At 62.8% G+C, this 133,749-nt stretch overlaps 10 protein-coding genes across 12 annotated transcripts; 8 read left to right on the top strand and 2 right to left on the bottom strand.

Annotated features, from left to right (window-relative positions):
- The first annotated feature begins 12,755 nt into the window (after positions 1–12,755).
- Positions 12,756–22,775, top strand: RSPO4 (R-spondin 4). Its single transcript, XM_054173598.1, has 5 exons — positions 12,756–13,083; positions 18,482–18,670; positions 19,138–19,281; positions 19,384–19,569; positions 22,689–22,775. The coding sequence occupies exons 1-5, from the start codon at positions 13,005–13,007 to the stop codon at positions 22,763–22,765; spliced, it is 675 nt and encodes a 224-aa protein (XP_054029573.1). The 5' UTR covers positions 12,756–13,004; the 3' UTR covers positions 22,766–22,775.
- A 2,659-nt stretch (positions 22,776–25,434) lies between these two features.
- On the top strand, positions 25,435–34,691 carry ANGPT4 (angiopoietin 4). 3 transcript variants are annotated; one of them, XM_054173696.1, is made up of 9 exons: positions 25,435–25,921; positions 29,686–29,841; positions 31,056–31,177; positions 31,469–31,704; positions 32,398–32,513; positions 33,050–33,151; positions 33,236–33,402; positions 33,968–34,098; positions 34,187–34,691. In XM_054173696.1, the coding sequence occupies exons 1-9, from the start codon at positions 25,601–25,603 to the stop codon at positions 34,345–34,347; spliced, it is 1,512 nt and encodes a 503-aa protein (XP_054029671.1). In that variant the 5' UTR covers positions 25,435–25,600; the 3' UTR covers positions 34,348–34,691. The 3 variants fall into 3 exon arrangements, with proteins under 3 accessions (XP_054029671.1, XP_054029672.1, XP_054029673.1); XM_054173697.1 differs by lacking the exon at positions 34,187–34,691 and having other exon boundaries at positions 33,709–34,055; XM_054173698.1 differs by lacking the exons at positions 25,435–25,921; positions 29,686–29,841 and having other exon boundaries at positions 31,126–31,210.
- Positions 34,692–37,443: 2,752 nt separating this feature from the next.
- FAM110A (family with sequence similarity 110 member A) lies at positions 37,444–38,710 on the bottom strand. Its single transcript, XM_054173637.1, has one exon. It carries the CDS (start codon positions 38,645–38,647, stop codon positions 37,631–37,633), a length of 1,017 nt encoding a protein of 338 aa, XP_054029612.1. The 5' UTR covers positions 38,648–38,710; the 3' UTR covers positions 37,444–37,630.
- A 9,044-nt stretch (positions 38,711–47,754) lies between these two features.
- On the top strand, positions 47,755–50,019 carry SLC52A3 (solute carrier family 52 member 3). Its single transcript, XM_009901783.2, has 3 exons — positions 47,755–48,798; positions 49,434–49,557; positions 49,667–50,019. Exons 1-3 carry the CDS (start codon positions 47,771–47,773, stop codon positions 49,871–49,873), a joined length of 1,359 nt encoding a protein of 452 aa, XP_009900085.2. The 5' UTR covers positions 47,755–47,770; the 3' UTR covers positions 49,874–50,019.
- Positions 50,020–54,008: 3,989 nt separating this feature from the next.
- Positions 54,009–57,253, top strand: SCRT2 (scratch family transcriptional repressor 2). The gene is made up of 2 exons (XM_054173695.1): positions 54,009–54,283; positions 56,489–57,253. Exons 1-2 carry the CDS (start codon positions 54,160–54,162, stop codon positions 57,196–57,198), a joined length of 834 nt encoding a protein of 277 aa, XP_054029670.1. The 5' UTR covers positions 54,009–54,159; the 3' UTR covers positions 57,199–57,253.
- A 3,779-nt stretch (positions 57,254–61,032) lies between these two features.
- On the top strand, positions 61,033–62,174 carry SRXN1 (sulfiredoxin 1). The gene is given in 3 exon segments (XM_009901784.2): positions 61,033–61,204; positions 61,206–61,559; positions 61,941–62,174. Coding segments are annotated over 3 exon segments (702 nt in total). The 5' UTR covers positions 61,033–61,060; the 3' UTR covers positions 62,145–62,174.
- Positions 62,175–69,615: 7,441 nt separating this feature from the next.
- Positions 69,616–72,821, top strand: TCF15 (transcription factor 15). Its single transcript, XM_009901812.2, has 2 exons — positions 69,616–70,159; positions 72,141–72,821. The coding sequence occupies exons 1-2, from the start codon at positions 69,683–69,685 to the stop codon at positions 72,213–72,215; spliced, it is 552 nt and encodes a 183-aa protein (XP_009900114.2). The 5' UTR covers positions 69,616–69,682; the 3' UTR covers positions 72,216–72,821.
- A 7,375-nt stretch (positions 72,822–80,196) lies between these two features.
- Positions 80,197–103,696, top strand: CSNK2A1 (casein kinase 2 alpha 1). Its single transcript, XM_054173595.1, has 13 exons — positions 80,197–80,297; positions 90,241–90,439; positions 93,961–94,072; positions 95,082–95,183; positions 95,565–95,615; positions 97,586–97,645; positions 98,329–98,412; positions 98,800–98,910; positions 99,723–99,824; positions 100,643–100,743; positions 101,655–101,803; positions 102,883–102,969; positions 103,465–103,696. Exons 2-13 carry the CDS (start codon positions 90,339–90,341, stop codon positions 103,578–103,580), a joined length of 1,176 nt encoding a protein of 391 aa, XP_054029570.1. The 5' UTR covers positions 80,197–80,297; positions 90,241–90,338; the 3' UTR covers positions 103,581–103,696.
- Positions 103,697–106,487: 2,791 nt separating this feature from the next.
- Positions 106,488–116,063, top strand: TBC1D20 (TBC1 domain family member 20). Its single transcript, XM_054173412.1, has 9 exons — positions 106,488–106,627; positions 108,135–108,320; positions 110,325–110,510; positions 110,913–110,996; positions 111,722–111,908; positions 112,627–112,728; positions 113,772–113,913; positions 114,546–114,727; positions 115,552–116,063. Exons 1-9 carry the CDS (start codon positions 106,585–106,587, stop codon positions 115,817–115,819), a joined length of 1,380 nt encoding a protein of 459 aa, XP_054029387.1. The 5' UTR covers positions 106,488–106,584; the 3' UTR covers positions 115,820–116,063.
- Positions 116,064–122,358: 6,295 nt separating this feature from the next.
- Positions 122,359–124,583, bottom strand: SOX12 (SRY-box transcription factor 12). The gene has a single exon (XM_054173402.1). The coding sequence runs from the start codon at positions 124,569–124,571 to the stop codon at positions 123,684–123,686; it is 888 nt and encodes a 295-aa protein (XP_054029377.1). The 5' UTR covers positions 124,572–124,583; the 3' UTR covers positions 122,359–123,683.
- Positions 124,584–133,749: the final 9,166 nt, after the last annotated feature.

The raw sequence follows: 133,749 nt of genomic DNA, 5'->3' as shown, positions 1-133,749 counted from the left end.
GCTAGGAGCTGGCAGCACAAGCAGCTGCTGCCACCTCTCTTATGGCAGACACTGCTCACAGCCTGTCCCAGATGACCTCATCCTGCTCCTGCAGGAGCCAGGGACTGCCTGTGGGAGGGATGAATCCAGCTGCCCCAAGGCTGGTGCCACAGCAGGGCCTGCCCAGAACTGGGCTGTTCTCACCACCAGCCTCCCAGCTCAGCCTTTCCCTTCCCTGTGCTCCCAGTGCTGCATCTCAGTGCCTTGCTTGAGGCCCCAACCCTGCAGACATGCAAGGTCAGCCCTGCTGTGGCCCTCAGCAGCCTGAGCTGGTTGGAGATGTCCCTGCTGATTGCAGAGGGCTTGGACTCAGAATGCCTCCAGGTCCAACTCTTGACCTTGGAGGGTCCCTTCCAAGCCAACCAGTTCTGTGGGCAGGGCAGGGACCCCTCCCACGATCCTGGGACTGTCAGGCTTGGAAGGGACCTGAAGGCTCAGCCAGCTCCAAGCCCCTGCCATGGGCAGGGACACCTCACACCACAGCAGGTTGCTCACAGCCACCTCCAGCCTGGCTGCAAACACCTCCAGGCAGGAGGCTTCCACCACCTCCCTGGGCAGCCTGTGCCAGGCTCTCACCACCCTCATGGGGCAGAATCCCCTACCTTCACTTCCAGCCCCTCAGAGCAGTTGTTGGGTGCCCATGGCTTGGTCTTCTGCCCTTCTCCCTCCCGTGTGAGCCCTTCCAGACGTGATAATCACCCCAATTAACACCCCACAGCAAGGGCTCTGCCTCTGGGATGCATTAGGGACCTCTTTTGCTGCCTTTGCTGCAGCGTGGCAGGGCTGGCCAGGCCAGGAGCTGCCCCCCACCACCCCCCCGTGCCCCGCAGTGGGTGTTGCCAGCTCGTTAAAATCACAGACACATTTCTCTTCTCTTTATTTCGGCCTCTGTCATCGCCATTGTCTCAGGCTGCTGCAGGCTGGGAGCTGGCCGTGCCCTGACGCTGCTGCAGGCTGGGAGCTGGCCGTGCCCTGACGCTGCTGCTCCGCTCCACCCGCAGCTGCCCTGCTCCCCGGCACTCCCCACGCCACGGATGGGGACTGGGCTGGCACCAGCCTCCTGCCAGGGCTCCCCTTGGGGGGCTTTGGCACCCAGGTGCGTGGCACTGCCCAGCACAGGACGCCCCCAGGGCATCCCTCCCGCCCCCCTGCTTCCCTCCAGTGTGGCACAGCCTGCCAGGGGGCTGCATGACCTGGCTGGGGGCAGGGGAAGGGTGCCCAGCTGTGGTGCTGGCAGGGAGGGTGCCAGGGCTGTGCCAGGGTCAGACCCGCTGTGGGAACATCAGTGCCAGCCAGGAGGTCTCAGTGCTGCTGTAGGAGCCAGCAGAGTTCCCGAGGGGCTCTGAGGGCTTGGTGGAAACCAGGGATGGGGGAAACCCAAAAATGGAGCAGCAGCAGCCTGGAGCTCAAAGGGCTGGGGACAAGGACACCTCTTCACCAGTCCCTGGCAGTGCCAGGATGCCCATCCCTGAGCAAGGGATCTTGAGCTCAGTGCAGTGGCTCTGTCCCCATGCTGGGGACAGGAGTGGCTGCTTTGGGCCTCTCCAGCACAGCGTGGCACAGGGGAGGGAGCAAGAGGGCTCCTCCCAGCAGCTCGGGAGGGAAGGGGTGGCTGGGGTGGAAAGAAGTCTGGCACAGGATTTCTCTGCTCCCAAGAAGGAGAAGGAGGAATTCAGGGAATGTGTCACTTCACAGCAAGAAGGTGCCAAGGCTGGGCATGGCAAAGCCACCCAGTGGGGCAGGAGGCTGCTGGAGAGCCAGCAGCACCATCCAGCTGGGAACAATGTCAGAGGGTGTTTAAAGAAGCTGGGAACAGCAGAGCCTTCCAGGGATGCAGAGAGGCAGGAGAACAGGGATGTGGGGGACACAGGGAAACAGATGGAGTGAGACAGGGATGTAGGGCAGCAGAGGTGCAGGGAAACAGGGATGTGGGGTTGTGGGGATGCAGGGAAACTGAGATGCAGTGAGGCAGGGATGTGGGGAGGCAGGGGGATAGGGAAACAGTTGCAGGGAGGTGGAGATGCAGGGATGCAAAGATGCAGAGAAGCAGGGAGGTGGGGATGAGGAGCTGCAGGGAGGTGGGGATGAGGAGCTGCAGGGATGTAGGGATGCAGGGACACAGAGATGCAGGGATGTGAAGGTGCAGGGCTGCAGGAATGTAGGTCCCAGTGTAGTGATCCCTCTGCCCACCACATCCCTCTGCCCACCACATCCCTCTGCCTGTGCAGACCCTCTCCCCAGCCTCATGGTGCTTAGGCCCCAGCTCAGCCCAGCTCAGCTCAGCCCAGCCCAGCCCAGCCCAGCTCCACTCCTCTGGCCCCACTGGGAACTTGGCAAAAGGAAGGGAGAGGATTACTGAGCAGAGCCCTGCTCTTGGTCTGTTCTAGGAAAGGAGAGGCCATGCCAAGAACTGTCTGAAATTCCTTCCCAAGCCCTTGGCTGAGCTCCGTGGCCTCTTTTCTGCGGCATTTAGGCCTTGGCAGTGCTGGGGCTTGAGCCCTGGCCGGGCTATGCCGTCCTGCCCTTCCCAGCATCCCTGTTCCATCCCATTTTAGGGAGCTGGAGCCTTTGCCATGGCTTGGTGTCCCCGTGCTGTTGCCCTGTGCAGGTGCCCGGGCAGGGGGGTGTCCCTGCCAGGCGGCTGTGGGTGCCAGCAGGCAGGCAGGGTGCTGGCTCCTGCGGGCACCGCTCTCCCCGCTGCGTGCTGGCAAAGTCCTTTCCCATGGAGGGGAAATTTGAGTTCTCCTCTTCCCCTAAGTTTCTTCAGGGAAAAAAAATATGTAAACCCCAAATCAAATCACATCAAATCAAATCAAATCAGACCAAATCAAATCAAATCAAATTCAATCTAATCCGACCCTGTTTGTTTGCTGTCTGCAGTCGTTGGCCTGAGTCCGGAACTCAACGGGATGCTGCTGGGATGGTCCCAGGCTGGGCACCCCACAAACCTGGCTGCCCCCAGCCCTGCTGCCAGCTGGGGCAGCTGGGGCCTGTCCCCACGTGGGCACAAATGGATGTCTCCACTGGAGGCCAAGCCAAAGCTCATGGAGCTGTTGCTGGTCCCACTCCGGCAGGGAGAGGGTCTGGGAGAGGTTAGGGTCTGCCTGGAGCTCAGGCTTTGCTGTGTGGTCTGCCAGGGGGGCTCAGATGAGCCAAGCAGTGTTGCTAAAGAGCTGAAATCATCACAAGCTGTTAATTATCCCTTCCCCATGGGATGAAGCATTTTGCACCCTGGGGGGAGGCCCTGCCACACCACACTCTTTCATCACAGCATCCTGGTATTTACCTCCAGCACTGAGGACTGCAGGCAGCCAAGCTCCCCTGGCATGGGCCTGTCAGCACCCCAGGGACCCCCACCCACGGGGAGCACCACTGGGACCCTCGTGACACCTCCATTCTTGAGCTAGCCACACCACAGCTGAGTCCTGAGCATCCCTCCAGGGGGTTAATCCCTGTCCTCGGGGGGGGCTGTGCCTGCTTTGAGCACTGTCAGCTCCCTTGGGGCTGAGTTCCCCCTCTGCACCGTGGAGAATCCCCACGGCAGGCTTGGGGCCATGGCAGAAGGCAACCCCTGGCTGCAGGAAGGTGCTGGAGCTTCATCACCACAGTGCACAAAGCAAGGAAGAGTGGGGTTGGATGGATGGAGGGAGGGGTAGATGATGAAGGCATGGATGGATGGGTGGGTGGGTGGATGGATGGACAGGTGGATGAAGGGAGGGAGGGATGGAGGGATGGGTGGATGGGGGGGGGGAGGGATGGATGGGTCATGATGAGGGCACCAAGCCACAGTGTCCCTCCTTGCTGAGGTCCCTTCTGAGCCAGGACAGTGCCAGGACAGTGCCAAGGTGCCCAAAGTACTGTGGGGAGGAGAGGTGGCACCCAGAGAGCACCCAGAGTGCGTGCTGGGCAGGGGGGGTGCTGGGGGTGTTTGGAAACTGCTTTTCCTGCTTTCCCAAACTCTATTTTTCCTTCCTCTAATCTTTGCTCAGATTCCCAAGTGAAGGATTCTTTCCACAGCTTGCTGCAGCAGGGCACAGGGCACCAGCTGAGGACCCCATCCCTGCACCCCTCCCCCAGGTCCAGCTTGTGGTGGTGTGAGGGTTGGGGCAGCCTCATCCCCCTCCCTGGCAGAGCTTCAGCTCCTCTCACCCACCCTGACCCCCGCTTCCCCTCCACCCTGCTGCGGTCTGGGATGATGGCAGAGCTGAACCTTCAAGAGGGGGAGATGCCCACAACCCAAGAGCATCTTAAACAGCTCAGACCTTGTCTGCAGGCCAGCTCCTGAAAACTGAATTTGTTAGTGGCATAAACAGGATATAAAAAGGGTGAAAAAACAAACCCAAACCCAACCAAACAAAAAACAACCCCAAAAGAACCCAAACAAACCCAATCAGAAATGGAAACACCCAAAGCAGCCAAAAGGAGAGAGGAACATTTGTCCTCCACGGCTTTGCCTGCAGTGGAGGTGGTGACCTGGTGAGGACCACATCCCCTTGGCTCTCCTGTGTGTGTTGGGAAAATCCTCTGTCTAAAGGGCAAAGAGAGGTGGGGAGCAGCTCCCCCAGCAGCCTGGGATGCTCCTGACCCTCGGAGCTGTGGCAGCACAAAAGCTCAGCCCTTTGCCAGTCCCTGCTCCTTCCCTTCCCCACTCCCCCCCCCGCCCCCCCCCCCTTTTCTTCTTTGTTTTTGGCTTTTTCCCCCCTCTTTCTCGTTTCCTCTCCTGGTGTTCTCCAAACTCCAGGGTGGTTTCTGGGACTCTTTGACGTCAGCCCCGAGCAGGGCTGCCCGGTGCTAATGATTGCCCTGACTGTCTGCTCCGCGCAATTATCACCCTATTTTCACCTCAGCAAGATTAAACCCTGGGTCCCTCCTCCTTTATTAATTCTGAGAAAAGCCTTCAGAAGTCATCCTGGCAGAGGGCTGCCAGCGCCCTGCAGTGTTGGCAGCCTGGCTGCCGTGGGGCTGCTGACCGCGGGCTGGGGTGGCTCTGGCTGCGTCACGGCCCCAGGGTGGTGCCGGAGGGAGGGGATGGGGATACAGGGATCAGGGTGCCAGAGGGAGGATGGGGATACAGGGATCAGTGTGCCAGAGGGAGGGGATGGGGATACAGGGATCAGGGTGCCAGAGGGAGAGGATGGGGATACAGGGATCAGGGTGCCAGAGAGAGGATGGGGATACAGGGATCAGGGTGCCAGAGAGAGGATGGAGATACAGGGATCAGGGTGCCAGAGAGAGGATGGAGATACAGGGATCAGGGTGCCAGAGAGAGGATGGGGATACAGGGATCAGGGTGCCAGAGAGGGAGGGGATGGGGATACAGGGATCAGGGTGCCAGAGGGAGGATGGGGATACAGGGATCAGTGCCAGAGAGGGGATGGGGATACAGGGATCAGGGTGCCAGAGAGGGGATGGGGATACAGGGATCAGTGTGCCAGAGGGAGGGGATGGGGATACAGGGGTCAGTGCCAGAGAGAGGATGGGGATACAGGGATCAGTGCCAGAGAGAGGATGGGGATACAGGGATCAGTGCCAGAGGGAGGGGATGGGGATACAGGGATCAGTGCCAGAGAGAGGATGGGGATACAGGGATCAGTGCCAGAGGGAGGGGATGGGGATACAGGGATCAGAGTGCCAGAGGGAGGATAGGGATACAGGGATCAGGGTGCCAGAGGGAGGATGGGGATACAGGGATCAGGGTGCCAGAGGAAGGGGATGGGGATACAGGGATCAGGGTGCCAGAGAGGGGATGGGGATACAGGGATCAGAGTGCCAGAGGGAGGGGATGGGGATACAGGGATCAGGGTGCCAGAGAGAGGATGGGGATACAGGGATCAGGGTGCCAGAGGGAGGATGGGGATACAGGGATCAGAGTGCCAGAGGGAGGGGATGGGGATACAGGGATCAGGGTGCCAGAGAGAGGATGGGGATACAGGGATCAGTGTGCCAGAGGGAGGATGGGGATACAGGGATCAGGGTGCCAGAGGGAGGATGGGGATACAGGGATCAGGGTGCCAGAGGGAGGGGATGGGGATACAGGGATCAGGGTGCCAGAGGGAGGGGATGGGGACACATAGGTCTGAGATCTTCACAGAATCACAAGGTTGGAAAAGCCCTCTAAGGTCATCAAGTCCAACCTTCTACCCAGCACCTCCATGACCACTAAACCATGTCCCCAAGTGCCACAGCTACTCACCTTTTGAACAGCTCCAGGGATGGGAACCCCACCACCTTCCTGGGCAGCCTGTGCCAGTCCCTGACCACCCTTGCAGCAAAGACATTTTTCCTGAGCTCCAACCTGAACCTCCCCTGATGGAACTTGAGGCTGTTTCCTCTTGTCCTGTCCTCAGTTCCTTGGGAGAAGAGGCCAACTACAGCCTCCTTTCAGGGAGTTGTAGAGATCAGATCCCAGGAGCACAGGCACTGAGAGCCATGGTGAGGGTGAGTGATGGCCACAGGCATGCATCCTGTGCTGCATCCATATCCACATCCATATCCTGCTGGAGTGGTCCAGAGGAAGCCACCAGGATGATCAGGGGCTGGAGAACCTCTCCTGTGGGGACAGGCTGAGAGAATTGGGGCTGCTCAGCCTGCAGAAGAGAAGGCTCCAGGGAGACCTTAGAGCAGCTTCCAGCACCTGCAGGGCTCCAGGAGAGCTGGGGAGGGACTCTGGACAAGGGCTGAGAGTGGCAATGGCTCTGAGCTGGGAGAGGGGAGGTTGAGACTGGAGATGAGGAAGAATTTCTTTCCAGTGAGGGTGGTGAGGCACTGGCACAGGTTGCCCAGGGAGGCTGTGGCTGCCTCCTCCCTTGACGTGTCCAAGGCCAGGCTGGATGAGGCCCTGAGCAGCCTGGGCCGGGGGGAGCTGTCCCTGCCCACGGCAGGGGGTTGGAGCTGGATGAGCTTGAAGATCCCTTCCAATTGAGGTCATTCCATGAGTCTATGATCCACATCCCTGCCCAGCCTCTGTGACTAGCAGGGGGGATTTCTCCATCCAGGAGCAGAAGCCTGGCCCCAGAGCTTTTGTCTTCTACCGAATTCCAGCCGGTGAGAGTCATCAGCTGGAGTCAGAGGCCTGACCCCCCCCGGGGGATGATGTGCAGGAGGGAACCACGTAGTCACATTAAAATGATGTGCAAAAGGAGGGGACTTCTGAGTGCTGCCTCACGTGGAGCCAGGAACATCCATCTGACTGCTGCTCCCATCTGCCTTTCTCCAGAGCTGCCTGAAATAGCACTGATGTGAAAAGAAATTCAGCTGGAGTTTGGCATCAGTGATCCTGAGGAGAAGAGAAGAGGGCCAGCTACTAAAATACCACTGGCTTGCTCCCTTCCAGATGATTTTCCCTGTGAGGGAAGCTGGAGGCAGCCAACAGCCCTGCCTGGCAGAGAGGAGGATGCTCCCTTGGTGCTGATGCTTTGGGGAGTGGTGCCAGCTGTGCCCAGGGTGAGGGGCACGCTGGGCATGGCAGCAGCACCCAGCTCCCCCCAGGGATTCCCAGCTCTGTGGTGGCAAAATATTCCCCAGGAGCGCTGCAATCCCTCCTTTCCAGGCTGTCTGACAGCTCCATCCCACTGCCCTCAGCTCCCAGCCCTGCCCTGGGAGTCCATCTCCCTGCCCTTTCCCCCCCGAGCAGCTGCTGCCAGGGCAGGAAGGGATTGCTGAGTAGTTTTGACACATCTCAGCTCCCTGGGGACCTCCCCAGCCTTTTGCTTTTCGTTTCACCTCCCATCAGCTCTCCCCAGGAGCCCTGCAGGGCTGCAAAGCAGGAGTTGGTTTGTGGCCAGGTTCAACGTGGGGGACTTCTGGCTGTTGTGTTTGCTCTTGCTTTGCCTCGTCCAGCTCAGCTGCTGGACAAGGAGAGGTGGCAGAGGCTCAGTGGAACGTGGAGGTTGATGTTGGCTGTGAGGATGATGCTCAGTGTGAGCCCTCACCCGGGGGGATGCTGGGGCTGGGGGAATCTGCCCCTGCCCCAATCTGCTGCTGAGGAGGAGTGGAATAAAACCTTCAACCACCCCCAGCCTTCACATCCTTTCCCTTCTCCAGCCAATCAGAGAGTCAGAGAATTGTTTGGGTTTAAAAAGGGCTTTAAGATCACTGAGCCCAACTGTCACCCAACCCCAGCATGGCCACCAAACCCTGGCCCCAGGTGCCATGGCCACACATTTCTTGAACACCTCCAAGGATGGGGACTCCACCACCTCCCTGGGCAGCACATCCCCAGGGCCAATCTCTCTTGCTGGGAAGAATTTCTTCCTCACCTCCAGCACAAACTTCCCCTGGCACAGCTTGAGACTGTGTCCTCTTGTTCTGGTGCTGGGTGCCTGTGAGAAGAGACCAACCCCCACCTGGCTACAACCTCCCTTCAGGGAGCTGCAGAGAGCAAGAAGGTCTCCCCTGAGCCTCCTCTTCTGCAGGCTAAGCAACCCCAGCTCCCTCAGCCTCTCCTCCCAGGGCTGTGCCCCAGACCCCTCCCCAGCTTTGTTGCCCTTCTCTGGACACCTCCCAGCAGCTCAACATCTCTCTGAGGGGCTCAGAACTGGCCACAGGACTCCAGGTGTGGCCTGAGAGAAGCTGGCAGCTGCTGGCTGCAGCGGTGGCTGTGAAGCAGGAGTCTTGTTTCAATTCTTTCCAAGTGAAGCCATTTCATCTATTCTGCCTCAAAGGGGCTCAGCCGAAGAGATAAAATAAACACTGGGAATCTGCTCGGCGCTGGCACGCACCAGGAATTCGGTTTCGACACCAAACCTTCCCACTTGCCTGCTCCCAGCTCCTCTTCTCCTCCTCCTGCTGTCCCTCAGCCTCCAGCGCCGCCCGACACCGATTCCCACTCTGGGCTTTTGCTTCTGTTCTGGCAGGCGGAGCCCCGGGAGGCAGCGCAGCCACCGGGGAGGCAGCCGAGGGAGAGCCTGCAGAAGAGAAGGCTCCAGGGGGACCTCGGAGCTGCCTTTCAAGATCTGAAGGGAACCTGCAGGCAGGCTGGGGAGGGACTGTCCAGAAGGGGCTGGGGGGATAGGGACAAGGGGCAATGGTTTGAAGCTGGAGCAGGGAGGGTTTAGGTTGGACATCAGGAGGAAGCTCTGCACAGTGAGGCTGGTGGAACACTGGCACAGGTTGTCCTGGGATGTGGTTGAGGACCCATCCCTGGAGCCATTCAAGAGCAGACTTGATGTGTCCCTGGGCAGCCTGATCTAGCTGGAGGTGTCCCTGCTGAGTGCAGGAGGGTTGGACAAGATGCCTTTGGAGGGTCCCTTCCAACCAGATGCAGTCTGAGGCGGCGGAGCCACACCGCCAGGAGGGAAGCAGGAGCTGCGGTGCCTGCTGCAGGATGGAGGACTGCAGTCAGGCAAACTTCAAGGCCAACTGGAGACACTGGCACAGGTTGCCCAGGGAGGTTGTGGCTGGCCCCTCCCTGGAGGTGTTCAAGACCAGCCTGGATGAGGCCTTCAGCAACCTGGGCCGGTGGGAGGTGTCTCTGCCCGTGGCAGGGGGTTGGCACTGGCTGATCTCTAAGGTCCCTTCCAACCCAACCCATTCCATGGTTCTAAATCCACCCTTTGGCCTTTCCCAGCGGCTTTCCCTCCACATCTGCTGCCTCCCAGCTTTGCCTTCCCCGGGGCAGGGTCATGGGCAGTGGCAGCAGCAGGGACACGGGTGGCAGAGGCGGCGGCCGTGCCCGGGGAGGGCCGCGGCTGAGGCGGAGCCGCATTGCATAAGCGCAGGGGAAAGGGCCTCTGCGAGCTGGCCTGGGGAGCGGCTGTGACTTTCCATTCCTGTGGGAAGCAGGGCTGCCACCGTCCAAGCATCTGGCCTTGTTATGATGGGAGAGGAATGCCAAATATTTTTCTTCCTTTATCCACTACCATCCGCTCAAAGCCTCCCTGATCAAACCCACATTCGCCGCCTGCGATGCACCAGGGCCCCTGCCCCGCACCGCTCCCTCGCCTTGCACCCAGGGAGAAAACCCTGCCCAGGGCCAGGGCCTTCCTCAGCCTGCTGTCCCTCCTCTGCCAGCCAGCCCCAGATGTTTCGGTTTTGCTTTGCTGCCTCGGCCAGGAGCATCTCTGCTGTCTAAATCCCGGTGCCAGCATCCCTGTGCCGTGTCTGCCTCCCCGTGCCAGCATCCCCGTGCCAGCATCCCCGTGCCAGCACCCCTGGCTGCTCTGCAACGTGGGGCATTGCCCCCTCTGGATGCCTTGACCAGGAGCATCCCTGGTGTCTAAATCCCAGTGCCAGCATCCCAGTGCTAGCACCCCTGGCATCAGCATCCCTGGCTGACCCGCAACCTGGGGCACTGCCCCTTCTAGGTGCCTCGGCCAGGAGCATCCCTGGTGTCTAAACCCCAGTGCCGGCGTCCCGGTGCCACCCTCCTTGGCACCGTGGGGTGTCGTCCCCGCCTGGGTCCCTGGGCATCCCAAAGGCAGCCCCTGGGGCGGTGCCACGGGCGTGTGCTGCCTTTGGAGGGTCACCAAGATTCTTCCCGAGATGAAAGCGTGCTCAAGTGTCAAACAAACTTTCCGAATTATCCTCCTGGACACTCTGTCCCTGGCTCCAGGGAGGAGGAGGAACATTTCATTCCCTCTGCGCTGGCGGGGAGCGGCACTGCCTGAGGAGCCGGCGGCTGCCAGCGGCACCGGCGGGCTCAGCCCTGCCTCCCCCCGGCATCCCCCGTGGGTGCCCCGGCTCCCCGCCCACCGCAGCCCCCCCAAACACCTCCCAGGTGAGGGGCAATGGCTGCCCCGCAGCATCCCTTCCCTCCTGCCTTCCAGGGCAGTCGGTGAGGAGCAGCAGAACGAAGGCAAAGGAGAGGATTTGAGCTCTGCTGGGGACACCTGGCGCCCACCGGCGAGGCACTGGGGCCGGTAGCGGCGCGGAGCTGAGCACATCCTCCTGTGCCGGCCCCGAAGTCGCAGTGCTAATGAGAGGCACCTCACTGGCACCACTCTCCGGGCAGGGCACTCACCCTGGCAGGGCTCACTTGTGCCAGCAGCCAGAGAACGTGGCAGGGACACAGCACTTCCCTGGCCCTGGGGAGCTGGGCTGGCCCTGCCATGGGACAAAGAGCTGCCTTGAGCCCTGCCAGTGTGCCAGCCTGCCACTCTCCTCAGCCATGGCCATCCACGACCAGTGGGCACCGGTGCAGTCACCAGCAGCTGTGACTCAGAGCTACTCAAGGGTCTCCAACACCATTCCCACAGGCACGTTTTTCTCATGCCCCGTGTCAGGATGGCACTGCCATGCCCATACCCACACAGACCAATGGAGGGGGGCAGAAGGGGAGCTGGAGGGAGACTTTTGGGGGGTCGAGGGGAGAGTAACCCAAATCTGCTTTCCCTGGGCACAACTGGGTGCCCCAGGACATAGATGGGCACATCCACTGTGGCCCCGTGGGCAGCCCTCCCATGAGGAGTTTGCTGGTGGTCAGTGGTCCTCCAACTCCTTTGTCCCTCCCAGGAGAAGCAGAGCCAGAGCAGCCCAGGTGCCTGCAGGGGCAAATCCCAGCGAAACTGAGGCAGCCTGCCTGAGTCAAGCAGCCAGAAGCTCTCCCTTGGCTGGCTGGACCAAGGCCCTCTGAGGTCCCAACCTAAACCTCTCGGTGGAGCAAGCAGCCCCCGAGAGCCGCCTGAGCTCGGCTCAAGCAGTGCTGGCTTTGCCCTCCCCCGGGATGGGACAAATTTCTTGGCCCTTTTATTTCCCTGCAGCCTGCATCCAGGTCGGGTGTGGGGCAGGCAGGACCTGTCCCGGGGGTCTCCTGTGTGCCCAAGAAGCCCTTCCTGTGCCCTCTCCATGGGCAGGAGGAGGGCTGTGGTGTGCTGGTTTGCACTGGCTGCTGCTGAGGGCTGCCTTTGGAGCTGTCACCAGGGGCTGCTGGCTCTGTACTCCTAGCTGAGGAGGTGGCCAGGCTGCTGCGGGCACAATTCTTGGCACAGGGGTGAGACAATGGGGGGGGGGGCACCTGTAGCTCACCTGTGGGTACCTGTTGAGGAAGGGTTTGCAGCCAAACCCTTTCCTGCTGTCCAGCACCCAGCTCTGGGCACACCGAGAGCCCCTGGGTTGGGTTTGGGGGAGCACTGGAGGGGCGAGGGGTGTGCGGGGGGCTCAGTTCAGCCGGGATAAAGTGCAGATCAGCTGGGCTTGGCTTGGCGCAACCTGTCTCGGCTTGGCACGACTCAGCGCAGCACGGCTCGGCTCGGCTGAGCTCGGCTCGGCTCGGCACAGCTCCACCAGCTCGGGGAGAGCAGATCCGCAGCCGGAGCTGCCGGAGCCGCCCCACACACATCTGCCCGCCCTGTCCGGGGGCCTCGGCTCCATCCCCCCTAAGCCCTCCCAGCGCTGCCAGGGCTGGGAGCAGGGGGCTGAGCCCTTGGAGGGGTTTTTGGGGGGGTGGCACAAGCAGCGTCACCGAACCGGCTCCACCTCCCCCCAAAATCCCGGGGGGCTTCAGCGTGCCCCCAGCGCTGGGATGGCAGTGGGACGCTCGGAGCAGGGTGGCACGGCAGGACAGCCGTCCAGCCGAGGTGGCAGCTGGAGGGGGCACCCCAGGCGGTCCCCGTGCCCGGCGCTCTGCCGCTGCCGCTCCTGGGGCACTTCGGGCAGATTTGGGTTTTTTTCCAGCGTTATTATTATTTTGAGGAAAGGGAGGAGGGGGGAGCTGGGGGGGGTGAGGGTGAAGAGGGGGGAGAGGGGGCTGGCACCGGCTATAAAGGGCAGAGCTCCGGCGGCAGCCAGCAATTTCCTGCCACCATGAGTGGTCCCCTGGCCTGACGAGCCCCCTCCTCACCCCCCACCCCGGGGCTGATGCCACCTCAAAGCGGGGCCGGGTGCCTGCGGGGTGGGATGGTGTGAGCCCGGAGCTGCTCTCCTCCTTCCACGCACCCTGCCAGCCTGCCACCCCTCGGCTGGCGCTGCCAGGAGGCGAATCCTCCAGCTCAGCCCAGTTCGGCTGCTCTGCCTCCCCCCCTGCCCAGATGCAGTGGATAATTCTCATGTTGCTGCTATTCATCAGCTCCATGGACATGCTCCCGCAGCACCGAGGCAAGAAGCAAGGTAGGCTGCATGCGGCCGGCTCGTCCCACCCCCGCCACGGGCTGGCCGGGGACATGGCACTGCCAAGCCCTGCCAGACCCTGGCTGGGGACATGGCACTGCCAACCCCTGCCAAGCCCTGCCAGACCCTGGCTGGAGGGGGCTGGTGTGAATGGGGCTGACCTGTGCTCAGGACTGGAAGGCACTGGGAGCCCCCTGCCAGAGCTGGGGTGGGCAGGAGGTGTGAATGGAGCTCGGGACTGGAAGGAGCTGGCGACCACCGTGCCCTCGACCCAGCCCCGCTGGGTACAGTCTGCGTTCCCCCCTGGGTGCCTGGCACAGTGGGTGCAGGGATAAGGTGATGCCCAACCCTGCTGTGTTGCCTGCTTGATGCCAGCCTTGCCCTCGGGGCTGGCCAGGGGACAGAGGGGTGCTGGCTGGCACTGGGACCAGCTGTGCAAGCCCCAGCAGAGCTGGGCACAGTGGGCACGGTGCAGAAGGGGCTGATGCCCACTGTTGCCCTTCTCTGGAGTGAGTGAGTAGCAAAACCTCCTGGAAGGATGCTCAGAGCCACTGCCTGGCTCCTCTGTCCCCAGGCAGAGGCACCAGCAGTGGCAGCACTTGGTGCCAGAGCAAGGGCAGGGTGTGTGCTGGGGCTGTGCCAAGGTACATGCTCCTCTCTGTTGGGCACCAGCTCGTGTCCCCTCCCTGGGCAGTGCCCACCAGCTGAGGGAGAAGGACCAGGGCTGACACAGGAGCAGGCTGGTGGTGGTGAGAGGACCTGGCACAGTTGGGGTTCCCAGGACAGGGCTGGAGCCAGGCTGTGGCTGTGACATGTGGCAGACATGGTGCCAGCGGGCACGTGGGATGCTGTGGGTGGCCAGGCTGGCAGCAGGAACACCTCTGCTGGGAAACTGCCTGGCACTGAGAGGAGCTCAGGGTGCCACGGGGCCAGCTCTCTGGGTGCTGGTGCAAGATGCCAAGCGGCCTGATGCTATGGGGTGCCTGGGCACCTCAGGTCCTGGCAGCACCCAGGGCTCTGCCCACAGTTCCATGCCTCTGGTGGTGCCATGTCTCCCGCTCTGACCAGTGCAGAAGGGCCACTCTGGTCTTTGGGTTGATGCCACAGCACCCCACAGCACCCCCACTGCTGCCAGGAGCTGCCTGCTGCCACAGGGGGATGGTTTGGGCAGCCCAGTGCCCTGGCATCGCCCAGTGCCATGGTGGCAGAGCTGGGCTCAGGATGGGCAGTGATGGGTGATGTCACATCATGTCTGGCATGGCCCAGGCAGGGAGCACACACCTGGGCACCCCAGTACCCGTGTGCCCCCTGCCCAGGGCCCATTTCAGCTCAGCTCTGCACCCCAGCTCTGCAGTGGGTACCAGGCAGGGGGCAGTGAACCCAACCAGTGTCTCTCACTTCCCAGGGCTCTGGAGTGAGCCACATCCTGTGGCAGGCCCTGGGCATTGCTCTGGTGGCAGAGGTATGTGCCATGCTGGCAGCCCTGGGGCTTGGCAGGGTTAAGGAGCAGTGATCATGACCCTGTGCTGCCCACGGGTGAGGCTGCACCTCCAGTTTTGGGCTCCTCACTCCAAGAAGGACACTGAGGGGCTGGAGAGGATCCAGAGGAGGGCAACCAAGCTGGGGAAGGGTCTGGAGAGCAGGGCTGGGGAGGAGCAGCTGAGGGAGCTGGGGGTGTGCAGCCTGGAGGAGGCTGGGGGGAGACCTTGTGGCTCTCTGCAGCTCCCTGAGAGGAGGCTGGAGCCAGGTGGGGCTTGGGCTCTGCTCCCCAGTCTCAGGTGGGAGAATGAGAGGTAATGGCCTGGAATTGTGCCAGGGGAGGCTGAGGTTGGAGATGAGGAAAATTTTCCTTGCTGCCAGAGTGGTCAGAGGCTGGCAGAGGCTGCCCAGGGGGGTGGTGGAGTCCCCAGCCCTGCAGGGCTTCAGGAACCCTGTGGCCATGGCACCTGGGGCCAGGGTTTGGTGCCCGCGGTGGTGCTGGGCTGAGGGCTGGGCTGGATGCTCTCAGAGGGCTTTCCCAACCCAAACAATCCTCTGATCCCATGACCCAGCTCACCAAACCTCCCCTGGCTCCTCACCAGGGGTTCAGCCATGGGAGGGAGGCGCTGGGGCTGGCACAGGGCTCCCCAACTTCCCTGCCCCAGGCAGCGGTGGGAGGGAAAGCAGCAAACAAACGACAAAAAAAAAAAACCCAAACCAAAACAAAAGGATCAAAAAAAACCTCAACAAAAGGCAGGAGGGGCGGGGGGAGGGGGGAGGGAGGCTCGTAAATCCCAGCGTCTCCTGGGAAGCTGCTCCAGCTGCAGCCAGGAACACAAAGCTGTCAGCCTTCCCTAAATATGTAACGGAGACCATAACAACTTAATGGATCCAAGGTGCTTCCTGAGCGAGCTCCTGGCAGGCAGAGCCAGCCCTCACCAAGCCTCCTGGCCACACCGTGCTGGGCTGCCTCTGGGCCACCAGGAGGGCTCCAGGATGGGCCACCCCACGTGGCCCCCGTGCACCAGGGACTGGGGTCGAAGCCTCCTGCCTGGAGGTGTTTGCAGCCAGGCTGGAGGTGGCTGTGAGCAACCTGCTGTGGTGTGAGGTGTCCCTGCCCATGGCAGGGGCTTGGAGCTGGCTGAGCCTTCAGGTCCCTTCCAAGCCTGACAGTCCCAGGATCGTGGGAGGGGTCCCTGCCCTGCCCACAGAACTGGTTGGCTTGGAAGGGACCCTCCAAGGTCAAGAGTTGGACCTGGAGGCATTCTGAGTCCAAGCCCTCTGCAATCAGCAGGGACATCTCCCACCAGCTCAGGCTGCTGAGGGCCACAGCAGGGCTGACCTTGAATGTCTGCAGGGTTGGGGCCTCAAGCAAGGCACTGAGATGCAGCACTGGGAGCACAGGGAAGGGAAAGGCTGAGCTGGGAGGCTGGTGGTGAGAACAGCCCAGTTCTGGGCAGGCCCTGCTGTGGCACCAGCCTTGGGGCAGCTGGATTCATCCCTCCCACAGGCAGTCCCTGGCTCCTGCAGGAGCAGGATGAGGTCATCTGGGACAGGCTGTGAGCAGTGTCTGCCATAAGAGAGGTGGCAGCAGCTGCTTGTGCTGCCAGCTCCTAGCTGGTCACCTTCTTGGGCTCTGCTCCTCAGCTCCCTGGGATTTCATCCTCCTCTTTCTGTGATTCTGTTTGCACCAGGGGCCTGCACACAGGGCTGCCAGGCACCACCTGCCAGCATCTCCCTGGCTTCCCCAGCACCAAGCTCTGGTTCCACCAACCCCTCTGCCCTGGGCACCGCAGCCTTGGGGCTCCTTCTGCTCTCAGCTCCTGGGGTCACAGAATCACAGCATGTTAGGGGTTGGAAGGGACCTCACCGAGTCCAACACACCCTGCCAAGGCAAGGTGAGGGATGGTCAGTGCCAGGCATGGTGCCCATGCTGGGCAGCACTCAGGGCAGCAGCTGGTTTGGCTCATCCTCACCCACCCGGTGGTCCTGGGGGGTCCACATCAGTCACCGCCTGAGGGCTTCACCACCTGCAAGATTCATTCATTCAGAGCCTGGGCCCTAAGCACACAGCACTGGCACTGCTGGCAGCTGGGTGCTTCCCAGTGCCCAGGGTTCAGCTTCCCAGCTCCCAAAGTGGCACCCTGCCAGGAGCATCTCTCTGGGATGCGTTTCCCTGGGCACAGGGAGCTGGAGCAGGGAGGAGCGGTTGGCAGGGTCCCTGGTGAGGGCTGGCACCCTGTCCTTGTCCCTGGGATGGGGCTGTCCACCCTCACAGAGGTCAGGAGCACAGCAGAGGCAGCCAGGGAGGCGACAGAAGCTCTTGAGCAAGCAGCCAGATCCTTATCTGGGCTCCACTTGGGTGTTTCCAAAACGCTCTCTGTCCACTGACACTTAGCAGGCATCAACTAATGAATGCAGGTCAGAGCCTGGAGTCACAGCAGCCCAGGCTGGTCTGGGTGGGAAAGGACCTTTCAAGCTCATCCAGTCCAACCCCCTGCAGTCCCCAGGGACAGCCCCAACCTCAGCAGGTTGCTCCCAGCCCCAAACAACCTGAGCTGCAATGGTGCCAGGCATGGGGCAGCTCCCAGCTCTCTGGGCAGCCTGGGCCAGGCTCTCCCCAGCCTCAGCACCAAACATTTCTCCCTTCTCTGCAGTCTCAGTCTCCCTCTTGGAGTTCAAACCATCTCCCCTTGGCCTGCCCCAACAAGCCCTGCTCTGAAGCCTGTCCCCAGCTTTCTTCTGGTCCCTTTAGCACTGCAAGGCCACCCCTCAGCACCTTTCTGTTTAGCTCATGGGATGTGCAGCTGGCACAGGGACAGGCTGAGGTTGGCACCCTTGGGCAGAACTGGGTGCAGGGCAAACCCTCAGGGGGCATGCCCAGAGCAGTGGGAGGCAATGGCTCTGCTCATCCTCACGCTGCCAGCCTGGGGACAGGGCTGGGATCTGGGGAGCAGAGGGAGATGGGGTGGCACTTGCAGGGAGATGGGACAATGCTGTCACCCCCATGGGTCAGAGAGGGGCTGCCATGGGGCTGAGACCCTCCCTGGTGCCTTGGCCATGCCATGCATGTGTGGGACATCCATGCCACAGCCCATGCCCTCCAACTGGACAAGGGTTGTCAGCATGAGGGGACAGTGAGCCGCAGGGGCAGAGAGAGCCAGCAGGATGCTGTGCTGCATCACCAGCAGCCATGAAGAAGTCACTGTCCCACTCTGCTCAGTGCTGCTCAGGCCACACCTGGAGCACTGCCTGCAGTTTGGGTCTCTGCTGGACCAAAACAAGTTGTGGAGAGGCTGGAAGTGTCCAGAGAAGGGCCAGGAGAATGAGCAGAGGTCTGGAAGCTCTCTGCCCTGTAGGGGGAAGGCTGAGAGAGCTGGGGCTGTTCAGCCCTGAGAAGAGAAGGCTCAGGGGAGACCTTCTCCCCATGGACCAGGACATGGAGACTGCCAAGGAGATGATCTAGTGGGAGGTGTCCCTGCCCATGGAGTCCCCATCCCTGGAGGTGCTCCAGAAACCTGTGGCTGTGGCACCTGGGGCCATGGCTTGGTGGCCATGGTGGGGTTGGGTTGATGTTGGCCTGGGTGACCTTAGAGAGCTTGTCCAGCCCAGAGGAGTCTGTGACTGTGTGGAGCCTCCCTGGCTGCAAGGAGCCCCTTGGAGGAGACAAGGGGTGGTGGGGACAAGGGACTGCTGGGGACACTGCAGTTGGACTCCAGAACTGCTCCCCAGGAGAACTGCTGAGCCTTTGGACTCATCTCCCAGGGCAGGCAGCGGAGTGCCCTGCCGCAGCCGCTCCCGAGGCTCGGCCGGGCAGGCTGCTGGGGCAGCTCCCTTCAGCTGGGCTGTGGGCTGGAAAGCTCGGCCCGGGTGAGCCTGGCAGGCTGGCACTGTGTGACTCTGCGTTTGTGCCCTGCAGCGAGCTCTGGGCTGCTGGAGAACTGCACCGGCTGCGTGCTGTGCTCCGAGGACAACGGCTGCATCTCCTGCCACCACCGCCTCTTCCTGCTCATCCGCAGGGACGGCATCCGCCAGGCCGGGGTCTGCGTCCACACCTGCCCCCCAGGCTACTTCGGCCTCAGGGGCATGGAGGTCAACAGGTGCACAAGTAGGTCCTGTGCCGGCTGGGCACCCTGCCCCAGGGGTGGGCACGCACTGGCACAGGTTGCCCGGGGACGGGCTGCGGCCGTCCCCTCCCTAGAGCTGTTCGAGGCCAGGCTGGTGGGAGGTGCCCCTGCCCGTGGCAGGGGGGTTGGCACTGGATGGTCTCTGAGGCCCCCTCCAACCCAGCCCACTCTGTGAATCCTGCTGGTGCCCCCCGTGGCACTGCACTGGGACATGGAGGGCAGGCTGATGGCTCCATTTCCCATGGCATCCTCACTGGCACATCCTGGGGGCAGCGGCAGGAGCCAGGGGCAGCCAGGCCATGAGGCTGCCTCCCCTCTTCCCTCGCCCCACAGCTGGGCCCTACCCCTTCTCAGCGGCTGCCCGCTGGGTACCGGGGGTGCCAGCTGTGGGCTCAGCCCCTGCCAGCCCTCGGGGCGGCCCCTGGTGACCAGCTGCCCTCCCTGGCAGAGTGCAGGTCGCCCAGCTGCGAGAGCTGCTTCAGCAGAGACTTCTGCATGAAGTGCAAGGAGAAGTTCTACCTGCACAAGGGACAATGCTTCCGGCAGTGCCCCCCCAGCACCGCGGCACAGCCTGGCACCCGCGAGTGCCAAGGTAAGCAGCGCCCACGCCCTGCGCCCACGCTGCCCGGGGACGCGCGCCCCGGTGCTGGGAGCCCACCATCCCCTTCCTGCCCCTCTCCGTGCCCCCCACCAGAGACCTGCGAGCCGGGGCCGTGGAGCCCGTGGAGCCCCTGCACCCACGAGGGACGGACCTGTGGCTGCAAGTGGGGCGTGGAGACGAGGGTCCGGGAGGTAGCAGCGGCCCCCCGGGAGGAGGGCACCCCCTGCCCCGCGCTGCTGGAGACCAGGAAATGCCGCATGAGGAAGCACTGCCCGGGAGGTGAGCGCTGCAGCACCCTGCCTGCCGCCCCCCGACCGCGGCGCAGCGAGCCCCGGGGCGTGCCACGGGAGCAGGGCCGCGACCCACTGGTGCCCAGCGAGCCTGGCTCTCACCTCCCAGGCGCTCCGGGGCAGGTGGCTGCGTAGCTCTGCGGTTCTGGAGGCACCCTCTGGTGCTGGCACATGCGCTGAGCAGCCCTGGCACTGGCAGGACCCCCGTGGGCGGCGGGGCAGGCTGGATGCCCCCACCTGGCGCGCCCCGAGGCCACCTGGAACTGGGGCTGGGGCTGGCCAGCGTCCCGCTGCCAGGCTGGCACGGGTGCTGGCCTGAGCCACCGCGGCAGGACAAAGCTGCCGAGCTCCAGCTCCCCTCCTGCCGGGCTGGCAAAGGGGCAGGCACGGCCCAGGCTTCCTGGCTCACAGCTGTGAACGAGGAGGCTTGAGACTTGCAGGAGAGGCTCCTGCAAAACCCTCTAAGCCCCTAAAATACCCCAAATGCCCATGGAGGGCACCATCCAGGGCACTTCTGCTGGCCCAGGCTGTGGGATGCATCCCACAGTGTGGTCCTCCTCCATGGCTTGCTCAGCCAGAGCTTTGCCCCTGCTCCCTCACTGTGTCCCCCAGCCTGGGGAGGTCCCCACCATGGCTTGCAGCACCCAGCCCCTGGCATGGGGTGCAGGCAGGTGGCACAGGCATGGGCAGGTGGCCAGCGATGGGCACAGAGGGGTGGTTGAGGTCATTTCTGGGCACAGCAGGCTGGACCAACACCATTCTAATAAATCTCCTCTGAGTAAGTGCTAGAAAGAGAGACTGCCTGAGAGGGGATCTCCAGGGTCTGGGGGCAGAGCTGAGCTCCAGAGGGCTGTGGCTGGGGGGCTGCAGACTCACTGTGTGCCATGGGAGGTGCCGGTGGCACTGCCAGCACAGCCAGGGGTGAGGGTGGCAGAGGGATGGACTGTGAGGGGGGCAAGAGAGGGAGGGAGAAAAGGGGGGCACAGGACCTGAGTGTGCTGGGCTGGGGGGCAGCCCCAGGAGCTGAGTGTGCTGGGCTGGGGGGCAGCCCAGCACCATCCATCACAGCCTCTTCCTGCTGACAGCACAGGGGAGTTGGTTCCTAGCCCACCCTCAGGCCCTGGCACACAGCATTGGGGTGCCAGGTGTCATCGAGTTTGGGGGTGTTCCCCTCCCTGCCGGGCTGCTGGTGACAGTTTGATGTGGCAAGTTTGGCTGCTCTGGAGCGTGGTGTCCCACGGCATGGTGCCAGGAGGGTGCCTGTGGTGTTGTGGCCGTGCCCAGCCCTGCCTGGCACAGGGAGGGGCATCCTGGCAGTGGGGACGGTGGTGCTGGTGTTTTGGAGGTGTGGTCCCCACCGACATCCTGGCACAGTGCTTGTGGGGTGACTGGGAGGGCAGTGGCACCCCAGAAAAGTGCCTGGCAAGCCAGGAGCCCTGAGGCTGTGGGGATAGGCATGGGGAATGCTGAGGCTTTGTGCTCCTCAGCTCTGGAGGCTTCCCAGGAAGGCAGAAGGAAATCCCCCCAGCAGCTCCCCACTGCCTGCTGCCCCGGCCAGGCGGGCAGGGGAGGGCAACCCTTCTATGCCCTGCAGCCTGGCATGGCTGGCAGCTCCTGGCAGGCTGCTCAGTGTCACAGCAGAGCAGGAGTCTGCCCTCGCTCCCAGGCTGCTGCCCAGCAGGCCAAGTGCTGAGTTATGGGATCCAGATGCTAGAGGAGGAGGAGGAGGAGTTCACTTGATGCAGTTGAGACAGCAGGGAAGTCCCCGAGCGTGTGGGGACAGATTTGTGCCACCACTTCTGAGCCGTGCCCGGGCGGCTGGAAGGGAGAAGCGTCGGCGCTCGGCCGAGGCACTCCCCCCCGCCACTCCGCTGGTGGCTGTTGCGCTCTCCAGTCGCTGGGCGGTCGTGCTGAGCCCTCTCCGTTGTGGGTGGCACTGTCTGGGAGAGCAGAGCCAGAAAGCAGGGCAGGAAAAGAGCCGCAGCCCTCGCAGAGGGTCGCTGGCAGCAGCGCTGGCACAAGGCTGGGCACCAGGAGAGTGTGGGGAGAGCGACACCAGGACACCCCCCCCGGCTTCCCCTGCAGTGCCACCCAGCTTGAGCTTGTGGTGGGCACAGGAGCAGAGGCAGAGGTGCCAGAGGAGCAGAAGCAGAGGCAGAGGTGCCAGAGGAGCAGAAGCAGAGGCAGAGGTGCCAGGTTTGGGGCAGCTATCCCAGCGTGGGCTCCCGTTCCCGTTGGAGCACACAGGGCTGATCCGGGATCCCTGTTTGGTGTCTTGGCACTGACCCCTTGGCCAGCAGAGTGAGGAGCTGCAGAGTGCTTGGGGTGGCTCCTTGGGGCACGAGGAGATCTGAGCCCCAACCCTCTGCCCACGCAGCACTGAGGCCTTGGCATGCTGCTAAGGGGTTGGCCTCGCTGGGACGTGGCTCTGCTGGGGCACGGGGCATGCTCCAGGCCGGTGCTTGGACTTGGTGGTCTCAAAGGTCTCTCCCAACCTCAGCAGCTCTGTGTGCCTCTGGTCAAGGAGACCTCAAGGAGGTCATTAGCACCGTGCCCAGAGGTACCCCCAAGGCCACCCAGCCTCCCACAGCACCCAAACCCTCCCCAGTGCTGCCTGGGTCCTCTGCAAGGCCACGGTGGTGGTGGGCAGCATCTCCCTACCTTTCTTTCAGGAGCTAGGCACGGCTGTGACGTGGCTTTGGGGGGCTGGTGGCACCACCATCCTGCTCCACCATCCCAAATCCCTACCCAGAGACAAGCTGGGATCCCCTCCAGGCAGCCACCCCCTAGTTTGGTTGGCCTGGCCTGGCCATTTTGGGGCTACCAGGCTTGATGTTCTGACCACAGGCAGCCCCTTAGCGTCCCTCTTTCCTTATGCCAGCCCCTCCCCACTGCTGGATGGATGACCTGGTGGGGGGATGACCAGGTGGATGACCTGGAAGGGGCTTGTGGGGTCTCACAAACCAGGGAAGAGGCTTCTTGGGACCACACTCAAAGGTCCTACAAGCCCAGGGATGGACTTTGGGGTTGGATCCTGCTGCCCGGGGGCCAGAGCGTGAACCTTCTTTTTCTCCTTGTGTGTTGTTGTTTATTTTCTCTCTCTTCCAGACAAAAGTGAGCCCAAAACTAAAGGCAAAAAGAGGCAGAAGAAGCCAAAGACAGAGCCACCACACGTGGGCACTTAGTGGCACTGGCACAGGAGCCGGGGCAGGGCAGGGGGGGGGAGAGGAGCAGGAGCTCTCCATGGCGCCGACCGGCGCCATGGAGAGCTCCTGCTCCTCTCCCCCCCCCTGCCCTGCCCCGGCTGCATCACCCCCAAGTTTTCCCCCCCTACCAAAACCAAACTTGCACAATTTCCCCCTTCCCTTCTCCCCTGTTCCTGTAGTTTTGAAGGCAAACTTACAGCTTACAAAGCATTTCCTCTGCAGAGGCAAAAAAAACCCCAACCCATAACCCAGCACAAGAGAAAGTTACAACCGACCTTCGTTGGCAGCATCCAAAGCTGTTGCCCTGGGGCTGGGGGAAGCAGAGGTGCCCCCTGGTTGCTCCTTCTCCCCCCTTTCCAAGCCTTTCTCCAACCTTCCTCTTCCTCCAGATGGGTGGGATGAGGTTGGACACCCCCACACCCCCCCAACAGGGGTGGTCGTGCCCCTTCCCCCAAGGGCTGGGGTTTGCTGTTGTCATCACGTCCCAGTGGGTGCTGCTGGATAGGGTCCTCCATCCTTCAGCCACCAGGCTGGGAGCCTGCTGGGATCCTGGCGTTCAGCACCACCCCCAACACGACCACTGGGGCCCAATCCTGCCATCCTTGGGCTTGAGGAGCTCCCCTTCCCAGCAGGAATTCGGGGTGCTCATCAGGGGTGTCCGCGCTCCGTGATGCCAGAGCGAGCCCCAGGCAGGGGCTGCTGCTGCCTCCTGCGTTCTCCAGCTGGAAGGAGCAGCTCCCCCCCCCCCCGCCCCCCATCCCCCCAGCTTAAATAAGGCACAGTCTGGGGGTGCTGATCCTGACCCCATGTTGGTGCACCCCTCCAAGCCCGCGGGGATCAAGGCCACGTGTCCCATTTGTCACTTTTATCGCGTATTTGACTTAAAATTGTGCCCCAGCCGCCAGCGTCTCTGCTCCTGGGGTCGGAGCCCCCTCCCCATCCCTACCCTAAGAGTGGGCAGGGGGAGGCCAGAGCCGGCAGTGGGCTCTGGGGGCTGCACAGCCCCTTCGTAGGGAGAGCGCTGGGTGTCAGCATCGAGCTGGTCCCAGGAGCCAGCTCGAAGGCACCGCGGAGCCATCAGGGCAGCTCCGGCGGCTCCTCCGGCTCCGTCCTGTCAAATAAACCAATTAACCCTCCCCCAGCCTCCGGCCTCCCTGCTTTCATTTCCACGAGGAGCTGCAGGAAAGGGGTGGGGGCATCGGTTGTGGCCGTGCTGGCACCCCTGGGTCCCCTGGCCACATCGTGGGCACAGCAGCCTGGCTCTCTGCCAGCTCCTGGCACTGGCAGGGGTGTGGGAACAGCTCTGAATCCCCAAGCCGAGACCCTCCAGCAGCCACGACCCAGCCCCTAGGGTGGCCCTGGGGTGAAAGGGGAAAACAATAATGGCACCAGAGCCATAACCTGCAAACAGTGCCCACAGCGTGGCTCCCAGCAGCGTGGGCACCATGTCAAGCAGGGCCTGGCACCCCACAGGGCACAGGAGGAACTCTGTGGCTTCCAGGAGCCAGCTGGCAGCCATGGCCCAGGTGCAGCTGCCTCACCTGGTTCTGGTGAGGGCACAACCACAGCAGCACAGCCCTGTGGCAGCTCTGGGGGCTGGAGCCCCCCACTCAGCAGGCAGCACAGCTCTGGGGTGCCAAAGTGCCCCCAGCAGCTGCTCCAGCGCCAGGGGTCAGAGCGTTCCCAGCCCTCCCCTGGTGACCAGGATGGCAGCAGGGTCCCTCCACCAGCCCCATGGCTGTGTGAGCAGCCTGGCACATAGGGGCACCTGTGTGCCCCCTGTGCTGGGGGAAAATCCTCCACTCCCGAGATGGGTGGGCACCCCATGCCCAGGGGAGCTCTGTCTCCCATGCCAGCCTGTGCTCACCTCTGTGGCTGTCCCCTCCTGGGTGACTCAATCTAGATCTGTCTGGGCAGTGCCCCTGTACCAGCTGCCCACGGGGGCTCCCTGCCCCCTCCAGGCAACTGCCTGCACTGGGTGCCCACCCCCAGCACCACTGCCGCCAAGGCACCCTCTCCCCTGCACCCTGGGCCTGATCCTGACCCAGCACACAGCCTGGCAGCCATGGTGCCCCCAGCTCTGGTGGGTGCCCATCACAGGTAGCTCTCCCAGCCCCACAGTGTACCCCTCAGCTGGGGAGCTGGGCACCTCGGGTCAGGCCGGATCCTGCCAAGCTCCGCCTGGGACACAGCCCCCACCCCGCTCCCCAGGGGCTTGTCCCACGGCTGGAGCAGCCAAATCCAAGCCTGGCTCCCTATAAATAGCCGGGATGTGGGGAGGGGGGAGCACGGGGGTGGAGACGGAGGGGGACCCTCTGGGTCCTGGAGAGTGGGAGGGATCGGTGCCAGCCTCGCTGCCCACGCTGGGGGTTGTGAGGAGCTGGGCAGAGAAGAGCCAGGGGGGTCGGGGGGGGTCGGCTGGGGGAGGGGGCTCGGCTGGGGGAGGGCTGCGTGTGGAGGGTGGGTTTGTGTGTGTGAGACATTTCTGGATCACGTGTGAAACTTGATCTCCCCACAGTGGGCTCAGAGGAGAGCAAAAAGATACAAACTATTGGTTTTGAACCATTTTGGCCTTTGTTTTTCTTCTTCTTTTTTTCCCTTCTCTCTCTCTCCCCTTCCCCACCCCCCTGCCCCCCTCCCCTCCCCTCCAGCACTCCCCCACCGAGGGCTTCGGGCGCCTGCCGATAAAAGGCTCCGAGGGAGGAAATGCCAAAATCGCAGCGTTCGGCTCCGCGCTGAGCACCCCCTGACCCACCCCGGCGAAGATCGGCGTCCTCGGCCCTGGCACCCCGCTCCTGCCACCACCCCCGTGCCATGCGGGCACTCAGCCTCGGCCTGGTGGCCCTGACCTGTGCCACGACCGCTCTGTGCGCTGCCGGAGCCCAGCGCCGGGCGCTCGAGGGGGGCAACCGCCGGCGATACCACCGGGTGCAGCACGGCCACTGCAGCTACACCTTCGTGCTGCCCGAAGCCGACCCACCGCCGTGCCAACCCGTGCCCGCCGTGCCCGGCCCTGCCAACGCGCTGCTGCAGCGGGACTCGCCGCTTGGCACCGCTCACGCCGGCCACGGGGCCGCCCAGCGCCTGCGGCACCTGGAGAGGATCCTGGAGAACAGCACCCAGTGGCTGCTGAAGGTAGGGCGAGGGGTGGGTGAGGGGCCGCGGGGTGGCATGGGCAGGGGTCTGCCACCCGCTCCCGCGTGTGCAGCATCCCCACTGCAGCTCTCTGCCTGCTGCAGGGCACTGGGTGCGTTGGGTGCCCACCCGGAACCACCGCATCCAAGCCACCCCCTGCAAGCAGGGCCGGATCCTGACCCATCTGCACCAGACACTGTCCCCTCGGAGGGGATGGGTGCTGCAGCTCACCAGGGCTTCCCACTCTGGCTGTATCCCCTCTGCCTTCCCTGCCACAGCTCCCCAGCTGTGCCAGCTGTGCTGGGCATCCCCCAGGGCTCAGCACTTCCCGCTCTGGGTCAGGATGTGGCCCTGCTGGCTTTTGGGAAGGGCTTGGGCAGGCATCTGAGCACAGGACCTTAGGGCAGGAGTCACCAAAACCTCCCCAGCTTCATCTTCTTCCTGAATTCGAGTTTATGCAGAAGCTCCTGGAGCTTGGCAAGACTTTAAGTGGCACCCTCAGCTCGTGGGTGGCCCTGTGGGGCGCCTACACCAGAAGAGCTAAGTGCCCACGGCGGTGCCCCCCACTCCGGGCTCTCCCTGCCCCTGCCGCCCAAGGCAGGAAGCGACGGTTCCTTCCCGAGGGCTCGGACGGAGCCTGCGTCAGACCCAGGAATAGCTCCCGGACAGCTCATCCCAAGGGACGACCCCAACACCCCTGCACCCTGGGTGCCTGTGCTGATCAGAGGCCGAGCAGCTTGTCCCCACTTGTCACTGACCCTCCAGTCGAGCGACACCACCAGCGCAGCCCCATCCACGTCCTGGTGTCTCGCCGGGCTGCCACAGGACCTGCACCCCCCTTGCTGGATGAGGCTCCCAGCAGGACCAGTGGTGCTGGGAGGCAGTGGGTGCCGAGCTCCTGCAGCACTCAGGGCTGGCTGTGGGGACAGATGCACTGAGCAAGGCTCCTGGGGGTGGCTCATGCCAGCCACACTGTTTGGGGAGCCTCTCCTAGCTGGGGGGGCTGTGTCCTAGCAGCAGGGACTGTGTCCTGTGTTCCCCCCCCCCCCCAGCTATTCGAGATGATAAATCCCTCAAAGGCTGGGAAAACGCTGAGCCAAGGCTGTGCTGGATGCCTCTGGGGTGTCACAGAGGGACCAGACACCACTTGGCTAATCTCCATCACTGTGGGACCTGCAGGGTCTGCTGGGCATGCACAGGCCAGGAGTCCCTGCAGCCTGGGGTCCCTGTGCCCTGGGGTCCCTCCAAAGTGGGGTCCCTGCAGGATCCAATCCCACCCCATCCCTTCCTTCCTATTCTATCCCATATCATCTACCCCATGCTGTCCCATCCATCCCATTCCATGCAATCCCACCCCATCCCATCCATCTCTCCCACCCCACAGCATGGCTCTCTCCCTTTGGCAGGAGCTCCCAGCCCTGTTTCCCCCTGGTTTTCCTTGGCGCTGCGGGGCGGAGCAGAGCTGCCCAGGCTTGTTTTGGTCCTGCTCCAGGCCTGAGCAAACAAGCTGGGGGCTCGCAGGAGGCAACAGATTCGGGGACAGATTGTCAGCAATGTCACATCCTGCCTGCTCTGCCCTGGCCCTGGGGCCTGATGGGGGGGACCCCAGGATGCAGGGACCTTCGGGAAGGGCCAGGATCTGAGGCTCCATCTCCAGCCCTCCCCTTGCCAGCCTGACCTTTTCCAGGGGTGGGAGCTGCCCTCGGGCCCCGAGCTGTGTTTGTCTGAAAAGGTTACAACAATAAAGCAAGAGAGGGAGAAAGGGAGAAGAATGAGGAAAGGGAGGAAAGAGGGGAGGGAGGAAAGGGAAGAACATGAGGAAAGGGAGGAAAGAGGGAAAGGAGGAAATAGGAGCAAAGGGAGGAAAGGGGGAAGGGAGGAAAGGGAGGGAAACGAGCCTGTGGAGCAGCAGGGACGTGGTTGAAGGGAAACTCTCCAGCAATCACTCGGCTCAGGGAAATGTTTTCCAGACGCTGCTCTCTGACCTTTCCCTGCTTCCTCCCCTCGAGCACAAGGGAAAATCCCTTGGGAAGCAGGGTGCAGGCAGTGTCAGCCCTGAGACCCTCCTGCCCCTGCTGGGGTGATGGTTTCGCTGCTGATGGCTCTGGGGAGGAGGGAGCAGGGTCCCAGCACTGCCAGAGAGATTCCATCGTGCAAACAAGTACAGAGCAGAGCCCTGAGCCTGGGGCTGCTGCTGGTCCTGCTCCTGTGCTGCACATCCCAGCCCCACTCATCCCAGCCCCGCTCATCCCAGCACTGCTCATCCCAGCACCACTGTGTACTGGCCATGCCCCTGCAGAGCAGCATCCCACCTCATCCTGTCCTTCCTGGTCTCCATTCCCATGAGATCTGATCCTCAGCCCCATGAGGTCTGGTCCCCAACCCTGCTGAGATCTGGTCCCCAGCCTCCTGAGATCTGCCCCTCAGCCCCCCGAGCTCTGATCCCCAACCCCACAAGGTGCACAGGGCCACAGGACTCTGCCTGGTGCCCCAGGATGAGGCTGTGGGCAGCGTGGGGACAGTGGGATCAGTGGTGTGGCTGGAGCTGGGCAGCCCCCATCCCGTTGGACTCTCGGGGGCTGCTTTCCCAGCGTGGGCGGCAGGGGCCCCTTCCGCTCCCCATGGTCCCCTGCCAAGGGTCTGTGCCCCCGTGGAGGCTGTGGCCCTGGGGAGGGGACGAATGGGAACCTCATGGTGGGGCTGCCAGAAATAGAAAAGCCTTTGGGAAAGGCTCCAGGGGCTGGGAAAGAGGAAGCCACATCCCAGCTGTGTCCGCAGCCACCTCCAGCCCCAGCCCCGAGCACTTCCCTGTGCTGGACACCCTCCTTCCCCAGCTGCTGGTGGGCTTCCATCCTCCACATCCACACCCCAGGGGAGCCAATGCCCAGAGTCTGCCAGCCAATGCCAGGGCTGGTGCCAGTGACAGCTCTGATGTCAGTCACTCCCTGTCCTGCTGCTTGGCACAGAGGAACCCAACCAGGCAGCAGTCCCAGCTTGCCAGCATGCCTGGGCAAACACAAGCCTGTGCCAGATCCCAGCTGCCATCACAGCTCTGGAATCTTGGCAGCCAGTGGCAAGGCTGCTCCCCTGCAGCAGCACAGCCCATGGGCAGCTCGCCCTGACCTCCTGATAAGCTTCAAAGGGCCCTGAGATGGGTTGTGCCATACTGTAAAGGCACCCAGGGCTGTGCCAAGTGGTGCCAGGCTTGGTCTGGGTTCTGAGGGAGGGCCTCAGAGCAGTGACATGCAGCAGTGCACTGGGCACTGCAGAGCTGTGCAGATGCAGAGTGGCCTGGAACATCCCTGTGAGGAGCAGAGGCTGAGAGCCCTGGGGCTGAGAGCCTGCAGAAGAGCAGCCCCAGAGGGGACCTCAGCAATGCTCAGCAAGAGCTGAAGGAGCTGTGGGGGGCAAGAGGCTGGGGCCAGGCTCTGCTCAGTGCTGCCCAGGGACAGGCCAAGGAGCAATGGGCACAGAGTGGCAGCCAGGAGGTTCCATGAGGAGAAAGTTGTTTGGTGTGAGGGAGCAGAGCCCTGGAGCAGGCTGCCCAGAGAGGTTGTGGAGTGTCCTGGTGTGCAGAGCTTCCAACCCCCCCTGGGCACTGTGCTCCTGGGCAGGCTGCTGTGGGAGCCCTGCTGGAGCAGGGGTTGGCCTGGGTGAGCTCCAGAGCTCCCTTCCAACCCCTCCATGCTGGGATGCTGTGAGATTCTGTGACCTGGTGAGCTCCCCAGCTGCCCCCACACCCACACCCCTGCTCCCCTCCACAGCTGGAGAGCTACATCCAGAGCAGCAGGAGGCCTGGGCTGGCGGAGCTGCGGCAGACGGCGGTGCGGAACCAGACAGCCTCCATGCTGCAGCTCAGCAGCTCCCTGCTCAACCACAGCGCCGAGCAGAGCCGCAAGCTCACCCACGTGGAGGCACAGGTACCCTGCCCCCATGGCCCTCTGTCCATATGTCCCTGTGTCCCCTTGTCCCTGCATCCCAGCGTCCCCACCAGGGCTGGGCCTGTGGCAGGTGGCACAGTTCCTCTGCTCCCAGAAGCAGTTTGATGCCCTGAAGCGATGCCAAGCTTGGATGCACCCCATGCAGCAGGGCTGTGTGCTGGGCAGCCACTGTGCTTGGTGGCACCAGGGGCACGGCATGCATGGCACTGTCAGCTCACCCCAGCTCTGCCATGTGTGCTGGGCAGCCAGCATGCCCAGTGGCACCAGGGGCACGGCATGCATGGCACTGTCAGCTCACCCCAGCTCTGCCCTGTGTGCTGGGCAGCCAGCATGCCCAGTGGCACCAGGGGCACAGCATGCATGGCAGTGTGGGCTCACCCCAGCTCTGCCCTGTGTGCTGGGCAGCCAGCATGCCCGGTGGCACCTGGGCCACGGCATGCATGGCACTGTCAGCTCACCCCAGCTCTGCCCTGTGTGCTGGGCAGCCAGCATGCCCGGTGGCACCAGGGGCACAGCATGCATGGCACTGTCAGCTCACCCCAGCTCTGCCCTGTGTGCTGAGCAGCCAGCATGCCCAGTGGCACCAGGGGCACAGCATGCATGGCACTGTCAGCTCACCCCAGCTCTGCCCTGTGTGCTGAGCAGCCAGCATGCACAGTGGCACCAGGGGCACAGCATGCATGGCACTGTCAGCTCACCCCAGCTCTGCCCTGTGTGCTGGGCAGCCACCGTGCTTGGTGGCACCAGGGGCACAGCATGCATGGCACTGTCAGCTCACCCCAGCTCTGCCCTGTGTGCTGAGCAGCCAGCATGCCCAGTGGCACCAGGGGCACAGCATGCATGGCAGTGTGGGCTCACCCCAGCTCTGCCCTGTGTGCTGGGCAGCCAGCATGCCCGGTGGCACCAGGGGCACGGCATGCATGGCACTGTCAGCTCACCCCAGCTCTGCCCTGTGTGCTGGGCAGCCAGCATGCCCGGTGGCACCAGGGGCACAGCATGCATGGCACTGTCAGCTCACCCCAGCTCTGCCCTGTGTGCTGGGCAGCCAGCATGCCCGGTGGCACCAGGGGCACAGCATGCATGGCACTGTCAGCTCACCCCAGCTCTGCCCTGTGTGCTGGGCAGCCAGCATGCCCGGTGGCACCAGGGGCAGGGCAGTGTGGGCTGACAGCAGCTCTCCCGTGCCGGGGCAGGTGCTGAACCAGACGCTGCGCATCGAGATGCAGCTGCAGGAGAACTCCCTGTCCACCACCAAGCTGGAGAAGCAGCTGCAGCTGCAGACCAACGAGATCCACAAGCTGCAGAGCAGGAACAAGTAGGGCGACTTGGGGACCCCCTGGACCCCGGGGTGAGACCCCAAGCCACCCTGGGAGCATGGCTGCACCTTCAGGGGGCCTTGAACCCCTCCAGGAGCTGGCTTGGGGTCCTTGAGGGGGGCCTTTGGTTTCTCCAGTCGAGCACTTCCCAGGAGTGCAAACTGGGGGGAATGGGAGGGGATGGGAACAGCTCTGGGTGTCAGGGCACGGCAGCTGGGTCTGGGTCCCCTGTGCCACCCACTCCCTGGCTGGCACAGCCCCCCCTGGTCATGCCTGCCTCCCCCTTGCAGCATCCTGGAGGTGAGGGTGCTGGAGATGGAGACGAAGCACCAGGCGGAGCTGGCAGGGGCCCGCTCGGAGAAGGAGAAGCTGCAGCGCCTGGTGAGCAGGCAAAGTGGCACCATTGAGGAGCTGGAGAAGTCACTGCTGGCCACCAGTGCCAACAGCAGCCTGCTCCAGCGCCAGCAGCTCCAGCTCCTGGAGTCAGTGCAGAGCCTGGTGCAGAGCCTGGTCGCCCAGGGCAGAGGTGAGCCCAGGGGGGCAGGGTGCAGGCAGTAGCAGGGCTGCTCGCCCTCCTGAGAGGGTGCCAGGGTGCAGTGCCAGTCCCTCTGCTGGGCACAGCTGTGGATGGCTTCACCCCAGAACTGAGCCAAGGAGCAGCAGAGAGCCCCCACGGGAGGGTCTGTGGCCCAGTGCCATCACAGACCAATAGAACAGGTTGAGAGACCTTTAAGATCATGAAGTCCAAGCATCAACCCAGCACTGCCAGGGCACCACCAGCCCATGGCCCTCAGCACCACAGCTCCAAGGCTTTGAAACCCCTCCAGGGATGGGGACTGCACCACTGCCCTGCGCAGCCTGGGCCAGGCCTTGACAACCCTCAAGGGGCAGAAATTGTTCCTCATGGCCAACCTAAACCTCTCCTGAGGCAACCTGAGGCCATTTCCTCTTGTCTGTCACTTGTTCCCTGGGAGCAGAGCCCAAGCCCCACCTGGCTCCAGCCTCCTCTCGGGGAGCTGCAGAGAGCCAGAAGGTCTCCCCTCAGCCTCCTGTTCCCCAAGCTGAACAACCTCAGCTCCCTCAGCTGCTCCTCACCAGACTTTGTTGCCCTTCTCGGTGGGCACAAAAGCGTCCAAGGGAGAGGGGAAGGGCAGCAGAAGCTGGCAGGGCTGTGGGACTGGTGGGGGTTTCTTCCATCTCACGATGCCCTCTGCCACAGCCCAGCTGCCCAGGCAGGAGCAGCTCTTCCAGGACTGTGCTGAGGTTCTGCGGGCAGGCATCCATTCCAGCGGGGTCTACACCCTCCACATTGCCAACCTCAGCGAGCCCAAGAGGGTGAGCACAACCCAGAGAAGGCTCCCAGCCCAGCACCCCAGGCTGCTGTCAACCCCAGTGCCACCCAGTGCCCACCAGCTCCATGCCACGGTGGCTATCCCTATAGGATGGGCACATGCCAACCTCTCTCCTGGTGCAATTGTTGCCATCCCACCTGACCATGGCAGCTGAAGGGGGGGGTGTTGTAAAATTGATTTTAGAGGCACCCCCACCTCTGAGTACCATGCCCCAGCCCTTGCCCACTGCTGTGGAGGGAGAGTATCCCCTCCTTTCAGCCTGGCACTGGGCACACCACCTGCTCACCAGCTCCTCTAGCACCCATGCAGCACCCATGCTGAGCTGCCCAGCCCTGGGGACACACACCCCCAGCTGCCCAGCCAGGGCCATCTCTGAGTGGGGATGCACCCTGCTGCCCAGGTGGTGCCAGCCCTGGGGGGGATGCACCCTGTTGCCAAGGTGGTGCCAGGCCTGGGGGGCGTTGCAGCCAGCTGCCCAGGTGGTGCCAGGCCTGGTGACCGCAGGTGTCCCTGCTGCAGGCGTACTGTGACATGGAGACGGAGCGCGGGGGCTGGACGGTGATCCAGCTGCGTGCCAACGGCAGCCTCAGCTTCCAGCGGAGCTGGAGGGAGTACAAGCAGGTCTGCACCCACCCCGGGCTCCCTTGGGGCACCCTTGGGTGCCCCCCCCCCGCCCCCCCTTCACCGGTCTCGTTGCTTTGCCAGGGCTTTGGGGACGCAGCTGGGGAGCACTGGCTGGGCAATGAGGCTGTGCACCTCCTGACCAGCCGGGCACCCTACGCCCTGCGAGTCGAGCTGCAGGACTGGGAGGGCACCCAGGTCTATGCCCACTATGGGAAGTTCCAGCTGGGAAGCGAGAAGCAGCTTTACAGGTAGGAGAGGAGAACCATGGGGGTGGCCTCAGACCTTCTCATGCCCAGCTGTCCCCTGGCTGCATGGGCAGTGGTGGCCGTGGGCAAGGGCTGGTGTCCCAGGGAGGTGTAGGATCAGAAGGAGCTTCACTGGCATTCCTGGGGGATCATGGCTCAGCCAAGTGCCAGAGGATGTCACTGTGCCCCCTGCTCTTCCTTCCACCCCTGGGCTCCTGGGACATTCCATCGGGGCTGTGGGATTCACCAGCCCAGCTGGGCACAGTGCCATGGCCTCCGGGCACTGCTAAGGGGTTGGGCATCCCCCAGGCTGCTGTGCTGATGGCTGAGGAGGGACGGAGTCACGGAGTCAGTGCTGGGAGGCACTCATGGTGGCCATGCTGAACTGGGTGGCACTGATGATGGCCATGCCATGCTGGGCTGGGCAGAGCAACACCGATGGTGGCCGTTGCCACGCCATGCTGGGCCAAGCCATGGTGGACCGGATGGCACTGACGGTGACCACGGTCATGCTACGCTGAGCTGGGTGGCACTGATGGTGGCCACGGCCACACCACGTGGGTGGCAGGCTGTCACTACAGGACTACAGTGGCACAGCTGGGCAGCAGAGCGGCATGGCACTGCAGGGCACCCACTTCAGCACCCGCGACGCCGACAACGACAACTGCCTCTGCAAGTGTGCCCAGATGCTGTCGGGAGGTGAGCAGAGGGGGGCAAGGACGCCCACGCAGCACCCGTGGGTGCCCAGCCGGGAGGCCACCCTCTCAGCCTGCTCTCCCCTTGGCAGGCTGGTGGTTCGATGCCTGTGGGCTCTCCAACCTGAATGGGATCTACTACCCTGCCCGGCACAACGCCCGCAAGCTCAATGGCATCCGCTGGCACCACTTCCAGGGGCCCAGCTACTCCCTGAAGGGCACCCGCATGCTGATACGGCCTGCCAGCTTCTAGCCTGCCAGCCTGGCATGCGAGGAGGGGTCCAGGAGAAAGAAGGGACTGCTGCGGGAGGCTGAGCCCTCCCAGGAACCTTTCCCCCCACCCCAGTTTGGTTTTGTTCTTCTCCCCTCTGCGGGCAGCCTGCAGCTCGCCCAGCGGGGCTGTGGCACAGTGACCGTGCCAGAGGGGCCCACGGGCAGTGGCAGGGTGCCCTGCTGGCCTTGACCTCTGACACCCACCCAAACCCACCTCAGCTTCTCACCCCGTGCTGCTGCTGGGCCTCAGGTGTTTTTGCCCCAGGGCTGGGGGTCTGAGGAGCAGGGGGTGTCTTTGGGGACCCCGAGGGGGCCAGCCCCGGGCTGGCATGGCTAGGAGCCCCGGGCTGGCACCGGCAGGTAAGGGAAGGCACTGGGGGACTGTGAGCAGTACCCTGGAGAGGGGCGAGGGACATCAGGACATTTGCCTTCCCCGTGAGGACAGTGGGACCCCGCTGGCAGGGTTCTGGCACCGGCACCTCCTGGGCACAGGGCAGCGAGGAGGCTTCTGACACCCTGCCCTCAGCGCTGGCCCGAGGCATTCGCTAATTAACGCTGATTAAAGCCCTGAGGTGGTTGGCACTGCCAGGAGATGCTCATCGGAGTTCACAAACGGAAAACAAAGGCGGGGGGGGGGGCTGCCCGGGAACCTCCCCCTGCCCCACTAAGGGCAGCAACCATCCCAGCACCTCCAGCACCCCCCAGTACCTCCTGGCACCCCCCAGCACCCTCTGGCACCTCCCAGCACTCCCCAGCACCTCCAACACCCCCCAGCACCCCACACCCTGCCTGCACCTGGGCTGGGGGCTGTGTGCCAGGTGGGTGGGTGGCTCCCACCCTAGGGTGCTGGGCCTGGCTCCCCAGACTGGGGTGATACTGGTTGGCTCCCTCTCCCAGCTGCCTGCCTGCCTGCAATGGGCAGGGCAATGGGCACCCTCAGATACTCCAACCAACGTCAGAGCCACCAGCTGGTAGCTGCCAGGGCAAGTGAGAGGGAGGGCTGGGGGTGCAGAGGCACGTTTGTGACATGCATGCACACACACACACGTGTGCACATGGCCATGCATGCTGGGCCACACATGCAGGTGCCCATGCACACACGAGCACAGGGTGCCCTGGATGGCCTCTCAGGCCATGGCACACCAGGACACAGCAGCTGCCCAGCCTGTGCCAGGACAGGGAGGGGTGCTGGTGGTGCCCTCTCCCTTTGGCAATAGCAGCAGGTTCAGACCAAGCCCTGGCCATGCCAAGCTGAGGAATCTGGCAGCACAGCTGGGCACAGCTGCTGGGATCCAGCTCCCCCAGAGCTTTCCCTGAGGGTGAAGCCTGTCTCTGAGTGGGTGCCCTGGGTGCCAGTCAACCCCTGGGTTCTGACACTTGGGGGAAGCACCTAGCAGCACCCCACACACTGGCATTAGGGATCCCTTGGGTTTGTGCTTCCTCTCCAGTCCAGTTTGTCAGCCTGACTCATGGGCCAGGCATCATGCCCACGTCCTGTCCCCTGAGATCTGCTCACTGCATCCTGCCCACCACAACCTGCTCACCACATCCTGCCCACCACAACCTGCTCACCACATCCTGGGCAAGCCAGGCCCCTCTGGGATCCAGATGGATGCTGCATGCTGGGCAGCAGCTCTGGGGGGGCACTCACAATGCAGGAGGAAATGCCTCAGCCAGCAGCTGCCCAACCAGTGCTGAGCTGGGGGCAAGCACTGGGTGAGCTGGGACTGGGCAGCAGCGGCTTTGACCCCTTTGAAAACGAAAGCTGCAGCCCTGGGGTGGTTGGCTGGGCCTTGCCACCAGCCCAGCACCACTGCCACGCGTGTGGCATTTGCTGAGTGATGCCCGTGCCAGCCAAGCTGCCTCCTGGCACACATGGAATCGTTTGTGCCACGGCCCCAGCAGTGCAGCTGAAGCTGGAGCAAGGCAGGTGCAGGAGAGGAGCTCAGGCAGGACCCCCTTGGTGCGGACGCTGGTGGCTTTGGTGCCACCTCCCCCAGCAGCCACCTGCTGGCACGGGACACAGCTGCGGGGCAAGGAGCTGCGGGGCAAGGAGCTGCGGCCCTCACCCGCGCAGCCAGCACCGGCAGTGCCGGGGGGGGGCTGTGGTGCTGTGTGAGGCTGCCTGAGGACACCAGGCAAATGCTTTTCATCTTCAAAGCCTTCCCTGCTCCAGCTTTCATCCTCACCCTCCTGGGAGGTCCCTGCTGCCGCCGCCCCCAGCTCCCAATCCCAAAGGAGCCAGGATTTGGCCGAGCTCAGCAGCGCTTTGCCGGAGCAGGATGAGGAGGCTGCAGGGTGGGCATGGTGCTGTCTGAAGCACGGAGGGGGGAATCCCACTGCCCAGGGCTCTGCCAGGACCTGCCAGACCCAACCACCACCCTTGCCATGCCCGCTGGGTCCCGCGCTGGCACAGCACCCATCGCTCCCACCGGCACCCAGCTGCTTGGCACCACCAGATGCTGCTGAGCACCCCGAGGGTCCTTGACCCACCCCACCCCCACCATCAAAGCCCAAAGCCCCCAGAGCACAGAGATTTAATAAACCCAGCTGAGTTATCATCATTAGCACTAATTATCCTAATTATTGTTATTATTTACAGTTCAAACAAGCAGCAAAGCAGTAGAAATGAGGAAAAACACCCAAACCCACCATCTTCATAAATAGCAGGGCCCAGCGTGCCCAGGGCTGTGCTGGCACCCAGGCGGGGACACAAGTGTCACAGACACACACACACACAGTCCTGGGGTGCTCAAAGAAGGGGCTCAGTTTGTCCCTTCCACACACCCCACGGTGCACCCAAGTTCCCTCAGACCTTCAGAGCTGAGATGGAGGCCACCAGCACATCGTCCCCACCCTGGGCACTGTGGCCACCTCAGTGGGGCAGCTCCTTCCCAGGGGCTCCGTGCAGAGGGGAACCAGCCCCTTGCCCCCCACCCCTGGGTGCTGTCAAGGAACAGGGGGTCGAGCACATGTGGGAACAGGCAAAGGTGTTGGGGACCAGCCACAGAGCCGGGGACACGCGTGTCCTCTGTCCTCTTGCGCTGGCCTGGCTGTCTGGTGCCAGCACAGGGATCTGGTGGAGCTGCAGCCGTCAGGAAAGATGCCCGGCCACCACACCAGGGCCCTGCCAGCACCACCGCGGCACGGGGAAGCAAACAGGTGGCTGAGTTAGAGAGTCCTGCCACCACCCCGAGGTCCCTGCCCCGTCCATCGTCACGCTGCTCACAAAACAACCCACCCCCGGTGCCACCCTGTCGCCGCTACACGTCGGAGACCTGCTGGCACTGCTTGGCCTGGCGCAGCCCGTACAGCCACTTGATGACGCGGGCGTTGCGCTCGATGACGGAGATGCCGTAGGGGACCCTCTCGGCCGGGCGCCCCTCCGGCGTGGCGGCGCTGGGCGGCGAGCGGCCGCCCTCCGAGCTGGCGGTGCTGACGCTGTGGAACTTGAGGGACACGATGTCGGAGCTGGCACGGGCGAAGCGCTCGGCGCCCACGTCCTGCAGCTCCTCGGGGTCGAGGCCGCAGTAGTTGAAGAAGCGTTCGAGGTCGGCGGTGGCCCGCGACAGGCGGTCGCTCAGGTCCGACTTGGAGCGGTGAAGGAGCGGCTGCCGGCGGGCACTGTCGGGGCAGGCGGGCGAGCTCCGTGCCGGGGTGGCCGCCAGCCTGCCCGGCACGGGGGATGTGGGCACCGGTGTCACCGGTCCCTGCGGGGCCCCGCAGGGATGAACGTCCACCCTGCGCACGGCCACGCTGCCGGGGGGCTTGGTGGCAGCAGGGCTCTCCGGCAGCTTGCCGGCACCCTCTGCCCTGTCGCCCGGTGTCGCGGGCACCTCCGCCCTCCACTTGTGCTCCCGGCCCAGCGGGCTCTCCGCCTTGGGGAAGGGGCTGTCACAGAGGTTGATGAGGTTGTTGAGAATCTCCAGGTCAAGGGAGGTCTTCGGGCCACCGGCCTCGGCGCGGCGCGGCCCCGAGGGTGCCCTGCGGCTGGGGGTGAGCGCTGCCCGGCGTACCCCCGGGGTGAAGAGGGGCTGCTTGAGCAGTGGTGGCTTCACCGGCTCCTGCTTGGTGCTGGCGACCCGCTGGCTCTTCACGTACTTGGCCTTGTCAGCCTCCAGCCTCTCCACCGCGCTGGGCTTGCCGGCACCCGGCTGGGCGCAGCGGCGGAAGTACGCGGGGCCCTTGCGGAGGATGCGGACGGGCATGGCCGAGGTGAAGGGCACCGTCACCGCCATCCCCTTCATGGCATCGCCAGCTTGCAGCGCCTCGACCGGCATCCTCCGCGCCAGCAGCGGGGCACGGCGTGGGCAGGAGGCAGGGGCGGCGAGGGGCTCAGGGGCCGCTGTCGGCTGCAAAGAGAAGGGGAGGGGGTACAGAGTGAGGGGTGCCACCGGTGGCTGCCCGCTTGCCCGACCCCCTGCCCGCGCCGCGGCCTCGCCGAGCAGACAAAGGCTTGCCCGGGGGTGTGCGGAGCCGCACCGGCTGCGCCAGCTGCGCCGCGATCGCTATTTGAAGGCAGGGACCACGCCTCCGCCGGCCGCCGGGGCCTCCGCCAAGCCTTCCCCCCGCCAATCCGCGCAGCCAGCCTGCTTCAAACTGCCACCCGGCCAATCGGGCTGCCGGGAACGACACCCCGGCTTCGGCGAGGGGCGCCCCGGGGCGCCCGCGCCGAGTGGAGAGGGGGGGGAAGGTGTCCTGGCAGCCCCTCGTCCCCACCGCCCCCCCGCGGCTATGCCAGCATCACCCCTGCCCACCGGAGCGTTGCTCGCACCTCGGAGTGCGGTGGCCTAGCCCTGAGGATGCATTGCTTGCGCTGAGGGGTGCAGCCCCTAGACATGGGGGTGCGTTGTCTGCATCCAGAGATGCATCACCCCCTCCCAGGGCTGCAGGACCCGCATCAAGGAGTGCATCATTCACTCCCAGGGATGCATCGCCCCTACCCACACTTGCATTACCCACACAAGGGGTGCAATCCCCGTGCCCCCCAGGTGCACCCCTGCCCCACTCACCCACTGCCCCTCCAGGCTGGGGTATTTGGGGTTCCTCTCCCTGCCGCTCCCTCAGCTCCCAGCCCCCTTGCAGGATCTGGGGCTGCTCCCGGGCTCATTACTCCCGCTCCGGAGCCTGCTGGGAAGCCCTGCTGGGGTTTTCCACCCGTTCCTCCCTGGCTGAGGTGTGCCAGGAGCTGTGCACCCCATGTCCTTGGTTCCCCGCCAACCCCAACAGGAGCAACCTCCCACCCCAACGGTCGCAGGCAGCACTGCCCCGCCCACAGCGGTGGGGAGGGGGGGAGGACACCCAAACCAGCCCTGGACCCCTCTGCAGCCCCCTGCCCGGTGACTCCGAATGCTCCTGCCAGGGATGGCCACAGCCAGAGGGTCTCCAACACACTGAGGGGCTCAAGAAGTTCTGGGGTATGTGTTGGGACATAGGATTGAACTTGCCCCCCCTCCCCCCCTCTCCCCCCGGTCCTCTTTCTCAAGCTGCTCTGAGAACCCCCCTGGGGTTCCCCAGGTCCAGGCACAGGGCAGCCCTGGGGAGCTAAGAACGAGCCCTGGGACTCACCAGGTACTGTGGCGGGCACGGCAGGGGTCAGCGTGCTGTGGTCCCACTCCCTTCCCACGGCACCGTCAGCCACTCACCTGCCTGCACAACTTCCTGGGTGCCACCCAGGGCCCGGCCCAGTGGGCGGCAGGAGCCAGACTTGGCACCCACAGCACCGTGCTGAGCCATGGCTGCGCTGCCTGAAAGCCCACGTGTGGCTGCCTGCAGCTCCTAGCCCCACAAAACCTGTACCAAACCGGGTCCCCAGCCCCTCAAAACCTGTACCAAAGAGGGGCCCCGGCCCCCCTATTTGTACCCAACAGGGTCCCCAGCCCCCTGGAATCTGTGCCCTAACGGAGTCCCTGCAGAGCAGCCCCCCCATGGCACACGGGGCATTGGCCTGATGCGCTGTGACGGGCAAGCGGCCCGGTGGAGACTGCCTGTCCCTGTCCCCTGCCCTGGGGGCACAAGCTGCCTTCTGACCTGGAAAGTGTCTGCGGGGGGTCTGGCCAGGCACGGAGACAGCTGGGGATGATCCCAGCGCCATCGCAGACCCCTCCTTCCTGGGGGTGGATTTTGCACCCCTCTGCGGGGAGCCCAGTGCTGAGCTGCCCTGGGGACAGAGCCGGCAGTGCAGGGCACCGATGCCCTTGCTGGGCAAGGACAGGGGCTGGCAGGGCTGGCAGGGCCCCCGTCAAAGCCATGCTTGCAGCCCCCATGGGAAGCAGTGCAGAGACAGAGTAAGACCCAGACTGGTGGGCAGGGCTGGCTGCCAGCCAAGTGCCCCTGTGGCAGTGCCCATTTGGTCCACACTGCCCAGATCCCACACCCCACAGCAGCACCCTGCCAACAGCCAGTCCCACTGCCCTCATACCTTGTGGCAGGCTTAGGGAGGGCTTCCCAGGTTGGCACAGGGGTGTAAATGAAGCCCCTCTCCCCCTGGAACATTTCCAGTGTTGGGCACTGCAGTTGAGCTCGGTGCAGTGCCAGAGGCTCAAGCTCAACCCCCAGGGGCACACCATGGAGGGGGTGGCTGTTGGGGCACAGGGACAAGGAAACAGGGCCCCTCAGCACAGCCATTTGTGGCCAGTGTGGGCTCCCCTCCCCTGGCCAGCAAGGGCAGGCAGACAGACAGACGGGCACAACCTGCTGCTCTGCATTCCTGTGGCACTGAGCAGCCTGCCCTAGCAAGGCCATGCTGAGCCAGGCTGAGCTGCCCTCCAAACAACCACAAACCCACAGCAGCATTAGCCCATGCCCCAAGCCCTGCCAGAGCATGGGGGCTCCAGGGCCAAGCTGGCAGCCCCACTCATGCCAGGCAGTGCCCAGCCCTGGCCCTGGCTCCTCTCCCTCTTGGTGTGGGCAGCCCAGCTGAGCACACTTGGCACACCAGATCACCTCATGCCCGGAAAGCCGTGCTGGGAGGTGTCCGCTTGTGCCTCCCCCTCACTGGCTCACCCAGCCCCACATCGCTGGCACAGGGTTGGCACCACCTCCACCACCTACCTGGGTGAGCTCTGAGATGTGGGAACCTCCTTGGCACCTCTCAGCTGGCACGCTGCTTCTGCCGGAGCTCGTCCCGGCGGCGTCCCGGTGTCCTCTGCCACCTCTTCCCCTTCTCCCCGTGGGACGGCAGCTGGTGGGGTGACGGAGCAGCTCCTGCTGAGTCAGAGCCAGGTGAGGACATCCTCCAAGCAGCTCAGCTCTCACATGGCACTGAAACCACCGGGCATTCCTCCATGCCAGGCTGCGTCACACAGCGTGACTGTCGCGGGTGACATCCTGGCTGCCGGCTCAGGCCGCGGTGCCAGTCAGGAAGTGTGGATGCGTGGCCTGAGGTGCTCACACTGCCAGAGCCAAAGCACTTCTGGGCACCCCCTGCTTGCTGCAGGCAGAGGATCTTGATGTCTGATCAGGGCTTCATGGAGAAGGGACAACTGCCATCCCTGGCAGGGAGGTGCCACCCAGCTCCCCATGTGCCACTGGCATGGACTTGCCCCCTTTCTCCATGCACCAGCAAGCAACCCCCTGCAAGAACCCTCAAGATGCAGGCAAATAACACAAAAGGAGGTGACAGACAGGGGCAGGATCACCAAGCCCACAGCCACATGGACCTGCTGGCCCAGAGCCAGCCCTGGGGTGGCTGCCTGCCCCGTGCTACAGACACCTCCCATGGCACAGCTCTGAGTGGTGGGGGCCAAACATTGAGCCCACGCAGCACGGAGCTCAAGCACACAGGGGGTTCAAACTGCTCTTGGAAGGAGGACGAGGACTGGATGAGCTCTGAGGGTTAGAATGGGTGGTCTTAGATAGTTGGACTGGATGGTCAAAGGTGGTTGGACTGGAGGGCTAAGGTGGTTGGACTGGATGGTCAAAGGTGGTTGGACTGGATGGTCTAAGGTGGTTGGACTGGAGGGCTAAGGTGGTTGGACTGGATGGGCTAAGGTGGTTGGACTGGAGGGCTAAGGTGGTTGGACTGGATGGTCTAAGGTGGTTGGACTGGAGGGCTAAGGTGGTTGGACTGGATGGGCTAAGGTGGTTGGACTGGAGGGCTAAGGTGGTTGGATGATCTCCAAGGTCTTTTCCAACCAAAACAATTCTGTGGTTCCGGGGAGCTGGTGGAGGAGCAGAGCCGAGTGGAGCCCGCAGGAAGCAGCTGTCTGGGTGCCACGGGGTTGCCCTGTGCTTGGGCAGTGTCAGTGGTGGATCCACACAAGCTCAGCTGGAAAAACACTGCCTGGTGTGGAGGGTGAGGGCAGGGCCTGCGGGCAGCTGCACCACCAGGCACCGCAGGGCTGAACCGGCACCTGGCACGTCACCGGCTGCAGTCATGCCGGGGCACCTGCCTGGGCACGTCTGGCTGCTTTGGGAGCCAGGCAGCACCCCACCGCCCCACCCTCCCTGGAAGCACCCCAGGAGGGGTCTGGGGAGGGCAGCCTGGTCCCCCAGCGCCCACCTCAGCACCTTGGCTGCTGCCCCTGGCGCACGGGGACGGGGCAGGGATGGGGGAATGGTGTTTGGGTGTCAGAGACACAGGCGGGTGCTGGCACTGGCTCTGCAACTCACCTCCCACAGGCACTCAGGGCCCTCTTCATGCCACTGCAAGGAACTTCCAGGAGCTAAAAGTAGCTGCCAAGGAGCAGAAAAATGTTCTCAGAGGCCAAATCCTCCCTGGGTGCTGTGTGGAGGCAGATGCAGGTGCCCAGCAGCACCCATGGAGCAGCAAGGCTGGGGCTTGGCACAGCTTTGGCACCCCTGGGCAGAGGCACCTCCAGAGCCAGGCCCTTTCATCTTGGTGGGTGCTAATTTGGTGGGGGTTTAACCACAGCCCCTTGCTATGCCAAGGCTGTGCCATGCACTGCAGTGGGGGAACTGCCCCTGTGCCACACGCCCTGAGCGAGCCTCAGCTCTGCTCCTGCCTCAGTTTCCCCATCGGTGCCCTCTGCAGAGCCACTCTGCAGGGCAGGGAGAGGTTTTGGAGGGACTTGGGGATTCAGTGGGGAAGCTCTTGCTGGGCACAGCATCCCCTTGCCCTCCCCGGGCAGAGGCGAGGATGCTGCCCGCACCCTGCTGTCCCCACAGGCAGCAGCTCGGGGGCAGGAGCTGGGGAGGTGACAGATGGGGACACGCCGGGCGTGAGGCCTTTGTCTGCGCCGTGGCTGCGGTGACACCGACCCGCAGATGGCGGCTGCAGCCCGTGGGCAGGCGAGCACCGGGCCCTGGGGATCCGGCCCTTTTGTGGGGGTCTCACCTCCGGCAGCGGCCCCTTCCTGGCTGCCCCCCACCAGCCGTTCCTCCACTTTCAACTTGACCTGCTCCTTTCACATGGAAATGGGATGCAAATTGCCTGCGGGGGGCTGCCGTGGGCCGGCGGCTGTGACCTGCCAGTGGGTCCCTGCACCCAAGTCTGGGGGGAGAGGGGGGGTCATATCCCATCACCTGGGGCTGCCGGGGGTCTCTTAGCTGGTGGGGGGCTCCCCTTTTCCCCATCCAGGAAGAGCATCCCCACCACACTCGGCTGAAAGCAGGTGTTAGGGGATGGCTTTTGATGGGGTTGAGCTTCAGACCCCCACACTCCTGACCCCCCAAGTGCCCTCCCGCCATCCAGTCATCCCCATGGCACAGGCAGCGTGCCCACCTCAGGAGCCCCACTGCTCACCCTGCCCTGTGCTGGCTGCTTTGGGAACAGGACCCCAGCCCTGGCTGGGTGAGGAGGGGGCTGCCCCAGGCACTGGAGCCCAGCAAAGTCCCGTGGCCAGGGATGTCTCAGCTACCAAATGTCACCATCTGCCCAGGGGCCTTTGCTCACATCTGCCAGAGGGCTGGGGGGCTGGAGGGTCAGCTGCAGCACGGGGAGGGGGTGGAGGAGGCAGGGCAGGCAGGGCAGGCAGGGCAGACAGCACGTGTCAGGGGCATTTGGGTGAGAGGCATGAAGTGAGGGCATGGGGGTCTGGCACCCAGCACCCCCCAGGCTCCCCTGCACTGTGGCCATGCCCCGCTGGGAAAGGGTCTCACTGCCAGCCCAGCTGCTCCTTTGTGCTGCCAAATTAAACAGGACAATTGTTGTCCCCTCCCTGTCCCCAAACCCATTCCCACCCCTGTCCCCAAGCCCAGTTCCTATTCCTGTTACCACCCCCATGGACACACAGGGACCTCCCCAGGGCCCTGTTTTCTCCCAGCACCTTGGACTTTCTCCCCTCCCCTCAGGTCCCCCAGGGCACCTGCACTGGTTCTGACTGGGACAGAGTTAATCTGCTCTGCTGGAGCTGGTGTGGGGCTGTGTGGGGGCTGTGCAGAAGACAGCACTGATCAGCAGGGGTGGCTTGGTCAGCACCCAGCAGAGCTTGCACAGCACCCAGGCCTCTTCTGCTCTTCACACCACCCCACCAGCCCCACCAGGGGTGCACAGGGAGCTAGGAGGGGACATGGATGGGACCCCACCGACCAAGGGTTGCCCTGCTCAGCCATAAAAGCTGGGGATGGAGGAAAGGAGGACACTCAGAGGGATGCCATTTGCCTTCCCCAGTCACTGTTGGGCAACCAGAGAGTGGCCAACCACCCACCTGCCCTGGCCAGCAGTGACACCATGCCTGATAAAGGAGGCGGCTTTTGCTTCCCCTGCTGACTGGTCTTTATCTCAACCCACCAGTTCTCTCCCTTTCAGCCTTTCCACTCTCTAACTCATCCCACTGAGGTGGGGGTGAGCAAGCAACTGGGGGGTGCTGAGCTGCCTGCTAGGGTTAAACCTGGCAGCACCTCAAAACCTGCCCCTGCCAAGGGTGCCCAGCAGCCTTCCTGCAGCCCTGGGGGCACAGGGACACCAGGGCACCCTTGACCTCACAACCCCCATGGGCACAGGGACACCAGGGCACCCTTGACCTCACAACCCCCATGGGCACAGGGACACCAGGACACCCTTGACCTCACAACCCCCATGGGCACAGGGACACCAGGACACCCCTTGACCTCACAACCCCCATGGGCACAGGGACACCAGGACACCCTTGACCTCACAACCCCCAGGGGCACAGGGACATCTTTGTCCCTGTGGCAGCCCCATGACTGAGGCAGGGATGGAGCAAGGAGCAGGGACAGGGTGCGACGGCTGGCTGCCAAGCCCCGGGAGGGACAGGGCACAAGTAGGACAGGCAGGGCAGGCAGGGCAGGCCCCTGGAGAAGGCATCCCCAGGTTTCCCAGGGCTGCAGATCGCTCTCCCAGCGACACCCGGTGGGTGCTGGGGGAAGAGCCACCATGAGGCATGCCCAGGGTGGTGCGGGGATGAGGTGATCGTGCTGCCTCTGTCCCCTCCCCTGTGTCACCTCCAGGCTGGCCCGTGGGGCTCACGGCTGGGCTGGTCACCTGGTCCCCTCTCGCTGGCTGTGGGATCAGAGGAGTCCGGCTCCGCAGTGCACCCGAGGTGAGACAGCCACCGGGTTTGGAGGTCCCCACCCCAGCCTGTGACCCTGCAAAGATGCCCAGCGGGGACGGGCACCATCCCTGGGTGACACTGACACCTTCAAGAAGCAGCCTGGAATGGGTGGGCTGCAGTTCATCTGGGGACAAGGGCAAAGTGCAGGACACCACCAGGAATAATCCCTGGCACCTGGCCAGCGATGACGCTGCAGCGAGCTCCCGGTGCCACGGCCAGGCAGGCAGCAGGCATGAGGCTGACCCTGGCACCAGCGGTACGTGGGGGGCACAGAGGAGCGGTGGCCCCCTGGGCAGGCAGTGTGAGGGCAGGAGGCGGTGGGAGGTGGCACAGTTGGACTTTGGCCACCAGGATGAGCGTTTGAGCTGAAAGGTACCCGGGATTGGTCTGTGAGGGATGAGAGGGGCTGGGTGGCGGGGAGAGGGGACCCTGTGCCCACCCCTGTGCCCACCCAATGAAAACCAGGGGCCCACTGAGAGGGGAAGCAGGAGAAGGGGGTCCTGAATCCCTGTCCCCTGCAGCCCTGTGCCCAGGCTGACCCCAGCCCCCTGCCCCACGGTGGGGGTCAGCAGCCACCAGGTCTGGTCCCACTGTCCCCTGGGCACTTGCCCCTCTGACCACAAGGGTCCCCTCAGGAGTGGCACTTCCCACTCATCCCTCCAAGGACTTCAGAGCTCTTCCTTAACATCTTTCTTATCTCAGCTTTTATCGTATCACACCCTGCGCGGCAGCCAACCAACCCCGCAGCTCCTCTGTCACCCCAGGACCCGCTGGCACCGCGCACACACCTCCAGGAATCAGCCCTGAAAACAGCGGCTTTGGGTGGCACCACCGAGCGCTTGGCGGGAGGAGGACACGGAGCTCCCCTGGCCACCCCTGGACTCTGCCAGCTGGGAGAAGGGCGAGAAGGGGGCCAGGCCGCCACCCGTCGGCATCCGGAGGTGGTGACGTGCCCGCCCCACGTCACGGTCCCGGCGGGCAGGGCTGCCGGTTCCCCGAAGGGCGGTGAGTTCCTTTTCGAGAAGTTGTGGTGGGACCAGTTAAACCAGCAGCCTGCTTCCTGCCCGCTTCCTGCTCCGTGCTGGAGCCCCTCAGCTCCCTGCCGGAGCCCCTCCTCAAGCTCCCTGCCCGCCCCTGCCAGGCTCAGCCCTGGGAGACGTGAGTTTCCTCCTGCCGGGCTGAAGGGACACGGGGACACGGGGACACTGACCGCGGGGATCCCGGTGGCTGGGAGCAGGTGCCCAGGGGTGGCCGGGGGTGAAGCCAGGTGCCAGCCGGCTCAGCTCACCGGTAGGAGCCGGAGCCGGTTTGCAGGTGGTGCTACCGGGGCCCTTCTGCCCGGAGCCCGCTGGGCTCACGCAGGACGCTGCTGGGAGATGGGACCTGCTCGGCTGCGGTGGGAGGTTCAGGACGGACGTGGTGAGAGGTTTGGGACCTAGGAGGCTCCGTTCCCAGCAGAGCAGCTGCCCAGAACTCTGCCACCCCACCTCCCCCCCCCCCCCCCCCCCGCGATCCCCTCCTCCCTTCCCCCCAAATACAGAGCCATCTTCACCCTGTGCCAGGCTGTGCCATGCCGTCAGGTGGGGCAGGTTCAATGTCCTTCCAAGTGCCATCCCAGCTGTGTGTCTTGTCCTCAAGAACCCTGGGATGGGGCCCCAGGCAGAGCTGAGCAGGTCCCACACCCAGTGCAGGAGGGGACAAGGGTCATCCCCACAGGGAGCAGGGGGGGTCCCTAGGGTTGGCAAGGGGCAGGGGGGGCTGTGCCATGCCACGGGGGGGCCGTGATGTCCTCGGGTGGGGAGGAGCTGCTGCGGGAACGCAGGCAGCGGTCGCAGGGGGCCAGAGCGGGGGTCTGGGGGGAGGCCAGGTCTCACCCCACCGCTGATGGAAGCCTCTCCCCGCAGCCCAGGCTGCCAGCCCCGAGCCATGGCGCTGCTCATCCACCTCCTGGCCTGTGCCTTTGGCATGGGCTCCTGGGTGGCCATCAACGGGCTGTGGGTCGAGCTGCCGCTGCTGGTGACGATGCTGCCGGAGCAGTGGGACCTGCCCTCCTACATCACCATCATCATCCAGATGGCCAACGTGGGGCCGCTCTTCGTCACCCTCATGCACCACTTCCGGCCCGGCTGGCTGAAGGAGGTGGTGGTCATCTACGTGGTGGTGTCCGTGGGGGTCCTGTCCTGCTTGCTGCTGGCCTTCCTCTGGGACTACACATCCCCCCTGGGCGGGGGGACACACAGCACTGCCTTCCTGCTCCTCACCTTCTTCCTGGCCCTGGTGGACTGCACCTCCTCTGTCACCTTCCTGCCCTTCATGATGCAGCTGCAGCCCCAGTACCTGACCACCTTCTTCGTAGGGGAAGGGCTCAGCGGGCTGATCCCAGCCTTCATCGCCCTGGGCCAGGGCTCTGGCGTCTCCAGCTGCCTCAACCGCACCTTTGAGGTCAACATCACCACTGACAATGTCACCGTGGAGAGCATCACCTCCCAGCTGGAGACCCACTACTTCCCACCCAACTTCTCCCCACTGGTCTTCTTCCTCCTCATGACTGTGATGATGCTGGCCTGCCTGCTGGCCTTCTTCTTCCTCACCAAGCAGCCCAAGGTGTGGGACCTCTCCCAGCAGCAGCTCTTTTCCAGCAACATCATGCTGAGCTCCTTTGACCAGATCCCAGAGGAGGGAGCGGGCTCCCGGCTGAGCAAAGCCTGCCCGTGCCCAAAGGATGCCAAGGGGCCTGGCGACATCCTGCCGGAGAAGGTCTCCTACTCTGTGGCCGAGTTCACCTTCATCTACTTCCTCATCACCTGGGTGTCCTCCCTGACCAACGGGGTCCTGCCCTCCGTGCAGTCCTACTCCTGCCTGCCCTATGGCAACACTGCCTACCACCTGACAGCCACGCTCAGCTCCGTGGCCAACCCCCTCGCCTGCATGGTGGCCATGGTCCTGCCCAGAAGGTGGGTAACAGGGCACTGGGCTGTGCCCCTGGGGCTCCTGCCCCATGATGGGATCGAGGGAGGAGGCACTGGGTGGGTGGCACGTAGGGTGTCTGTGCCCTGCCAGCAGAGGCACCCTCAGGAAGGAGGATGGAATAGAACAGAATAGAACTAACCAGGTTGGAAGAGACCTTTGAGATCATCCAGTCCAACCTCTCCCCCAGCACCATCTAATCAACTCAACCATGGCACCAAGGGCCTCATCCAGGCTCTTCCTAAACACCCCCAGGGATGGGGACTCCACCACCTCCCTGGGCAGCACATCCCAGTGGCCAATCTCTCTTTCTATGAAGAACTTCTTCCTGACATCCAGCCTGAACCTCCCCTGGCACAGCTTGAGACTGTGTCCTCTTGTTCTGGTGCTGGGTGCCTGGGAGAAGAGACCAACCCCCACTTGGCTACAACCTCCCTTCAGGTAGTTGAGGATGGAGCTGTTCAGCCTGTGCCACAGCTCTGTGCCCCTCACCAGGGACGTGGCAACGTTCCCTGGCATCACTCATATGACCTTGGCAGGTCCCTGGCCCTGCTGGGTATCCTTGTGCTGTCGGGGGGCAGGTTGGCATCGTTCTCTGGTGTCACTCACATGTCCCTTGCAGGTCCCTGCCCCTGCTGGGCATCCTGACCGTGGTGGGGACAGGCTTTGGTGCCTACAACATGGCCATCGCCGTGATGAGTCCCTGCCCGATCCTCCAGCAGTCGCCGTGGGGAGATGTCACCATCGTAAGTCAGAGTCCCTCTCACCGGGGCCAGCCCTGGCTCCGGCTTCACCACAGCCTTCCTAATCCCCACGGTGGCTCTGCTGACCTCTCCGCCCTCCCTGCCCCTCCAGGTCCTCTCCTGGGTGCTGTTCACCGGGACGCTCACCTACGTGAAGGTCATGGCCGGGGTGATCCTGCGGAGCCGCAGCCACAGCGCCCTGGTGTGGTACGGGGCGCTGGAGCAGCTGGGGTCCCTCCTGGGGGCCCTCATCATGTTCCCCCTCGTCAACATCTACCACTTCTTCCAGTCTGCTGACTACTGCAACCTGCAGTGCTGAGTGCCAGCGGGGTGGGCACCCCCTGGGCAGCTGCCTCTTGGCACCAGGAATGAACCCTCCCCCCGAAACCAGCGAGGGCTGGGAAGCAGCGCTGGGAGCAGGGCGGTTGCAGGCACACCTCCCTACCAGGCTGTGCCAGCTCCCCGGGCAGCAGCAGCTCCGTGGCTTTGTCCTCAGCATGGGCACAGGGTGTGCCCATCACATGCAAAGCAATAGAAGGTTTTTACACAGCCCTTGGCCTTGCTGCTGCCCGTGCCCCCTGTGCCAGCGAGCGTCGTGCCAGTGTCGTCATCCCCCTACCTGGGTACTGCTCAGCTGGGGGCATGTCCTGTACCTTCCCCTGGGGGGTCTGGTGTCATTTGGCATCGTGCCCCCAGAGCCCCCCCTGGGACCCCATGGGTGGGCACAGCCCCAGCTGCACTGAGAGGCATTCCAAGCCCCGTGCCATGGTGGAGGTGGCAGCTGCTCCTGGGTCGGTGGGTTTGCAGCCAGCTGCAGGGAGAGGGGACAAAGGCAGCTTGGGGACAAGGACTGGGGTGGGGGGTGGGCACATGGAGCTTTCACAAGGCTCCAGGAGCAGCTGGGGAAACTGAGGCACAATGGGACTGCAGGGACCTGCCTGGCATTTGCCATCCTCTGCTCTGCCCCCATCTGTGTTATCTGCCCCCTCCCCACAGCTCTGTACCCCACTGTACCCCGGCCCAGCCCCACCGCACCCCGAGGCACTGGGGCTGCAGAGCTGTGGAGAGAGACCACAGCAGAATCCTGTGCCCGGGCACGGCGCCGGGTAGGGGGGTGGCATGGGACGGTGCCAGCGCTCTGCCACCTGGTACCCCAACTGCACCCCAGCCACGTCAGCCAAGGTGGGCACTGGAGCATGGCAGGCACAGGGGGGTTGGGGGACAGGCGCACCCCCTGAACTGGGCTGGCACCCGTGCCCCGCCTGCGCCTGCGCCCCTTCCCCGGGGCACGAGGCAGCCGGGCCTTTGTCCCTGTCCCTTTGTCTGGCAATCTGCTCCCGGAGCCTCGCAGCCATTGGAACCATTTCGGGGCTCCGGCTGCGGCCCGGATGCCTCTGGGAAGGACGCGGCTGGAATCGCTAATGGGCAGCAGCCCCCCGAGCCGCTGGCACCACAGCGGCAGGGTCTGTCCCCCCCCTCCCCCGGCCACCACCGGGCATCCCCCTGGGCACCTCCAGGCCGACCCCACCGCCATCAGCCCCTAGCCCTCCATATGCAGGATCCAGCTCCGGGGGGCGGGAGGGGGACCGAGGACCAGCGTGTGGGGGTTTGTCTCATGCCGTGAGCAGGAGCTGTGTTGGGGACCCTCTCCCCTTACCCCCTGCGAGGATGCTGCTGCCCTTAGGAGCCCTCCAAAGACCCTCACCCACCGGACACCCCCCCTCTGCCCCTCTCGCTGAGGAAACAATCGCTTCCCATGGGAATTATTTCCATACAGCTGCTGGGGACGGCAGGGCCGGGGCTGAGCCTTTCTTCTGGCACTCGCCTCCCCCCCTCCCAGGTTTTTTGCGGGGGGGGGGGCAGGGGCTGCAGTCAGCGATATGAGCAGAGCTCGGCGGGGCTGATTGCGGGTTATTAACATAATTATCTCAGTCCCCTGCCTCTGAAAGCAGCCGGGTTCCTCTTCCTCCCCCCTCACCCCGCCCCCCCGTCTTTTACACTTAATTACCTCCCTTATTACACCACAGCCTGCCGAGAGGCAGAGCCCAGGGCAGTGGGCAGCGAGTGGGCAGTGGGTGGGCAGTGGATGGGCACTGGGTGGGCAGGCAGCAGGCAAAGAGCGGGCAGTGAGCAGGCAATGGGGCGGACAGGGAAGAAGGCAGAGGGCAGAAAGTGGTGAGGCAGCAGGCAGCAAGGAGTGGGCAGTGGGCAGGCAACGGGCAAGCAGTGGGCAGAAGGTAGGCAACAGTGCAGGCAGGGAGGAAGGCAGCGGGCAGGCAGCAAGCGGGCAAGGGGCACGCAGAGATGAAGGCAGCAGACAGGCAGTGGGCATTGAGCAGGTGGTGGGCAGGCAGCTGGCAGGCAGTAGGTGGGCAGATAGTGGGGCAGGCAGCAAGCAGTGGGGCAGGCAGTGGGCAACAGGCAGGCAGTGGGCAGGGAGCGGGCAGGCAAGTGGGTGGGCAGACAGTGTGGGTGGGCAGGCGGTGGGTGGGTAGTGGACAGCGGGCAGGCAGCAGGCAGGCCCAACTAGGGCGTAAGTAATGCCCGCTCTGCAAACGTGCCTTCAAGGAGAGCAGCAGCACAGCCGCGGATAAATAAATCAGGGAGCGGGAGCCGGAGCCCGGTGCACGGAGAAGCGGCGGGGAGGGGGGGGGAGGCGGGGGAAAAGGGGGCGTGCGGGAGCAGCCCGGCAGGCAACGGTGTCCCTGTGGCCCCCCTACCGCGGCCGGGTACCGGCGGTCCTCCGGGAGAGGTGACCTTGAACTTGGCAGAGCCCTGACGTCAGGGCAGCGCTGCGGGGCCAGATGGGAGCCGTGGCGCTGCCTGCGAGCCCCGGCCGAGTGCTGCGGGAGGGGGGGCGAGACCCCCCCCAGCACCTATTGGGGGGCAGCCCCGAGATCCCCCCAGACTCCGGAGCAAGCCTAAGGGGAAGATGCAAAGTGCCCCTGGGCTGTGGGATGCTCTGGGATGCTGTGAGATGCTGTGGGATCCTGTCGTGGGGGCTAGGATCCTGTGGGATGCTGTAACCCGTGGGCTACTCAGGGCTGTGGGATCCTGTGGGCTGGGGGCTGGTCTGGGTTATAGGATGCCCCTGGCTGTGGGGTGCTGTAGGCTGCCCTGGGCTGGGGGATGCCACACAAAGCCGGGAGCAGGGGTACAATGGCTGCCCCCAGCCCCGGGTGAAGGAGCAGACACGGCTGTGAGCCGGCAGGCCCAGGGTGCCAGCTGCAGGGGAGCTGCTTTTGGCCCCCAGACCAGATGCCACATGCCCAGGGCCGAAGGTGATGATGCCTCCCGAGACCGGGGGTGCCCAGGGCTGCCCTGTGCCAGCCGTGCCAGCACTCTGCCCGCGGTGACAGGTGATGAACTGTCCTTACTTAAGTGCTGCATCGCTCTCAGCACAGCTCAGGGAGAGCGGGGCCCGCTGCCAGCCAGGTCTTGGTGTCACTCTCCAGCCCTTGGCTGTCACAGAGCCAGCTCCGGGGCCACCCAGTGCCCGCAGGACCGGGGGCCTCATCCTGCTGCTGGGGGCGCGGCAGCGGAGTGCGGGCAAGGGGAGGGGGCGACCGGGGGCTCCAGGGAAGGAACAATGCACCGCTGCCAGCCCCGCTATTGTTGTGGGCTGCGAAGGTCACAGAGCTCCCCTGGGGACAGGGATGGGGACAAGGGACACGGGAAAGAGAGAGAAGGTGGGGAAAGGGACAAGGAAGAGGAATAGGGAGGGGGAAAGGGGCAGTGGGCAGGGATGAGGACAGGGCAGAGGTGGGATAGGGGATGAAGGCAGGGAGAAAGGAGCAGGAATGGGGACAGAGAACAAGGGACAGGGAAAGGGACAAGAGGAAAGGGTCAGCAGAAAGGGGCAGGGGACAGAGAAGAGGACAGGGAAAACAGACGGGAATGGGAATATGGAACAAGGATAAGAACAGGAAGCAAGGACAGGAGAAAGAGGCAAGAAAAAGGGACAGGGAACAAGGATGGAGACAAGGGACAGGGATGAGGATGGAGACAAGGGACAGGGGACAGGGATAGAGACAAGAGACAGGGATGGGGATGAAGACAAGGCACGGGGATAAGGATGAAGACCAGGGACAGGAATGGGGACCCCCGCCCCCGCAGCCCCGTCCTTCGCAGGCCCCGGGGGCTGGCGGCGGGGAGACAAAGGAGGTGGGAGGCAGCTCTGTGTCCCACCGCCCCCCCGTCCCCGTCCCAGTCCCCCCCCGCCCCGTCCCCGCGTATCCCCATTGTCCATGCCCCGGGGGTGGAGGGGAACAGGGTGGGAGGGACCGGGGACCCCGCACTGCCGCCATGCCCGGGGCGCCCGGCTCTACCGGTGGCTCGGGGGGCTCCGGGGGGGCTCCGGGTGCGGCCGGGTGGAGCGACCCCCTCCCCCCCACAGCATCCTGCCTTCCTCCCCTCCTCCTCCTCCCCTCCTCCTCCTTCTTCTCCTCCTCCTCGCCTCCCCGCCCCTCGCACTCGGCTCCCCGCTCCTCGCCGCCCGCACAGCCGGGGCCGGAGAGCCGGGGCGGGGCGGGGGCCGGGGCCGGGGCCGGTGGCGGTGCCGGTACCGGAGCTGTCCAGTGCTGAGGGCGCCGGCCCGGCCCCGCCATGCCCCGTTCCTTCCTGGTGAAGAAGCTGAAGGCGGAGGCGTTCCCGGCTACCGGGGCCCCCGCACCCCCTTACACCCCCCTGGAACCTCCCTACGCGCTGCCCGGCCCCGCCAGCGGCGATGGTGAGTGCTGGGATGAGGGATTCGGGAACGGGGGGACCCCCCCGCTATTGTGTGTGAGCCTCACTTGGGGAGCCCAGGGAAGGGGCGGGGGGATGCGGGGCAGGACGAGGTAGGGGTCCCCGCGTTGTGTCCTGCAGCCGGGGGGTGCAGTGAGGCGGTGGGAAGCGGGGGGGGGAGGGGGTCACCCGTCCTCTCCTTGTCCCCCGCTCCGGGGCCAGCGGCCGAAGTTGGTCCTTGGGGAAACATCCACTGCGTGACAGCGGCAGCCCCTGTGGGCGCCCCCACGATCCCCCCCCACCCCCCGCGCCTCCCGGGGGCAGCGAGGCCAGCTCCTTCCCACGACGAGTTGGGTTCTTTTTGGGGGGGCGCACGAAGCAGGCGGTCTGGGGGGCAGGCGGGGGAAGACAGAGCCTCGCCGTGCCTGCGGGTTTCATTGTTCGCAGCGGTGCCCCGAGCCCCCCCGGGAGCAGGCGGGGGAGAGGCGGGGGCAGCCCCCTCCCCGCAACGCCAGGAGAGGTGCAAAGAGATGGGCTGAGGGGTCCCCGCAGCCCCGTCCTGCCAGGGGATACTGGGGAGGACTTTTGGGGTCCCCCAGCTTCGGCAGAGACCCCTAATGGGCCCAGGGACAGCCTGGAAGAGGGGGTCGGGAGGTGGGGGGGGGGGGGGGGGGCATTCTGGTCCTGGCTGCTCGGGGACCGTGAGGTTGAGCTGAACGCAGGAATGGGCCTGATCCAGCTATGCACAAACCAACATTGTCCCACCGCTGCGGTCTCGGCCCCCCTTTTCTACCTCCCCCCAGCCCTTGGTGGGCTTTCTGTGCTGAGCGCAGGGCTGTGAGGGCGGCGGGGGCGGGGAGGGGGTCCTCTGTTTCCTCCCCCCACGACATCAGGAGCCCAGAGCCGGTGGGGGAGGGATGTGCTGCAGCTGGGCAGAAGCTGCCGACGCTGCTCTCCTGGAAATAACCTTGCTGCATGCTCGGAGGCAGCGTGAGAAATTGCTGAGCAGGGCGCTTTCTGCACAGCCCGCGCTGTCAGCACCGAGCGGGGGGACGGGGGGGGCCCAGCTCCACCCCTGCCACGCATCCCCCTCCCCACCGCGGGCACCCCCGGCCTTCACGGGACAAACGGCAGCAGCCCCTCACCCTGGGCAAGGGGGTCCCATGAGCGGGGGGTGGGAGGATGGCTTTAGGGGATGCTCAGCTGCAGTGGGGTTGGGGTTTCCATGCTGCTTCGGTGGTGTGAAGGGGTGAGACTGGCCCGGGCATCAGCTCAGACCTCTGGCAGCCCCCAGTGTCACCAAGAGCTGAGACATGGTCCCTAAAGGGACAGCATGCACAAGGCTGGAGACCACTGAGACTAGTTTGGGGGTCCTGGGGGTGGTGGAATGTCCCACAGGGTCACTGCCCTGGCAGGGAGAGAGCTGAGCTGCTCCTCCTGAGGTGACCTTCATGTGCCAGCACAGAGGGAGGGGGATGCCCATGGGGATGCCCCCACAGCGACCACTTTGTCACGGGTCAGGGGTCCCTTATTCGGAGCCGGGCCGTGAGCAGATCAATGTCACACAGGGGTGACACTGCTGGCACAACACCTGAGCCCTGTTCTACGCCTGAGGGGGCTGTGGGTCCCTCTTCTGGGCAGGAGCCCAGGATCCCTGTGCTGCTGGCTTCTCCATCCCTGGGGAATAGCCGCTGTGGGGGGAGGGGGGGGGGGGGCTTTCCCAGCCCCTTTTCAGCAGAAAGGAATCCTGGAGCAGCCTCCTTCCCCCTTGCCCCAGCTGGCCCGGGCTTGAGGAGGCAGGAGGTGCCGGAGCAGAGCTCGTTACCGATGCTGCCCCGGTGAACAATGAGGCACCGACAGCTGCCTGGCGGCAAATGGCCCCCGGGGGCTGCCCGCAGCCGGGGCAGCGGGGCCGGCACAGGGCGGGTGCAGCTGAATGTCCCACAGCCCCGTCCCCAGCTCCCACCCACGGCAGCCCCGCGGGGTGGCATCCATCCTGCCAGCAGATGCGGACAGGAGCCGGGGCAGACAAGGCAGCTCCCCTGATCGGGACCAGCCCGAGTGGGGACAGGGACTGTGCCAGGGGGACTGTGCCAGGGGGACAGCCCCAGTTCTGCGCCCACGATAGGTAGTTTTGGCTGGTACCTTGACCCTGTCTGCGACGGGCTTGGCCCGGAGGGACAGTAACCCCACCGTGCTATCCCTGTAGGGTACCTCCAGCACTGCCTGGCCCCCGCCGGCTACGACACGGACAAGAAGCAGGGTCTGCCACCGCCACCGCCGGACCCGGCCTACGCACCCGGCCACGAGGAGTACAGCGACCCCGAGAGCCCCCAGTCCAGCTTTTCCGCCCGCTACTTCCACGGGGAGGCGGCGGTGACGGACAGCTACTCCATGGATGCCTTCTTCATCACGGACGGGCGGTCGCGCCGGCGCAGCGAGAGCCAGCGCCGCGGCGGCAGCCACCGCCACTCCTGCCCCGAGTGCGGCAAGACCTACGCCACCTCTTCCAACCTCAGCCGGCACAAGCAGACCCACCGCAGCCTGGACAGCAAGATGGCTCGGAAATGCCCCACGTGCGGCAAGGCTTACGTCTCCATGCCCGCCCTGGCCATGCACGTCCTCACCCACAACCTCAAGCACAAGTGCGACGTGTGCGGCAAAGCCTTCAGCCGGCCCTGGCTGCTGCAGGGCCACATGCGGTCGCACACCGGGGAGAAGCCCTTCGGCTGCTCCCACTGCGGGAAAGCCTTTGCCGACCGCTCCAACCTGCGCGCCCACATGCAGACCCACTCCGCCTTCAAGCACTACAAGTGCAAGCAGTGCGAGAAGACCTTCGCCCTCAAGTCGTACCTCAACAAGCACTACGAGTCCGCCTGCTTCAAGGGCTCCGAACACAGCTGTGCAATAGGGAACTAGCACCCCCAGCCCCCGGTGGCACATCCCCGGCCCCATCCCTCTTACCACCCCTATTGCCACCCCCGTCTCCATCCCCGTTCTTGTCCCCATCCCCCAAACCCGTCTCCATTCCCATCCCCATTCCTATCCCCATCTCCATCCCCACCCCTGTTCCTACTCCTATCCTCAATTTACATCCCTGCCCCCATTCCCACCCCATCTCCAACCCCATCCTCATCCCTATCCCGATCTTCATCCCCATCCCCGTCCCTACCCCTTCCTCATTCCCATTCCTATCCCATTTCCAGCCTCCAGCTCGGTCCCTGTCCCCGTGCCAGCACTCCCGCAGCTGCAGCCGGCCGTGCGTTGTGGCTGTGCCGTAGCTAGAGGTCACAGCCCCCCAGACTCACCCCCCAGCTCTCCTCGGGAAGGGCTGGATCCGGCCGGGTCCGCAGCAGGACCCAGCTCCTCGCCCGCAGGTCCCCGAACCCCCTCGCAGCCAGGCAGGTCTCTCTGCGGGGGTCTCACCCGGGGACCTCTTCCAGACCCAGGAGAGACTTTCCTCCCCCAGCTCGTGACTTCCACCTCCTCTATTTATTTAATTTATTACTATTATTTATTTAGAGCTGCTGCTTCTCCCCGCGGGGGATCCCGAGGGAGAAAAGACACTTTTCTGCTCCCCCCCAGGAGCAAAACCTCACCTTGACCTTGACACTGATGGGACCATGGGCTGGGCGCTCCTGCCAGCTCGGCGGGACTGACGGACGGGACGGCTGTCAGGAGGCTGTCAGACACACCCGGAGGCTGGGCTCCCCGCAGCCCACCACCCTGGGGCACCCTGAAGCCCCCTTACCCAGCACAGTCCCATGGGACATAGCCCCATGGCACCGTGCTCACCCTGGCACTGCATCTCTGCAGCCCCGGAGTCAGGGAAAGAGCGAGGGGTGCGCGGCCGAGACCCGCAGGACACGTGTGTCACCCGTGGCACCCAGCTTGGCCAGGCACACCAGGCCCCCGCCACGGCGATGGGCCGGGGAACAGCTTCCCGCGGGCAGGTGCAGCCCCCTTCGCCGTGCATACGGCCAGGCTGGCAGCTGGGCTGGAGACCCAGCCTCGTGGCAGCACCTGAACCCCCGAATGTGCCCCCAGCCTCTGCCCAGAGCCCTCCCCAGCCCCCTCCCCATCACCCCCCACCCCCTCCGCCTGCGCTCAGGATGGGGGGGGGTCAGCGTAGCCGTGCAGTTTAGGTGAGTCTATTTAAATGTTCTTATTTATATTATTTATAACTTCTGCTTTTCACTATTTATTTGCCAAGACTGGCAGGGCCGTGCCAGCGCTGGCTTGCAGGAGGTGGCAGAGCCGCAGCAGAGCCGCCGTGCCCGGGACGCAGCCACGGTGACACGGACGGGGACGGGACCCCGAGAGCGGACCGTGCGGTGGGCACGGAGGCAGGAGGGCAAGAGCTGGCACCCTTGTAAGCCCTCCCCAAAAGGCAAAGCCCTTCTCATCCGTCTTCGTCGCTGCCGCAGGCTCCTGCCGTGCCCCCCGCCCCGTGCCAGCCCGGTGGGGACACACCAGCCGTTCTATGCAACCTCCCTGCGGAGCATCCCCGCACCGGCCCCGGAGCGAGCGGCATTCCCGGAGCGGGGCCCGACCCGCGCCTCCGCTTCCTACCTCGGGCCACCAGCTGCCACGGCCCCATCACCCCGTGCCAGTCCCCGACACCCTCGGGGTTCAGCCTGGCACCCCAAGGGGCCGCACTCGCGTACCCCACACGTCTTCCTGCGCTGTCTTCCTCCCTGCACCGTCTTCCTCCTGCCGCCTCGGTGCCCACGTTGCCGTGGCTTGCAGTCTCGATGCCTCCCGGGGACATCCCTGGCACCATCTTCCTCCTGCTGCCTCGATGCCCGCTTTGCCACAGGCACAGCTCGTGGGCTTGTCATCTCCTGGGGACATCTCCAGCACTGTCTTCCTCTCGGTGCCCATCTTGCCAGGGCTTGTGGGCTTGACGCCTCCTGGGGCATCCCCGGCACCGTCTTCCTCCCACCACCTTGGTGCCCACATTGCCATGCCCACAGCTCGTGGGCTCAACACTTCCCAGGGACATCCATGGCGCTGTCTTCCTCTCCATGTTTGTGTCACCAACACCTACGGGCTTGATGCCTCCCGGGGATGTCCTTGGCACTATCTTCCTCCCACCATCTTGCCGCCCATCTTGCCACGTCTCGTGGGCTTGACGTTCTCACGGGGACATCCCTGGCACTGTCTTCCTTTCGGTGCCGACGTTGCCACGGCTCACATCTTCAATCCCTCCCAGGGATGCCCCTGGCACCACCTTCCTCCCACCACCTCGGTGCCCGCATTCCCGCCGCTCACAGGCTCGCACGCCTCCCGGCGGCACCCCCGTCACAGTCCTCTCTGCCATGGCACCGTGCCCACGCCCCCGCCCCCTACGCAGGGTCAAACGCATCACCCCAGCCACCACGCAGGTGCCCACCAGGCGAGGACGCAGCAGTTGAGGCTCTTCGCGCCGCGCCGGCAGCACCGGCAGCACCGGCAGCACCGGCAGCGCCGCGTCCCTCGGGCTGGGTGGGCACAGAGCGGGCACCACGCCTCTGCCCCTGCCCCTACTGTAAATAGCAGATACTACAGCAATAATTTTCCGTGCATGATAGATTTTTTTCTGCCAGGTTTTGTACTCGCCAGCCCCCAGCGAGGCCAGACAGGTCCGCCGGGGAGCCGGCTGCCCGCAGTATTACTTGTAACGCGATTCAGGGATATAAAAGGGATTTCTGCCACTAACTCTGCGTCCTGGGGCATTTGTGCTGGCACCGGTGGGCGGTGGCATGAGAGCCGCGGGGCTGCGTGCCGATCCTGCGGTGGGACGGGGCAGGAACCTGGGACAAGGCACTTGGGATGGGAGCACTGTGGAAAAAATCCTCTGCCCCACGCTAAGGGACGGAGGTGCCCCGGGAGCCAGCTGGGAATGGGGCACTCGATGCACCCAGAGCTGCCCACTTTGCTATGTTAGCCCCAACAGTCGGTGGGCAGCAGCCAGATGACCCCCTGCCATGCTGAGCAGTGGGTTGGCAGTGCCACCCTGCTTGTGCAAACAGCAGGAAGGCTGCGAGTGGCAGCAGATCGCTGACCTGGAAGTAAAGTGCCGTGTGAAATCCCAGCAGTGGGGCGGGGAGCCTGGCAGGCAGCCTCGGGGGTGCCCAGCGATGCCCAGGCACCCCTAGCCTCATGCCTGTGTCCCATGGGAAGGGCTGGGTGAGAGGGTCTTGTTTGGGCTGAGGGGTGGTTCGTGCCCACTCAGGATGGTGGCACAGCTCGGGGCTGTGAGAACAACCTGGCACCAAAGCCTCATCCTGAAGCCTCACAAATCCATCCCTGACTGGCACTGGCACCAGCCCTCACACCAGGCAACTGCTGTCAAGTCAGGCTTGGGGCTGGGGACCCTCCATGCCCCCCAGGAGCTAGGATGATGGGCAGGGAGCAGCCATCTGCTGGCATCACAGCCCCACTGCAGAGCCAGGCTGCCCTGGTTGTGGGAGCTGATGGGGTGGGAGACCAAATTCTTGCTGGGAGCCTCTCCAGCATCTGGGGTTGGTCACTGGGAGCCTCTCTGCCGTTCCAGACTGGGGTCTGTGAGCTTCTCCACCATCTGGAGCACTTCACTGGTCTGAAGATGTGACCTAGAAAGATCCAGGGCTGGAGCACGGTGATGTCTGCCCAGCCATGGAACATCGATGCTTCACTGCTTAGCTCCAGGGCTGGTTCCTGCCACCTTTTCCTGACCCCATCACGTCAGCCTGGCGGGGAGGAGGAGACTCTGGGATTGGGACAAGCTCCTGGGGGCACATCCCAGCACCCCGCTGAGATGCCACAGGCCCAGCACAGCAGCCCCAGGGTCGGGGGGCAGGATGGGCACCTCCCATTACACCTCAGCCTCTGCACGCTGAGTGGTGTCCCGCTGGGACGGGGAGCTGAGGGCAGCCCTGGTCACAGCCTCGCCGGGGAGGAGAGGAGCAGGCAGGAGGCCAGGCGGCGCTGGCACCCGTCCCGGCAGCCTGCCCTGCCCCTTCACTGTGACTCTGCAAAACACAGGGGCGGTGGCAGTGACGATGACGATGGCCGGGCAAGGAGGAAGTAGAGGGGCTCGGCTGGGCCGGGCACTGCTAGGGATGGGCGGACGAGCTCAGCCAGCCGGGCGAGAGGAGGGTCGAGGCCAGCTGCCAGCCATGGCTGAGGCTGAAGATGCCAGCATCCACACGAAGCACATCGGGGATGTGCACAACGTGCCCATGGACGTCCTGATCCGGCCCATCCCCGCGGAGCTGGATGCGGGCAAGGTGCAGAGCCTGATGCAGACCCTCCAGGTGAGCATAGCCCTGCTGCCTCCTGGGGTGCTGGGGGGGCAAAACTACCTCGACATCCACCAGTGCCACCCTGGCACCCACCCGTGTTAACTTAGCACCCACCCCGGCACGATGGCACCCACTCTCATTACCCCGGCACCCACCCGTGGCACCCCATAGCCACCCGTGGCACCCCAGCACCCACCCCTGCCATCCTGGCAGCCACCAGTGCCACCCTGGCATGCACTCCCATCATCCTAGCGCTCACTGGTGCCACCCTGGCACCCACTGATTCCACCTTGGGGGGCACTGCCGGGGAAGCTCTCAGCACGGAGGCACCACCACGCTCTGGTTCGGGGATACCGGGGGGTGCATTGCTCCTGGGGCTCTCTCCCTTGGCAGGAGGAGCCCGAGCGGGTGCCCCCCATCGATGTGCTGTGGGTGAAGGGCAGCCAGGGGGGCGATTATTTCTACTCCTTCGGGGGCTGCCACCGCTTCGCCGCCCACCGGGCGCTCAACCGTGAGACCATCCCGGCCAAGATCATCCCGTCCACCCTCAGCGACCTCCGCACCTACCTGGGATCTTCCACGCCCCCCCTGCGCTAACCCGGTGTCCCGGAGGAGGCACAGCGGGGCCCCCCGTCCTGCAGCCCCCCCACGTTCCCCTGGGTCCCCGTGAGCCCCCGGTGGGGATGGTATCAGCGTGCCGGGGCCCTGGGGAGGGTCTGTGCTGTCCCTCCGGTCGGGATGGGGTCAGGGGCTCTCTCTCCCTGGCGCCGGGAAGCTTCCGGGGAGGCGTGGCGCGGCGGGACCAGCAGGTGGCGCCATTGTGCCGCGCTGCGCCCCCCGGAACGGCGGCACCGGGAGAGACCAGGATGGAACGAACTGGGAGGGACCGGGAGGGACGGGGGATGGGAGGAACCGGGAGGGACTACTATGGGGATGGACGGGGAGAGACTGGGCTAGACCGGAAGGGCCCGGGATGGACCGGGAAGGGATATACCGGGAGGGGATAGACCGGGAGGGACCGGGATGGGATAGGATGGGATGGACTGGGACAGAATGGTTCAAATGGGAACGGCTGAACCGGGACGGGCTAAAGCAAGGTATGGCTGAACCGGGACAAGCTGAACCGGGGCGAGATGGGCTCAACCGGGGCACAACTCAACCGGGACGAGCTGAACCGGAGCACAGCTCAACCTAGATGGGCTGAACCGGGACAGACCTGGCTGAACCGGGGCACGACTCAACGGAGAGTGGCTGAACCGGGACAGGCTGAACTGGGGTAGACTGGAACTGGGCCAGGTCACAGCCCATCCAGGGCACAGCTGAACCGGGAAGGGATGCAGGCAAACCGGGACACGGCCGAATCGGGACACAGCTGAACCAGGAGGGATCACAGCCAATCACAGACCTCCCCCAGCGACTCTGGGCTCACCCTGTGCCTGGATCGGGAGGACCCTGGGCTATGCCTGTCCCCTGGACACATCCTGTGGTATTCCCCTCCATGAGGGACACCTCCAGAATGGTGTAGTGGGGACATGAGATCCCCCTGGAATAAAAGCAGTGGAATCCTCATGGCTCTGGGACCTGGGGCTGGGAGCAGGCTATGCAGCACTAGGGCCTGTTGGGACAGGGTGGGGGTTTGAACTCAAAGAGGGAGAATCAAACTGGAGGGAAGAGAGAAATGTTTGACACTGGGGGTGGGGAGAGCCTGGCCCAGGCTGCCCAGAGAGCTGGGAGCTGCCCCATGCCTGGCACCGCTGCAGCTCAGGTTGGTTGGGGCTGGGAGCAGCCTGCTCTGGACTGCAGGGGGTTGGACTGGATGAGCTTGAAAGGTCTCTTCCCACCCAATCCAGTCTGGGGTTCTATGATTCCATGCTGTGCTGGGTTCAGATGTTCTGCCTGACCACACCAAGTACAGCTGGAGCCAGGACCAGCTCAGGAGCAGCTGTGGCAGCTGATACAGCCCCACCACACCAGGATTCCATCATTCCTGCCACATCTTCATCCCATGTGTGGGCTGGAAAAACCACCCTGAGCATCCCTCAGGCATCTCGCTGGGCTGGGAGTTTCGGTCCAGGGAGGAGAATGGACATTGACTCACCCAACCACACTGTGAGTCAGCAGCAGGACCAGGACAGGAACCACAGCTGGACACTTCTGCCTCTGCTTTACCCCTTCAATCATGCTCCTCCCTGGATGGATCCCAACCTCCCAGGGCAGAAATGGGGATGGGGAAAGAGTTGCTGTGCTGGAGCCTCCCTCTGGCGGATGCGAGGGAAGGGGCCGGAGGGAGACTCCAGCCCAGCAGAGCTCCTTGTGCCATATCAAAGCCACTTTCCACCAGGAGGAAGCCCTGCAAGTGTTCATGGAGAGAGCAGCACTCCCTGGTGCCTCATAAATTTCTCCACAGAATTGTGGCGTGCTAAAAAGTTTCCTCCCGTTAAAGAGCTGGGAGAGGGGGATGGGGGGAAGGGAGGAAGTGGCAGCTCCTGAAGCAATGGGGGGGAGCATCATCAAGGTGCCCCCACCCCCCAAATAGGTGAGGTAGGGCAGGGGGGTTTGTTCAGGTTTGGGGTTGTTCTCCCAGTGCTGGGCATCTTCTTGCCCCCTCCATCTTCCCTGGGTTTGTGACTCTTCAAAAGGGAGTTGGATGTTGGCAGAGCTGGGACCCCACGAGCAGGGATGGACCAAAGCTGCCCAGATCCTGCAGCCCCCCTCTCCCTGCATCCCCACCCCCCCCCACCTCCCACCCCCCTTGGTGCTTATTCCACCTGGGAAAACCACTTGCAGCTTCCCATTTGCTGCAAACTGTGCCACGATGCCCGTGCCAGCCCCACCAGTGCCCTCTGACACTGCTCCTAAGGGTTGGTGGCACCATCCAGGAGCCAGGGCAGGGCACTGTGTCCAAGGGGCTGGCCACTGGGTTTGATCCGGGGGGGGCGGGTCTCCGGTGCTGGGGGGCACATCCCCGGCGCTGGCAGCATGAAACGCTGCTCTCTAGCTGGCACTACCGGGGCCACGAGCCCCCGGCCGGCACTGGAGTGTCTCTCACCAGAGGCAGCTCCATCCGTCCGTCTGTCCCTCCACCTGTCCCCCTTCCCTCTGCCTGACCCGCGGGGTCTCCGGTGTCACCGGCTGACAGCCGATCCCGGCTGCCTCCAATCCATTCGTTCCGGGGCAGGAACAAAGGCGCTTTGTGGGCTCCCTGCTCCCAGCCCAAGCTGACTGGGGGGGTCCCAGCTCCGGAACTGGGACAGACTTGCCCATGTGACAGGCGTGTAATGCCTTCCAGACCAGCAGCCCCTGCCTGCAGGTACAGCCCGGAGGGTGGAGGGGACCCGGGGCTCCCCACACTGCTTCTGGGGACACCTCAGCACAGCCCTCACCCCGAGGGGGCAGGCAGGGACTTCTCCCAGGGCCACCTTTCGTGATGCTCCCCCAAAAGGTCCCACAACACCATGTCCCTGTGAGCCCACTCTGCTGTTCCTCCCTACCCAGCCCCTCCACCACCCCCATGTTTGCTGGCCTCTGTGTGGGAAAGCAGAGGCAGCCTTCCCCCCCTCCTCGGATCAGATCCCATCCCAGTGGGAAGCATTTGGGCTCAGATGCTGCAAGTGTCCAGCCAGCCAGGGCAATGCTCCCTGAGCTCATCTGCAACGGGGCTGTGGCCCCAAAACTGGGGAGCTGGGGACAGATGTGGCAGTGCTGGGGACACCCCTGTGCCAGGGCAGCTGTGGGGTGCAGGGCCAGGCAGCGCCCTCGGGGGTCTCAATGAGATGGGTTGGGCCAGGCAACAATCAGATGGGATGGGATGAGACGGGATGGGTAGGACACAATGGGATGGATGAAATGGGATGGGACAGGGCATGATGAGATGGGATATGATGGGATGGAGTAGATGGGATGGATTGAATGGAACAGGGTGAGATGGGATGGGATATGATGGGATGGATGGAACAAGATGGGGCAGAGTATGATGGGATGTGATGTGATGGTACAGGATAGGATGAGAGAGGATGGATGGGGTGGGATGGGGTGCAGTGGGGTGGGATGGGTCAATCCAGCACTGCTCCGTGGGGCTCAGCAGGGTCAGCCCTGCTGTCCTGGCCACCACATGTGCTGCCGTTGCCGCGGGTCTGGAATCCATTTGCCTCGCCGGCAGCAGTGTTTTCCCAGCAGGGCTGGAGCGGCCCCGGGGGCTGGGGGCAGCCCTGGCCCCCCGGCCCATCTGCTCCCTGTTTATTTTCTTACACTTAAGTATCACCTCGCAGATAAACACTCCCCGGAGCGGGGGGGGCACGGGGCGGGGGGGCATTTCCCTGCCCGCAGATACGGAGCTCTGCCCTTGGGCTGTCCAGCACCCCCATTCCAGAGACGTCCCCACAATTGCCAGCCTGCTCCTTGGGGGGTGCCTGATGGCTTGAGCTGAGGTCGTGGCCGACCCATGCAGGGTCCCGTCCACCCCACGTCCACCGTGGGTGCCCGCCCCTCTGTGCCAGGACACCATCTCACATGCCCATGCCCAGTTTGTCTCAGCTGGGAAAGCCCTGACGCCAAGCACAACTCTGCCCTGGCACCAGCCCGGCTGAGTCCGAGCCGAGGTGTTGTGTCAGGGGGTGCAAGCTCGGGGACACTCATCCTGTCCCCCACGCTCGACGGGCAGCACAGGAAAACCCAGCTGGTGCCGCACAGGCAGCAGCATCCGCAGGCAGCTGGCCAGGCAGGAGCCGGCAGCGTTCCGGCAGCATCCCCTGCTTCCCATGGCTCCCTCGGCTCTCCTGACCGGGAGTGAAGGCTCTGTCCACTCCCCGTGCCAGGCACTGCGGGGGGATTCTCACCCCCCCGTGTGTGCCAACCTGGGGAGCTCTCTGCAGCAAGAAGGCAGCGGCAGCTGGGGGCCTGCCTGGCACACGGAGATGCTCTGCCTGTGCCAGCACACACGTGCACATGGAGACACACACGTGTGCACACACAGGGATACCCACACCCCTGTGACCACACGTGAATGGGTACCCACATGTGTGCACAGCCATGCACAGCCATGCACACAGGTGCACACACATGCACACACATGCACACACATGCACAGCCATGCACAGCCATGCACACAGGTGCACACACATGCACACACATGCACAGCCATGCACAGCCATGCACACAGGTGCACACACATGCACAGACATGCACAGCCATGCACACAGGTGCACACACATGCACAGACATGCACACACATGCACAGCCATGCACAGCCATGCACAGCCATGCACACACGTGCACACACATGCACACACATGCACAGACATGCACAGCCATGCACACAGGTGCACACACATGCACACACATGCACAGCCATGCACACAGGTGCACACACATGCACAGCCATGCACACAGGTGCACACACATGCACACACATGCACACACATGCACAGCCATGCACAGCCATGCACACAGGTGCACACAGGTGCACACACATGCACAGCCATGCACAGTCATGCACAGCCATGCACACAGGTGCACACACGTGCACACAGGTGCACAGACATGCACAGACATGCACAGACATGCACACAGGTACACACACGTGCACATACATGCACAGACATGCACACACATGCACACAGATGTAAGCCATGCACACACATGCACAGCCATGCACAGCCATGCACACAGGTGCACACACATGCACATGTATGACTGCCCCACACCTCACCCCTCCAAAGCCTGCTGCTCCTCCCCTACCCATGTCCCATCCTCCCCCCCAGCAGCACAGCCCCCCAGCACCCCAAGCCTGGCTGTGCCCCCCCGCAAAACACCCCAGGGCAGCTCGACTGGGCCTCAGGACCGGGGTCTCTTCCCTCTGCACCCCAGCCCTTCCCTGCCAGCTGGTGGCCATGTGTGGGGTGGCTGCAGCTGAGTACACAGCCCCTGCCATCCGTCTTGCCTCCTGTCAGGGGGCTGCCGTGGCCCCCCAGCCCCAGCCCAGCAGGATGCAGGGGCGAGAATGGGGTGAGAATGGGGGCTCCCCTCTCTGCACAGGCACCTGCCTGCTCCCTGCCCGCTCCTCGCCTGCCGTGCCAAGGGTTTGCAAAGCCCCAGCTCTGCCCTGGGCACCTCTGGAGGGGCAGAACTGGCCCCCAGTCTGTGCCCGGGTGGGGGCTAGGAGAGGGTTGGGATCCCTGGCAGGGACTGGTGTCCGGCAAGGTGAGGGAGGTGGCAAGGGACACGTCTGCCATGGCATCATGGACACCCGGAGCAGCCCTTCAGGCCCCCAGCCCCAGCAGGACCTCCGGCCCCCGCCGCGGCCCTCTGCCCCCTGCCGTGTGATTTACAGGCTCTGCTCAGGCGGCCAAATGGGGAAGGAAAACAGGGCAGGGGGGTCCCGCCGGCCGGGGGGAGAGGGGCCGTTTGCTCACAGCTGGTGGGATGGGGGGCAGTGAAGTGGTGCCAGTGCTGGCAAGCACAGCCAGCCCTGCCGTGGTCCCACCAGAGACAAAACTTGGCACATAGCAACACCTCCACACCCTGGAGGGGACCCACTGGCTCAGGAGCCACATCGTGAGCTCCAGTCCTGCAGCCATGGGGCCGTGGGGCACAGTGGGATGTGATGCCAGCCCATCCCATGGCCCCCTGCCCACCTCCCCTCTGTTGACCACCACACTCTGGCATCTGCAGTGTGCCTGCTGTGTCCTTTGGCCACCACCCCAGCCCCCACCAAGCCCCTGAGCTGCCTCTTTTTGCCTCTCTGGCTGAAGATTTTCCCTGTCATCCCACTCCAGCTGAAGGGCTGGTGGCCAGATGTGGAGCACAGCTGGCACAAGCTGGCACTGCGGCTACCGAAAGGCCCCAGGGCCATGTCCCAGGCAGCCCTGGGGCCATCTGCTGGGCTCTGATTCTTGCCTTCCATCTGCCTTGGCTGCTTGACCTTCCGTGCCTGGAGCATCCCTGAGCCATCAAACTCTGCCCGAGGCAGCTGGGGAGGAAGGCAGGCAGGAAACCTCCGCTGCTCACCCCCGCCCCCACCTGCTCTCGGGGGTGCCAGGCTTGGAGTGACTGCAGAGCAGGACGCCCAGAGACCTCCCTGGTGAGGAGGAGCAGGGGGTGGCCAGTGCCTGTGGTATTGGGTGCCCAGGAAGGACTGGGAGGCGACCATCGACCAGTAAACTGGGTGCCCCCCCCAGCCCTCGCCGGGACGCTCTCCCCTGGCAGGAAAGGACTCTGTGTTTCCACTGCCGGCACACTCCTCCTCCCTCCCGGCAAAGGAAACGCTGCTGCTGCCTGGCAGCGCTGCCTGCCACACCGCACACGCCCCTGCCCACGGCCCCCTGTCCCCTCCCGCGGTGGGCAGACAGGGTGCCAGGCCCTGAGGGTAGAGGGGCAACGGGTGTGGAGCATCCCTGTGGGCATCGTGCCCTCGCTGCTCCCTTCCCACCCCAGGACGCCCTCCTGGGCACAGATTCTGCCCCAGTGGGGCACAGAGGGGTGTTGAGAGCAGTGTGTCCCCCACTGGCATTCTGTCCAATAAACACCCCGAGGACCACACTGGTGCCACCCACTCCTGGGTACCTATCCCATCCCAGTTCCTGTGCCCCGTGTTTGCCCTGTGCCAATCTGTATGGGACTTAGGGATGGCAGGGCACAGGGGCTGGGGACACGCTGCCCAGGGGCTGGCACTGCATATGGCATCACTCAGCAGGTGTCACAGGCAGAGGTTTGGAGTTCTTGCCATGTGGTGGCTCTGGCGCTGTGGCACTGCCAGGGTCTGGCACCAGTGCCACGGGCATGAGCCGGAGCCCGGCCGCGGGCGCAAGGTGCCTGCAGCCAGGCCGGCGTGCCGGAGCAGGGCCAGGCCAGTGGCCGGAGCCAGCACTGGCTCTCTCAGGCTGGGGCGAGGACGCTGGACTCTGGCCGGTAGCTCGGGGGGCTGGCTGGGGGTGGGCTCCAGCGCCAGCCCCTCCCCGGCTGTATAAATCCCGATATCCCCCACAGACACTCATCCCAGCCCCGCTCCGCAGCGGAGCAGCCGCGGGAAGGCGTCCGGAGCCGGCCGTTTGTTGCGGGGGGGGGGCGGGGGGGGAAGTCTCCCCGCAGCCCTGGGGGTCCCCCCAGCAGGGCGGGGGGCACTGGCGGGGCACCAAACCATGGCCTTCACCATGCTGCGTCCCGTGGCCGCCCGCGTCCTCTACCCTGACCTCAGCATCCTCTCGGAGGACGAGGAGAACCGGAGCGAGAGCGAGACGTCGGACCAGTCGTTCGGCTGCTGCGAGGGGGCCGAGGCTCGCCGCAAGCTGCCGCGCAAACCGGGGCCCATGGTGATGGTGAAGCAGCGGCAGGCGGCCAACGCGCGGGAGCGGGACCGGACCCAGAGCGTCAACACCGCCTTCACCGCCCTGCGCACCCTCATCCCCACCGAGCCCGTGGACCGCAAGCTCTCCAAGATCGAGACCCTCCGCCTGGCCTCCAGCTACATCTCCCACTTGGCCAACGTGCTGCTGCTGGGCGAGGGCTGCGAGGACGGGCAGCCCTGCTTCAGTGCCATCTACGGCGCCAAGGGGGACCTGGACAGCAAGCAGCCCCGCAGCATCTGCACCTTCTGCCTCAGCAACCAGCGGAAAGGGGTGAGCAGGGAGTGGTGGGATGAGTCCTGGGCTGAGTGGGGTAGGAGGCTCATAATGTCCCCCATAGGATGGGGGACAGCGGCCCATGACTGGAATGAGCAGGCTCAGAGTGTCGCCATGGGATGGGGGATAGCAGCCTCTGCCTGGGCTGAGAGGGGCAGGAGGTTCAGAATGTTGCCATGGGATGGGGGATAGGAGCCCCTGTCTGCGCTGGGCAGGGCAGGAGGCTCGGCACATTCCCATGGGATGGGGGATAGGAGCCCCTGTCTGCGCTGGGCAGGGCAGGAGGCTCGGCACATTCCCATGGGATGGGGGATAGGAGCCCCTGTCTGCGCTGGGCAGGGCAGGAGGCTCGGCACATTCCCATGGGATGGGGGATAGGAGCCCCTGTCTGCGCTGGGCAGGGCAGGAGGCTCGGCACATTCCCATGGGATGGGGGATAGGAGCCCCTGTCTGCGCTGGGCAGGGCAGGAGGCTCGGCACATCGCGGTGAGAACCACAGGCTCCGGCTCCAGCCCCCCCTGGAAGCTTCGGCCGTTCCCGGCCAAATGCTGCTGGTAGCCGCACGCCCACAGCTCCCGCTGGCGTCAGAGGGCCGGGCTGCTCCCCCACGTCCGCCCGGGCCGGGGAGGTCTCGGGGGGTTAAACAGTCACCCCAGTGCTGGGGGCACTTGGCCGGCCCGGGGGCGGAATTCTGAGACTGAAGGCTGACCTCATCCCAGCGCTCAGCCCCATCCCAGTCCCTGACCCCATCCCCAACCCTCCAGCCCGGGCACTGTCCCAGGCAGCACCTTGGCATGATGGAGACAGGCAAGGCACTGCAAGCACCCTGCAAAGGGGGAGCAGGCAGGGGTCCCTAGCCCCTGGCCCCACTCAGAGGGTCCCATCCAGGGATCTGACCTGCCCTGTCTGCATGGCTGACCCCCCACCCCAGCACCCTGAAGGTTGGAGGGCACCTTGCTCATCCTGCTGCCCAGTGTGGGGTCCAGATTGCCCCTGCTCCAGGGAGGGCTGTGCAGGACTCAGTGTGAGTGACTGGCAGCTTCCCATGGCCTGTCTGGTCACACATGGGTTAACTGGGGGGGTTCTCATGGGATTGTGGTCCAGGATCAGCCAGGAGCCCGTGTGAGACCCCCAAGCTGTCCCATGGGTGACCCTGAGCAGCACTGCCCTGGGGCACACTCCAGCCCTCAGGGCTCTTTTGGTTTCTGCTGCTACAGCTTTTAATTGCTCCTGGGCCCTCCATGGCTGGCTGGACTCTGCAGCCTCCCTGGGAGACCCCCATCCAGGGCTGAGCTGTGCCCCTGGGCTGCTCCCCAGGCTGGAGCAGGGAGGTGGCACAGAGCTGGGAACTCCTGTGGCACCCAGGATGACTGGCATAAAGGCAGGAGCTGGGAGCTGCACCTCCTGACCCTGGGGCTGAGCTGTACCAGGCTGTATTGGGCTGCAAATAGGCTGGGCCAGGCTGGAAATGGGCTGTCCTAGGCTCTGCTGAGCCCTGCTGGGTTATACTGGGCTGTCCTGGGCTAGACCTGGGCCACGCTGGGCTGTGCTGGCTTATACCAGACTGAAGTTGTGCTGGGAGGTTGGGTTTAACCTCCTCATCTCCAGCAGGGCCATGGGTCTGTCTGGGAGCTGTGGGTCTGTCCAGAGACCATGGTGGCATCAGCCTTGCCCCCAGGCCTGAGCATGGAGGCACTTGGGGGCCATGCCCCTGCAGCGTGGCAGAGCCACGAGTGGTCCTGTCGCAGCAGCCACCCCGGAGCTGCCCACGCAGCCACTTGATGGGCACAGTTCTTTCTGCCTGTCCATGCCAGGCAGCCCACCCGTGGCACCAGCTGTTTAGGAGCAACTCCTCCAGGCAGAGCTGGCATAGGGTGGAACCCCAGCGGTGGTTGGGACTGGTGGTGGGACCCCAGTACCCCCCAGTGCCACCCAGTGCCACCCAGAGCTCTACATCTCTCCCCTCCTATTTCCACAGGGCGGCCGGAGGGACCTCGGGGGCAACTGCCTGAAGGTTCGGGGGGTGACCCCGCTGCGAGTGTCACGGAGATGAGCCGGGGGCCAGCAGCGCCCACCTGAGACAGCGGCCAGCAGCGGGCGGCGCCCCCGCAGCCCGCAGCGGGGAGGGAGGGAGCTGCCCGCACGAGGTGGCAGCGGCCGAGCCTGGCACCGCGGGCTGGCACTGAACCCACACCGGCCCCGGAGCCGTCGGTGGGGCGGGAGGACGCTCCCCACGGGCCGAGGCCACCCGCACGGGGCAGGACCGGGGAGGGGGTCCCCGCGCCCCGGGGGCTGGACTGGCAGGGGTCCGTGCGCGGCCGGCGGCGAGGCCTCCCCGCGGGGGGGGCGGTGCGGTGGCCCCGCGGGTGCTGGTGGTGCTCGTGCGGCCGCTTGGACAATAAACCTTATTTTTGTGATGGGCCGAGCCTGCCAGCCTGGCGTGGGGCACGGGGGGGGGGCACGGGGGGTCACCAAGACGGCCCCAGACCCCCAACCCTGAGCCCATCCTTGCTCCGTGCCCCTGGAGCCGGTGGGATCGTCCTGGCTCTCCCCACGGGTAAGACCCCTGGACACACGGTGTCACTGTGTCCCCAGGGCCCTGCCAACGGCCTTGGCACTAATGTGGTTTGTGCCATGGGATGGGGATGGCACTGCCAGCCTCGTGCCACAGCCACAGGTGCCTGGCTGGTGAGCTGGGGTTGGTGTCGCTGCTTTTGTACCTCCTCCGCCTGGTACGTTGCGAGTGCCAGCACCACCACCACCATGACTGCCACCACCACCATGACTGCCACCACCACCATGACTGCTGCCATCACTGCAACTGCCACCAGCACCATGACTGCCACCAGCGCCATGACTGGCCCCCCTGCTGCCATGGCCACCACCACGGGGACTGTCACCATCAGCATGCCGGCCAACCAGCCCCATGCATGGTGGGGCTGCAGCCAGCAGCACCTGCATGGGGTCAGGCGGGGACACAGGGGGTTCCCAGGCTGGGCCCCCCCCCGAGACCCTGCTCTGTGGGGCCAGACTGGGCTGAGCTGGGCGCTGGGGAGCACCGAGCCTGGGAAAGGTGCTCTGAGAGTCACCGCTGCTCCCAGGGGCTGGAGCAGAGGCAGCTGTGGCCGGGGGCTGCCGGGGTGACCCCCCCAGGGGCTGTGGGACCAGACCTGCCCCATCTCCCCAGGATGCTGGAACCAGCAGGGAGTAGTGGGAGCACTGGGGAGGTCCCGCAGCAGCCTGCCCTGGGGATGGGCTGAAGGTGGGACCTCCCCAGCACCTTTCAGCACCCCCCCCCGGTCAGCCGAGGCAAGCCTGCCCTGCTCTCCCTCCCTCCCCCCGGGGTTGATTTATGGAGCTGACAGCTCAGCACAGCTGTGAGAGCTGCTCCCAGGCAGGGACCCGGCGGGGGGGAGGTTTGTTCTCAGCGTGGCTAATGTGTCCCAGACCCCCTGAAACAGCCGTGAGATTCTGCAGCCAGCCCAGGACACAGAGCCCTGCCCCAGGTTTATTGGGGGGCAGGGGCAGGGGGGACAGCCAGCACATGAAAGGGCACCGACACCTTGAAGTGGTGTCTCTGGAGCCCCCAGAGGGGCCAGTAAGGCTTGGTGGTCCCAGTGCTGGGGGCACAGAGCTGAGTACACTGCTCACAGTGCGTCCCAGCTGCTGGGATGTGGGCTCCAGCGCATCCCAGGGCTGGGCATGAGAGTCCCAGCACCTCCCAGCGCCAGCCACTGGAGCTCCAGCAGGTTCACATGTCAAGAGTCCCAGCACAGAGCTGTGCACCCAGTATGTTCCAGTGCAAGGGACTAGGGCCCCAGCAAACTCCAGTGTGAAGGTCATGGATCCCAGCATATCCCAGGGCTAGGGCCATGGGTTCCAGCATGTCCCAGTGCTAGAGTCATGGGTTCCAGCATGTCCCAGTGCTGCTACTGGAATCCAGCATATCCCAGTGCTGGGACTGGAATCCAGCATGTCCCAGTGCTGGGGCCATGGATCCCAGCATATCCCAGTGCTGAGACTGTGGGTTCCAGCATATCCCAGTGCTGGGACTGAAATCCAGCATGTCCCAGTGCTGGGGCCATGGGTTCCAGCATGTCCCAGTGCTGGGGGCTATGGGGCAGTCATGGGACAGACTTGGGTCCCAGCATGTCCCAGAGCAGGAGCTGTGCACCCAGTCTGTCCCAGCGCTGGGGTTATGGATTCCAGCACGCTCCAGCACTGGGACTGCAGTCCCCTGTGTCAGCACTGGGACTATGGATCCCAGCTCGTCCCAGTGCCAAGCCTATGGGTCCCAGTGCCAAGCCTATGGGTCCCAGCCCGTGCCAGTGCCAAGCCTGCAAAGCCCCAGTACATTCCATCCCCTCCCAGCACCGAGAGAGGGAAACGGTGACTCAGAGGTGCCGGAGCCTGCCGGGATGCTGGGAGCCGGGTGCCCCTTTGCCCCCCCACGCCCCCCACGGGACAACCCCGGGGCCCACCACAACCCCCATCACCCATGGGTGCTGCCACGGCCCCGCAGCAAGCCCTGCCCCACCGCCTCTCGCGCTCCCCTCCCATCCTCTCCCCTTCCTGCGCTCGGACACCCTTGGAAAGGCTCTTGGCCGCTTGCTCTGAGACAGGAAGGTGTCCCCGAGTCTCAGGAAGGAAAAACACTCAGTGCTGAACCCACCAAGACCGTCTCTGAGGGGCCATGGCTGGAGAGGCTCCAGCCCTGACATCACCTGGGAACTGGAACCAGAACCGCAGCTGCACTCCGCGCCTGCTGTTTGGTTTTTTTCTTTAACTTGTGTTTTTAAACTTTCTTTTTATAGAGGATTTTTTCTTTTTTCTTTTTTTTTTTAGCTTTCCCCTTTCCTTTCTCCTTTCCCCTCCCAAATATTTCAGTTGAACCTTGCTGGGCCAGCCAGGCTGGAATGCAGCAGAGCTGCGCCCGAGGCCGAGAGCGGCGGCGCTGGGCGGGCGAAGCCAGGGCCGGCTGGGCAGAGGCTGCCGGAGCCACGGGCAGGGCTCACTCCCCACTGATGGGAGGCCAGGACCCCACAGCCCCCAGCACCACAGTGCACTGTGGCTGGGGGAAAGGGAGCTGTGGCCTTGGGGGGGCTTGGGGAGAGTCAGGGCGGGCACGGCGGTGTGGGGGGGTGGAGGGCAGAGGGGGGCAGGCAGAGCCTTCGGTCACTGGGCAGCACTGCCCACCCAACCCATGGGTCTGTGATGGGGTAGGGAGGTCAAGCTGTGCCTGAGCCCGAGCCTGAGCCTGAACTTGAGTCTGAGGCCAAGCCTGAGCCTGAGTCTGAACCTAAACTTGAGCCTGAGCCTCAGCCTTACTCTGAACCTAAACTTGATCTTGAGCCTGAGCCCAGGTCTGAATTTATTTTGAGCCTGAACCTGAGCCCAAATCTAAACTTAATTTGATCCTGAGCCCAAATACGAACTTTACTTGAGCCTGAGCCTGAGTCCAAATCTGAGCCTGCACTTGATCCTGAGCCTGAGCCAGCCAGGCAAGCAGAGCCAGGCGGTGATGTGGACCATGAAGGCAGGTTTCACCCCCAGGATCCAGCCCTCCTCATGTCTTCTCCTTTGGGCGCTGCCCAGCCCTCCCCAGGCTCTTTCCAGAGCAGGAGCTCAGGACAGACCCCAACATGTTTTGCATTGGAGCAGAGGAGGACAAAGGGCTGTGAAGACACCTCCAAGGACTAGATGGCAGCAGGTGGGGGCGGGGGACAAGGAGACAGAGGATAAAGGGGCAGGACAGGATGGAGGGAAAGACCTGGGAGGGATTGGTAGCCCTGGATGGGGATGGGATGGATAGGCCATGAACCACCATGTGATGGGCATGCTGGGATGGGATGGGATGGGATGGGATGGGATGGGATGGGATGGGATGGGATGGGATGGGATGGGCAGACCAGGGCTCAGTGTGGTGGCCCCTGGGCTGGGCTGCTGAGCAGTCCCTGCCTCCCCACGCTGACAGAGACAGACTGCCACCAGCGTCCTGCTAAAGTCCCTGGTGAATCAACAGAGCGAAGGAGCTCCTGGAGACCCCTCCAGAGCACTCACCAGCCCCTCACCACCCTGCTGGGGCCAGCAGCAGCCCCTGCCACCTTACCCCATCCCCGAGGGACCCACAACCCGAAGGCCACAAGGTCTCACCCATCCCAGGGGCGCAGAGGGACACCAGCGCGCCGCTGTCACCCAAGGGCTCCCCAGGCCCCTCAGAGCTGCCCACCCCGAGGTGGGGTCCCTGGGGACACGGGCCCCAGGCAGGGACAGGGTGTGAGGGCGCAGCACGGGGTGAAGCCCAGGTTAATCTCCCAGTGGAGCTTCCCTCTGCAAACAATAAGACAATGCCCGGCCAGGAGCCGCCTGCGTAACCAGCGGCACGGAGGGGAAGTTGTAATAGTTGGACTTAGCACTCAGTAAATTAAGGAAGAAAAAGGAAAAAGGGCTGGGGGTAATCAGAGAAAGGCTGGCCCCGTGCCCTGCCCCACGGCCAGCAGCTTCAGGGGGCTCAGCTCAGCCCCGGGAGCCAGCGGAGGGGACCGGCAGGGGACAGGCACGTCCTCACGGGGGGGACACAGCCCAAAGGGGTGAGGCTGGGGTAGGCAGTGGGCAGCAGTCACACAAACACAGCATCTCCTCTGACACCAGAGAAGGGATCTGGGCCAGGAGTTTATTTTAATCCAGACCTGCTCATGGGAAAAAAAAGTCCTGTTTCTGCAGCTGGGGTGGCCGGGCAGGAGAGGACCTTCGGGGGACAGTCACCTCCAGCTGACAGGGGTGGCAGGGGGGGGTGATAAGTGAGGGGGGTCTCTCAGGGTGTCTTTGGGGCTGTGTGGTGTGAGGGGTCCCTCTGAGTCCAAAGGAGGGTGGGGGGGCATGACCCTTCCCATTCACCCACAACCCTTCCCATTCACCCCCTGCCTGCCCTGGCCCCACTGAGGTGAGCAGGGCAGGGGGCACACGGGAAACCTCGGGGTGCAGGTTAGGAGGTGCAGAGCTGAACCCCACCCTGTGGGGCTCGAACTGAGGGGGCTCAGGAGGGCTCTGTGTGCTCTGAGCAGGGGTGCCCCCCAGTTCATGGACCCCAAGACCGGGGGCGTGGGGCAGAGCTGGACTTCGAGGGCTGGGGCGGGTGGGGGAGAGGTGACCCGCGGGCAGCAGCGGCGGCAGCGGCAGGCAGGGGAAGGCTTTCGGCACGCAGCCGCTCACCGGGAGCCCATTTCCCCCCAACGGGAGCCGTTATCAGCGGCGAATACTCGGGAGTGGTCCCAGGGGGGACCTCCAGCCCTTCCCCTCCACCTAGCCCAGCGCTGTCCCGCTCCGGCCCACGTCAATGCCGCCGAGAAGGTGTCGGAACAATCGCCTGACAAAGAGCTATTTTTAGGGGCCGGGGCTCGCAGCGAGGATACGGCCGGGCCGCTGACAATGGGGGGAAGGGGGCCGGGCTTCCCCCGCCAGCACTCGGCAGCAGAAGGACCTGGAAGATTTCCTCGATGACCCAGGCCCGTACAATACAAGGAAAGCACAAGAGGGAGATACCCCCGCCAAGACGAGCTGCTCCTTTACCTAATGGCAGTGACCCACCCGGGCTGAGGGGCTGTGGGAGTGGGGCCAGCAGCCTCCCCTGGGGGTGACTCCCTTGCTGGGCAGGGGGGGCAGCAAGGTGAAGCGTGGCTGTCCAGGAGGGTAAGGGGAGCCGCCGGGAGGGGTCGAGGCTGGCTCCTGCCTGCTTGTGCTTGGACGTGGCGCTTGGTGCCATGGTCTAGTCGTGAGGTCTGTGGTGTGACAGGTTGGACTCGATGATCCTCGAGGTCTCTTCCAACCTTGGTGATGCTGTGAGACTGCCACACACCCAGGGGTGATCTGGCCCCTGAGCTCAGCACTGGCGAGGCTGGCTGGAATGCTGGGGCTGTGCCCCTGCACTGCACACTGGGGAGGCCACACCTCGAGTACTGGGCTCAGTTTTGGGCTCCTCACTCCAAGAAGGACACTGAGGAGCTGGAGCAGGTCCAGAGAAAGGCAACCAAGCTGGGAAAGGGTCTGGAGAACAGGGCTGATGGAGCAGCTGAAGGACCTGGGGGTGTTCAGCCTGGAGAAAAGGAGGCTGAGGGGAGACCTTGTGGCTCTCTGCAGCTCCCTGAGAGAAGGCTGGAGCCAGGTGGGGGTTGGTCTCTTCTCCTAAGGAACAAGTGACAGGACAAGAGGAAACAGCCTCAAGCTGTGCCAAAGGAAGTTTGAGTTGGTTATTAGGAAGAATTGCTGCACTGAAGGAGCTCTCAGGCATTGGAATGGCTTTGACTCAGGGAGATGGTGGAGTCCCCATCCCTGGAGGTGTTTAAGAGTTACGTAGATGTGGTGCTGAGGGCCATGGTTTACTCCAGGACCTGTCAGTGTTAGGCTAATGATTGGACTCCAGATCTTTTCCAATCCAGGCACTTCTGGGATCTGTGAAGAGGACCTTACCACAAAGGTGAGAGACTGGCACAGGTTGCCCAGGGAGGTGGTGGAAGCCTCATCCCTGCATGTATTTAAGGCCAGGCTGGATGCAACTCTGAGCAACCTGATCTAGCAGAGGGTGTCCCTGCCCATAGCAGGGGGTTGGAACTGGATGATCCTTGGGGTCCCTTCCCACCCTGACAAGTCTGTGAAGCCTCTGTCTCCTCCAGGCTGGCTCACGACTCCAGGTTGGCCAAAGCCCAGCCAGAGTGACCAGCCCAGAACTGTGTGTCCCCAGCCAGACCTGCACTGAGGGTGCAACGAGCTGGGGCACTCACCACTACCCTGCCCAAGGGGGTAGGTCCAGTTCCAGTGTCTCCTCTTCCCTGGGGTCCCTCCCAGCCCAGCCTGCAAGAGAGGAGTCTGCAGATGATCTGCTTTGGGGGTAAAGCCAACCTCCTGGGCTGTGTGGCAGGACACTGGGGCTAAACACATGAAAGGCAATGAGTGAAGGTCAGGGGGCCCTGCAACAGGTCAAGGCTTAGACCAGCTTCAATCTCAATGCTGCTGAAGGTCCTGCAGGGTCTCTTCCACCCTACTACAGCCTCTTCACCTGCACAGCCTGGGAAAGAGTATCACAGAATTATTATGGCTGGGAGACCTTTAAGATCATGTAGTCCAAACCATTCACCCAGCACTGCTAGGTCACCTCTAAATCATGACCCTCAGCACCACAACTCCATGGATTTGAAACCCCTTCAGGGATGGGGACTCCCCCACAGCCCTGAGCAGCCTGGGCCAGGCCTGGACAACACTCTGGGGGGAAAAAAAATCATTCCTCGTGTCCCACCTAACCCTTGCCTGGGACAACCTGAGGTCGTTTCCTCTTGTCCTATCATTTGTTCCTTGGGAAAAGAGCCCAACCCCCACGTGGCTCCAGCCTCCTCTCAGGGAGCTGCAGAGAGCCAGAAGGTCTCCCCTCAGCCTCCTTTGCTCCAGGCTGAACATCCCCAGAGCTCCCTCAGCTGCTCCTCCCCAGCCCTGTTCTCCAGACCCTTCCCCAGCTTGGTTGCCCTTCTCTGGACCTGCTGCAGCCCCTCAGTGTCCTTCTTGGAGCGAGAGACCCAACCCTGCCCCCAGGCATGGAGGTGTGGCCTCACCAGCGCAGGGCACAGCAGGCGATGCCTGCCCCGCTCCCGCGCCCATGCTGTCGCAGGCCCGGGGAAGGGCCTGGGACCCGGCCGGGCTCCGCGGGCCACAGTCGCCACCTGGCGGCAGGCTCCGCGCACAGCCCCGCCGAGGGGCGGCCGGCAGCGGGAGTCTCACGCAGGAGGCCCGGGAGTGGGGCGGCCTCCGCGTACGGCCAGGTCCCCTCCCGCAGGAGCCATGGGGAAAAGCAGACCGCCGCGGGCGGGCCGTGCTAGGCCGAGTGCCGCCACCTCCCCTCACGGGGCAGCCGAGCAGGGACAAGGCCCGAGGCCGCGCCGCCCCGTTCCCGCCGTCGCCTACATCCCCCATGAGCCCCTGCGGCGCTCCCCCCGCCTGCCGGCCCTGCGCGTGTGCGCCCGCGCGCGGCGGGGTTTCCGCTTCCGGCGCGCCTCGCTCTGGTCCCTGCGGCTGGCGGCCGAGCCTTGTGCCTCCGCCATATTGTCTGTGTGCGGCCGGCGGGCGGGCGGCGAGCGGGCGGCCGCGGCAGGTACCGGCGGGCCGCGGCGGCTCCGGTGCCCCTCCTGGAGCCCCACGGCGGGGGTGGGATGAGGAGGAGACGGGAGGGAGGCGCTACCGCGTCTCCCGTGCCCCCCCATCCCCTCCGCTCCGCTGTGGGCACGGTGTGGGTTGAGGAGCCGGGGCCGCCCCCCAGGAGAGCTGGGTCGCGACGGGGGGCCCGGTTTGGTGACGCTGAGGGGGAAAAGACGGCGGTGAGGGGGAAGGGGCGAGTCTGGCGCGCCGGGGAGGGCAGGACCCACCGCCTTCTGCCCGTGGAGGGGGTCTCCGTGCCCCCGGGGAGAGAGGCAGGGCAGGGCGCGGCCGGGGGGCCGCCTCGCCTGGCCTCGGGCCGGCCTGGGACCAGGCCTCGGGCCGCCCGCTGCCCCCCGGCCACGCAGGAAGGGCCGGGCCCCACGGAAGGGTAGCCTTCCCCTCCCCCCGGTTCGCCGAGTTCGCAGGTTGAGGCCGTGTAGGTGTTGCTGACTGCAAAGGCTCCGTCTCGCCTCGTCCTTCGCCCTGCTCGGAAGCACGGGGGGCTGCGAGGTGTGCGGAGGGGCGAGGAGAGGCCTGCTGCTCCTTGCGCCCACCCCCAGCCGCGCAGGGCCTCCGTTCTGGGCCTTTCTGGGTGGAGGAGGTGGTTTGCAGGGATTCTTTTGCCACCGGTGGCTCTCGTCTGCCGAAAGCAGCGGTGGTCAGGCTCGCCTCTGCCGTAATTGAGCTCATTGTGCCTTGGGGCACTCGGCTGGCTGGCTGGCGGTGAAATACGCCTTGTAAAGGAGAGGGCTGATAAGGTGCTGGAGCCCAGTCCGTGCTGTTTGTTAGATGACTTCATTCTTTCCCCCTGAGAGCTCTGGGTACAACCAATAAAGTTTGGCTGATGCACACTCGGTCACCGGTACATTGTCTGCTGGCAGCAGTGCTTGGTCTGTGCAGGGACACCTGAGGACATGTGTCTTGTCTTCTGCAAGCTGAATGTCTGCATCCTGAGCCTGTGGGGTTCAGGTGTGGGGCCCTGTGTGGCCGTGCTGAGGCTTGTGAGAGGGATCTGTGGTGGAGCAGGGTTTGTGATCCTGACCTGTTGCTGGGTTGGGGGTCTTGGAGAGCTGCTCTGAGCACTGATCCTTGCTACCAGGCTGTGAAATTGGGCTCTCTGTGTGGGTCTGCTTGGAGAGGACTGTGCCTTGTGCTCCAGGAGCCTGGCTTGGGCCAGCTCTGAGCAGCTTGGGAAGAGCTCTGTGGCTGAGGAGGAGAGCCACTGGGGGTGTCTGGGTGCAAAGCTGTGTGTTCAGGGAGCAGCACATGCAGACAGCAATGTGTTTGGTTTGGAGCAGCTCCTGTGATTTGCTCTTGGGACAGTCTCTCTTTCCAAGGCCATCAAAAGTTGCTTACAATACTGAGGCTCCACCAGAGCTGAGTTGCCAGCTTGGGTGTTGGATGTGGCTCTGCCACCACAGATGATTCTGGGTGGAGAGAAATCACTTGTCCTCTGCATCCTGGTGGTGGTGTGGTGGAGAAAGAGGTGAAGCTCCTGGTGAGAAAGGGGAGGCTGAGCTTGGGAAGGCTGAGCTTGGGAAGGCTGAGCTTGGGAAGGCTGAGCTTGGGAAGGCTCTAGGCTGCATGTGGGGAAAGGGTGAAGCTTGGTCAGCTGCTGAGCACAGCTGGGACTAAGGTAATGCTCCAGTTCTTGCAGCACAGTGCCCTGCCTGGGGGCACTCCACCAGCAGTGGTATGTCCTCTGTGGAGACAGACTGTGTCTGGAAGGGCAGGAAGAGAACTGGAGTGGGGTGAGGCTTCCACCAGCAGAAGTGTGCCCAGTCTCAGCTGCAGGGCAGGCTGCTTCCCTCCCTCAGGAGAAGACCTTCCCATGGCTTGGGCTTGGAAGTCCAGCTCCTGAGATCCCTCTGGAGACAGCAGAGGCTTCCAAGTGGGAGATTCACTGCTGGTTCTCTGGCTTTGGCAGGGTTGATGGCTGGAGGAGAAATGGCTTCTGTTGAGGAGATGCCTCTCTGGAAGAGGGATGGCAAAGCTGGCAGGCAGGAGGCTCTGGGAAGTGGGGAGGAAGCTGGCCCATGGAATCATTTAGGTTGGGATGTATCTTTAAGGTGGTTGAGTCCAGCTGGTGATGGCTCATGGAGTGAGGCAGGGTTCAGCTGGGTGCCAGGGCAGTAAGTGCTGCTTGCTTGCTTGCCAGCAGCTGGTTGAGAGGTGAGGATGAAGATGCAGAGCAGTGGGTGGGGACTGCTGAGGGAAAACCTGCTGAAATGCAGAGATGGCACAGAAGGGTTGGGTTGGGTTGGAAGGGACCTTAAAGCTCAGCCAGTTCCAGCCCAGGCTGCTCAGGGCCTCATCCAGCCTGGCCTTGAACACCTCCAGGGAGGGGACAGCCTGGGCAGCCTGTGCCAGTGCCTCCCCACCCTCACTGGGAAGCATTTCTTCCTCATCTCCAGGCTCAGTCTGCCCTCCTCAGGCCTCAATCCATTGCCCCTCATCCTGTCCCCACAGATTCCTCGAGGGGAGGCCTGGGGAGGCCTCAGGCTGGGAGGTTTGGGGCAGTTTCAGGCAGCTCAGGTCAGGCACACAGGCATGGAATGGGTTGGAGGTTGGACCCATGGGGCCAAGAAGTGGTTGTGGAGCTGTGGAGGGGGAAGCTGTGTTTGTGCTGGGCCAGAAGGGTCAGGGCTGGCACTCTTCCCACTGGCATGGGGTGGTGCCTGTCCTTCCAGCTGCCACTCGGATTCTTGCTCTGCATTTTTCTCCTTCCAGAACTAATTTTCCCTTTATCTTTCCCTCCTGGCCTCTGAGGAATCAGGGAGAGGAAGAGAGGAGAAGCAAATGGGTGACATTGTGGTGGTGTGATTAACTTCATGTCACACTTCTGAAGAGGCAGGGCTTTGTTTCTGGGTTACCAGGACCTGCCACCTCCACTGCTCCTCCATTGTGGAGCTGATAACCTCCAGGTGTCTGCTTGATAAGCTCTCTGGATGAGGTTGATGCCATCTTAGATCTCACTGCCCTGAGAGGATAAACCCCACAGCTTTTAGGATCAGGAGGACTGCTGTGACTCAGTCTGGCTCCAGTACCTGCTTTTGATTGCAAGGCAACTCTTGGATCCTTCCTCTCCTCCTTCCAGGAGCTTCCAAGAGCTGACTTTGCTGGAATTCACAGAACCTGATTGGAGCAAAGGAATTCTTTGGACCTAGAAACCAAACCAAACAGAAACCCACCCCTCTGAAGAGGAGGCTGCAGCTTCCTGAGCTGGCATCAGTGCTGTGTCTGAGGGCTGAGTGCTTTCACAAGCTGGCTTTTGGACTCCCATTTGCCATCAAGGTGCCACAGCCACCAGGCAGAGGTTGAGAAGAGATGGGGCTGGGGCTGTAGGCATAGGATCAGGGCTTCAGGGATATCTTGTCTTGCTCTGCTCCACTGAGACCTCACCTGCAGGGCTGTGTCCAGCTCTGGAGCTCTCAGCCCAGGATAGATGTGGAGCTGATGGAGAGGCCTGGCAAATGCTCAGGGGGCTGGAGCAGCTCTGCCATGAGCACAGGCTGAGGGAGCTGAGGGTGTTCAGCCTGGAGAAGAGAAGGCTCCAGACAGCAGAAGGCTCTAAGAGCAGCCTGCCAGTACCTGCAGGGGGCTGCAAGCAGGCTGCAGAGGGACTGCTCCCAAAGGCCTGCACCAGGGGCAGGGGTTTGAAATGAGAGCAGAGCAGATTGAGATTGGAGGTGAGGAACAAGTTGTGCCCCAGGAGGCTGCTGGAACACTGCAGCAGGTTGCCCAGGGAGGGAGCTGAGGCCCCATGGCTGGAGCTGTGCAAGGGGAGGCTGGAGAAGGCTGTGAGCAAGCTGCTGCAGGGGAGGATGTCCCTGCTGAGGGCAGGGGGGTTGGGCTGGGTGACCTTTGGAGGTCCCTTCCACCCCAACCCATCCAATTTGCTTGCAGGGGATGGCAGAGAGCATGTGTGAGAGCTGGAAAATCATGGGGGATGAGGTGGGGTTTGGCTGCAGGTTGCCAGCTGGGACAGTTGTGTCTCTCAGTGTTCAGGGCATGAAGTTGTTCTGCCCAGCTGTGCAGAGGGATGAGCCTCTGCCCTTGCTCCTGCAGCAGCCACAGGGCAGTTAGTTGTCTTGATTTTTCTCTTCCCCCTTTCCTTTTAATGAAGCTGAGTGTAGGGAGAGTGCAGCAAGCTCTGCAGTGCTGGCCCAGGCTGGGGCTTGATTGTGCTGAGTGGGAGAGGTCTCACCAGCTTGTGAAGCAGTGTCCCTGAGCTCCTCCTGCCTGTCCAGGGAGGTGAAGTGGTGCCTCTCCCACAGCCCTCAGAGGAGGCAGCTCCTCAGCACAGGGCTGGCTTGAGCTGTCAGTAGGTGTTTGGGTTTAGCCTTCTGAGGAGGGCTGAGCATGGGCATGCAGCACAGGGGAGCTCCCAGTGTGGGAGAGCCAAGAGCTCCTGCAGCACTCCTCCTGCAAGTCCTATCACAGCTGTCTCTCTGTTGCCAGGGTTAATCCCAGCCCTCTGCAGACTGAGCATTCCCAAAGGACAAGGAGGCCCTTTGCTCCCTGAGGACACCATGCAGCAGCCAGCTTCCTTCCAACTGAGTTTACAAATGAAGAGCTCCAGGTGTTGGTGGGGTAGGACATCTGGCATCCAGGCAGAGGTCCAACATCTGCATCTGGATGCTGCACAGAGGCTCTGCTGGGTGGCTGCAGAGGGTGGCTGCAGAGGGTGCAAACTCGTCCTTGTGTGTGGCCAGCAGTGGTGTGGATCTGTTTGGTGTGGTGAGGGTGGGTTCAGCACTCAGCAGCTGCTGAGGGAGGCAGAGCATCCTGAGAGGGAATTGGGGCTTCCCCCTTTGTCTGGAGGAGAGCAGCCTGAGGGGGCAGCTCCTCAGTGCTGATCAGGACTTCAAGGGGGGGTGGCAGGAGGCTGGGAGCAGGCCTTGTTCAGTGGTGCCCAGGGACAGGCCAGGGGGTCACAGTCCCAGCTACCAGCTGAGTTTTGAGAGGATTCTGTCAGAGCTGTGCTCCTGGCAGGGGCTGGCACTGGGTGCCTCCTGCTGAGCCTGCTGGGTGCTGAAGGTGGTTGGCAGGGTGGTGCCTGCTGGGAGGGAATGGCTGCTGATGGAGTTGCCCTGAAGACAGGGCCAGGTGTTGTCTGCTGCTTTACCCTTCAGCTCTGCTGCCTGGCCCCACCTCCAGGAGCTGCATGGTAGCTCAGTCACAGCTCTGCCAGATGTTCACTTGCCTTAAGTTCTACCTAGACCTCTGTGCCTGAAGTGTGAGAGTCAGCTCAGCTGAAGGGTTGCCCTGCCAGGGCCTGCTGACCAAGGAGGAGAGCAACTCTGCCACTTGGCAGCAATGAGGAAGGTGGAACTGTCCAGAGGGTGCCAGCAGTTGGCCTGATGTCAGCTGTGAAGATCCTGGCATGGTGCTGAAGTGTTCCCCTCTGGGAGCCTGCAGGAAGTCACCTGCTGGCCCAGGAGCTCCTGGAGGGCAGGCTCAGGGCTGGGTGCCTTGGCAGATGGCATCCCCAGCCCCAGTGCTGGGAGCTTCCCTTTGGTAGTGCTCTTGGAAGAAAAAGAGTTGTTGCCTGGTGGAGTCCTGCAAGTGCCTTGGCTTTAGGTCAAAGCCAGAGGGATGTGCCTCCAAAGCTCCCACCACCTTCCCTGTGCTCCCTGCTGGGCCTGGACTGCTGGGGGAGAGAGGAGAGGGCAGCAGAGTGCTGCCCCCAGGCCCTGGTGCTGAGTGAGTTTGCCAAGTCCTGGCCATGTGTGCAGCTCCTGTGACTCGATGGAGTCATTGAGCAGTGGCAGTGAGGATGTCCAGCACGGGCTGTGGGAGCCTGGGAGTGGGGGCAGAGAGTGTGGGAGAGCAGCAGAGCCTGCTGCTGGCTGGCTGGTGCCACTGCCCTCCAGCAGCTCCACAGCCTCATCCTAGAGGAGCCTTGGAAGCCTTGTGGTGGGCAAAGCTTCTCCTTTGTGTGCTGAGGACTGGCTGAGCTCTGAGACTAGGAGGTGGTGGGGCAGAGGTGGGGAGGGCAGAGCTTTCAGAGGTGATCTGGGGGTAAAAGCCCTTAGGAGGTGGAGGGAGGAGCTGCTGGGAAAGCCCAGCTGCTGTGGCCAGCTCTGGAGGTCTGCAGGGGTCAGCTGTCCAGCCAGGCTGAGCTGCTGGAGACCTGCAGAGGATCTGGGGGAGCTCAGTTAAAATGTAGCTGTCTCAGGGCTGAGCAGAAGTGAAACCTAAGCATGGCAGAGCTGCTGGGAGAGCTGGTGGGCAGCAGGGCCACTGCCAGGGCAGCCTGCAGGGTGCCAGCTGTGCCAGGTGCCACCTTCTGCCTGCTGAGCAGGGAGGGGGAAGCTCTCCCCAGGAGGGGAGGTGACAGAGTCCAGCACAGGAGCACTGCCCTGTGGCCAGGCCTGGCAGTTCCCTGTGGGCCTCTTGAATTCTTCCTTGGCAGGAGCTGCAGGGAGGATTTGAAGCTGCTGAAGGCCCAGGCTCAGGTCTAGGCTGTTGCTAGCAGAGAATTGCTGCAAGATGTTCTCTGCAGTTAAACTGAACCTGGCAGCTGCTCCCTGGGGGCTGCCTGGGGCTTGCTGGGGAGTGCTCAAAGCTGCTCCTGCTTCTTTGGGGGTTGTTAGCAGGACCTAGAGGTTGCTGCATGTCCCTGAGTCCCAGCATGGTTGGGTTGGAAGGGCCTCTGGGGATCACCCAGCCCAAGCCATCCACCCACAGCAGCCTGCCCAGGGGCACAGTGCCCAGGGGGGGTTGGAAGCTCTCCACACCAGGAGACTCCACAACCTCTCTGGGCAGCCTGCTCCAGGGCTCTGCTCCCTCACACCAAACAACTTTCTCCTCCTGTTCAAATGCAACCTCCTGGGTTCCAGTTTGTGCCCATCACAGAATCATTTAGGTTAGAAAAGAGCTCTCAGACCACTGGCAGGATGCTGGCAGAGGGTCCAGAGAGGATCCTGTAGCAGCTTGGAGCAGAGAGGGGAAGCTTTGGGGCAGGGTGAGCTGGGTATGGATCTAACTTTGTTTGCTCCAAAAGCAAATGATCTGTGCAGACTCTCTCCTCTTCCTGTCCAAAGAGCAGCCCATAATACCCACCTTAGGAAGCAGGCATTGTGTGCTGTTCTTAGAAGCTCCAGCCAATGGCTTCCTGAAGGCCTTCAGTGAGCAGCCTCTCCCAGCTGCAGCTCCTGCTAGGCCAGAGCTACGTGACAGCACTGCCTCCCCCTGAGCCTGCAGCCCTCTGAGGCCCCTGGGACTGATTGGGCTTTTTAATTGCCTGCTTTGGTTTCTCCTGCTGCAGCTGAGCTGCTGGAGCTGCTTGGGGTGGAGCAGCCCTGTGCTCTGCTGCAAAATTCAAACTGCTAACTCATCTTGGAGGCCTTGGTCCAGTTAGCTCCTGCACAAGGAGTGCTCTGCAAGGAGCCTCTGTGAGGAGCAAAGGCTGAGAGCCCAAGGGCTGAGAGCCTGCAGAAGGGGGGCTCTGAGCAAGGCTGAGAGACAGGCTGGAAGGGACAGCACAGCTCTGGGCTCCCCAGCTCAAGAGAGATAAGGAACAGCTGGAGAGAGTCCAGCAGAAGCTACAAAGATACTGAGGGGCCTGGAGCAGCTCTGGGAGCTGCTGAGAGCCCTGGGGCTGAGAGCCTGCAGAAGAGCAGCCCCAGAGGGGACCTCAGCAATGCTCAGCAAGAGCTGAAGGAGCTGTGGGGGGCAAGAGGCTGGGGCCAGGCTCTGCTCAGTGGTGCCCAGGGACAGCACAAGGAGCAATGGGCACAGAGTGGCAGCCAGGAGGTTCCCTGAGGAGAAAGTTGTTTGGTGTGAGGGAGCAGAGCCCTGGAGCAGGCTGCCCAGAGAGGTTGTGGAGTCTCCTGGTGTGGAGAGCTTCCAACCCCCCCTGGGCACTGTGCTCCTGGGCAGGCTGCTGTGGGAGCCCTGCTGGAGCTGCAGAGGTCCCTTCCAGCCCCTCCCTGCTGGGATTCAGGGACTGGGTAGGAAAGGGAGGCAGTGCATGTCCTGCCTGCTGCAGGTGGAATGAGGAGAGTCAGCAGCAGAGGGCTTCAGGTTTGAAGGCTGCATCTCTGTGCTGGGAGTGTCTGCTGGTGCCCCAGGATGTGGTCACTGAGTTCCCAGGTGTCTGACTCACACCACACCAATGGTCTGAGGCCTTCTGTGCCTGCTGCCTAATCTGCTGGGAGGCTTTTGGTGGAGGATTGATGTGTTGGCCAGGAGCAGACTGGTTTGTAGGTCCTGCTTGATGCTCTCCCCTTAGCTGCCACCTGCAGGGCCCTGGCTGCCCTTTGTGGGGCTGTGGCCTCTCCCACCTCTCTGGTGGACTTGGCAGTGCTGCCTTGTCCCTTCTTAACCTTGGCCTGGAGTGTCCCAGCCCTGGTGCCTGAGCTGCCAGCAGCATGGCCTCTGTGGCAGTAGGTCACCCCCCAGCTGTGCTGCCAAGGGCTGCACCGCCTGAGGAGGCTTAAAGCACCCTGAGGGCCTGGTGGAGGCTTCAGCATGGATGGAGCTGGGTGAGGGACAGCAGCCCTGTGCCTCCCATGTCCTTCACCACCTTCACAGCCAGGGTCTCCTTGGGGTCCTTGCAGCAGGCTCCATTAAACCCCAGGGTGCTGCTGATGGGGCAGGGATTGGCATTTTGTGTTGGTGTGAGGTAGCCTGAGCTAACTGCTCTGAGCAGCTCTCTGGGGCTGGGGTGGATGGGGGGTGCTGCTGCAGGAGAGCTGGGCTGAGCCAGCAGTGAGGGGGCCAAGGGCAGCCTGGGCTGCAGCAACAGCAGCATGGCCAGAGGTGGAGAGAGGGATCCTGCCCCTCTGCTCTGACCTCCCCTGCAGGGCTGTGCCCAGCTCTGGAGCCCTCAGCACAGGAAGGACCTGGAGCTGATGGAGAGGGTGCAGAGGAGGCCACAAAGATGCTCAGGGGGCTTGGAGCAGCTCTGCTGTGAGGACAGGCTGAGGGAGCTGGGGGTGCAGCCTGGAGAAGAGGAGGCTCCAGGCAGACCTCAGAGCTGCTTTTCAGTATCTGAGAGGGAGCTGCAGGCAGGCTGGGCAGGGACTGCTCAGAAGGGCCTGGGGGGATAGGGTGAGAGGCAGTGGTTTGGAACTGCAGCAGGGAGCAGGGCAGAGTTAGGTTGGACACCAGGAGGAAGCTCTGCACAGTGAGGCTGGGGAGGCTCTGGCACAGGCTGCCCAGGGGGGGTTGAGGCCACATCCCTGGAGCCATTCAAGGGCAGCCTTGATGTGGCCCTGGGCAGCCTGACCTAGTTGGAGGGGTCCCTGCTGAGGGCAGGAGGTTGGGCAGGGTGACCCTGGAGGGTCCCTGCTGAGGGCAGGAGGTTGGGCAGGGTGACCCTGGAGGGTCCCTGCTGAGGGCAGGAGGTTGGGCAGGGTGACCCTGGAGGGTCCCTTCCAGCCAGGTGCAGTCTGTGGTTCTGTTGCCTGGGGAGAGATGATGGTTGGGCAGCCTGCAGTGAGGGAAGAGCTTTGGCTGCTAACCTCCAGTATCACCTGGGGAGGTTGGACCAGATGATCCTTGGGGTCCCTCCCAAGCTGGCCTTCCCTGAAGCCTTCCTCTGGAGGGCAGAGAGCTCCCTGCCCCTGGCTGCTGCCTCCCCTCTGCAGCTGGCAGGAAGGAGCTGGCTGGAGGTTGCCTTTCTGCCCTTTTGGAAGGCTCCTTTGGCAACCACCAGTTGGAAGCTGCACCCTGAGAGCTGCAGGGCTGGGGAGGGGGTGGGGAGGGGGTTGCTTGTGCTTGCAGTGGGCCTGTGCTGTGGGAGGGGGAGCAGAGGAGCTGCCCCCAGGCCGGGCTCCAGCCTCTCCTCCTGGGCAGCCCTGGGTCCCGGCCGCTGACGCTTGCAGGGCCTCTCCAGCTGTTCATTGGGGTTTAACCCTGGGCTTTGGGGCTTTTCTGTCTCTCTGCAGGTGGAAGAATCTGAGGCCTCTGTTCCTCTGTGCAGCTTGGTGGTCCCAGGTGGCCTCTGGCTCGAGCCATCTCCTCGCTGCCAGCCAAGCCGTCGGCCATGTCCGGACCCGTGCCGAGCAGGGCCAGGGTCTACACCGACGTCAACACACACAGGCCCCGCGAGTACTGGGACTATGAGTCCCACGTGGTGGAGTGGGGGTGAGTCTCTGGCCTGCTCCCTCTGTGCCTGCTGGCCCAGAAGGCCTCCAGCCCCCTGGCCAGGGGCTCGGCGGCGGGTGCAGCCCGCCCGGCCCCGGAGCTGCTCCTCGCGAGCCCCAGGCCGTGCAAGGAGGGGAAGTGGCCTGGGACTGGGCCAGGGGAGGGGCAGGCTGGCTGGTAGGGGAAAGGTTTGTCCTGCAAGAGTGGTGAGGGGTTGGAAGGGGCTGCCCAGGGAGCTGGTGGGGTCACTGTGGCTGGAGGTCTTGGAGAAGTGTGTGGCTGTGGCAGCCGGCGCCAGGGTCCGGTGGCCCTGGAGCTGCTGGCTCCAGGGTTGGGCTCCAGGAGGTCTTGTCCAGCCCAAACTCTTCTGGGATTCTAGGGAGGAGGCCTAACTGTGGCCTTCCAGGGTCTGCAGGGGGCTCCAAGAAAGCTGGGGAGGGACATTGAGGGTGTCAGGGAGGGATAGGACTGGGGGGGATGGAGCAGAACTGGAAGTGGGGAGACTCAGATTGGCTGTGAGGAAGAAGTTGTTGCCCAGGAGGGTGGTGAGAGCCTGGCACAGGCTGCCCAGGGAGGTGGTGGAAGCCTCCTGCCTGGAGGTGTTTGCAGCCAGGCTGGAGGTGGCTGTGAGCAACCTGCTGTGGTGTGAGGTGTCCCTGCCCATGGCAGGGGGGTTGGAACTGCCTGAGCCTTGAGCTCCCTTCCAGCCCTGACACTTCCATGATCTCCCTCTGCTTGGTCCTGATGAGGCCACCCCTCAGGTACTGGGTTCAGCTCTGGGTCCCTCAGTTCAGGAAGGACACTGAGGTGATGGAGAGGGTCCAGAGAAGGGCAATAAAGCTGTGGAAGGGTCTGGAGAGCAGGGCTGGGGAGGAGCAGCTGAGGGAGCTCTGGGGATGTTCAGCCTGGGGAAAAGGAGGCTGAGGGGAGACCTTGTGGCTCTCTGCAGCTCCCTGAGAGGAGGCTGGAGCCAGGGGGGATTTGTCTCTTCCCCCAAGGAGCAAGTGATAGGACAAAAGGAAGCAGCCTCAGGCTGCCCCAGGGGAGGTTTAGGTGGGGTATAGGGGAAAATTTCTTCCCAGAAAGGGTTCTCAAGCACTGGCCCAGGCTGCCCAGGAGCTGCTGCAGTCCCCAGCCCTGGAGGTGTTTAAGAGGCAGAGATGTGGTGCTGAGGGCTGTGGTTTAGTGGCAGTCACTTAGCAGCAGTGGTGTGGGATTGTGAGCTCCAGGTGAGCTTCATCTCCAAGACCTCTCCCAACCTCCACACTTGGATGGTTCTGTGCCCCTGGACTGATCCCTGGGGGGTTTGGCATAGGAGCAGTTGAGGCAGCTGGGGTGGCTCAGGCTCTCCCATGGCCCTGGGCAGGTGGCTGGCATGCATGGCCAGTCTTAAGATCACAACTTTGCCTTGGGGGAAAACCATTTCTTGCCAAACTTCTGTGTTGAAGAACCTTTGGAGCAGCTCCCTCAGAGCTGGCTCCTGCCAGGGAAGTTGTCCTCTGAGAGGGCAGGGAGGCTGGGGCTGGAAATGTAAGGGAGGAGACATCTGGAGCTGCTTCTGACCTGTGGTAAGTGCAGGGACTGGGCAGATTTAAACAGGGCTCTGCCAGTGCCTGAGAAAGCCTCAACTGCTGCTTTCTGAGGCAGGGAGGAGGCTAAACAGAGCTCCTGACCAAAGCCTCTGGGAATCAGAGAGCAGCAGCCCCAGCTTCAGCTCTGCCCTCCTGCTGCTGGGGAGGAGGCTGAGTTCTGCCCTCAGCTTTGTGCCACCTCCTGGGTTCTGAAATCATAGAATCCCAGAATGGTTTGGGCTGGAGGGGACCTCCAGAGGCCACCCAGTGCAGCCCCCTGCCCTCAGCAGGGACATCCTGCCCTGCAGCAGCTTGCTCACAGCCTTCTCCAGCCTCACCTTGCACAGCTCCAGCCATGGGGCCTCAGCTCCCTCCCTGGGCAACCTGCTGCAGTGTTCCAGCAGCCTCCTGGGGCACAACTTGTTCCTCACCTCCAATCTCAATCTGCTCTGCTCTCATTTCAAACCCCTGCCCCTGGTGCTGTCCCTGCAGGCCTTTGGGAGCAGTCCCTCTGCAGCCCCCTGCAGCTACTGGGAGGCTGCTCTGAGGTCTGCCTGTAGCCTTCTCTTCCCCAGGCTGAGCACCCCCAGCTCCCTCAGCAGAGCTGCTCCAAGCCCCTGAGCATTTTCCTGGGCTCCCCTGGGCCCTCTCCATCAGCTCCAGGTCCTTCCTGTGCTGAGGGCCCCAGGGCTGCACCCAGCCCTGCAGGGGAGGTCTGAGCAGAGCAGAGGGGCAGGATCCCCTCTGGCCACACTGCTCTGGGTGCAGCCCAGGCTGCCCAGAAGGGCCACTGCTGGCTCCTGCCCAGCCTCTCACCCAGCAGCCCCAAGTCCTCTGCAGGGCTGCTCCAAATCATCCCCCAGCCTGGACTGAAACCTGGGATTGCCCCAGCCTAGGTGCAGGGCCTCAGCACTTTGCCTTACTGAACCTCACAAGATTCTCCTCAGCCACCTCTGCAGCCTGTCCAGGTGCCTCTGGAAGGCTCCCATCCTGTTCTTCAGACTTGCCAACCACACCACTCAGCTTGGGATGCTCTGCAGGCTTGCTGAGGGTGCCTCAACCTCCCTGTCAATATCCCTGATGGAGATACAGAACAGCACAGACCCCTGAGGGCCACCCCTTGTCACCTCTGTCCCTCTGGGCATGTCCAGCCTCTGCTGAGCCTGCTCTGGGCCTGCCCTGAGCAGCTCTGGGCAGGGCAGAGCTTTGTTGGTTTTTAACAGCACAATGAGCTCCCTGCTCCTGCTGGCCACACTGTTCCTGATGCAGGCCAGGATGCCCTTGGCCTTCTTGGCCCCCTGGGCACACTGCAGGCTCATGTTCAGCCTACCATCGACCAGCACCCCCAGGTCCCCCTCTGCCTGGCTGCTCTCAGCCACTCTGCCCCCAGCCTGCAGCACTGCCTGGGGTTGCTGTGGCCAATGTGCAGCCCCTGGCACTTGGATGTGTTCAGCCCTTGGCCTCTGCCCATCTGCCCAGGTCCCTCTGCAGAGCCTCTCTGCCCTCCAGCAGCTCACCCCCTGCCCCCAGCTTGCTGTCAGCTGCACATTTCCTGCTGCTGGACTCCATCCCCTCCTCCAGATCATCAGTGAAGATGTTGACCAGGCTGGGGCCCAGCACTGCTCCCTGGGGCACCCCACTGGGGCCTGGCTGCCAGCTGGCTGTGGCACTATTCACCACCACCCTCTGGGCTCAGCCTCCAGCCAGTTCCTCACCCAGCTCAGAGAGCTGCTGGCCCAGGCAGGGGCTGCCAGCTTGGCCAGGAGCTTGCTGGGTGGGGGGAGGGTGGCAAAGGCCTTGCTGGGGTCCAGGCAGACCTCATCCCCAGCCTGCCCCACAGCCAGCAGGCACTCACCTGGGCAGGCAAGGGGATCAGGTTGGGAGCTCAGTTTGCCAGCCCTGCTGGCAGTGACTGACTTGGGAGCTGTGTGTGTCTTTCTCTCTCCACAGAAACCAGGATGACTACCAGCTGGTGAGGAAGCTGGGCCGAGGCAAATACAGCGAAGTCTTTGAAGCCATCAACATCACAAACAACGAGAAAGTAGTTGTTAAAATCCTCAAGGTGAGATGGGGGCTGGGCAAGAGGTGAGCTCTGAGCTCATCAGGAGGCTGAGAAAAGGGCAACACTTAGCTTAAAAGAAGTCTTCTGTTGTACCACAGGGTCTTAAAGCCTGGCTTTGGAGCCTTGCTCAGGGCCTTTGCTCATGGTTTTGAGCCTCCTCGTGGAGTCCTGCACTTGGTTATTGAGTCAGAGCTCTCTGAGGGGTTGGCCTCTGTCCTGCAGGAGTCCTGATGGGACTTGGGGCTAAGCCACACTCCAGCAGATAACTGGAGAGTTCTCATCTTCTGCAGCCAGCAGTGCCCTGGGCTGCTGTCATGTGCATCCAGGCCTCTCAGCTCCTGGGATCATTGTCCCTTAGAGCCACTGATTAGATACAGGGACTGCCAACCTCAGGCTTTCCATTTGTGCTTGGCCCATTCCACTGCACACTGAGTGAGGGTCTCCTGGGTGCTGCATTGACTGGTGAAACACCTTTGTTCAGCCTGGGGCAGAGAAGGCTCCAGGCAGACCTCAGAGCAGCCTCCCAGGAGCTGAAGGGCTCCAAGCAGGCTGCAGAGGGACTGCTCCCAAAGGCCTGCAGGGACAGCAGCAGGGGCAGGGGTTTGAAATGAGAGCAGAGCAGATTGAGATTGGAGGGGAGGAACAAGTTGTGCCCCAGGAGGCTGCTGGAACACTGCAGCAGGTTGCCCAGGGAGGGAGCTGAGGCCCCATGGCTGGAGCTGTGCAAGGTGAGGCTGTGAGCAAGCTGCTGCAGGGGAGGATGTCCCTGCTGAGGGCAGGGGGCTGCACTGGGTGGCCTTTGGAGCTCCCTTCCCCCCCAACCCATTCTGTGTTTGAGCCCCTGCTGGCATGGTGCAGCTGGGTCCCCAGTAGACGTAGCTGTTAAAGGCTCCAGTGTGCTTGGCTGACTCTCAGTGCCTTGCCTTTGGTGCTCTGGGTGTGGAGCTGTTTGGTGGCTTCCCTCTGCTGGGCTGTTGGGCCTCAGCCTCTGGTTTGCCTCCTCCCTCAGCCTGTCAAAAAGAAGAAAATCAAGCGGGAGATCAAGATCCTGGAGAACCTGCGCGGCGGCCCCAACATCATCACCCTGGCAGACATCGTCAAAGACCCTGTGGTGAGTGGGGCAGGAGCTTCAAGGCTGCTCTGGCCTGAGGGGGGGGAAGCTGCCTGTATTTAACTGCAGCTCTGATCTGGCTTTTTAGTCTCCCCTGCTCTTAAATCCTCCTTCTGAATTGCTTGATCAGATCAGCTCTTAATCTGATTAACGTCTCTCGGCAGGGGGGGCCCTGCCCGGGGGTGAGACAGCAGAGGGCTGAGACAAGTTCATTCCTGCTGCACAGGGGCTGCCAGGGGCTGCAGCTTCCTCTGGCTGGGGGGCAGTCACAGGGCTGGCTGGGGCAGAGGAGCAGTCTGGGGTTCAGGGTGCTGGGGTTCATCACCTTGATTGCAAACAGGTTGACCTGAGCTCAGCTGAACGATTTTCTCTCTCTTGCAGTCTCGGACACCTGCTTTGGTTTTTGAACATGTAAACAACACAGACTTCAAGGTACACTGTGGGCTGGGAACTGCTGAGCTTCTGCCATTTGAAAGCCACTCTGCAGTGTGGGCTCCTTCTGGGCAGAGGCAGGGGTGGGGGGGGCAGGCAGGTTATTGAATCGTTCCCTCCCAACCTGCAGGGACAGCAGCAGGGGCAGGGGTTTGAAATGAGAGCAGAGCAGATTGAGATTGGAGGTGAGGAACAAGTTGTGCCCCAGGAGGCTGCTGGAACACTGCAGCAGGTTGCCCAGGGAGGGAGCTGAGGCCTCATGCCTGGAGATACTCAATGTCAGGCTTGACAAAGGCTCTGAGCAAGCTGCTGCAGGGGAGGATGTCCCTGCTGAGTGCAGGGGGGTTGGACTGGATGACCTTTGGAGGTCCCTTCCAGCCCAAGCCATTCTGTGATAACATGGGATCTGTCTTTAAAGGTGAATACACTCAGGACAGAGGTTTAGCATTAGACCTTTAGTGCCATTTTGCCACTGAAGTTATAAGATGAGGCTCCAGATTGTAACCTTCAGAGCACATCAGCCTCTTACCTTGTGGCTCATCAGTGCTTTGCTTCTGGAGGCAGTTTGCTTTCATGCTCAGTGTACAACTCTCAGTTGGAGCCACTCTAAATGCAGGCAGCTGTTTTCCATGGCTTTCCATAGTCCTGGGAAGAGGGATTTAAACACTTCTGTGACCCTTCCCTAGTGACCTGCCTTAGGAGAAGAATGGCTGTGTGCCATCTGCAGCAGCTGCTGCACGTTGTAGAGCACCCTTGGTCTTTGTGAGACCCAGCCTGCAGGGGTGCTGAGGGCAACAGGAGTGAGTTAGTGAGAGGAACCTGGGGGTTCTGAGCAGAGCTGGGGGCCTGCAGGAAAGCTGAGGAGGAACTTTCTAGAAGGGCTTGTAGTGATAGCATGAGAGGGAAAGGATTGAAACTGGAAGAGGAAAGATTCAGACTGGAGATGAGGAAGGAATTCTTTGCAGTGGGGTTGGGGAGGCACTGGAACAGGTTGCCCAGGGAAGCTGAGGAGACTCCAAGCCTGCAAGTGGTCAAAGCCAGGCTGGACAGGGCCTTGAGCAACCTGATCTAGTGGAAGGTGTCCCTGTCATGGGGTTGAAACTAGTTGATCTTTCAAGTCCTTTGCAACCCAAACCATTCTTTGATTCCATGGTAAATGGACAAGGTGTGGAATATGAGGAGGGGAACAGCCTGTGGGGTCAGAGGAACTTGGGAAGCTTCCTGGTCCTTCAGAAGGGTTTGGAGGGAGGCAGAGAGCAGCAAAGGGAAGCTTCCTGTTCCTTCAGAAGGGATGGAGAGAGGCAGAGAGCAGCAAAGGGAAGCTTCCTGGTCCTTCACAAGGGATGGAGAGAGGCAGAGCAGCAAAGGGAAGCTTCCTGGTCCTTCAGAAGGGTTTGGAGAGAGGCAGAGAGCAGCAAAGGGAAGCTTCCTGGTCCTTCAGAAGGCTTTGGAGGGAGGCAGAGAGCAGCAAAGGGAAGCTTCCTGGTCCTTCAGAAGGCTTTGGAGGGAGGCAGGGAGCAGCAAAGGGAAGCTTCCTGGTCCTTCAGAAGGGATGGAGAGAGGCAGAGAGCAGCAAAGGGAAGCTTCCTGTTCCTTCAGAAGGGATGGAGAGAGGCAGAGCAGCAAAGGGAAGCTTCCTGGTCCTTCAGAAGGCTTTGGAGGGAGGCAGAGAGCAGCAAAGGGAAGCTTCCTGGTCCTTCAGAAGGGATGGAGAGAGGCAGAGAGCAGCAAAGGGAAGCTTCCTGTTCCTTCAGAAGGGATGGAGAGAGGCAGAGAGCAGCAAAGGGAAGCTTCCTGGTCCTTCAGAAGGGTTTGGAGGGAGGCAGAGAGCAGCAAAGGGAAGCTTCCTGGTCCTTCAGAAGGGTTTGGAGGGAGGCAGAGCAGCAAGAGGCAGGTCTGGGCTGCTCTGTGGGCAGGGCTGGGATGTGTTGCTTGGCTGCTGGTCACTGACTGCTGTTTGTGTCCCCCAGCAATTGTACCAGACACTAACAGACTATGATATCCGATTCTACATGTATGAGATTTTGAAGGTGAGTTGGTGTTGTGCTGCTTTTTGATTCCCTGGGGGAGGTTATTGCTGGGGTTTGCCCTCAGTTAGTCCCATGGAGATGTTTTCATGCCACTGAGAAGGGAAAAGGGAAAACCTATGGAAGAGCTGGGCAGAAAAATACCCAGCCAGCCAGGGTCAGCTTTGTTTCTGCAGCAGCCCTTTTGGTTTGTTTATTGAGGCTGGCAGAGCCTTTGTGCACCCTGAGATACTGTAGAGTTAGGATCTTAAGAAGGAGAAGATCATCAAAGCTTCCTGGCTGCTTTTTGTGCCCCAGCCTAACAAAGCAGAAGGGCTTTGGCCATTCTGCTGAAGCAGATATTTGCTCCTCAGGAGTTTGGGGTTGTTTTGGTCAGAGGAGAGGTTTGGTCAGGAGAGGTTTGTTTTGGTCAGTAACTGTGCTCCCAAGGACTCTGAGATTCCATTTTGCTGAGGAAGCCCAGGAGGTGTGAAGTCAAAGCACTCTGTTGCTGGAACCTCCCTCTGAGAGGAGGCTCTGGGAAGGGTTTTCTGTGCTCTGAGAGTCTAGTTGGGGATATAGCACCAGGCAGAGTGAGGTTTTACCAACTAATTGAAGTTGAGGGGGGGTTGGAAATCCTCTTGAACATGATTGAACTTGAAAGGTTCTTGTGACTGCAGAGTCTGTTCCTTTTGTGTCACCTCCAGGCCCTAGATTACTGCCACAGCATGGGAATCATGCACAGAGATGTCAAACCTCACAACGTCATGATCGACCACGAGCACAGAAAGGTACCCAGGGGGTGGAAGTGGGAGGGCAGGAGAGGTCCTGCTGTGCTCTTGCCAAGCTAGAATCCCTTCTGGGTTCTCCTCTGTAGTGCTGCTAGCAGGCAGCTTCAAGGGGATTGCAACCCCTTGTGTGGAAGTGAAATTCTGCAGGCTGCTTCCCTGCTCCCTCAGGGGGGTAATGCAAGGCACAAAGGGGGTTGGTAAGGAGGGGTGGCTTATCTGGGCTGGTTGGGGATGTGAGCTTGGGGAGAGGATTCAGCTGGTGCTCTGATCAACTTCAGATCAATTGAAAAGAGAAGATGTGCAGATGAAGCTGCAGCAGTGGAGAGCTGGAGCACCACTTGAGCCTTTGTCTTGTTTGGCTTTTCCTCTGTTTTCTACCCTTTCTAGCTTAGACTAATAGACTGGGGGCTGGCTGAATTCTATCACCCTGGCCAAGAGTACAATGTCAGAGTGGCTTCCAGATACTTCAAAGGACCTGAACTCCTTGTAGATTATCAGGTAAGAGCTACCAGCACTTCTCCTTGCCTGTTGTAGGGAAATTCTGTGTCACTTTGAGGGAGCAAGCCAGAAATTCAGGTGTCCAGAGGCCTGAAGTTCAGGTATGTGGAGGCCTGAAGCTAAAGACAGTCTGCTCCAAAGTGCACCCCAAAGAGCAGGGGCTGTAAAGCTGCTGAATTAAAACCATGTAATGAGCAGCCTCAGGAGGTGAGGAAGAGCCACACAACTCTGAAGGTGGATCTTGGAATACAAACATTGAGTATTTTTATGGTGAGGCTGCATTTGATTTGCACCAGGGCAGGGGAAGGGGAACCCAGGGCAGAGGAAGGGAACCCAAAGGGAACCCAGCCCTTGTGGGGCTCCACCAAGTTCTGACTGAGGCTCTAAAGACATCCCCTATCTGCTGACAGCTGGGGAGATGCTTTGGGCTGGAGGCAGTGGCCCTGGTGCCGTTCAGATGCTGCTGGCTCTGACTGGAAGCACTTCCTCACCTGCCAACGAACCTCGTGGGGTCCACTGGCTCCTTTTGTGGCTTGTTGTGGTGCTTCCTCTTCTTAGCACAAGCTCCTCAGTGCTAGAACACTGAAGTCTGCAGTGAGAAGAGCAGGGCAGGGATGGAAGGAGGCTAACTGCTGGTCACTGCCCCAGCTGGGGTGACCGGAGCGCCGTGCTGAGCGGCCGCGCGGTGCCCTCCGCTTGGAGAGGGAGGGAGCTGGGGGCTGTGGTGGGGAGGGAGCTGGGGGCTGTGGTGGGGAGGGAGGCTGTTGTGCTTCATTCCTGAGCAATTGCATTGTCCCTGTGGTTTTGCACAGATGTATGACTACAGTCTGGATATGTGGAGCTTGGGTTGCATGTTGGCTAGTATGATATTCCGGAAGGAGCCCTTCTTCCACGGCCATGACAACTATGATCAGGTGAGAGCTGCTCCTGAGCCGTCTTCCCTCTCCTGGCACAGTGAAGCTTTCCTGCTTGCACTTCTGCATGAGGGATTTTTCTTTTCCCCCCCAGAAGATTGGCAGCCTTTCTCTGCTGGCTTCCTTCCTTTCCTCAAGCTTGCAGGACCCAATAAATGGAAGCAGATTGCTTTGGACTTTCTGAGCTCCTCAGTAGGCCTCTGGAAGCAGTTCTGTGAAGTCTGGTGTGCTGTGGTACACAGAGCTGAGTGTAGACCCCCTGCCACCATCCACCCTCCCTTCCCTCTGTGGAGAGGCTGTGGAATTGGTGCAGTTCTATAGAGATTCTGAAGTCTTTTGTTCTGCAGGCCAAATTTGGATCCTTTAACGTGTGCTCTGCATCTGAGCTAAGGTGCAGTCCTTCCTTCAAGCACAGTGACCTCCTGCTCTCAGACCTTCGTTCTGGAGCCCTCCAGGGTGATGCTTCACCCTCCATGTGCAGTTCCCAGAGTTCCTGCTCTTCTCACCAGTTTTTCTTGCCTCCCCTTCAGTTGGTTTTGAATATTCTTGTGCTGCAAAGGGAGTTAGTGTTGCAAGGTCTCAAGTCCCGGGGACTTTAGGGTCTCTTGGGTTATCAACTTGCTGCCTGAGCAGAGGCATGTGCGTGGTGCCTGGGATTCTGTGTGGCCAGGGAAGTCAGAGCCACGGGGGTGACCTTGTGGCTGCTGGTTCAGGCCATTGAGATCAAGTTCAAGCTCTCAAGGGGCTGTATCTCCCAGCTGGCTGTGGCACTGTTGTGTCTCCCCACAGTAGTGACTTGGGTCTCTGTCTGTTCCCAGCTGGTGAGGATAGCCAAGGTGCTGGGGACAGAAGATCTCTATGACTACATCGACAAATACAACATCGAGCTGGATCCACGTTTCAATGACATCTTGGGCAGGTGAGCCAAGGGCCAGAGCAGCTCAGAACCACTTGGAGTTGGTTTGGTTGAAAGAGACCTTTAAGGTCATCCAAGTCCAACCCTCAAACCCAGCACTGCCAGGGCACCACCAAACCATGGCCTTCAGCACCACATCTCCACGAATGCAACCCCTCCCCAGGGATGGGGACTGCACCCCTGCCCTGGGCAGCCTGGGCCAGGCCTTGACAGCCCTCAAGGGGAAGAAATTGTTCCTCATGTCCAACTTAAACCTCCCCTGGGGCAGCTTGAGGCCATTTCCTCCTGTCCTGTCACTTGTTCCTTGTCTTGGTGGACCAGAACAGCTCCTGCTTTGTCCTTGAAGTAAACAAAAACTTGTTTGTGTGAGAAATTAGAGCCAGGACTCTTGAGAGCTGTGCCAGTGCTTCCCATGGTCCTTTACCTGTGAATGGACTTGAGGAAAGGTCATTTAAATGTCATCTAGGCAAGAAATGAGCTGCATGAAGGACAGATACTCTGGGAGGGGGGAACCCCAAGCCCTGTTTCTCAGCACTACCCTGAGAGAGGAGAGGATGAAGTGCTGCTTCAAGTGCCATTTGAGTATTTTTCTCCTTGTGGAGTTATTTGGTGTGGCTCTACCCAAACACCCAGGAGCTGACTGTTGGGGGCACAGGAGAGGAGCAGCTGCTGGGATTTCAGGCCTGGCAAATCCATCCTGACCCAAAAGCCCTCAGGCTGTGGCGTCCGTGGCGCCGTGTGGAGACGACACGTCCTGCTGCTCGGGGTCTGACAGGGCTCAGCCCTGCCCTGGCACAGCTCCTGCCCTTAGAAAAGAAAAAGAGAGAGGAAAAAGTCAGGAAAAGAGGAACAGCAAAGGCTTGTGGCCCTGCTGTGTGCCCTGGGCAGCCTGACCTGGGTGTCTTTGCCTGCAGACACTCTCGTAAGCGATGGGAGCGCTTCGTGCACAGCGAGAACCAGCACCTGGTGAGCCCAGAGGCTCTGGATTTCCTAGACAAGCTGCTGAGATATGACCACCAGTCACGGCTCACAGCCAGAGAAGCCATGGAACACCCCTACTTCTGTAAGTACCCCAGCCTCTGGGCCAGGCTCTGCTCACTTGCTCCCTGCAGTAGGACGAGGAGCAGTGGATGTAAGCTGCAGCACAGAGGTTCCACCTCAGCGCCAGGGGGAAGTTCTTTCCTGTAAGGCTCACAGAGCCTTGGAGCAGGCTGCCCAGAGAGGCTGTGGAGTCTCCTTCTCTGGAGACTTTCAAGGCCTGTCTGGATGTGTTCCTCTGTGACCTGAGCTAGACTGTGTGGTCCTGCTCTGACAGGGGGGGGTTGGACTCAATGACCATTTTGGGTCCCTTCCAACCCCTCACATCCTTGTGAGCCTGTGATCTGCTCTCCACAGAGGCCTTCCTCTGCCTCTGGGAACCTCTGGGCCTGCAGGATAGGAGCTGTGGATGGTGGCATTATAAACCTGATTGCTGGAGCTGAGGCAGATGGTGTTTAGTAGGTAAACTGGGCCACTGCTGCCTGCACCACCAAGGGACCCAAGTGTTCCCTGCCCCAGTGCTGTGCTGAAGCAGCTGTGGTGCTAAACCCCTGAAAGTTGCAGCAGGTGTCTGGGTGCCTGGATTCCTGGATAAAACCAGGTCAGTTAAGAAACAGACACTTTTATACTCCCTTTTGTTGCTGAATTTGGACCTCAGAGACCTCAGCTCTTGGCTTTGCAAGCAGAAATGTGACCTTCATTAGGAAGTGGTTTGAAATGTTTGCTGTTCTTCACAACTGTTGATGTTTAGGCTTCTGAGGCAGTTGTGAGAACACAACACAGGAGCATTTGCTTCCCATTAGAGCTGGTGAACAATTCTTGAGCAGCCTGGCCTAGCAGGAGGTGTCCCTGCCTGTAACAGGGTTGGAACTAAATGATCTTCAAGGTCCCTTCCAAACCATTCTGTGATCTCTGGTCGTTTAGGTGACAATTTGGTACCATCTCAGATGCTTTCCACTGCAGCTGGTGGAAGCTTCTGTGCTCTGCTAGATGAGGGTTGATGTTATTTGATGTGCCAGCTAAGCACAGAGTCTGTGGGCTGCCCTCTGTGGTCCAGCTGCTCTCCTGACAGCACAGCACCTGAGAGTTGTGTCCTCTGTCCAGATCCCATCGTGAAAGACCAAGCTCGGATGGGCTCCTCCAACATGCCAGGTGGCAGCACTCCTGTCAGCAGTGCCAGTATGATGTCAGGTCAGTTCTCTCACCAACTCTTCTTAGTGTCTGGCATTTTCAAGCATTTCTGTGTGCTGTGGGGATGCAGGAGGGCGAGTTCTGCTGATGGGACACCAGGTCACCTCCTGGGACCGGTGGCAAGGGCAAGCAGGGCTAGGGAGAGGTGGGTGGGAGGTGGTGAGGCCTCGCTGTGGCCTGACCTCCTTTTCCCCTGCTGCAAAGCACTTTGCTGCTGGATGGGGTTTGGCTGGGGGCTGTTTTTGGCAGCAGTTTGAAGGACACTGATCCTGCCAGCCAGAGGGTGACACCTGGGGAGTGTGTGCAACTCTGTGCCCTCCTCAGGGGCTGCAGGGAGCAGAGATCTTTCGTCTCAGCTTATTTCAGCAGCTCTGGCAGCGTCACAAAGCAGCAGCAAAGTGACCTGCAAAGATGAGCAGGGTCAGCTTGCTGAGCTGCCCTGGCTGCTGCCACGCTGCTTTCCCTCTAACTCCTGCTTCCCTCTCTCTCTTCCAGGGATTTCTTCAGTGCCAACACCTTCCCCACTTGGACCTCTAGCAGGCTCGCCTGTCATTTCTGCCACCACCACGCTGGGGATGCCTGTTCCAGCTGCTGCAGGAGCTCAGCAGTAGTGTTGGGCTCTTGTCTCCTGCTGTGCCTGAGCTGAGTCAGGTGGGGAAGAGGTTGTCCCCCTCCACCTCTCCTCAGGACACAGCTCGTGCCTGGCAGGGGCAGGGAGGGGGTGAAGGCTTCAGAGGCACCGTGTCTGAACTGTTGCTTGTGGATTTATAGTAGTTCAGTCATTATATACAAACCAATTATTCTAGGCTGATTTTTTTTTTCCTTTTTGGTTATTTTGGGGTTTTTTTTCCTCCCCCTCCCTTCCTGGTTTGTTTTTTTGTTTTTTTTTTACTTGAACTTTTCCTAACTCAGGGGAATCCCTGACAATACAAACAGATGGAAGATGTCTTGGCCAGGTTTTTGGTTTGGTTTGGTTTTTTTCTCTTCTCCCCTCTCTCCCTATCCCCATTCTGAAGAAAAGGGAAAAACAAACCCCCAAACCCCACAACTATTTGGCATTGAAGAGCAAAGGAGCCAACAGCATCCTGCTGGAAATCTCTTCATGTTCCCACCATCACTCCTCCATGAGCCTACACCTTGGGGGACCTGTGCTGTTTCTCCAGAGAGACTCTCAAACCAAGTCTTGCTGGGGCAGGGGAGGGGGAAGTCTTTAAGCTCCCACTCCCCTTAACCCCCAGCTCCTGCACCTGGCTCAGCCAGGGGGATGCTGAGGAGACAATCCCAGCCTGGGAGGAGCTTAGAAAGAGTAAGTGCAGATAATGGCTTGAAACCCTAATTGGATTGAATCATGTCTCCTCAGGAGCCAAGCAGAAGGCCAGCTCACCCCTTTGCATGTCATTTTAGCCCTACAAGATGAAGTTATTGATCCAATTGGAGTCCTTACACCACCACCCCTCCCCCTCCCTGAAGAAGGGAGCGAGCCAAACTCTTTAACCAGCCCCTGTTCTCTTGGAGGCTTTCTCCCCCCCTTGCCATTGCTTGGCTTGGATCTCTGGACTTTGGAGTTTGTTCTTGGGTCTCTTGGATTTGTTCTTTTGGGGGGGGGGGGGGGGGGGGGGGGGGGAGGGGGTTTCTTTTGGTTGTTTTTGGTTTGTTGCTTTTTTTTTGTTTGGGTTTGGTTTCGTTTCTCTTTAAGTTGTTTCTGTAGGGTTTGAGTCAAGCTGGTGGCTACTTAAAACAAAAAAAAGGAAAAAAAAAAGAGGAAAAAAAAAAGGAAAAACAAAAAGAGGAGAAAAAAAAAAAGAGGAAAAAAGGAAAAAGAAGGAAAAAAAAGAAAAGGAAAAGGAGGAGAAAAAAAAACCTTAATAAAAGAAATTCCTCCTGACTAATACTGAGACTGCACCAAGTCAGATCTCACATCTTCACCGCCCACCCTCCCCTCCCTCACGTGCCATGTGGTGAGCAAAGAAGTACCAGGTTGACCTCACAGTCCTGTAAATATGCACTGAGAGGAAGGAGCTGAGCAGCTGTGAAAATGGTAGAGCAGGAAAAAAAAATACATCACAAAAATATTAAAAAAAAAAAAGGAAAAGAAAAGAAAAAAAGAGGAAAAAAAAAACAAAACACCCAACCAAACAACCAACCCCAACCCAAACCTTGTGGACAAACTCTTGCTCCTTGAGCCCAGAAAAGCGCCCTGGTTCCAGCCCTGCTAACCTCCCCTTGCTGTGTATATATCCTTTGTCCTTCATATGTGAAAGATCTCCAGTGTTGGAATTCTTTTGGTGTAAATAAACATTTGGTTTTATTTATCGAGGTTAGCTTTGAAGTTCCCTCTGTGGAGGAGCTCTGCCCCCCCGGCGGGGGGGGCCCTCGGGGGTCACTAAGGGCGCAGGGGGGGGGAGGCTGCGCCGTGCCCCGCAGGGGCCGCGGGAGCCCAGGGTTCTCATGGCCCTCAGCACCACGGCTTGAAAGGCCTCCAGGGATGGGGACTCCACCACTGCCCTGGGCAGGCCCTTGACACCCCTCAAGGGGAAGAAATGGTTCCTCATGTCCGACCTAAACTCCCCCCTGGGGCAACTTGAGGCTGTTTGCTCTTGTCTTATCACATGTTCCTTGGGGGAAGAGCCCAAGCCCCACCTGGCTCCAGCCTCCTCTCAGGGAGCTGCAGAGAGCCACAAGGTCTCCCCTCAGCCTCCTTTTCTCCAGGCTGCACACCCCCAGCTCCCTCAGCTGCTCCTCCCCAGCCCTGCTCTCCAGACCCTTCCCCAGCTTGGTTGCCCTTGTCTGGACCTGCTCCAGCCCCTCAATGTTCCTTCTTGGACTGAGGGACCCCAGGGTTGGAGATGTGGCATCACTGGCGCCCTGATCTTCTGGCTGCGCTATTGCTGATGGAAGGCAGGCTGCTGGTGGCCTTGGCCCCTTGGGCACACAGTGGCTCATCTTCAGGCACCTGTCAGCCAACACCCCCAGGTCCTTTTCCACCGGGAACAGAACCTTAAGCATTTCTGTACGCAAGTGACGAGAAGGTTGGGCCATGTTGAGAGTCCTCTGAGCGTCCTGTTGCGCGGCAGCCCCAGCGGGGGGTGTTCGCAGCGGGCTCTGAGCTGCACAGGGAGGTTGCACTCGGCTCCGCGGGGGCTGTGTGCACCCCTCCGTTTGCGGCTCCCTCCCAGCTTCGACAGCCGCTGAGCCCCAGGGGAGGCGGGGCCCGAGGGGCTTTCTCACGGGGGTGCCGCTGGCGGATGTGCTACCCCGCCGACAGCGCCGGGAGGAAGCTGTGTCGGTGGTTAATTAAACTCGCTAATTGCCCGCCCGGGGGCCCCGCGTGCCGCGCGCTGCCCGCGGCGCATGCGCGGCGCCGCCCCTGCCGCACGTGGCCCTTCCCGCGCGCTGCGCCTGCGGGCTGCGGCGCTGTGACGTGGCGCGCGCGCCGGTGGCCGATGGGAGGGGGAGGGAAGGGAGGAGCGTGAGGGGCGGGGGGGCAGCGCGCAGCGGGGGCGGGACCGAGACCGAGACCCGGACGGGGAGGGGAGGTGCGGAGCCCCGGTCCGATCCGGCCCGGTTTACCGGCCCGGTTTACCGGTCCGGTATGCGCCGAAGCGTTTGGGGAACATGGCCCGACGGAGCCCGCCGCGCAACGGTGTCGGCGGTCACGGTAAGGGCTGGGCCGCTCCGGGCCCGCAGAGCGGGGGCACGCTGGTGGCTTCGTCGTGGGGTGGGGGCTGGCGCGTCCCCTCTAGGCGCGGCGGCGCCCCCTAGCGGTGGGGCGGGGCTCGGCGCTGTGCTCGGGAGCTGCAGCCGTGGGGACCGGGCCCGGGGGGCAGCCCGGAACCCTTCGCTGTAGAAGTGTCCCTCGGGGCGGGAGAGGGCTCCCTCGCTCGGGCACCCCTGGGGGTGCTGAGAGCTGCCGGGACAGGAGTTGGATCTGCTCGCGATTCATTAATTCCGACAGAATTCTGCCCTTCCTTGTGATTTCTGTCGGCAGAAGTGCTCAAACTTCCCAGCCTGGGCTACGTGAAGGTGTCCCTGACCATGGCAGGGGTTTGGAAGCAGACGATCATTAAGGTCCTTTCCAACCCAAACCATTCCCTGACTCTCGCTAGGATAGCTCCATCCAGGAGCCTCTCTCTGGCTGGGAGTTGGTGGAAACATGAAGTCCTGCTCTGAGGAAACACTTGACACCTGAGCTGGCAGCTGCGTCAGGGAGCAAACAGTTGCAGCCTGGCTTTGCACGGCTGTCACAGCCCCAAACAGCCATCACCTGCTGGGGAGTGTGGGATCCACCCGCGCAGCAGTGACAGCTCCATAGCAGCAGGAGCAGCAGTTTCCTCCCGGGATGGGACTGGTGGGGTGTAGGGGGAGATGTTGTGGAGGGGCCTTGTGAGCCACGAAGTACTCACTTGGAGCACTGTGTCCAGCTATGGGAGCCCCAGCACTAGAGGGACATGGACCTGCAGGAGTGAGTCCAGAGGGGGCCACAGTATCACAGTACTGTGATGGACATAGACCTGCAGGACATGGACCTGCAGGAGTGAGTCCAGAAGGGGCCACAAAGAGGATCAGAGGGCCCAGAGCACCTCCCTTGTGGGGACAGGCTCAGGGAGTTGTGGCTGTTCAGCCTGGAGAAGGCTCCAGGGAGACCTCAGAGCTGCATTTCAGTATCTGAAGGGGCCCTGCAGGCAGGCTGGGCAGGGACTGTTCAGGAGGGCCTGGGGGGATAGGATGGGAGGCAGTGGTTTGGAACTGGAGCAGGGGAGGTTTGGGTGGGACATCAGGAGGAAGTTCTGCACAGTGAAGGTGGTGGAACGCTGGAACAGGCTGCCCAGAGATAAGATTGAGGCCCCATCCCTGGAGACACTCAGGATCAGCCTCGATGTGGCCCTGGGCAGCCTGATCTGGTTGGAGGTGTCCCTGCTGCCTGCCCTTGGAGGGTCCCATCCAACCCAATGCAACGGGTGAGGAGCCCCCAGCCCTGTCCCTGTGGAGAAAGTCGGCTGGGGGTTGTCCTTTCGCTGTCCCTACAGGCTCTGTGCCAGCCCTCCCCTGTCACTTCCCCTGTTGGTGTGCCATGGCTGCGAGGGGATTCCCCTCCTCCCCTCCCCCCGCCCCCCGCTGCTCTGAGCTGCCGCCCACCAGCCGGAGCCTCTCTGCTCTCCTCGCAGACTTCGACGCTAAGAAGAAAAGGAAAGTGGCGGAGATCTACCAGGCTCTGAGCAGTGACCCCATCGACGTGGCGGCGCTGCGGCGCATGGCCATCAGCGAGGGCGGGCTGCTCACCGACGAGATCCGCTGCAAGGTGTGGCCAAAGCTGCTCAGCGTCAACACCGACGACCTCCCCCCGCTCCCAGGTACGCCGCAGCCTGCCGGCCCCCGCCAGCGACTTCTCTGCTCTCCAGGGGGTGCCAGAGCCCTCCGCCAGGCTGCCCGGGGAAGTCTCCGGGTCGTCGTCTGCCCCTGCCCCACCCCGGAGGTGCCACAAAGGCTTCCCAGGGCTCCCTTGCAGGTGTAGAGACCTTCCAGGAGAGCTGGGGAGGGGCTTTTGACAAGGGCTTGGCCTGATGGGAGGAGAGGAAATCGATTGGAGCTTGAGGAAGGCAGATTGAGACTGGAGATCACGAAGAAATTCTTGACAGTGAGGGTGGGGAGGCTCTGGCACAGGCTGCCCAGGGAGGCTGTGGCTGCCCCCTCCCTGGTGTTCAAGGCCAGGCTGGGTGAGGCCTGGAGCAGCCTGGGCTGGTGGGAGGGGTCCCTGCCCATGGCAGGGGGTTGGAGCTGGATGATCTTGAAGGTCCCTTCTATGAATCTATGAAGCCTCAGAGCAGAAGCAGGGAGAATGACCTCCCTGCTGCATCCTGCCTGCATGGTTTATGAGCCTTGGCAGTGCAGCGTCACAGAGCTGTTTGATTGCAAAAGACCTTCAGGATCACCCAGTCCAACCAGCAGCCCAGCCCCACCATGGCCAGCAAACCATGTCCCCAGGTGCCATGGCCACACACTTCTTGAGGGTCCCAAGGGATGAGGACTCCACCACCTCCCTGAGCAGCCTGTTCCAGTGGCTGTCCAAAGAAGCTCCAGGTCCTGTAGAGTCACAGCCTCTGTCAGATGCTGTTCCTGAACCTGTGGCAGCTCAGAGCTGTGACAGGGAGCTCAGCCCAGAGCTGGGGTGAGTGAGGTGCTCAGAGCTGCTGGAAGACACCGTTTCACCCCACCCTGCTCACACAGAGTTCACTGTGCCAGCGAATTCTCCACGTCCATGGGGGGTGGAGGCTGGTCCTGACTTGAGTCCTGCCTCCCAGACTCCCCTGTGTGGTCCCCACTGCATGCCTCACCCTGCCGAGCAAGGAGCTGTTGCTTGCCTCCAACCTAAACCTGCCCCGGTGCAACTCGAGGCTGTTTCCTCTTGTCCTCTCACAACTTTGGAGTTGTGCAGCAAAGCAGTGGAGGAGCAGAGCTGTTCCCAGGCCTGTGGGCAGCGTGGTGGCAGCTGAAGCATTTTAACTTCAGCTCTTTGAAGGAAGAAATCTCCTCTCCTCCCACCGAGGCGCTGGGGACAGGGCTGGGCTGTGAGGTACAAACAAGGGGACAGAGAAGGGGGTGGCTGTGTCCAGCTATGGGAGCCCCAGCACTAGAGGGACATGGACCTGCAGGAGTGAGTCCAGAAGGGGCCACAGTATCACAGTACTGTGATGGACATGGACCTGCAGGACATGGACCTGCAGGAGTGAGTCCAGAAGGGGCCACAAAGAGGATCAGAGGGCCCAGAGCACCTCCCTTGTGGGGACAGGCTCAGGGAGTTGTGGCTGTTCAGCCTGGAGAAGGCTCCAGGGAGACCTCAGAGCTGCATTTCAGTATCTGAAGGGGCCCTGCAGGCAGGCTGGGCAGGGACTGTTCAGGAGGGCCTGGGGGGATAGGATGGGAGGCAGTGGTTTGGAACTGGAGCAGGGGAGGTTTGGGTGGGACATCAGGAGGAAGTTCTGCACAGTGAAGGTGGTGGAACGCTGGAACAGGCTGCCCAGAGATATGATTGAGGCCCCATCCCTGGAGACACTCAGGATCAGCCTTGATGTGGCCCTGGGCAGCCTGATCTGGTTGGAGGTGTCCCTGCTGCCAGCCCTTGGAGGGTCCCATCCAACCCAATGCAACGGGTGAGGAGCCCCCAGCCCTGTCCCTGTGGAGAAAGTCGGCTGGGGGTTGTCCTTTCGCTGTCCCTACAGGCTCTGTGCCAGCCCTCCCCTGTCACTTCCCCTGTTGGTGTGCCATGGCTGCGAGGGGATTCCCCTCCTCCCCTCCCCCCGCCCCCCGCTGCTCTGAGCTGCCGCCCACCAGCCGGAGCCTCTCTGCTCTCCTCGCAGACTTCGACGCTAAGAAGAAAAGGAAAGTGGCGGAGATCTACCAGGCTCTGAGCAGTGACCCCATCGACGTGGCGGCGCTGCGGCGCATGGCCATCAGCGAGGGCGGGCTGCTCACCGACGAGATCCGCTGCAAGGTGTGGCCAAAGCTGCTCAGCGTCAACACCGACGACCTCCCCCCGCTCCCAGGTACGCCGCAGCCTGCCGGCCCCCGCCAGCGACTTCTCTGCTCTCCAGGGGGTGCCAGAGCCCTCCGCCAGGCTGCCCGGGGAAGTCTCCGGGTCGTCGTCTGCCCCTGCCCCACCCCGGAGGTGCCACAAAGGCTTCCCAGGGCTCCCTTGCAGGTGTGGAGGCCTGCGGGCAGCGTGCTGGCAGCTGAAGCGTTTTAACTTCAGCTCTTTGAAGGAAGAAATCTCTCCTCCCACCGAGGCGCTGGGGACAGGGCTGGGCTGTGACGTGCAAACAAGGGGACAGAGAAGGGGGTGGCTGTGTCTGTGTGTGTCCCCCTGCCCCCCAGCAGGCTGTCTCCTGCCTCCCTTGCCCTCTTCCCTTGCAGAGCTCAGAGGTAACCCCCATTCCTCCTCTTCTCAGCAAGGAAGGAGCTGCGGGAGGACAGCAAGGACTACCAGCAGGTGCTGCTGGACGTGCGGCGATCCCTGCGCCGCTTCCCGCCAGGTGAGAGGGAAGGGTCCTGCTCTGGGGCTCCTCCTGCCTCACACCCTGCCCAGGCCCTGCAGCAGGGGATGCTCCACTGCTCCAAGAGCCTGGGTCTAGAAACTCTGTGCCTTGGGAGCTTTACAGCAGCTTCTTAGAATGACAGAACGGTTTAGGCTGCAGAGGGACCTTTGAGATCACTGAGTCCAACCCTAGCAGGGCACCACCAAACCATGGCCCTCAGCACCATGTCTCCACAGCTTTGAAACCCCTCCAGGGCTGGGGAGTCCACCATTGCCCTGAACAGCCTCAGCCAGGCCTTGACAACCCTTTGGGGAAAGAAATTGTTCCTCATGTCCAACCTCAACCTCCCCTGGAGCAGCTTGAGGCTTGACCTGTCACCTCGTCCTTGGGAGAAGAGCCCAACCCCCACCTGGCTCCAGCCTCCTTTCAGGGAGCTGTAGAGAGCCAGAAGGTCTCCCCTCAGCCTCCTTTTCTCCAGGCTGAACCCCCCCAGCTCCCTCAGCTGCTCCTTCCCAGCCCCTTCCCCAGCTTGGTTGCCCTTCCCTGGACCTTCTCCAACCCCTCCATGTCCTTCTTGGAGTGCGGGGCCCAAAACCGAGCCCAGGGTTCAAGGTGCAGCCTCCCCAGTGCCCAGAACGTGGGGGCACAACCCCTGCCCTGCTCCTGCAGGCACTGGTAGGTCACACAGCCCATCCCACCGTGCCCTGCTGCTGTCCCCACAGGTATGCCAGATGACCAGAGGGAGGGTCTGCAGGAGGAGCTCATCGACATCATCCTCCACGTCCTGCAGCGCAACCCCCAGCTGCACTACTACCAGGGCTACCATGACATCGTGGTCACCTTCCTGCTGGTGGTGGGGGACAGGCTGGCCACTGCTCTAGTGGAAAAGCTCTCCACACATCATCTCAGGTACTTGGTGGCCTCAGCTGGAGGAGAGGAGCCACCTGCATGCCCTCATGCCTCAAAGAGAAGCCTGGAAGGCAAAGCCTTGGGTCGAGGCCCATCGTGGCCATCCCCAAGGGGATGCTGCTGCAGCAGTGTGACCACAACACCACATGTGGCTGTGCAGGGAGCTGAGCTCCAGGGAAGGCATAATTGAGGGCTCTCAGTTCATTGCTGGCACCTCCTGCTGCTGAAGAGGCCCAGCCCATGCATTACTCATGCTTCTTGCCCAGCTCTGCTGGTGGGGCCTCTGCAGCTCCTGGGTGCTGCCTCAGCACTCTGCCTCCTGCTCGCTTGGCACAGCCCTGGGCAGGGTGGTTGGTGCCAGCAGTGTCCTGAGCCCCACATCGAGGGATTCTCCCTCTTGTGTGCTGGAATGAGAAGGAACCTCCAGCTGGGGAGTGCTTTGGAGGGGTTCTCCCTCTTCCCCCACGCTGGGGATTAGTTTTGGGAAAGGCTTTGTGGTCCATCTGTGAGCTGGAGGCAGCCTCAGCTGGGGCCCAAGGGGTCGGCTGGGGCCAGGTTTTCAGCCCTGCCTGGCTCAGAGAGGTGGGAAAGAGGCTGGCCCAAAATTCCTGGGGGCAAAGCTGCTCCTTGCAGGGATGTTTGTTTTATCTGCTGGCTTTGCTGGAGGAGCCTTTGCTGCTGTTGTTGCCTGAGGGAGCTCCTCTTGATGTTCCCCCAGGGATTTTATGGAGCCGACGATGGACAACACCAAGCACATCTTAAATTACCTGATGCCCATCATAGACCAGGTGAACCCTGAGGTGCACGACTTCATGCAGAGGTAGGCAGATCTTCCCTCAGAGCCTCCTGGCTCTCCCTTCCCAGCCTCCATCTTCCTGTTCATGGGGCTTTCTGCACCAGCTCAGGGAGGCTGTGGCTGCCCCCTCCCTGGAGGTGTTCATGGCCAGGCTGGATGAGGCCTTGAGCAACCTGGGCTGGTGGGAGGGGTCCCTGCCCATGGCAGGGGGTTGAAACTGGATGAGCTTTAAGGTTCCTTCCAACCCAAACCATTCCCTGGTTCTACAAAGGATAGGCTGGGCAGGTCAAAGCAGAAGCAGGAAGATGAGGGGGAAGGTTCAGCCCAGAGGCCTCTTTCTGGTGTCTCTGTCCAAAGTTTCATGGCCAGGATGCCTCTGAGCACCAAGCTGGCTTAGAAGCCCCCAGAAATCAATAAACCTTGATGGATGGGAAGGAATCAGCATGGCTGGCTGTGCTGCAGGGCTGGGATGTCCTCAGGTCAGTGTGTCCCAGGGGCAGGGCACATCACAGGGGCAGCTTCTCCTGAAAGCAGAACATAGGATCAGAGGATGTGAGGAGCTGGAAGGGACCTCTGGAGATCCTCAAGCCCAACCCCCCTGACAGAGCAGGAGCATAGAATGCAGCACAGGTCACACAGGAATGCATCCAGCCAAGGCTCCAGAGAAGGAGACTCCACAACCTCTCTGGGGGTTCCAGGGCTCTGTGACCCTCCCAGGGCAGAAGTTCCTCCTCCAGCACTCCTGCGCTGGAGTTTCCATCCATCGCCCCTTGGCCTATCCCAGGGTGCAGCTGAGCAGAGCCTGTCCCTGTCCCCTCCCTCCTGACCCTCAGATACTTGTAAACATTTATTGAGTCCCCTCTCAGGCTTTTCCTCTGCAGACTGAGCAGCCCCAGGGCTCGGGCTTGGGCTCTGAGCCCAGCGGGTGGCAGGGGCTGTGCCGTGGCCGCGGGCCGAGCTCTGGGTGCTCAGCCAGCTCTGCCTCCCTCCCCAGCTCCCCAGGAGCGTGTCAGCAGCGGTGCCAGGCTGCTGGCAGCAGCTGCTCTGACAGCCCTTTGTCTCTGCAGCGCGGAGGTGGGCACCATCTTTGCCCTCAGCTGGCTCATCACCTGGTTCGGGCACGTGCTGTCCGACCTCAGGCACGTGGTGCGATTGTACGACTTCTTCCTGGCCTGCCACCCGCTGATGCCCGTCTACTTCGCTGCTGTGGTAGGTGCTGGGCACGCTGGGGGGACCTTCACTGAACCCTTGGGGGCTACCCCTGCTTTGGGGCTGCCAAACCCAGTGCTGCTGCTGCTTGTCCCTGGCTGCACCCCTGCTCTGCAGCGAGGACCCCGGGGCCGGTGACGTCCTGGGTGATGGATCCAGCAGAGCTCAGGGCAGCCTGGAGATGACCTCATGGAGAGGACCTCCGCTGATGGGCACTTACTGGGGTGCTGGGGAGCCTGGCTGGCTGAGGACAGCCCTGTGCTGGGTGTCCAGCAGTCCTTCCTCCTATGGGAGATCCAAACACATCTCTGCTTAAGGGCAAGCCACCGAGTTAAGCCCTGCTGGGGTTCTGACTTGCCAGGCTGAGCTCAGAAGGTTGACCTAACACCCTGGGAAGGGCTTTTCATGGCCTGAGTCTCAGGAAGAAGGGTTTGGTGTTTCTTCTCCCTGGGATAGGGCTGTCCTTGGTGTTTCTTCTCCCCAGTGAATGCTTCCCTGTGGTGTGTCTCCTTGAGCTGGGGCAGGTCTTTGGGCTGGAAGTGACATGTGGGTCTCTTCCAGCTCTGCAGTGAGTTACAAGGAGGCACCCCTCCTCCCCCAGCTGTCCTCAGTGCTCTCCCTCCTCTCTGCAGATTGTGCTGTACCGGCATCAGGAAGTCCTGGACTGTGAATGTGACATGGCCTCTGTCCACCACCTCCTGTCCCAGATCCCCCAGGACCTTCCCTATGAGACTCTGATCAGCAGAGCTGGAGACCTGTTTGTCCAGTTCCCACCATCTGAGCTGGCCAGGGAGGCAGCCCAGCAGGCGGAGCGGTGAGTGCAGGGTGCTCGGTGTGTTCTCAGGCATCGCAGCAGGCTGCCCGGGGAGGTGGTGGAGCCACCCTCCTTGGAGGGCTTCAGGAAACCTGGGGACATGGTTTAGTGGTGGTGTTGGGTTGATGGTTGGACTGGAGGGTCATAGAATCATGGAATTGTTAGGGTTGGAAGGGACCTCAAGGCTCAGCCAGTCCCAACCCCCTGCCATGGGCAGGGACACCTCACACCACAGCAGGTTGCTCACAGCCACCTCCAGCCTGGCTGCAAACACCTCCAGGCAGGAGGCTGCCACCACCTCCCTGGGCAGCTTGTGCCAGGCCCTCACCACCCTCATGGGGAACAACTTCTTCCTCACATCCAATCTCAATCTACCCACTTGTGGTTTTGCTCCCCCCCAGGCTTATCCCTCCCTGACACCCTCAGAAGTCCCTCCCCAGCTCTCTTGTAGCCCCCTGCAGATCCTGCAAGGCCACAATTAGGTCTCCTCAGAGCCTTCTCTTCTCCAGACCGAACAGCCCCAACTCCCTCAGTCTGTCCTCACAGGAGAGCAGCTCCAGCCCTCTGCTCATCATGATCTCAGCTTTTCCACCCTGACCCTGTGATTCTCCACATCCTCTTGGTGACTGATGAAGATCTGGAGGTGTTCAAGGCCAGGCTGGATGAGGCCTTGAGCAACCTGCTCCTAGCAGCAGGTGTCCCTAACCGTGGCAGGGGGTGGCTGGGGCTGGATGATCTCCCAAGGTCCCTTCCCACCCAAATCTTCCTCCCTGGCTGCCGCTGTAGCCGGGGGACCCTCCCTGACCCCCTTCTCCTGCCTGCAGAACTGCGGCTTCCACGTTCAAGGACTTCGAGCTGGCGTCAGTGCAGCAGAGACCGGACACTGTGTTGAGGCAGCGCTTCAGGGAGCGGCTGCGGGAGCGGCTGCGGGGGGAGGAGAGGACAGAAACCATCCTGGCCAGGCCCAGGGCCAATCGCTTCGTCAAGCTGGCAGTGATGGGGCTGACGGTGGCCCTGGGGGCGGCCGCCCTGGCCGTGGTCAAGAGCGCCCTGGAGTGGGCACCCAAGTTCGAACTGCAGATCTTCCCCTGAGGGAGCCGCAGGAAGAGGCCCTCCCTGCCAGCTCCTCCTGCCCGCTGGGAAGGGCTGCTGGAAGGACACAGCCAGAAGCCACCTGGCCCTCCCTGCCAGCTCCTCCTGCCCGCTGGGAAGGGCTGCTGGAAGGACACAGCCAGAAGCCACCTGGCCCTCCCTGCCAGCTCCTCCTGCCCGCTGGGAAGGGCTGCTGGAAGGACACAGCCAGAAGCCACCTGGCTGCAGATGAGCCTTTTGTCCTCTCGGCCTTGGCGACGGGAGACCGGCAGGAAGCAGCCCGGCAGGAGCCTTCCCACACCTCCTCTCCTTCGGGTGCAGGGGTGAGCAGACACTGCCACTGTCCCCCGAGGAGCCAGGGGGGCAGCGAGCTGGGCTCTGCAGCTGACTGCAGGAGCAGAGCGCCACGTGTGGGCTGTGCCAAAGCCATCCTGCCTGGCATGGGCAGCGGGAGCGAGGGCAGGGCCTGCCCTGCGGGAGGGCAGCAGTGCAGGGCTTGGGGAGGATGAGAGCAGGGGGGGTTGCACTCCTGCAGCACAGGGCAGCCCTCTGGCTCTGCACCCAGCTTCACCAGTGGCCTGACCCTTTCCCTTTCTTACTGGCAGCCTCTGGGTAGAGCCAACCCTTCCACAAAGCCCTGCTCTGGGCTTCTCTCCAGCTCCTTTTGCTTCCACATCTTCCCAGCCTGATCTGCTCACGGGAGAGAGGGCCAGGAGCAGAGCAGAGGGAGCTCAGCTCTTGGGCACTGGGGCTCCTTGGCTGGTGGCTGTCCCTTGGGTGACTGAGGTGGGACCTCGCCCCGGCCGGGGTAAGTGCTGTCATGTGCCAGATGGTGTCACCACGAGCAGCAGCACCACCAGTTGCAGACTGGTCTGACAGCTCTGGAAGGCTCTGAGGCAAGGAAAGGCTTTCTCCACCTTGGCACAGGGCACTGTGTGTCCCTGTCCTGGACCCCCTCCATGATCAGTGTCAGCCCTCAGAGTAACACAAGTGAGGGAGCTTCCCAGAGAGGCCACCCCTGATCTCTGCCCACCCCCTGTCACCCTCCTCACCCTCTTAACCTCCCTGCTCTCCACACTAAACACAGCCCTTCTGGCCAGCTCAGTGTGCTGCTGAGCCAGAGCCAAAGCCAACAGCCACTTGCTGCCTCTACCTCTCCCCTCAGCTGCTCAGCCTCCCGCAAGTGCCCTTACCTGTCCCCTCCAGCCCCCTCCCTGCTCCCTGCCATCGCTCTGTGTGCCCAGAGCCACCTGTGCCACGCCTGGGCTCCGTGCCCAGGAGCTGGTGTTGGTTTGAAGAGTCAGGGATGGGGGGAGAGAGAAGAAAACTTGTGCCCTGCCAAGCTCAGCACCCTCCTGTGCCAGCCTGCTTCCCTCCTGGTTGCTGGCCGCCTCTGGGTGGGTTCTGTGGGTGGTTGCTCTCACAGGAGCTGTGCCTTTGTCACCCTCACGATGGCTGGAGGGCCTGTGGGCATTTGTCACACCTCACCCTTGCTTCCCTAAAGCAGAGAAGCTTCCTCTGCCTCTCACTGCTTCCAGGGCTGTCTGTGCCGCTGGTGAGGCCCAGGAGCTACCCCCCCGGGTCCCCTCTCCTAGCGTGGTTGAAGGCAGAGCCTGCTCTGCCCCTTGGCACCCCCCAGGGCAGAGGGGCTGCATGGTTCAGCACTTTAGAAACTGGTGGTGCAGGAGTGGTGACCTGGGGGTGCTGCTGAGGGTCCCAGGACCCCTCTGTGTGCTGCCCTAAAAGATGGGATGGCTGGAGCCCCCCAGCCTGCCCAGGGAAGCTCCTGCAGCCCCCCCACTCTCTGGCCATGATGCACTTTAGCTCCTGCGTTGTCCCCAGGGGAGGAAGGAGCTTGGGAGGGGCTGGTGGCGTTGGGTGCTTCACTTACTCTGTACAGACCCCCCCTGTAAATGCAGATTTGTACAAACCCTCTAACTGTTCAATAAACACTAAACTCTCTGCCCTCCCTCCCTGCCAGGGGGGGCCGTGGCATGGGGCTGGCAGTGCCGCTGCAGCTCTCATGGCACCCTGTGACCCGGAGCTGGCACTGACCCTGCAGTCACCTCCCCAGGGGAGGAGAAGCCGCAGCCAAGCCAAAGGGCTCTGGGGTGCCCCGGTTCTGGGTGAGGGCCAGGCCCCAGGCGTGCCCTCTGCTCTCCAGGGCCTGCTCCAGCCCGGGGGGCAGCGCCAGGTTGGGAATAGCCTGACCCTCTCCTGCCCCCGGGGCTGCAGGAGAGCCTGGGCACGGTGCCCGGCTGCCACCGCTGAGCCCTGGTGACTCAGCCGCCCCTGGGCTTGGGGGGTGGCTCGGGGCCGGTGCCCACCTCGGGCGGCTCAGGAGGGAGCTATTTTCAGTTGCCTGTGGTTTGCTCTCCGGGAAGGGATGTGCTCAGCAGCCCCCGGGGAGGGACCGGCAGGCAGAGGCTGAGGGCTCGGTGGGGTTGGGCAGAGGGAGGGCTGGCAGTGCCACCCCGAGCTGTGGGACTGGGCTGAGTTTGTGGCTGGACTTGGTCTCAAAAGTCTTGAGCTCAAAAGATCCCAATCTTGGAAGTCTGGATGATCCTAAAGGTCTTGACCAACCCCCGCCCCGCACCACGCCCCGACCCAGCTCCAGCCCTGGCACAGCCCCGGCACAGCCCCGCTGCCGTGTGGCAGGATCAGGCCCCGCATCAGGCCACTCGCAGCCACCCAATCGCCGGCGATGGTGGAGGAGGAGGAGGAGGAGGCGGCGGGGAGGGACGCGGCCACCTTTGGGGTGACCGAGGGGCCGCTCCTTGGCGGGGACACGGCCACCACAGCGCGGGGATGGGGCTCACCGCCGTGTCCCCTCCTCACACCCCGACGAGGGATGGGGCATCGTCGGGGGTGGGGGTGGGTGCGGGGACCGGGTGCGGCGCTGCGGCGCTGAACAAAGCCCTCCCGGGGGGGGAGGTGCAGGTTGTCCCCCCCCCCGGCACACCCCCAGCCTGGGTGTCCCCCACAGCTGGCGACATCTTCATCCCTCCACCTTTGCCTGCATTAGGGGGCCGGGCGGGGCTCATCCCAGTCAAGGTTTGTAGGGAGCCCACCCTGAGCACCACCCCAGTGCACCCCTGGTGCCCATTGCTCTCCTCCCCCGGGCTGCCCCCAGCCTGTGTCCCCCCAGCGCTGTGTGCTCCCCACTTACCTCTGGGAGGGCAGAGGCCTTAGCACATTCTTCCCTGTCCCCACGCTGTCACTGGCAGCTGCCCTCTACTGTCTTCGTGTCCAGGAGGGATCCCACAGCACCGTCCACGAGTGGGCAGCCCCTGGCACTGTCCTCCTCCCCCCAGGGACTCGGGGTGGTGGGGATGGCAGAAGGGGAGCAGTGCTGGGGGGGAGGGGAGTGAGTCCCTGCTGCAAGGCCAGGTGCTCCCCGAGGAGCTGGCACAGTGGGGGTGACATGTGCCTGGCTGGGCAGTGCCAGGTACTGAGCACCGCTCCACAGCCAGGTCAGGAGGGCAGCAGCGATGCCTGGTGACCCAGGACCTCACCAGGCCATACCCATGAGCCCCCCCCCCGCCCTGCTCCAGGTGCTGTCCCCAAGCAGGAGCCTGGTGCCATGGCCAGGGGCTCCCCTTGGTGCCATCCTGGGGCATCACTGTCCCCACAGCTCCAAGCTCACAGCAGGGGCACCCCCGAGCCCGGGGGTGTGCTGGGTGCCGTCCCAGAACGGGTGCAGCCCATGGCGGGGAGGGGGAGGTCACCGGAGCAAGGCCACCCCTCCAAGCCGCCTCCATCCCACCCCCCCCGGGGAACATCCCGGTGCCCAGCCCCGCCCGGGGCAGCGGGAGGGGCCGCGGTACCCAGGGATGCTCCGGGCTCCCCTTGTTGCCGTGGCAACAGCTGCGGGCGGGGGCCTGGGGGGGAGACTGTGACGCAACCGATGCGTGTCCCCTGTGGTGTGTCCCCCACCCCCCAACCTGGGCCCTCCGGGGGGGCTGGGTTAACGCCCTGGGCCCCCAGCTCGATGGTGCTGCGTGTGGCCAGGGTGGGCACAGGAACACGCCCACGGGGAGCACGCCCACGGGGAGCACGCGTGTGCAGCACAGCAGCTGCATGGATCCGGCCTGGGGGATGGATTTCGGCCACTGGGCACTTCCCATTCGCCTCCCAGGGACCCTCCTCCCACCTGGGTACCGCACACCCGCCCCCCCGAGACTCCCACATCCCCATGGGGACCCCAAATCCCCTGCTGGGGACCCCACAGCCCTCCCCCGGGTACCTCGCCTTTTCCTGGGAATGCTGCCTTCCCACCATGGATGCCACATCCCCTTGGGGCGGGGGGGTCCTCACATTCCCCTGGAGACCCCTCATTGCCCTGGAACCCCCACATCCCCCTGGGGGCCCCACATCCCCCTGGGGGGTCCCACATTCCTCATGGAAGCCACTCATCCCACTGTGACCCGGGCATCCCCCTGCAGACCCCACACCCCGCCGGGAGTCCTTCATCCCTCTGAAGACCCCCACACCCTCCTGAGGACCCCAAGCCCCCGCCCTGAGGACCCCGCACCCCCCGGGGCGGCGCAGGAGAGCGCAGGAGCCGCGGGCAGCAGAACCACCAACACTTTATTCCATAGTCACGACAGTCGGGACAGACCTTCACCGAGCCTCCGGCGAGCCGGGGCCGGCCTCCTCCCCTCCCCCCGCCCGGGGCTGATGAGCAGCAGGCCGGGGCGGGGGGGAGGGGAGGATGCTGAGCCTTGCCTAAAATCCTAGCAGTTTTCCACCACGACAGCTACAGGAACCCTTCACTAACACAACACTGACAGAGGTGACCCCCCCCGAGCGCTGGCGCCCATCCGGGGTCCCACCAGCTCCGGGGGACCCTCCCCCCCCGACCCCGGCCCACTTGGCCGCCGCCGCTGGGGGCAGCTTCTTCCTGAGAGAGGTTTGGTTTATTTATTATTATTATTATTATTATTATTTATTAATTTATTATTATTAATTATTATTCTTTGTCTCTAGTGATGGCAGGATGTCACCCACCCGCCCCCTCCCACACCCCTGCCAGCCAGCAGCGGGCAGCGGGGAGGGCAGGAGCGCAGCGGGAGGGGGGGGGGGGGAGGCCACACGCTGGGGTTGGGGGAGGGGTTTGGGGGTTATTTGAGGCGGGGGGAGGGAAGGAAGGGGGGGGGGGGGGGGGTTCGCTAATCACTACAACCACACGGCACAGAAAAAAAAATCCACCACTGTCCACAAGGGTTCTCCCCCCCCGCCCAAGTGGGGAGGGGGACACGGGGCAGGGAGAGGGGGACAAGGGGGCAAAGCGGATGGTGTTGTGCTTGTGGCTGGGGTCGGGGGGGGAGGGGAGGGGGCGTAAAAAGACCCCAGCTCTGGCTCTGGTTCTGGTGCTGAGCCAGAACCTGCTCCTGAGGAAACGTTTTGCCTGACAAGTCTGTGGAGGAAGCACCCAGGCCCACGGGTGACACACGGCACGCTGGGGGGCGGGGGGGGGGGGGGGGGCGCCGAGGCCACCTGCATCCCCCCCCCAGGAAAACGAGAAGCAGCCTCCAGCTGCAGGCCCAGCACAGCACACAGATGATGTGAGACCCTCACCGTGGCCCCAAGCCCTGCTGGTCCCTGGGGGGGGGGGGGCTTTGGCTTCCCCCTGAATGGGAAGGGAAGGTGGGTGGGCAGCAGCCCCCACCCCTTCCCCAAGCACCCTTGGCCACAGCGTGGGGCAGCCGCGTGCCCCCAGAAGGCACCGAGGTGCTGGGTGGGATCTGTGCGCATTGGAGAGCCCCAGGACACCCCAGGGGACCCCCAAACCCGGCTCACACATGGGAGGGGGGTGGGGGTGTTCCTGGCACAGGGCTGCCCGGGGGGTGGGAAGGCAGAACACACACCCCCACCCCCCCGGGGTGGCCGCAGCTGCCGGCGCCGCCGCTCGCCCGGCGCTCGTTTGGCTTTTCCACCTTGAGGAGGGCTGGATCAGGTGGGGAAGGGCCTTGGGGGGTGGGGGGCGAGGGATGGGGACAGGCTCTATCTGGGGTACACGTGTCTGAGGCGTGGCACCCACCTGGCTCCACAGGCTGGCACCGCGCCGGGGCTACCGAAACACCGTGGCTAACGCGACGCCGACACACACACAGCTACCGCTACACACCGAACACCTACGCTGCTGGGGAGGGCACCCCGAGGCCACCCGGCACAGGCCTCAGCTGGGGGCACCGCCAGCACTCCTGCAAAGAGCCCAGGGGGGTCACCCCCCTCCCCCCCGCACCAAGGTGCCCAAGCCACCTCTGGCAGCTGGGCCAGGCAGGTCCCCCTGCTCTGAGCCACCCTGGGGGGAAAGCCAGGACCTGGGCACCAGGGCTGGGGGCGATGCCTGTCCCCAGCTCTGTCCAGCCCTGTGGTAATGGGGCAGCCCCAAAATGAGGAGGCAAAGCCCTGAGTGGGTGCCCCACGGCCCCCAGCACCCCACTGCCCAGGGAGGGTCAGAGGGGCTCCTGCACACCCAGAGCCCTTGAGGAAGAGGGGGGGCACGTGGGACCATCAAGCAGCGGTCCCTGGCGAGCTCCTTTGGCCATGGCCACAGCCCCAGGGCTGGCAGCTTGCGGTGGCCAAGCTCCCTGCACAGCCCAGGCCCTGTCCCACAAGCGCAGCCGGTGGCAGCCACCGAGCCACCATGGCAGCCACGTGCTCGGTGGCAGCAGGCAGAGGAGGCTCCTTGCAGGAAGGAGCCATTAGGGAAAGCAAAGGAAACCCTGGCTGGAGGAGCCCCTGCAGCATGACCTTCCCTGGCAGGAAGCTCCTTGGCAGCACCTTGGGATGCCCCAGCTCTTGGCACAGCTGGCAGCAGGGCACGGAATGGAGGAGCACCATGCTAGGGCATCACCCACGCCCCAGCAGTGCCCACCACGGCTCTCAGCCCGGTTTGGGTGGTGGTTTAAGGCAGGCTTCCCTCAGCTTCCCTTCCCAGCCCTCCTGCCACCCTGGTAGCACCACCCACTGCCAGCAGGCACAGTGGGATCAGCTCCACCAGGCCAAGCGAGCCGGCTCGCAGCGGGTCCTGCATGGGCAGTGGGTCTAAGGCTAAATCCGGGGCTGGGGGAAGGGCTCATCCCTGCAGGGGTTTGGGGTGGCTCTGGGCACAGCCCCCTCGGCAGGACTGCCTGGCAAGAGGAGCAGCACAGCCTCCTGCTGCCACGTGGGCATCACGTGCCAGCAGCTTGGCTCTTCCCAAAGCCAGCGGTGGGCAGCGGGGAGAGAGCTGGGTCCTGTGCCACCCCCAACCCCCCCAGGGGTCCCCAGGAAATGGGGTGCTCGGCAGGGAGGGCTCCACATGGCCCCACTCCCCTCCTGCAGCAAGGGAGAGGAGAAAATGGAAGATGAGCTTTAAATGGAATCAAAAAGCCAGAGGAATTGGGCATTCCCCCAGGGACTGGGGAGGGTGGGATGAGCACCAAGAGCCGGGGCTGGCATGGATGCCCCTCCTGCCCGCAGGCAACACTGGGCTGGCGTGGGCGCCCCCACTGCCCGCAGGGGCCACGGTGGGGCTGGGAGCAGCCATGGCTTGGAGCCCGGGGCGGGGAAGGAGCGGGCACTGACAAGGCAAACCCGAGGGGATGTTCAGCATTCCACGGACAAACAAACCGCGGCGGCCAGGCGAGAGCCGGACAGACGGAAGGACGGAGGAGGAGTGGGTGTGTGCCGAGGGGGGTGGGGTGAGCAGGGAGCTCTGCCTTCCAGCGGCTTCAAGGCAAAATACCTGATTCCTGCATGTAAACAGCTGGTTTCGGTTCTTTTTTTGTTTGTTTGTTTGTTTTATCCTGGTTTTTGGATCCGACCTGACTGCGGGAGAGAAGAAGGAGCGTTACCTGCGGAGCGAGCGTGGCACTCAGTAGGTAAAGACCAAGTCCGAGATGCTGGACATGAGCCAGTCCCCTGCTATCATCTCCGTCACCTCGGGTGTGCAATAGTCCGGGAACTCGAAGTGTGAGGAGCTTCCCCGTGGGAAGAGGTCGTGGTCCTTGTCGAAGACGGACCAGTCCAGGCCACCGCTGGTGGAACCGGTGGCCACCCGCCCCGGCACGACCCCCAGCAGCTCTTCCTCCAGCTCCTCGTCGGAGGAGCTGAAGGAGGAGGGAGGTGACCCGGCTGACATGGGAGAAGGGGAACCGCTCTCTGGAGACCTCCCCGGCTCAGGGCAGGCAGCAGCGGGGCTGGGGGGCGCGGGGGGCTCCTGGGAGCCACACTGCCCGGCGGATGCCGCGCTGGGTGCCGTGGGGCAGTCCTCAGTGGGCACCTCCTGAGCGGGCTCCTTTGGGGCATCGTGGCCGGCGGGCGTCTTGGCGGTCTGCCTGCGGCCGGTGGAGACGCGGCCCAGCACGGAGGGCTTGATCTTCACCGGGAGGCGCGGGCGGGCCGCGGCCGTGCCCACCTTGCCCTTTTTCCGTGGCCGGTACTTGTAGTCGGGGTAGTCGGCCATGTGCTTGAGGCGCAGGCGCTCAGCCTCCTTCACAAAGGGGATCTTCTCCGAGTCATGGAGGAGCTGCCAGCGCCGGCCCAGGCGCTTGGAGATCTCGGCGTTGTGCATGTCCGGCCACTGGTCCATGATCTTGCGGCGTTCGTGCTGGGACCAGACCATGAAGGCGTTCATGGGGCGCTTGATGTGCCCGCTCGGCGTTTTGCACCACGCCGGTTCCGTGTCACGGGTGGGTAACGGGGCACAGGGCTCCCGCCGAGCCTCTGCGCCCCGGCCCCGCGGGCCGCGCTGCTGCACCATCCCGGGGCCCGGTTCCCCTCCTCCTCCTCCTCCACCGCCGACTCCTCCACCTCCACCACCGCCTCCTTCTCCCCGCCCGCCGCCGCCGCCGCCTCCCCGCCCGCCGTTACCCGCCGCGCCGCGCCGCCCCCATTGTGCGGAGCGGGCGGCGGCGGCGGGGCGGGGCGCAGGGGGCCGTGCCGGGGACCGGGGGCGCACGGCGGGGGCGGCTCCGCCGGGGCGGCGGCTGCTGAGATGCTCCGGAGGGGCCCCGAGCCGGGCCGGCGGTTACCGACTTCGGAGTGCTCCACAGCGGTCCAGTCCGAGGATGCTCTGCACTGGCTCGGCGGTGCTCCGGGGATGCTCTGAACGGGACCCGGGATGCTCTGTACTGGCTCGGGATGCTCCGCACCGGCCCGAGGATGCTCCGGGATGTTCTGTACCGGCTCGTGGATGTTCTGCACTGGTCCAAGGATGCTGCGGGATGCTCTGCACGGCTCCGGGATGATCCACACCGCCCTGCCCTGCCCCGCCCCGGGGATGCTTCCCCGGTTAAGTCGGCGGACGCTCCGGTCGGGTGGGGTGTGGGGCTGCTGCGGCGGGGTGCGGGTCGGGGGTTGTACGCGGGGGCGGTGCGGGCAGCCCAGGAGCCGCACGCCCCCCGGTGCCGCTCTTATATCCGTCGCCGCTCCGCCCCCGGTAAACACCGCCGCGCCGGTTCTGTCAATGGGAGGCACCGCCCCCCCCGGCCCATTGGCCGCCGGGCGGGGGGGAATCTCCGGCTCCTCCAATGGGCGCCCTCCGGAGAAGGGTTGCTGGAGAGAATGGCAGGGCGGCACGCCCCGGTACCCCCGGTTACCGCCCGGTAACGCCGCGACGACACCCCGGGAACTCCCTGGGCTCCTACATGAACAGCACAGCAACCCCAGTACTCTCACACGAGCGTCCCAGAACCCCGGCCTGGCCACCCGCTCTACTTCCCCATGCCCTCCAATCCCTCCCCGTGCCCTCCGGTACCCACCCGGAGATGCTCCAACTGGCCACCCAGTCTGGGCACCCCGGTGTCTGCAGTGTCCCCCGTGTCCCAGACAGCCACGCACGGGCACTCCCGGGAGCCCCCGCAACCCCCCCTTCGGGAGCTGCACTCCCGCACCGGTGCCCACGGGGCTGCCCCGGTGACACGAGTGGGGCCTCGTCCCCCGCGGCGTGCCCGGCCCCGCCCCCCGGCCTCGGCCCCGCCCCGCTGCCCGCGGGCGGCACCAATGGGGCGGCGGCGGCGGCCTTGTTGCCCCGGAGACCGCGGGCTGCCCGCCAGGGACCGCGCCCATTGGCTGCCGCCGCGCCGCGCGGGCCGCCGCAGGGCGAGAGCCCATTGGCTGGAGCGCCGCCGCCAGTTGCTGTGGTAACATGGACCCGAGCGGCGCCCGCGGCCTGGGCGCTGCGCTCTGCCCCGGGCACTGCCCCGGCCACGGCTACTGCCCCGGCCACGGCTGCCCGGCGCTAGGCGCTGCGCTCTGCCCCGGGCACTGCCCCGGGCACTGCCCCGGCCACGGCTGCCCGGCCAGGGGCGCTGCGGTCTCTCCTGGGTCCTACCCCCGGCAATTGCATCCTGCTCGAGGGCCTACACCGAGAACTGCAGCCCAGCTGCTGGCCCTACACCATGCACTGCCGCCTATGCCAGGCACTGTGGTCAGTCCTGGAGCCTACCCTGGGCACTGCAGCCTGCCCCAGGGCCTGTCCTGTGTACTGCAACTCAGCCAGGGGCACTGCAGCCTATTGTGGGGTCTGTCTCAGGCGCTGCACCCCAGAGCCTATCCCTGAGCCTCTGTGGTCTTCCCTGGGGCTTACATCAGGCACTGCAGCCTATCCTGGGGCCTAGTCCTGGGCGCTGCAGCCTACCCTAAGGCCTGCTCTAGGCACTGTGGCCTGCCCTGGGACCCAGTCTGTTCCTCTTAGCCCTGCCCATGCTGTCCCCAGAGCCCCCCAGGGGCACACCACACAGCCCTCCACCGTGGCCTCCCCTTACTGCTGGGCCTGCAGGCAGGGCCTGCCTGAGCTGTTCCTGCCCGGAGTGGCTGGAAGCCACGCCTGACACCCACAGTGTGACCCTGCCCCCACACCCCGCGGGGGGCAGCACAGGGGCAGTGTGCATTACAATGAAAACCACCCCAGAATGGCTCTGCAGGGCCCCGAGGGGGCTGCACCGGGCTCGCCGTCTCTGTGCACCGCTGCTGCCTTGCTCCGGGCTCTCCGGGGCAGGTGGGAGGCTCTGCTCCCTCCCAGCCGAGCCCCGACCCCACGGGGCCCGTCCCGCAGGCGCCGTCCCGATCTGACCCAGATCCCCAGCCCCACTGGGTCCTTGTCCCGGCGGCCTCTGTCCCTCTGCCCCCGGCGGGGCCGGCAGGGGGCGCCCTTCCCCGGGAGCCAGAGCCCCGCCCGGTGCCCGCAGCCTGCTGTTACCATGGCGACGGGGACGAGGCGGGGCGGCGGGGGTACCCCGCGGGGTACGGGAGCATCGCCGGGGAGACCATGGGGCATGGAGAGATCCCCGGGGGTTATCGGGGCCCACGGAGTATGAGGGGACAGCAGGATGGCAGGGGACACCACGGCGAACAGGGGAACCCCGAGGGGCCAGGGGCACAAAGGAGCAGACTGGGAGATCCCCCCCATGGGGGCCAGGCAGGAGGACTCCCTGTGGGGTGTGTGGTGGGGAGGGGTCTCCTCATGGGGCAAGGAGGATGAAGAATGGGGACCCTGCAGGTTGGTAAAGTGGGTGGGGGGTCACTCAGGAGGTGTCACTGCCTCTCGGCTCTGCCTTTGGAGCCACAGAGGCTTCTCCATGGGGGCTCTCCATGGAGCTGTGGAGTTATGCTTCCTTCCAGAGCCTGCCTGGAGATGGATGTGAAGGGCCTGGGCTCAGGTATCAGGGAAGAGCTCAGGAGAGCAGTAGGTCTCCAGCTCCAGAGGCTCTGTGACACTCTCAGCACTGTGGCTGAGTCTCAAAGAAGCCTGAGATTTGCTGCTGGCAAAGGGGGAAAAGGGACACCAGGAAAGCCCAGAGGAGGGGAGGCAGAGCCGTGGGTCACAGCAGAGAGGGCTCTGCTTGCACACTTCTCTCACTCCCCATCCTTTCTGTGCCACTGCCGTGCTGTGTTTAGGGTTACAGCAAGTGACAGGAGACAGGAGAGGAACTCTCCAGCCCACAGGCTGACATTGCCACCAGCAAGTGATGAGGACAAGAAGATGAAAGGGAAGGAGAACAAGCCAGGTTGGGAGAGATTCCCTTACACGGAGCCTCTGCCCACGGCTGCTGCTTCTGCATTAACCCAGAGCTTTCTGCTGGGAGCTGTTCAGCAGGAGCCACAAAAAGAGAACGACTCAAGGGCAATAAAGGAGGAGAGCTTAGAAAAGGCTGAAGAGCACTTTAGAGGCTGAGCTTCTGGGCTCTAACAGCGAGCAGCTTTTGCTGGGGCTGCAGAGGGTTTGAATTCAGCCTCTCAGTTGTTCTTTGTATTTCCCTCAGCCACACATGACAGGAGGGAGCAGATGTGAGCCTTGCAACTGGGCTGGGAAAGAAGCTCAGCCTCTTTTTTCTCTCTCACCAGTCACATTTATGCTCATCAGAGGGGAAAAAAAAACCCCACCAGACCCAACCCATCCTTCCCTTTGGAGACATCATCACCCCCAGGGAAACAGAGCAGCTTTGCTCAGAAGGGACAAGCACTGAAGGAGGCAGGATTAGCTAAAAGCTTGGGAGAGGCCCAAATCACCGTGGAGGGTGCTACAGATAACCAGAGGTAGGTTACAGATCCACACAGGGCAAATCAAGAGGCCTGAGTGACCCTTCCAACATGTCCTGTCTTTGTCAATGAGTGTCCTGGGGCTGAGTGTGCTGCTCTGCCCCGTGCTGGTGGGAGTAAGAGAAGCCAAGAGAGGGCCCTGAGAGTAGAAGGGATGAGATTCAGGAATTGTGGCTTGCTGGTACCAGGTTTGCTCAGGGTGGGAAGGAAAAAGGCAAAGGTGGAGGCCCCAGGCACAGCTTTTTAAGTGGAAGGTGGGTGGGAAGGGATTGGTGGTCCTGCAGCTGGGCTTTGCTGGAGGAGGGGAAGTCAGGATGCTGTTACCAGGGGATGGCAGAGAGCTTGGGGCAGGTGGGATTGGTGGAACCCACAACACTTTAATCCACAAATTCCTGTAGGATCTGACCAATCTGGAGAGCAATGCCATTGGAGAGCTGAGGCTGGGCAGTGCCCCCCTGGCAGAGACCAGCTGCCAGCTGAGGGAGGAAATCCAGCAAAGGGAGCACTGAGAGAGAACCAGGAGCCTGCTGCAGCTGTGTGGGATGGTTCAGGTGGGGCTTTGGGGTCCACCAACACAGCCAGGCCAGCAGAATGCTGCATTCTCATTACACACAGAATCCCAGCAGGGAGGGGTTGGAAGGGACCTCAGGAGCTCCCCCGGCCCAAGCCCTGCTCCAGCAGGGCTCCCACAGCAGCCTGCCCAGGAGCACAGTGCCCAGGGGGGGTTGGAAGCTCTGCACACCAGGAGACTCCACAACCTCTCTGGGCAGCCTGCTCCAGGCTCCAGCAGCCTCACCCCAAACTACTTTCTCTTCCTGCTCAGCTCCAACCTCCTGCCTGCCACTCTGTGCCCCTTGCCCCTGGGCAGCACTCAGCAGAGCCTGGCCCCAGCCTCTTGCCCCCCACAGCTCCTTCAGCTCTTGCTGAGCATTGCTGAGGTCCCCTCTGGGGCTGCTCTTCTGCAGGCTCTCAGCCCCAGGGCTCTCAGCCTCTGCTCCTCCCAGAGCTGCTCCAGGCCCCTCAGCATCTCTGTAGCCTCTGCTGGACTCTCTCCAGCTGTTCCCTGTCTCTCTTGACCTGGGGAGCCCAGAACTGAACCCAGTACTCCAACTATGGCTTCAGCAGGGCAGAGTAAAGGGTGAGGAGAACCTCCTTTGCCCTGCTGGCCACACTCTTCATGCACCAAGCCCGACTGGAGCATCCCCACTTCTGGGGCAGCTCTCTGATGTCCAGAGGTCCCTTGAGATGCTCTTGTTTTGCACCCATGTTTTAAATCTCCCCTGATTGTGTCCCAAACAACACTTAGTCACTTCTTTAACAGCCCAAATCCATCTCTCTGTGCTGTCCTGGGCTCCAGCAGCTCCTGAATTACCTTTTTGGAAGCTCCCATGCTCAAGCTGGGCCCAGCCACAGCCCCAGGTTCCTCTGTGCCCCTAACACAGGCGAGAGGCAGGGGTGGGGTGGTGCTGGGGCTGCTCCTGAGACCTCTGGAGCAAGCAGTGAGTGGATTTCTCCCTGTGGAGGGGGTGAAGGTGATGGTGCAGACCTGGAATCACAACCAGCTGGATGCAGCAAGGGCAGAGCTCCAGGAAGTGATGGAGGGGGGTGGGGGGAAACAAACAATGGCAAAGAATGTGGGAAGTGAGCTGCTCACATGGCTGTGACATGCAGCGGCAGGGCCCTGCTGGCTTTGCTTTCCATCTCGCTGGCTTCAGGACACTCTGTTGATCTTAGAAATGTCAAACAATTCCATTGCTGAAAATGGAGCCCCTGGGCTCTCTGGGGATCAGCTTCCTCTGGAAGAAAGGAGAGGGTCCAGTGACACCCAGCAGCCCGGGCTGGGGGCAGGAAGGGCCGTTCCCAGTGGGGCAGGAATCTGGCCAAGGTGGTGGGACTAGGGGTGGCCATTCCCAGGTGCCTCACTGCGTGACCTCCACAGGTGAAGATCTACAAGGTCAAGTGCAAGGTCCTGCCCCTGGGTTGGGGCAATCTCAGGCACAGATCCAGGCTGGGGGATGAGGGGCTGGGAAGCAGCCCTGTGGAGAAGGACTTGGGGGTGCTGGTGGGTGAAAAGCTGGACACGAGCTGGCAGTGTGCACTCCCAGCCCACAGCCAGACTGTCCTGGGCTGAGCCAGGCTCTCATGATCTTGTCCAAGATGAAGCCATGACCCTACTGCTGGTCCTTGGTCACATCACCTCTCTCCTGAGGATATCATGGAAGGTTTGAAGAGACCTTCCAGATCAGCTGAGCCCAGCGCTGCTTTGCTCCCCAGCTCACCCCTCATGGTCTGCCCAAACTGGAGTCAGAAGAAATCAGCTCCAAGCCTGAGCTCTGCTCCAGAGCCCTGCCTGAGAAGTGTGGAATGGTTTGGGTTGGAAGAGACCTTGAAGGTCATCAAGCCCAGCCCTTACCCCAGCACTGCCAGGGCACCACCAAACCATGGCCCTCAGCACCACAGCTCCAGGGCTTTGAAACCCCTCCAGGGATGGGGACTGCCCTGGGCAGCCTGGGCCAGGCCTGGACAATCATTTGGGGAAAGAAATTGTTCCTCATGTCCAGCCTAAACCTCCCCCTGGAGCAAGCTGAGGCCATTTGCTCTTGTCTTACCCCTTGTGCAGAACCCCTTGGGGATCAGCAGGCAGCAGGGGGGGGATGGATCTCCCACCCCACGCCTGGCTTTGAGCTAGATCCCCCCCAGGTAGAGCTGCAGGTAGAGGGCAGGAGGAAAGAGCCTGGAATGTTTCAGGGGGGGGGAGGCCAGTGGCTGCCTGCTGCCTGAGTGCAACATTGGGTTTTTTTCTTTAGTTTTTGGGGTGTTTTTTTCTGATTAAAGAACAACAGAAAAGAAGGGGGGAAAAAAAGCTTTTAAAAAAAGGCCAATTAATTAGCCTGGGCAGCTGCTGGGGCTGGGGTTACCCAGGGTGGCTGGGAGGAGAGTTATAAATAGCAGGAAGGCCCAAGTGGAAAGTTTCTGTAACATCACAAGTCAGGCATTTGGTGCTTGCCCGCCCTGACAGGCAGCAGCCTGTGCCAGGCCCCCCTGCGCCATCCCCTGGCCCTTTCCCACCGCCCTCCCTGCCACTTCTCACACAGCTCCACCACTCCTCTGGGCTTCCTCCTTAACCCTTTGCTCCCAGGCACTGGATTGGCCTCTTGAAGGAGCAAAAGCAGGCTCAAAACTCTGCTCAGCCTGGGTGTGTAGGTCTGGAAGGACCGGGACAGGCATTGTGCCCCTGTGCCGGGCACTGGGGAGGGCACACCTTGAACCCTGGGGTCAGTTTTGAGCCCTTCACTCCAAGAAGGGCATTGAGGGGTTGGAGCAGGTCCAGAGAAGGACAACAAAGCTGGGGAAGGGTCTGGAGAACAGGGCTGGGGAGGAGCAGCTGAGGGAGCTGGGGGTGTTCAGCCTGGAGAAAAGGAGGCTGGGGGGGAGACCTTGTGGCCCTCTGCAGCTCCCTGAGAGGAGGCTGGAGCCAGGTGGGGCTTGGGCTCTGCTCCCAAGGAACAAGGGACAGGACAAGAGGAAGCAGCCTCAAGTTGCCCCAGGGTGCATTTAGATTGGACCTGAGAAGAAAATTCTTCACTGAGAGGGTTCTCAAAGACTGGAACAGGCTCCCCAGGAGGGGATTAAATCTCTATCCCTGGAGGGGTTTCAAAGCTGTAGAGATGTGGTGCTGAGGGCCAAGGTTCAGCACCAGACTTGGCAGAGGTAGAGAAGGGTTGAACTGGATGAGCTTTCCCAGACTAAATGATTCTGATTCTGACTCTGTGACTCTTGCTGCCCCACCTTGGGCACAGACCCCAGCAGAGCTGTGCCCTCTGTGTGTCCATTCCCACCTGCACTTCAGTTCCCCTCATTAAAACCTCATTGTTGCTTCAAGGGCTTCCACCAGCAGCCTCCAGCCCTGCACAGGGCTGCTCTGGACGTACAGTTTGTCCTGGCCTGAGATGGAGATGGATGAGCAAGCCCAGCTCCCTGTGAGAAAGCAGATGTGCCTGCCTGCTCCTGCCTGCTCTAAGCTGCTCCTGCCTGCTCCTGCCTGCTCTAAGCTGCTCCTGCCTGCTCCAAGCTGCTCCTGCCTGCTCCTGCCTGCTCTAAGCTGCTCCTGCCTGCTCCTGCCTGCTCTAAGCTGCTCCTGCCTGTTTCAGCCTGCCCCTGCCTGCTCTTTTCCACTCCTTTCTGCTCCTGCCTGCTCCTGCCTGGCCCTGCCTGCTCCTGCCTGTTTCAGCCTGCTCCAGCCTGCTCTTTTCCACTCCTTTCTGCTCCAGCCTGCTCCTACCTGCTCCAACCTGCTCCAGCCTGCTCCTGCCTGCTCCTTTCTGCTCCAGCCTGCTCCAGCCTGCTCCTGCCTGCTCCAGCCTGCTCCTACCTGCTCCAACCTGCTCCTGCCTGATCTTTTCTGCTCCAGCCTGCCCCTGCCTGCTCCAGCCTGCTCCTACCTGCTCCAACCTCCTTCTGCCTGCTCCAGCCTGAACTTTTCTGCTCCTTTCTGCTCCAACCAGGCCTTCTTGGCTTCTGTCTTTCAGGTCTCACTGATGTGGGCTATTTTCATTCCTTCTCCCTCTGGAGGGTTATCTCTGGCTTGGCCCAGGCTGCCCAGGGCAGTGGTGCAGTCCCCATCCCTGGAGGGGTTTCAAAGCCTTGGAGATGTGGTGCTGAGGGCCATGGTTTGGTGGTGCCCTGGCAGTGCTGGGGTAAGGGCTGGACTCAAGGATCTCCAAGGTCTCTTCCAACCAAAGCTCTGCTGTGATTCTCAGGCAGGGGCCTGGAGGGCTCAGGCTTGGAGCTGATTTCTTCTGTCCCCAGTTTAGTGGCTGGGGCAGACCATGAGGGGTGAGCTGGGAAGCAAAGCAGCACTGGGCTGAGCTGGAGGTGGGACTGGGCTCAACTGGGGCAACCCTCAACTGGTTTGAAAGGGTTTCCCCAGCAGCTTGCTTTGTCCTGTGTCCTACAACAAGCTGGGTCCTCCCCACTAAAAGCCAGTCTCAGACCCTGGGGACATGGAGAAGCCAGCACAGCTAACACAAGCTGGCTTCCCCCCACCTCCAGCTGCTGGTGGGGATGGGATTGGACATGTCCAAGCAGTCCCCAGCCTCCCACCCTAGCCATGCAGGAACTTCTTCTCCTCCTCACACCAATGCAGCCCAAACTTCTTCCTGCTCTTTGCTTTGCCCCTCCCAAGCCTCCTCTCTGTCTCTCTCAGGTGCCCACAGGACATGGAGGTGGTTTTAGTGTCCCCACCAAGGAGACTTTGTTCATCTGACCCTTGCCACAGAGTGTCCCTTTGGTCCCCCCACACCCCCTTGTGCCTACCACATCCCCTTGGTCTCATCACCTCCCCTCCATTCCATCACATCCCCTTTGTGCCATCGTGGCTGCTCCATGCCATCGTGCTC

The sequence above is a fragment of the Dryobates pubescens genome, chromosome 26, assembly GCF_014839835.1.
Source record: "Dryobates pubescens isolate bDryPub1 chromosome 26, bDryPub1.pri, whole genome shotgun sequence".
In the NCBI taxonomy this organism is placed as follows: domain Eukaryota; kingdom Metazoa; phylum Chordata; class Aves; order Piciformes; family Picidae; genus Dryobates; species Dryobates pubescens.
This window is presented reverse-complemented; position numbering and strand designations above follow the sequence as displayed.

Coding starts and splice junctions, on each gene's coding strand:
- TCF15 (XM_009901812.2), top strand. CDS start 69,683: ATGGCCTTCACCATGCTGCGTCCCGTGGCCGCCCGCGTCCTCTACCCT. Junction 70,160..72,140: donor TCAGCAACCAGCGGAAAGGG/GTGAGCAGGGAG, acceptor CTATTTCCACAG/GGCGGCCGGAGGGACCTCGG.
- FAM110A (XM_054173637.1), bottom strand. CDS start 38,647: ATGCCGGTCGAGGCGCTGCAAGCTGGCGATGCCATGAAGGGGATGGCG.
- SOX12 (XM_054173402.1), bottom strand. CDS start 124,571: ATGGTGCAGCAGCGCGGCCCGCGGGGCCGGGGCGCAGAGGCTCGGCGG.
- RSPO4 (XM_054173598.1), top strand. CDS start 13,005: ATGCAGTGGATAATTCTCATGTTGCTGCTATTCATCAGCTCCATGGAC. Junction 18,671..19,137: donor GGAGGTCAACAGGTGCACAA/GTAGGTCCTGTG, acceptor CCTCCCTGGCAG/AGTGCAGGTCGCCCAGCTGC. Junction 19,282..19,383: donor TGGCACCCGCGAGTGCCAAG/GTAAGCAGCGCC, acceptor GCCCCCCACCAG/AGACCTGCGAGCCGGGGCCG.
- ANGPT4 (XM_054173696.1), top strand. CDS start 25,601: ATGCGGGCACTCAGCCTCGGCCTGGTGGCCCTGACCTGTGCCACGACC. Junction 32,514..33,049: donor ACCTCAGCGAGCCCAAGAGG/GTGAGCACAACC, acceptor TCCCTGCTGCAG/GCGTACTGTGACATGGAGAC. Junction 33,403..33,967: donor AGCGAGAAGCAGCTTTACAG/GTAGGAGAGGAG, acceptor CGTGGGTGGCAG/GCTGTCACTACAGGACTACA.
- TBC1D20 (XM_054173412.1), top strand. CDS start 106,585: ATGGCCCGACGGAGCCCGCCGCGCAACGGTGTCGGCGGTCACG. Junction 108,321..110,324: donor CGACCTCCCCCCGCTCCCAG/GTACGCCGCAGC, acceptor CTCTCCTCGCAG/ACTTCGACGCTAAGAAGAAA. Junction 110,997..111,721: donor CCTGCGCCGCTTCCCGCCAG/GTGAGAGGGAAG, acceptor CTGTCCCCACAG/GTATGCCAGATGACCAGAGG.
- CSNK2A1 (XM_054173595.1), top strand. CDS start 90,339: ATGTCCGGACCCGTGCCGAGCAGGGCCAGGGTCTACACCGACGTCAAC. Junction 95,184..95,564: donor ACATCGTCAAAGACCCTGTG/GTGAGTGGGGCA, acceptor TCTCTCTTGCAG/TCTCGGACACCTGCTTTGGT. Junction 102,970..103,464: donor CAGTGCCAGTATGATGTCAG/GTCAGTTCTCTC, acceptor TCTCTCTTCCAG/GGATTTCTTCAGTGCCAACA.
- SLC52A3 (XM_009901783.2), top strand. CDS start 47,771: ATGGCGCTGCTCATCCACCTCCTGGCCTGTGCCTTTGGCATGGGCTCC. Junction 48,799..49,433: donor GCCATGGTCCTGCCCAGAAG/GTGGGTAACAGG, acceptor TGTCCCTTGCAG/GTCCCTGCCCCTGCTGGGCA. Junction 49,558..49,666: donor CGTGGGGAGATGTCACCATC/GTAAGTCAGAGT, acceptor CTGCCCCTCCAG/GTCCTCTCCTGGGTGCTGTT.
- SCRT2 (XM_054173695.1), top strand. CDS start 54,160: ATGCCCCGTTCCTTCCTGGTGAAGAAGCTGAAGGCGGAGGCGTTCCCG. Junction 54,284..56,488: donor CGGCCCCGCCAGCGGCGATG/GTGAGTGCTGGG, acceptor CTATCCCTGTAG/GGTACCTCCAGCACTGCCTG.